A 144179-nucleotide genomic window follows, 5' to 3' on the forward strand; every position below is an offset into this window, starting at 1 on the left:
CCTCACATATAAATAATTGGGTAAAAATTAACATATTTTGATTACATGATGTCATAGAGGTATATCCACAACAACTTCAGTCATTATCATCAGAGCTTATTGTTTCGCTGTGACAAGTCAGTAAAATAAATATGAGTCTGTCACCTTTGGAAAATGGACAAACTTTAGGAATGTGCAGTGATTAAGTACATGAAGATATCAGTACATCACAAGGGTAGGAATCCTCTTCATATGCCATAATAAAAAGGTGAGCAGTGTGACAGATGTAAGGTGGTCAACAGACAAAGGCAGGAACTCCAAGAAACCATACATTGGTGTAACAACTTCTTTCACAAACACGTCCGTTCCTCTGGACCACGCTTCCTGGACCTACAGGGGACCACAGCTAGTGTGACTCCCGAAACCAAGACTGTGTGCGGCTGTGCTTATATAGCGCTCGACTTGATATTTATTTTATGCAATAGCATCAGTATATTATATATTATCAGTATAATATCACACTAGCTGTGGTCCCTGTAGGTCTAGGAAGGATCAGTGTCAGTTGTTATGCATCGCCAGGCCAGCTGACACATGTTTACAGCATGGCCACAAAGTGATCCAATTTTCACTTTGTTATATTGAGAAAGTCTTTCAAAGTGTATAAGTAGTTCTAGATACCTTTTTGCAATATGCTGGTAATTTTCTTCAGTCTTCCATGTTTCCTGGCTTCCCAATAATATTTGACCCATATATCGCGGATTTGGCGATGGACAGAAAAACATTTTATTAAAAACAACACAATATTGACATATACAATATCCAGCAATTCTCGAAAGTTGAAAAGGTTATATAAGATCTGATTGGCCAACAATGTGGTTTGATTGACCGGTGGCAAAAAGAGAATCAGTGTCCACTCCCTGCTTCATGTGCTCACTGATTCTCCATATTGTATGTATAAATCGTCAATGCAAGAGAATAACCAGCCCAGATTATCCATCAAAACTGATTACATTTGGCGTAAAGCGCACAATAGCTGTGAAAACAATGTGAACGGACTTGTGAATCGGTGGTTACACTAGGTGATCGCATGTCCTGCCCCACTGGTAACACCCACCACAACATCGCATCACAAATATGCAAATTCACATTACATTACAGATTACAGTGTCTAATGTGTTAACGTATCACAGGTTTTTATAATATTTCTCAATTCCATGTTTAGATCTAGATGATATATTTCATTTCATTAATTTCAACATTTGATAGTAATCATTCACTGAACATTAATACATCTTTTTCCAAATTTTTGCTAAAATATTGCCGCTGTGGCGTTAAATTCTAACTCACTCACCCAAAAGCCCCTTTTCCCATGTTCTTATAAAGTATTCTAGTTTTGTTTGTTTTTGTTTGTATTTCCAATTTACATAAATTTACAAGATATCTCTTTCAAATGTACAAAACCTTCTTTTGAGGCATAACTTAACTGTATTGTGTATATGTGTGTATCAGAAAAAAACTAAGCCAGTATAAAAGACACAAGATTCCTTATGGTCTCCTGATGGCCAAAATTCCTATTGAAGCTCACAGTTGTCCGAGGCAACCTCCACCTATCAAAAACGCCAACGTCAGTGGCAGAAGTCAGGTTGTGGGGAGTGTCTGGCAATACAAGTGTCACCATCACTTTAGGGACAGGTCTACTCTTAAGGTGGCGGGGAAAACCAAATGCCTTGAAAGCCTCAATTGGAGTCAGACACGTCTCAAATGCATGGGTAAGTAAAAGTAGATGGTTATGTTCTTTACAGCTGTACGTACTTTCACATTCTCGATAGTTTGTACATGTTTACATATTTTGTAAAGCAGTAAAATAAATTACTAGCACAGCTTAATAGATTTGATAGCATGTACTAAATCATCTCTGGAAGAAGAAGAGATAAATATACGTGTAGTACCACTACACAAACCAGATCATAGGCAAAAATGGTCGTTTCAATGTACACACAGATCAACCGAGGGGTATAGTTTCTTTTGCTCCTCAGTTTATCACACACACACACACACACACACACACACACACACACACACACACACACACACACACATACACACACTATAACGGTCGTCTATACTGACTCGTAAAGTTACATACATTTGAATTCATTTAACGAAGAATATTGCACTATAAACATGTACATCTTCAAGACTATTGCTTGTAAATACTTCACACTCATAACATAACATATATGAACATACTTACAAACGGGATGACCAGTTAATCTGTCAAGCATCCGAATGTTTCACCTTGTCACCTTTTTGCAAAGAACGGTTCCACCATTTGTCTGAGACACAAATAGATACGAACACTGCCAGAGAACTCAGAGAACAATTCTGGAAAAAGCGGATTTTGTGTCCTGCACCACTTTGGGTTGTAATCCACAGCATGTCGACACTATAACAAGTATTGGTCAAAGTCTGACTTACATTTCAGGGCCTTCGTTGCTGATGTTGACGCCTGCAACACCCAAAGGCAGGGAATATATCGAGCTTCCACCGAATGAACTGAAGAAGGTATTTGTCGACACATCCCTCGTCTTTCAAGTTAAAACCTGCAATAATGCTAATGTAAATTATGGCGAATACGAAGAATCCGAAAATGATCAACAGTTTGAGGATAAAATAAGTATTGGAGGTGGTAATAATACTTTCTGGAAGATATCTGGGTGTCCTTTAAAAAGTGAAAAGGACATTGTATCATGTACGGAGTTTCGATCCTTCTGGATTTGGTTCGATAACAATACAATTGCACTAGGAAAGGGGGAAACGGTCGGAGAGAGAGAGGTTATATCGTGTAGACAAAAAGAGATCAAGTTAATCCATTTGAGATTGTCAACCTTCGTTAGTAAAAAAGGGATATGGCTTCTAAACATACGTGAAGGTTAGATGCAGAACTATTTAAATAGAAACGATTTGACTTAATTTTTCTATTTATCTCATCCGTGTCAGTTGATCTTATAGCCTGTTTGTTTATTTGTTGGTTATGTTATTTTTGCTACCCAGAAACAACATGAGTCCACATTAGATGACAACACAGACAAATAGTTCTATGTGAAACAGTCAGTTAACAAAATAACTGAAACACATTTAAATTTTTTGTCATCTATAGCTACGAGTTCTCAGTCATGTGATCTGAAGAATCGATCGCACAGAAAATGGTAGTTGTAGTAATGTGGTACCTACTGTGTTACACAGAACTCGTTTAAAGAAAGAGATAAACACATCATCTTCGAGAAACTGACATATGAAGTTGGTGATGTACTTGCATGAGAGAGACCGGTCGTCTAAGACGCTGCAATTTGTAATGCAGTGTTGTATCTCTGAGAATGCCAGAAGGATTGATGGATAGATCTGAGAATGCCAGAAGGATTGATGAATAGAACTGAGAATGCCAGAAGGATTGATGAATAGATCTGAGAATGCCAGAAGGATTGATGAATAGTTCTGTGATGCAGCATTTACATATATTGACAAAAGAATCGAGTACATAGTGGAAGCTTTGAGTGAAACATGCTTCTGGTGCTTCTAACATGCTGAGACCCTGATCACTTTTGACCAAGAGTCATATAATGCTCTTTGTACCTCCATAGTTGTGAAATGTGGACAACACCAAAGGCTGATTCTGTTTGAATATTGCTCGACATTAAGGGGCACTTTAGGGCTACCTCGTGGATAGCTTTTGTCATAACTTTCAGGATTACTCCTTATTCATGATCTACCTTTAATTGACACTAGTGTACCTCTTCACTTCACACACTGCCTCCGCAACGGGCACATCTGTATTCCACTATAGTTCTGTGTAGAATATTGTATAGACACTTTTTCACTGTTTCTTTGTTAAACTCTGTAAATGAGGCAGTGATGAATAAAACGTCAATTGGCATTGCTGATGTGTTCAAATATGTTGAAATAGCATAATTATTACGATTTCCGACACAGGCGTTCTGTGAAACGCTAAACATATTTAAAGTGTTTGACAAAATGAATGATGACGAATCTTGACATGCTACATGAGTGAGTGAGTGAATGAGTAATTGTGGTTTTAAGCCGGTTTTAGCAATATTTCCGCAATATCATGGCAGGGGACATCAATATCATCATTTATAAGATCAGATGTCATGTGTTTCGAGCAATAAGGAGAATAATCTGCCCAGTCAGTTTCTTGAATTTCCACAGAGTGACAGTATCACAAGAAACACGGAGTGTTTTTACTTTAAAATAACCTTGGAAATTGTGACGAATTGGCTTATTGTCCAGAAGCACACCCAAGTTACATTTACTGGCTATTGGTGAGGATATCATCAACAGATCAAAAAGGTGAAAAGGTGAATTTGCCAAAAAACGTGCGGGTTATTTTACATCATTTAAAAGGACAAGGCCTGCTTCATCCAATCAGAGTTCAACAGTTTGTCCGTTTTGTTACTTACCCACAACACTTTGAGTTAAACATACTCGGTTGATTGTAACCTCGTGGGGCATCAACCAGTGGTTTGCCTGGTCAAGACTAGGATTATTTACAGGTCGCCGTCATAAAACTGTAATATTGCAGATTGTATGATTCAACTCAACAAATACGACTCGTGCTAATATTTACAAGATATTCGAACAACACAAACGCAAACATTTACGGGCAATAACAACGCCAACAACAAACAACGCCATAAACAACACTACTATGCACTATGGAACAGCCATTAACCAACAGTTTTACAAAAACAACACCCAAGAACGTTAAAAACAACACAACAACATATCAAACGCCAACAACCACAATAACAACAGCACGATCAACTACATACTAACATCAACATAAAAGCTTACAATAGCATAAAAACAAAGTCTATCGCAACAGTATTAACAAAAAAACACTCAAAGAATGCTAATAATACCAACAACACTTTAGCAACACTAACAACAGCAAACAACAAGCACAACACATAATACCAACAGTAGCACAAGCAAGCCAACACCACCAATAATAACATAAATAATAACATGACCAACAACAACGATATCAACAACACAAAACAACGGATCGACGTCCATGCTCACAACAAAAACAAAAAACGAAAACAACAACACTAACAACACAACTACTAGGAACATCAATGTCACAGAGCTGTGCTCCTGAGACCAGGGTGTCATTAACAAGAATATAGTAACAATTGAAAACGTGGTGACAGGTTCACAGATTTATTATTATCATAGGCTTGTTGTAAATATAGATGACAATAAAGAGTATAAAACTCCAAATTTACCCTGACAACGATCACTAGTACTGATTAATTAAACCAAAACACATATACAAGCAGATTAGCTATGCAACTGTATAACAGTTATAGAAAGAGAATAACAAAATCAACACTTTGGGAAGATAATTTAAACATACATAGATAGCCATTTACGTCGACCAATTAACATCTAAGACATAACCAAAAGACTTGACTCCCAATCGTAAATAGGTATTTGACTTAAACTAGACAATCACGTGAAAGTAGGTTTTCCACGGATTACTAGAAAAACGTGGTATGACACATAAAAGCCTAGCCAGTAAGTTTAAGCTCAATACCGCCAGAGTAAGTTAGTACCAGAGAGAAAACTGCCCCGTAGGAACTTACTAACGAAACCCACGTTTCGACCTGAAGCAAACCAATAGCAAGATGAAACACAAACAGGCCAGAAATATCCGGAGGTAAAAACACGGTTTTGCTTAGTCCACATACTTTTATCTTTAATGAGCAACTTGTATTTCTGAGGTGCTTATGGGTGGGCTTGCTTTGAAAACTATAGTCTGTTCCCAAAATTGCTGAAAAACATTCATGATGTCCTCAGGTTTTACCATCAGATAGTCATTTATAGGACATCTTTCGAAACGTTTTAAATTTATTTCTGAGTTAACCTGGATTTTCGACAAGGTATTTCAAAACTAAGTGGATTGTTTTGTTTTGCAGGGTGGCGCAAGTACAGGGTAAACGTACTGGTGAAATAATGTCTAGCATTGTTAATGTTAAATGCACTGTGCATTTAACGTGACGATAAGAAGCAAGTATACAATCATTCGCTAGCGTAGTTTCGTCACAGTGCACGTTCAAGACATATTTCAGTATTACCACATTCATTCGGAGCAATGGTGACGAAAGTGACTTAACTTGCTGTGCACCGTGAAGCTGACAACTGTAAAATGTCGTTTCAATACGAGTTTCATGATTTTGGCAAGGGTTATGTACGTGTGCCCGAACGTCGTAGAGAACCAGCCATGAACATACAATAGCCTGGTGAGGTAAGAGTGTTTACTAACGAAGGGAAAACCCGAATAGCCAAATAACTTCTTAACCAATACGGAACATGTGAATACCAAAAATAAAGTGCTGAACATAAGCTATCCAACGGTACCACTAAAGATTTACAACCAGATATGTACAATCATTGAAGTGGCAAAATTGACCATAAATACATGTGAAATATCTAGCAGTACTAACAAATCGCAGGGCAGCTTAAAAATCAAGGTTACAAGAACATTTTCAGTACATGTACGAGATAACATATATAATCAATACATGATTATGAATATGCGATTAAAAAGCGAGAGAATACAACTTATGGGTCACCAATGCTCAAACAATGAACGTACAGACACCGGAGTATGGAGACAGTTGGACGTGTGCCAGGCAAAAGAGAGGGAAGCGTGCAGTCACTAGACCGTGACGTACTGGTTTTACGACCCGAGGACCTTATGTTAACCTTTTGGTCGAAATTACCTACAGATAAATCCAGCAAAATATCTCCAATCATTTACTCCATTGTATATAACATCCATAATACAGGTGTTTACAACTATGACTGGATTTCATGTATTCAAAATGTTCTAAACAATATTGGTTTAAGTTATGTAAGGTTGTCACAGTCTCCTGTTTCATCTCCCTGGCTCAAAGCAACAGCTCACTCTGTTTTAACTGATCATGCTAAACGAACCTGGAGCTCTGAGGTGGAAAATTCAAAAAGAAGTGTAGTCTTTTCTCTCTTGAAACCACAATTTGAATTAAAAAATTACCTGACGTCCCTACCCTAAATATAGCTATCCCTCTACTTTTATTTCGTACTTCATGCCACCACTTACCAATTGAAAAATGAAGATGGAATGGGATACCTATTTGTGAAAGAAAATGTAAACTGTGTTTTATTGATGATATTGGAGATGAATTTCACTATATTTTTAAATGTCCATATTTTACTAAAGAAAGAATTTTGTATATCCCACCTACATATTCTAAAAGACCTAATATGATGGTAAAGAGATATCTGTATTAAACAACCTTAGTAAATTCTGTAAATATGTAATGCAAATTGTAAAATCTTCCGGCTAACCACATATCCGCTATTATAATGTGTATTTTGCTGTCACTTTGTACCTCATATGCCGAGGATCTCGGCCTGAGCATAATAAAGTTCTGTTCTGTTCTGTTCTGTTCTGTTCTGTTCTGACAACCAACAACCAGACAAACAACACCAAAAAAACGCCAACAACGCTAATGACACTCCAACAACGAGGCCAACAACATCACACCAAAAAAGGCGTCCAAAACACAACTAACAACTAAATAAACAACTCCAACGCCAACAACACAATCAAACAATCAACACTAACAATCCCACCAACACCGCTAACAACACCGCAAGGTCCGACGTTCATCCAGTTTGTCGCTCACTCAATGAAGGTTCATACCCCACCCAAATTCTTTAATCAATTTCGCAAAAGTGATTTTTATACTGTATTCCAAACAACATGCAAGCAACGTATTCTTTAATCTTAGTATGGTTTGAACAGTTCCGACAAAACCTCAGCTAAACTAAACTAGTATTGTGTCCACAACCAAAATTAGACTTCTTTTGGGGACATTTTCAAATGTTTCAAATGTTCAGTATCAAATATTACATTTATCTCATTAATACATTTTATGAAACATGACACATACCTTATTATTCTCAACTTCCCTAAATCTAAACCATATCATCCAATGATGAATGGAAAATCAAACACGTTTTAGATAAACGTTGCAATATCAATTTTCTCAGACTGTATCTCATTATTTATTTATAGAATCTCATTGATTTTAAGAAAATTGCATTCGCGTTTTACCATGGTTTGATAATCTCAGCTAGATGATTTATGGGGTTTTTTTATGACTTGGTTTACGGACCCGTCAATCTAAAATTGGGTAACAGTCAGTGAGTGAGTTGGGTTTTACAACCTTTTCGGAATATTCCACCGGTCTGAGAGACCAGTAAATAGGCTTCACACATGTGAGCGATCGATCGCATTTGGTTAAACCACCGCCATATACTCGTATATTCTTCAGAGGAGAGTCTTTTCTATTTCCGTTGTGGGGCACAGACATCCGATGTTGGGGCGATGTCTGCGTGACGCATGCTGTCACGGGGTTGCGGTTTGACAGAAACCTATGTTCGTGTGTTCGAATCCCCGATTGGCAATGATTATGTTTCTAGATTTACGAAGTGGTAATCGTCTCAGTCCTGTGTTATTTCGGGATTTTACTCCCAAAGTACGAGAGAATTTGAAATGGTGAGAGAATGTCCGAAAATGGAGGAAATGAGTTGAGAATACGTGCGTTCATAAAAAGTACATATTCTCACAAAAGGAAATACACGATGACATGAAATTACGCATCGGAATGACTGCTGTTTAACTATCAGGAAATGTCATTTGTTTTCTGAGAAAGGGCTTCGAAAATATTAATTTACTACAATGAGATCACTTTGTTAAGACTAAAAGTAACTATGCTAAGAAATGTTGAGATACCCTATATAGTTTTTATAGTTTTATGTGAGTTGCTGGATGTCCAGATTGACATTATCTGTTTCAAATTTGTATAAAGAAAAGCAGTAGGTGTTCCTCTTTTCATAAGAATACGATTGACTTGTCTAGTTTATTCAACACGAACAACGCAACCGTGGCCAAAAAGTTCAACCTCAGTTTCACATGGCCTCATATCTTTCAACGATACCAAGGTAAATGAGAATCTTCACCTCATCTAGATCCAGAGCTGGAAAACAAAGAAACAACAGAAAAACCTTGCCCAGTGTGCTATTTGGATTTGGGCACAGAAAGTCCTGATGATGGCAACCTCTTTACAAGGCTATCAGATCCAACTTGTGACATCCAAATTTCTCAATTACTTATATTAGTTATAGAGTACGTACATTTCATACAGATTTCAGATTTTACCTACCACTAAACTTTTCTGTAGTGGTTTCACGACCAAAGGTAGTCATTCTAGAAAAGTTATGGTAGGCACAGGAATTTACTGAATTCAACATGTCGTTTGTTAACATGGATGCTCTCCCCTGATGTGATCTTTACATTTCATAATATTAATACGTGACCCCGAGATCAAAATCCAAAACGAGGCTATGCCCGCAAGCTGTCGAATGCGTTTCCGATGCTAACTACGAAAAATCGAAATGTTTTCATCGTTGTTCCGGCGAATTTATCTTTGCGGAAACAATGGCTGGTAGCCGTACGACGAGATAAAGGAAACTTTGTTCACCGTAAGTTATAATTTTCATTCATGATTTTGCAAAACATGAGCGAATATTGCATACCAACTATTGATTTTATCGGAGCTTATATGACATTTCGGTACGAAATACTCTTGATTATTCTAAATGCAATATTGATTTCTTTTCTTGTCACATAAAGACAACATATTATATATATCATATACAATTCATCTAAATATATATATGGAAATAAATGGACTACACATAAAAGAAAGCTAATATGAATGCATCTACAAACATGAATAAATAATTTATAAAACTCTTATAGTTGTTATAATTTATGCTTTATTAGGTTCATTTTTACGTCTTCATAATTAAAAAAAATTTGAGGAATTGTATGTTTTCTATTTCACTCCTAGATTTGTGTGTTGTAAACATTTCAACAAGACTGACTATAGCTGAAATATTGCTGAGTGCGGCGTAAAACAACCAACCAACCAACAAGTGAAAAGAACACTGAAACCAGGGACAATTAAATCTATATTTGCATTGACTTGTAGCCACAACACAAAGGAAGCCCCCCTTGCATCTATAGGCCCGAACGTCATTGTGTAAGAATTTGCAAGTTTCCACTGAAATAATATTGTATTAATAAATGTATGATCATAAATCAAGTTTGTCTATGAGTATATTTGTAAAACATTTGTGTTAAATTAGAGGTTGGTTGAAGGTGTTTGTGACTCCGTGTATTTTGATTGAGATGGACTTGATGCTGAGGGGAATGATCATACCACACAGAATGATGGGCCTGGGGCACATTTGAAGTAAAAGAGTTGCAGATACACGTTGAACAACTTGAGAGAACCAACTACTCAATAACCATCTGGTTCGTGAGAATTTTGGAGTATCAAGATATAGTACTCACTACTGACCCATGTTTCATGCAGTATTATACTTCCTTTACTGATTCTGATACTTTCAAGTTATTATGTTTATTTTGTTCAACCCAGTGCCACCAACATGTGTAGCACGTATTATGTTTGTTCTAACACTTGAAGTCTTGAAGACCCAGGACCATTATGATGACAGCACTGAAATCGAAATTCAAATCTCATCTGCCTTTGTCCTCAAATCTGTGTATACTTATCAATACAAAACTATCTGCACACTCAAAAGCCTGATTGGCATAGCCCATCATGATGCTGTGACATTTGTATCATGCTTGTCTACAGGTGGTATGTCTGATGTTGAGATTACAAAGCTTTTGGATATCCTTGATCTTGTTCAACCTGGTGATAGTGTGATGGCAGACAAAGGCTTACAGGTGGTCGTCTCAATATTCCCCCTTCCAATTTGACGGTGGTCAATTTTAAGCTGAATGAATAGGAGAAGCCCATAGCATCCTTGAGAGTTCACCCTGCAGAATTTGCAAAACTATCAATCATCTGTGGTCAGTTGCTTGTATCTGGTTTCCAATGCACACTAATTAGTGAGTGAGTGAGTTGGGTTTAACGCCGCTTTTAACAGTATTCGAATTATATCACGGCGTGTCAGCTTAATGTGGGAGGAAAGCCCGAAGTGATGCAGGTCTCAGACGTTTACCACTTCGGTGAAACCCACGAGCACGGGTATGGTGCTGACAAACCTAGAAACATAATCGGGGCGAACCGGGATTCGAACCCACAATCATAGGATTAGACACAAATGATATCCAAGGGATAAAAGTGCCAAATTGTTATAGCCGCAAATATTTCACGACATAATGCACATACATGTATTATACTGATGCACACAACATTGGCTCTGCCTGATGGCACACGAACAGTTTGTTGCAGTAACCCTGACTTCAGAATCTTTGTCAGAAAAAATCTGAAAATACATTGAAGTTGTGAAGAAATACATACAGATGTCAGTTGTATAAATGCAATTTAATACGTTTTCTACTATTAAACTTCTAACATTGTGCCCAGTCTTTGATTGCATTTTAAAAATATATCTCTTATATAATGCACATTAACATGATCATCAGCATGGCCAGTAACACAGAATTAGTGTTGGAGTTTAATGCAATTTTCATACCCATTGATTCAAATTATTTGACTAATGTGACATGCATACGAAATATTTCTTTCATAGTCCTTACCTCTAAGTTATGTTGGGTTTCATTCTTCTCCATAGATCGAGTCTATACAGGCATCCATCGCACGATACTGGAAATATGATAATTACCATACACACATATTTAACTATTAAATAAAACTGAATTTGTGTTTCATGAAAGGTTTGTGCATGATTATGGTTTTATACAAAAAATATTCTATAAAAAAAAACAAAAAAACATTTGCATTCATGACTGTTGCAATATATACTATACCCTTTATAATCATATGAAATTATAGACTACTGTAATATCCCCGAAACACTAAAAGTGAAGGAAATAACATATGGGGCTTACACACATTTGAAAAGCTGAATATCAGTCATTGTGTTTGTCTCAGCCAATTCATGTTACGCACATCGAAATCAGTTTGGGTGATTAAAGCAACAGCATGTGACATGTCAAGGTGACCTGTCAAACAATATACCTTCTTTTAAGATTGCTGATGAACCCATCGCTGGAATCCCTTGTTCAACTGGGAACTCTCCACGATCTAAGAGTGGCTTTGAACAAAATCTTCGACGAAGGCGAACGAGACATGCAAGATGCTCATTATGTCAAACCTGATCACAGATACTTCATTAAAGCAGTAGAGAGCTTGTATTGCTGTGAATAAAGAAAATCCACAATACAAATGGCTCAGAGCAATTTGACGACATTTCACTGAAGTGCCAAAATTAAAATATGCCCACTACAAACGTGCACGGAGGAATTGCATGGTCCATTTGCAATGTTTCAGGTGTGTTGGGGCGTTGGGTTTTTATGCCGAGCAGATTCCATCTCTCGCAGTAATGTTTTCAAGCTGATATTTCTCTTGACGGCCGCTGATAACATATGTGATTCATGTTCCCTTACTTTTTTTTGATAATTAATGATAGTTATAGTGGTATTTTTTGTTTTAGTGAGTGAATGAGGCTGGTTTTACGCTGGTTTTAGTTATGTTCCAGCAATATCGAGGCGGGGGACACCGGAAAAAGGGCTTCACACCTTGTACACTTGTGGGGAATCGAACCCGGGTCCTTGGCGTGACGAGCCAACGCTTTTAACCACTAAGCTACCCCATCGACCTTGCTTACATTGTAAGAACCAAGTACAGGTAATATACTTCACTATTGTATATACCCCAGATGAATAAAAAAGATTTATTCTTGTACCTTTCCGGGAGACTAGAAATGGGTATGGGACTGAACCATTTCAATATTGAACATGGACTGAATGTAAAAGTTGTATACATTTGGAAATGTCCAATCACAGTATTTCATTAATTGAAATAATCAAAACCTCAACTAAATCAACATCTGAAATGACAGTCATACAGCATCCGATACTGGCATGGCAGCTGCACAAATTGAGGTTGGGTAGCTAAAACAACCTTCCAATGCAACGTAATGGACAAAGGGCAAACACATCTAAAATCGTTCTCAAGTTCATTAATAGTGTGTATGACCACCATCTGCTAAACTAAACGCCAAAACTCTCCGCCGCATTGAAAAAGTCAGTCGACTGATGACCTCACGTGGGAAACGTCGCCATTCCTCTTGGAGGGCCTGGATCATTTCTTGTTGGTTAGTTGGAAGATGTGGTCGCTGTCGAACACGACGATCAATAACATCCCAGAGATGTTCTATAGGGGACATGTCAGGGGAGCGTTCAGGCCACAGCGACACATTGACGTTTTTGGCTACAAGGACGTTCTTAATGATTCGGGCAGTTTGGGGTCTGTCGTTGTCATGCTGATACGAGGCAGCTGTTGTAGAAATGGTGGGACAGTCGGACGAAGAACGTCACCCATGTTACGCTTAGCTTCAGATTTAGGTTAACGATGACCAGTGGTGTTCTCTCCTGCCCACTATTCCCTCCCCACACAATAACACCCCCTCCACCATACGGCACCAGCGCAACATATCTTCGACGTTAAAAACGTTGTCTTCCATACGCTGTGAACAAACAGAACCGACTTCATCAGTGAAGACGACACTTTGCAAGTCACGTCGCTGTCAACGACGTACAGTCCGGGCCCATCTCAACCTCTGACGACGATGTTGCACTGTCAATAACTGTCATCTGTAAGGTATGTAAGCCCTAATTCCAAGAGCTCTGAGTCGCCTGGCCACTATCTGTTGACAAACTATATTCCCAGAGGCATTCGTCGCTTATGACGTCACTGTCAGGAATCGGATACGGATGCGTAAGTACCGGTCTTCATTGGGCGTAGTTACCAAGGGTGTGACTGTTCTTGGCTGATGTCTACCCTGTCTGTCTGTAATGTTGAACAGGATAACATGTGTGCAACGTCAATACTTTTATCAATTTTGCTGCAGACTTTACTGTATTGTATTTGTAATGAATTTTCATTTCCCGCTAACACCCCTTTCGGAAACACCTGCAGCTGCCGAAGCACTAAGCGGAGAAGAGTCACACTGGAATATGTTTGTTTACAAGTGAAGCGATCACATGTGTTTACGTAATGTTTGTTTTACCAAAGAGTGCCAAAACGTCAAGAGTCATTCGAACTTTTAATGCTGGTCATTTTACACATTGACAACGCCGTGATATAACTGGAATACTGTTAAAAGCGGCGTTAAACCCAACTCACTCACTCACACTTACACATTGACCGTAACATATTCAAGTAGATACAGGAAGTTTGCATTGAGTTGTCTTTGCTTACTTGTTTGAAATAATCATTGTGTAACCCTAAAGCTTTTTGTTTATTTTTTAAATATATTTTTACAGTATATTGACAATTTACTCAGGTTGGTTGTGCTATGTGCACACTAGTTAGTGAGTTTTGATTTAACGCAACTTTTAACAGTATTTCAGTTATATAACGGTATATACACTTAATGTGGGAGGAACACTCGAAGTGATGCTTGTTTTAAACCTTCCTATTTACACATAAACAAATATACACATGAGCATTTACTAAGCTTCACCTGATGACAAACCTTGGTGTCAGCCCAATTGAACACCTTTGGGATTATCTTGGCTGCTAATTGAGACCCTCCAGTTCAAAACCTGCATGGCCTGACCCAGGCACTGCACCAGGAATGGCAGACGACCTCCATGTTCAAACTCAGACGACTAATCACCAGCATGAGAAGGATATTCCAGATACTGATTGCAGAGTCAGTGGCGAATCCTAGGTCGATTGGGTGCTAATACTTTTCAGTGTTGTTGAAATGGACGTTTTTAGGCTTCTTCATATAACTTCATCCCTTTGTTTAGCCATAACCCTGAGGTAAGACCTGGACCTGGGAACATGTATGTTGAGTTGTGTCGGTTGTGATCTGAGTGTTTCTTTCATACTTTGGGTAAGTGCTTCTGAATGGGGGTTTTGTTGATCCACGTTACTACACTTGACAGCACCATCAGATGCTTCCAATCACTTCTGAATATATTCCCGTTTTCCTTGCTCCTGAAAATGAGTTTTCCTATCGGCCACATTACTACCTATTTCAAGCATGTCTTCTCGCATTTTCACCTCCAAATCTGCCATATCCTTTCTGTGTTTTGCTTCCTGCTTGACTTGTGTGGCCTGCATTTCAGCAATTTGCGTAGACTGATTTACATGAAGTTCAGTCATTTTTGCAGCAAGTTTTGCTGCTTCCTCAGCAAATAATGCTTTCTGCTTTGCTTGTTCAGCTTTAAACACCATATTTGCATTGCTGCTCTTCCCTTGGCTGTAATTGTCATTTTCACTTTCAATTGATCTATTGTCACCTTGTGAGCTTATCACAGACAGAGATTTAACAGATTTGCTCACTAAAATGTCTCAAATTTCTTCCAGTGCTTTATTTGCAATTCCCTGCCTTTCCTTAAACCAATCCATTGCCTGCTGACATTCTGTTTCACCTTGCAACACTGACAAATACTGCATGTGGGCATCATACAGATCTTTTACCGCCGCTTCAATTTTGTTGCATGTCACTGATAATGTTCGTTTCGACCTCTTTTCCGTAATTTGGGACCTTGCCGTATTAATAATTGCCGTCAAACGAGCAGCATAACCACTCCTGGCATACTTCAAGTTTTGTGTTTCTGTGTTAAACTCGTATCTATCGGGTTGAATTCCCCTTTGTCGATCTACTAAACCGTCTCGGCAAACCAGGCTCAGAACGAGTGCTTCGCAAGTGTTTAGAATCAAATTCAGCATTAAGTGACAGATTGGGGGGCTCAACTTGCTAAGATTCCATCTTTATAGGATGCTAGATGAGAGGAATGTACTGTGTTTGAATGTTACAAGGACTTCAGTTTTCGCGCACAAGAAGAAATCCCTTTTGTTCGTGAGAGAACAAAGACGTATTCGTGTCTTTAGATATTTTAATCCGCTGCAATCGACGAGAAATTCACAAATGGGCTTTGAGATTGAGTTGTGATTGTTTTTACTTTGGTTTTTTTTCGTGACTGCCATGCGGAATCACAACGACATCCAATCCTCTCCATAATATTTTCACTAACACAAGGGAGATAACTAAAAGATAATTATTACGGACTACCGCACAAAAGAAATAATCACACAAACTGTTAACAAATTAATGCTGGTCATGAACACCATCAAAGGCGACTATGCTTGTCTTTAGAGGCGAATGACGGGATCGGGTGGTCAGGTTCGCTGACTTGGTGAATGCATGTCATTGTGTCCCAATTGCGTGGATCGATGCTCATCATGTCAATCACTGGATTGTCTGTTCAGGACTCGATTATTTTCTAGACCGCCGTCATATAGCTGGAATGTTGCTGTGTGTGGCGTTAAACAAACTAACAAACAAAACAAAATCAGCAAAAGTGAAAGGTCTGATATACAATTAGGGGCTGCTGGGTCGTATAGAGGTTAAAGCATTCGTCACGCCGAAGACTCGGGTCGAAATGTGAAGCCATTACTAAACGCAGCGTAAAACTATATTCACTCATTCCGATATTCAAAAACAATTAGGGGGCACGGGTGACCCAGTCGCCTAAGGCGCCGCGATTCGCTGTGCAGAGTTGCGTCCCTTGGGAACGCCAGAAAACTACCTCTTCCAAATACCATTATATTAGTCTTGTCCAAGGTTAAAGTTAATTAAGTTATTAATTTGGTCTTTTGGGCAAACTAGACACCTACAATACGAAAATGGCATTCTAAGCAAACATAAACGATAAGATTTCCAGTAGATCTTCAAACAACTGGTGTGAATGCCAAGATAACACAACAAGCAGAATTGGAGGATATGGGCGCAGCTGAATTACAAAGTTGTGGCGGAAGTCACTTAAGGTTAAATACTGAACACCGACCTTACTGAACAACGACTACCCTACATGGATACACACACAACGTGAGAGTCAGTCAGCATGGTCAGTCCTGGAAACAACAGTAATTACTCACACTGTACCCTCCATGATTACACACAACACGATGTACAAAGATTGTAGCTACTTTGCCTCCATGGATAATGACACACACTGTGCGGTCCAAATAGTCGTGTTTTGAGAAACAAGTTTTTCTCACACAGTTGATGGTCCTGCCATGACCTCCGCCACTGGACTCTGTAGTAAGTTCATCCCCTCCACTAAATCTTAAAACCTAGCAAAAAGACATACAATTCAATTCTGGAAAATTATTATGTCAAGCCCTAAAACAAACTTCTCTAAAACTCCTTGCAATGAGTTAAGAAATATGTCATTTCCTATGTCTGAAAGATGAACACTGTCATCTCCGAAAAGACCTGGGAATTATACATTGATTTCTGAAAGCCGAAATCACACAGCCTCAAATGTTCATAACTCCTTTCCTGCCGAACCTGTTGAATCGCTTTCGTTTCTCTTCCAACGTTTTTCCTTCTGACACACCTCTCCATGTAATGTGCTGCATGATGTCCGACCAGATGATTAAAGTAACTGGTATCATTGCCCTAAGTTTAATAAGATCATATTTAACCTATGTAACCAATTAGTAACGCTTTGTCAACATAAAACTGAACTGATCTTTAAAATTAATATCGAAATCTGTAGGGGAAATCAGGCATAAACGGAACGCGTTCTTTATATGTGCTTTGCAATTGGCCAATAATGTACCACGGCCAAGCTGCTGTATCGTACTTATCATATACTGTTGAATAGCTGACTGAGCATAACTGGGAACTTATAAAGTCATTTACTGATGATCCCTCTAGATCAGTGATGGACCAGTCTGTACTGACCAATCACTGCCTTTCGAACTAAGTCAAGAAATGGCTTTTTAAGTTATGGAGAGGTCAACTTTTCTTGGCATCTCGACTAGGGGAGGCTGCCGCCACAAATCTTCCCAATCTCATTGTAATCCCAACAAAAACCTACCCTAGGGGTGTTAACAAATTGTGATGATAGCCCTTTCTTAGGTTGAAAAGTAGAATGCTTTGGTTCATGTAGAGTAACAACAGTTCTGTATGAACTACGCCCAAAGACATGGTAGATTTTTGCCAGGCGAAGTCTGAACTGCCTGTCATAATGTACCCGTCCTTAGCCACGATTTGCAGCAAGCCTGATTGTGTGCATGTACTTCAGTTTACATGGATCCTTATGTTTCTCATGAAATCTCTCAAGACAAACGGATGCATATATGATGAATGCTGCTGTCCAGTCATCTATAGTTAGTAGTTCCTTTTTCTGACGGACATTTCTAGTTGACCATTGTTATTAACACTAATCATACCTTCGTTGGCACGATTCATATCCCCGTCTCTCATCTATAAACCCAATTTATCTACAAACTCTTCATTCATGACTTTTTTCCTTAAGATTTTTTCCCCATGAGATGAAGAAACCAAAACTATCTGACGAAATCTGAGTCATGTCGGCGCTGTCGCAACATGCAGGTAGCATATGCCCAATATATGACTGATTTATTAGTTTTATATGAGTTTTATATGATTTATGAGCATAGGCTAAGTGCTAACTTTATAGACTGGTAAATCAATAAGAACACATGACGAAGGAAGGTGCGACATTGCCGCCTTGCTGATTACGCGGCTGTTCGCTGGCCCCTCGATGTGAAAAGGCCGAGGGTTACAACCCATGTCCTAACCTGGTCATGTCACCATAACGGGTTACAGCGATTGGCTGAATACTCAGTTTAACTGAGATAGGATATTAGGTCCAGGGGAGGCAACTCAGTATTTAATTGGTAGAGTTTCTATCCTCGCACTGAAACAGATTTGTTTCAGACAGGCTCTTCACAAATTAGACTACAATTGGTGATATTTTTGGTTACATGTGCCGGACCAAGCGCTATCTCTCTATGTTTTTTAGTGCAGCTTCACATCTTCGAGTTCAGATTGTACTGATGCGTGCTTTTGGCAGAATTCTGTGAGTGTTGTGAGTGTTGTTGTTTGAGTTCTAGTTGGTGTTAGTGCTGTTGGCCTTGTCGATGGTATGGTCTTTGGTGTAGTTCATTGCATTGTTGGTGGTGTTGGCGTTGTTAAGTGTTGTTTTGGGTGTTGTTTTGTTGTTAGTGTTGGGTAATGGCTATTAATAGTGGTGTGGTAGTGGCATATCTTATAAAGTCAGGTGTGTGTGTGTGTGTGTGTGTGTGTGTGTGTGTGTGTGTGTGTGTGTGTGTGTGTGTGTGGTTGCTTGTACTAGGTCCGGACTAATGCCGATTTTACAGTGCTAGCCCTCTGAGATACCATGTCTCAGTTTAACATGAATACCGCACTCAGACACAGTTTACTGACTCCGAGCTGACCAGTCCTTGTTTTAGCCCCTTAATGCCGAGCGCCAGGCAGGGTAATAACAAGTACCACCTCGTAACGTGTGACGCGGCCGGCGAATGGTATCCCGGACCTCCAGCTCTCAGGGCAGATGCGCTGTCCACTAGACCCCGGAGGTGTGTATCTTGCAAATATTAGCATGAATTGGCGATTGTTCACGGCGACCTGGTACATCTTTATGCATAGATGTAAATATGAAATAGATGAGGTGTTTTCACTGGTCTCTTCTTCTAATTCATGTGGATATATTAGTGGAAGGAAATTGGCTGCTTGAGCATCTGACTATTTCCCCTCCGTTTCTTGCTCTACCTTCAGTTCACACACTACATCCACTACAAACACTTCGCCTTCATATAGCTGTAATATTGCAGAGTGCGGCTTGATACAACTCACCAAATACGACCCGTGGTAATATTTACAAGATTTCCAACAACAAAAACGCAAACATTTACAAAAACACTAAATACGAGCAATAGCAACGCCAACAACACCACTTTACAGTGTTAACAGCAATTAGCCAACCGTTATACCAACACAACACTCAACGATGTTAAAATTAACAACATATATATCCAACGCCAATAGCCAAACTAACAACAGCACGATCAACTACACAACGGCCATACCAACATCAACATAAAAGCTAACAATACCACAATAACGTCTATAGCAACATTATTTACAAATAATGCAAAAATATCAACAACACGACAAGCAAACACCAAAAATAATAACACAAACAATAACGACAAACAACAAAGCTATTAAGAACACACACAAATGATATCGTCAACATAAAACAACAGATCAACGACACTATACACCACTACCCGGAGCACCATTGTCATGGACCTGTGCACCTGAGACAAGGGTGTCACTAAACATGAATTAGACCCGTGAAGGTTCCCGGGTAGAGTAAGTCTTCAGCAACCCATGCTTGCCGTAAAAGGCGACTAACGGGATCGGGTGGTCAGGCTCGCTGACTTGGTTGATGCATGTCATCGATCCCAATTGCATGGATTGATGCGCATGATATTAGTCACTGGATTGTCTGGTCCAGACTCGATTATTTACAGACCGCCGTCATATAGCTGGAATATTGCTGAGTGTGGCGTTAAACAACAAACAAACCAATCACCAACCAACCAACCAACTAAACATGAATTAAGTTCTGATTGAAAACGTGGTTACAGCTTCACATGTTTGTCATTATCAGCTACTATATTGATGACAACACTAAGGATCGGAAACCCAATTTACCCTGACAACGATCACTGATTCATAAACCAGTACAAATATACAAGCTGATTAGCTAAGGAACTGTATAAAAGTAATATAAAGAAAATAGCAAAATCAACACGAGATAATCAACAAGATAATTTACATACATAGAGAGCCAATTAAGTCTGCTACGACCAATTAACTTGACCAAAAGAGAAACTTGACTCCCAATCGCGATGAGGTACTTGACCTACATGTACACTAGACAATCGCGGGAAATTTGATTATCCACGGATTACCAGAAAAAAGGGGTATGAAATATAAAAGGCCAACCAATACACGCTCAATACCACCAGAGTAAGGCAGTACCACAGAGAAGACTGCCCCATAACCACTTACGAACGAAACGTAAGTTTCGACCTGACCAAACCAGTAGCAAGATGAACCGTAAATGGTCTAGCAATACCCGGATGTAAAGAGACATGATCTTGCCATGATCTTTATACGAGTGCGTAAACATCGTTGAGAACAACCTGTCCTGGTCAGCTGTGGAAATGCAATGGTAAGGTGAGGTAAGTGTGTTTCCTAGCATAGGGAAAACCCGGATAGCAAGCTAACTACTAAACTAATACGGATCATGTAAGTACTACCAAAAAAAAGCGCTGAAAATAAGATATCCAGCGGTAACACTAAAGATTTACATCCAGATATGCTCCATTATTGAGGTGGCAAAAATGACCAGAGGAACATGAGAAATATCTACTAGTACTAGATAATCGCACAACGGCATAACAATCAAGGTTACACGAACATTTTCAATACATGAATAAGATTCCAAACATATACGAGATGACAAATATAACATCAATACATGATAAAACTAATGCGATTAAACAGCTAGAAAATAAAATTAACGGGTCGCCAATCCTCTAACATTGAACGTCCAGACACCAGAGTATGGCGACCGCCGGAATTTGAAAAAACGGTGACAGCACCAAGCAAATGAGAGAAAGGGAAGCGTGCAGTCACTAGACTGTGACTTACTGCTTTTACGACCCGATGATAACCAACAACCTGACAAACTCCAAAACACAATGCCAACAACGTCAATGACACTCCAACAACGAGGCTAACAACATCACCCCAACAAAGGCGCCCACAACACAACTAACAACTAAGTAAATAACCCCAACACTAACAACACAAACAGAAAAAGCAACACTAACAGTCCCACCAACACCGCTAACAACACCACCACAAGGTCTGGCATACACACTGTTTGATGCTGAATCATTGAAGGTTCATACTCAAAGTGAAAGTTACTTCTTAAATATATTTCACAAGAGCGATTTTTATACTGTATTCCAAACAACATGCAAACAACATATTCTTTAATTTCAGTATGGTTTGAACAGTTCCGAAACAACCTCAGCTAAACTAAATAAGTATTGTGACATTAGATTTTTGGTTGTTGACAATTTCAAATGTTTCAAATGTTCAATACCCAATGTTGCATTTCTCTCATTAATACATTTTAAGACATTTTAATAAGGAATGTTTAAGAAAACTAAACCATTCCTTATTAACTTTAACGTCCATGAATCTAAACCGTATGATCCGATGATGAATTGAATGCAAGCATGTTTTAGACATGATATTACTTTACAAAAACTATTAAATGTTGCAATATCAATTTCTAAAACTCTATCTCATTAGTTATTTATAAAATCTCATTGATCTGAAGAATTTTGCATTGGCGTTTTACCATGCTTAAATATTCTCAGCTAGATGATTAGTGTGTTTGTTTAATTACTTAGCATACGGACCCCCAAACGCAAAAGAGAAACAGTCAGTGAGCGAAAATGGAGAAAACTGAGACATGAGATGAGAATACGTGCGTGCATAATAAAAGTACGTATTCTCACCAAAGGAAATACACGATGATATGAAAAACACACTTGGGAATGACTGCACTTAATGTTCAACTACCAATAAATGTTACTCTTTTCTGAGAAAAGGGGTTCGAAAATATTAATCTATTACAATGTGATCATTTTTTTTTCAGACTGAAAGTCACTGCTAAGAAATATGGAGATACCCAAATATTTTTTCAGTTATTTATGTGAGTTGCTGAATTTCCGGATTGACATTATCTTCGTCAAATTTTGGGGTAGAACAATTAGACAAGTAGTAGGTATCCCAGTCGATAACAACAGTGCCCTTTTCCTAGCTGATATGTTTCTCTTTTCATAAGAATATGATTGACTAGTCTACTTTATTCAACACAAAGAAGGACAAATCATCAAAATGGGCACTCCAGCAACACTTTTCACTGTACAGTATAACTTGTCGAAAACCATGATGAATATATCTTTTATTTTTTTTAGAAATGTAGTGGATTCTTTTCCTTGTAAAAGTGAGATATAAATAAATTCAACACATTTGGGCCTTTTGAACACAATATCCTGACACGTTGTTTTATTATAGTTACTTAACACATTAATTCAAAGACAGATTTCAAGTCGAGAAGGTCATTGTTGACTGTCACTATGACTTTTGTCAAAACTCGCAGGAATTCAAATTGTCAGTCATCAATAAGGCTGTGCAAAATGTAAAATAATTCAAACTTTTGAATTATAAATGTCTCCAATGTTTTAGTTCATTGTATCGGATAATGTTTTAGGGTAGCATCAGATATGCTTTATAGTAATTGCTTATCATTAATGTTTCATATTAATTGGAATAGTGTGCGTTTATTATGATATTTATTCTGAACCATATGACAAAGAAATGCCAAGGTATCAAATGAAAACAGTCTGCTTAACATACTCGAGATGAATCTGTCGCCATCCATCAATACATATCCAAGGCATACATGATTCTGCTAATCAAATCAGTGTGTTCCAAATGTTAGGTTTTTATTTATTTCAGTTCGCTCGTCACGCCGAAGACCCGGGTTCGATTCCCGACATGGGTACAATGTGTGAAGCCCATTTCTTGTGTCCCCCGCCGTGATATTGCTGGAATATTGCTAAAAGCGGTGTAAAACCATACTCACTCACTATCTATTTCAGGATATTTCTTTTAAATAATATAATCTTGTTTGATGATAAAACATTCTCATGATCAGCTTTCACCTTCAGCTGTCATCCTATTGGCATGGCTGTAGTTATAATAGGTTTGAATGTGGAAACTAATAAAAATTAACTTTTAGTTATACTAAAACTCCTCTCAATACAAATGTTCAGAAATCACATAATAATGAATATCTTTCCGAAATGTCAGTACGTTCTTTAAGGTTTTATGAGTAGCTATTGCTTCATAATAGAAAGCATTGTTCAAATGAAATGAAATGTCCGTCATTGATTATTGATGGTGAGAGGAAAATAGAAGACTTTGTTGATCTTTCTAATTCAAATTTATGTGTATGTCAGCATCTAGGATGTGTTGGAAAATGAGCTGCTAAATATTCAATTCCCTAATTTTAACGTAACGATTTCAATGGCTCAGTTATTTATAGAGAGAAATGATAGCTTCTGTGGGAAATATTCCAAGCAGTGTTTGAGCTGAGCAGCTGGTTTCTTACGTTTCCGTTTAAAATATAACTTCTCAAAATTATCGTATCAAACTGCTCAGCTCAAACACTGCTTGAACTATTTCTCACAGAAAGTACCAAAACTGATCCCGCCTTGTTAGTAGAATGTTGGAACAGATCGAAATCGTTTTGATAAATTGAACAAACTTACCCAAATTCACCCAAATGTAGTATCCATTTCTTTACATAGTGTGTGTGTGTGTGTGTGTGTGTGTGTGTGTGTGTGTGTGTGTGTGTGTGTGTGTGTGTGTGTGTGGGTGGGTGGGGGTTGGGTGGGTGGGGGTTGGGGTAGGGGGTAGGGGGTGTTTGGATTGGGGTGGTGATGTGGTACCCTAATGGGTAGTTCGATTGCCCACCAGACTGATTATATAATCTAGGGGATATATTTTATGAACATTAATTGACCCCAGAGCTTAAGCACATCGTTAGCACATCTTAATCGTTCGGAAAACTACAGAATGAATTTTATTGAAAAATTCTCAGCTCATGTTGTATTTAATTTGCTCTCTTCGGTTGTTTTTCTTAACCGAAAGCATTTCTGTATAAGAGCTAAAGTTTTGGTTCTCCGCGCTAAGGACCCTGGTTCAGTTACCCACATAGCGTCACACTCCTTTCAAGAGTCAATTGGAGGATTCAGACTATGTCATGATGACAAACGCACCGCAAGTGCAGCAAAACATCTTATGAATAGTGATGGCTTCGGTTCATTTGTCCGGATACTCCACGTCACTTAATGACGATGCTTCTCAATCGAGGTAACATAACATGCGTGGATCATCTCGCGCAATACAGTATTAATGTAGAAGTTAGTTTGCAGACAGATTGTTCAACGCATCCACTGACGATGTGGTCGTTAATACTGACAAATGTCCTGTGGGTTTCGTTTATGATTCCCTCTATTCGAGTGTTAGAAGGAAGGAATATACAAGAGTGGAAATTCGAGGCAAATGACACAATAGCCTACTTGGCTGTTACTGCTTTAAAGCAACAGCGGGTGGTTTCTCTCTTGATGTGCGATGTGGAGTGCAGCCAAAACACAGACTGTACAGTAACTGTGTACAACCGTTCCACCTCCATGTGTGCCATGTTCCGTGTCTTCAGTGCACAGTACGGCGCTTCAATCATTTTAAATGGTAACTTTGATGTCAGACATTTTGCTGTGAATGGTAAGAAAAACTTCCATTATTTCATACGAGTTACTTGAATACTAACTAGACCCTGACTAATGTAGCTATGACTATATTCACTTAAATGTTATTGGGCAGCAGGCATGTGACTAAGTGAAATGTGAGTGGCATCTCCCATCGATAAGAGAAATCGCAACAAGCTCTTCAGAATTAGAGCAATATTATCCAAATTATTACCCAGTTGTCATTCCATGGCAGAATATGTCCACAGTAGCCCACGCTGAAGTTGCTGAGTGAGTAGTGTTTTATGCCTCTTCAAGCAACTATCCAGAAATATCAAGGGAGACACCAAGAACGGGTCTAACATATTGTACGTATTGTATACGGATTTTCTTCGCAACGAGAGAAGGCTTTAAACACAAGAATACGCACTGGCCCCGCTGCCAGTCCCTAAAAATGAGTCGACTTCGTGAGAATCAGATAACGCAATTGTGGCGCGACTAGATCTTAATATGAAACAGATGAACTGGTCTCACTGGGCTCCTTTATTTCTAGTTCAGGTGGGAAAATCGATGGAAGAGAATTGGCTATTTGATGGTTATTGGACGATATCCGACCATCGATATTCCTGATGCTTACGTTAAACTTCTTGGCAAATTTACCTTGTTTTGACTTTGACAATCCGAGCAGAAATTCTGATTCATATACATAAAGAAACAGATCAGCCAGAAGGGGAGTGCAATTGGTGCCCATGGGGATGCCTGCTTCTTGCCTAAATGTCTTACCCATAATTTTACATACATGTTATCAATAAAGACGTCCATCATTTCACATATTGTGTTCTCAGTAAAATTCAGATGGCACTTGCTTTCATTTTTGACAAAATTGACCTGAACCTCTGAAGATACATGTGTAACTATGTCAATGGTCACAAAGTTTGTGACAAAAGCCCCAAGAGCATCAACGAATGAAGTTTTTCCCTCATTTTTATCATACGGGAGAGGTATAAGCTTTTATGAAATATTTCGAACCCCCAACCTTATTTACACAAAACTTGAACATTTTGTATATGCACCAATACTTGCAAACCTTCAAACACATATTCGTTACACAATCTCCATGAATTATATACTTACTATGTCTATAACAGCAAAGTATGATCTGCTTTACGTCTGGATACCCATACGGTTCTCCATCTGCATGTTCTGAGTAGTAATTTCTGTGGTTTTCATGAATGTATACTGATTTTGTGTCTATCGAAAAGTGTTCTGAACTGCATTCTACTTCTGGTTATTTCTAGTTACACCTATATCTTTGCCAACAAATTATGCATGTCCAAATGCCCTGTTCGGGAGTTTAAATCAAGTAAGATATCTATTTTTAGTGCTCCTGGATCTCAGGACAAAATTACCCAACCACAAATTGTTGCAGTGTCTGATGATGTTGAAATAGACATAATCAAATTTAAAGACATGAAACAAAAAGTATACTTTCTTTTCTCCTTAATGTATATAACAATATCGTTATAGTCGCCTGATGACGTTACTATTCCAGCTGAAACTCCAATAACTCCAATCTGTATCATGCAACCTCCAGTTATTGAACATGCCTTCATCAGTGCCGGAAGCCAGGCTGTTGGGTGTGTTCGGATGTACACGTGTGACAATGGATACCGTGATACATCTACTAATGAGATGACCGCAAATACCACATGCCTAGAAAACCTCACTTGGAGTCACGTTGCTCTCAATTGTTCAGGTCAGTATAATCAGCAGTATCATATATACTTCATTGCTGTGGTATTCTGAATAGACGTATTTATTATGCATAGGTGTAAATATTTCCCACTGACTTCAACCTACATTTCTTTAAAACGCCAACGTCAGTTTTGGAAGACGTACACGCGTCACCTTGGTTGCCTTGACACGTGCATTAATAAGACGACCACCAACACAACGTGCCTTGGAAACATCAGTATAATCAGGAGTAAAATAGCCATACAGTACGCATTGCATAGTATTTTCAAAAGCATTCGATTCAGTCTGTGGACTGTTATGGTATCTATACTGAACAAAAGTTCCTGTGACCTTGAATAAGATTTAATGCAAAGTTATGTTTTTTACCAAATCTGAAACAATTTCGGTTTGCAACAGATAAAAGACTCCTGTAAGTGTTTAAATGGTTTAATTTGCAATACTGACTTCAGAAAATTCCTGATTTCATTAAAAAAACATGAACATGCCAAAATGTCAATTTACAAATCAATAGCCTGTGTATCCACCTCTAGTTCCGATGCAAGCAACACATCTTCGTCTCATGGAATGGACCAGGCGTCGCACAAAGTCCTGTGGGATATCTGTCCATACCTGCTGGAGCATGTTTCGAAGTTCCTGGAGTGTCTGTGGAATACGTGGTTGACGTTGAAGGCGCCAATCCATCTCATCCCACATTGGTGAGAGATCAGGGGGGCGAGCCAGCCAGGGGATGACATTTACGTTGTTTTGTTGAAGAGAATCCTGAACAAGTCGACCAATATGAGGCCGGGCGTTGTCATGTTGAAAGATAATGCCTAGGCTTTGACGACGCAAAAACGGTAGAACAACAGGGCTGATGATCTCGTCGCGGTAGCGCTGTCCATTGAGATTTCCCAAACGGGTCCTCTGTCTTCCTGTAATCCTACCCCATACAATAACGCTGCCGCCCCCGAACAGATCTTCTTCCATGACACAATGATTGACGTAACGTTCAGCTCGACGTCGGTACACTTGAATTCGTCCATCGCTGTGGCTGAAGTGAAAACGAGACTCGTCAGTCAATAGAACTTGTCCCCACTGCATGGCCGTCCAGCGTATTGTCGCTGTCTGCGCCACTGTAGACGTGCTTGACGTTGGTTTCGTGACAAAATGGGACGTCTGGCGACGTACGGTTTGTGAAGATATTCGTTGAAGTCCAGAGATGCAGTGACTGTTGCTGGCTGGAATCGATTTCGTAGGTGTACGTGTTGTTCGAATCCAGATGTCTTGTCGATTATTCGTTACGCGTGGCCTTCCACTCCGTGGATGGTCTCTGACTGCATTCGTCTGTTGCCAACGTTGCCATTAACACCAAATGGTGTTACTGTGGACGTTAAATTGTCTTGCAACATCACGTTGACTCGATCCTGTTTCAAGCATACCAATGGCTCTCAGACGCTCATTTTCGGACAGGCATGGCATTTCGTAATGTGGAATAATTTCGTAATTTTGTTGTTTTGCTGAGTGGTTATTGTCAGCACGATGCTAAACAATGCATATGGAATCCCTTTAACGCATTTGTTTTTATACCCATTCTTTGGCAGTGAAATGCATGGGGCTTGCATAAAAGTCAACTTTTGCATGGATTGCCTGTTTTTCTGTAGCAGTTGCGTTTTTGTGACTTGATTCTATACAAGTACTACAATATTAAAAACCAAACTTTAATTGTTGGAAAAATACACTAAAATATTGGTGTACTTTTGTTGTTGAGTATATTTAATTCACATAGTGTCAGTAATAAAATGGGTAAATTGTATTGTGGTATTTATAACGCAGTTAAATCATGTGTTAAACTTGAAAGGCATGTATTCAGATTCTTTTATCTGACATACCGGTGTACGCAAAGGATGTGTCCTTTTATGTTGTGTTTCTTTCATTATTAATAAGCTTGCAGCCCAAATCAAACGATATTTTGATGATTGCAATCCTAAACTTATATAAATATTTATTTTGCTATTTGCAGATATAAACGTGTTCTCAAGTACTGTAAAAGGTTTACAAACTTTGATAAATCAGCTAGAATTGTACTGTCATCCGTGGAAACTATATGTTAATTTGGATAAGACAAAAATTGTTGTATTTAGCAAAGGAAAAAAATGAAAAGTGGTACCTTCGGGAACAATTACTTCAAACTAAAACCTCATAATAATATCTTGGTGTAATATTTTCAAGTAAATTATCATGGAACCGACATATGCGTAATGCAGCAATCCAAGCTAAACAGATGTTATTGGGAATTTTACAAACGTTTGAACATCTTAGTGAATGTGCTTATAAATCTTTTCTTTTTTGACACAAAAATAGCTCTTATTCTTTTTTGGGGGGTTCGGAAATAGTAGGTTTTGTAGAGGCTAAAGAAATTGAATCCGTACATTTATAAGCTTGTAAAAGATTTCTTGGTGTTGAACATAGTACTTCTAACGTAATGGTTTGTGGAGAATATCGTCGCATGCTTTATATATATAGATTACGATATAAAAATCATAAGATATTGGTTAAAATTACTAAAAGTGCCACTAAGTAGATTACAAAAAAAATTGTCATTGTATGAAAAAGATGGAGATCAAAATTCAGCACACAGTGTTAAATGTCTACTGTATAAATGTGGGTGTGGTTACATTATGGTTACCAATGTTCATATCGAAAATAAGGCAGACGCTTTTTGACATGTACTTTCAAACATGAAGATCTGCCGTAGACGTTTCCAGCAAATGCGAACATTATAGATATTTCAAAATACAAATATGCGAAGAAAATAATTTAACTTATGTAAATATAAGGAAAATGCAGAAGTTTATCTCTTTAATATCACATGTGAGCAAAACAGCTTTTCGAAAACTACGAGTATCTCTATTTATATATCCTGCCATTGTAACATTTTTAACCGCTTCCACATTGTCATGTATTCTGTACTATGGGCCTGTGGAATTACATTTATATATGAATAAACTGAATTGAAATGATTCTATTGTATTGCTGTAAATATTGTGTTTAGTTGTAAACTTTCAGTACAGCTTACATAGTATGTATGTCTATATTACGTATATATATTCTATTCCATCATAGCTTTATATACCCTCCATGTATATTCTATACAACTGTATATATTGTGCATACCTATAGATTCATTATTGCACTATTAATAATGTTTATATATTCTATAGAGCTGTATGTATTCTGTATGCTGCGTTTATTCCAATCCCAGTCACAAGGTCAAAAACGCCAACATCGGTGGTGGAAGTCAGCTTGTTGGCAGTATCCGTACAGTATCCGCATACAGCTTTATATATTCTGTATAGCTCTTTATATCTGATATTGATTTTATATGATGCATGGCAGTGCATTTTCTGTAAAGTCACCTGTGTTTCTATTCCAGTTCCCAGTTGTCTTAGCCAACCTCCATCTCTCGAAAACGCCAACGTCAGTGATGGAAGTCAGCTTGTTGGCAGTAGCCGGACATACACGTGTTACCATGGCTACCGCGATACGTCTATTGATGAGACGCCCTTCAAGACCACGTGCCTTGGAAACCTCACTTGGAGTCGTGTTACTCTAAAATGTGTAGGTCAGTATAATTATAAGTAACATAGCTGTACATATTGATGTAAATATTTTGTTATCCTCCATAATATTTGTATATTTATATCAAAATTTCAACAAAGGCTCTCTGACAATTTATATCAAGACAAGCATTTATCCTTGAAAAGTTCCCAAAAGTCCAAATACTTTATAAATAAAGCGACGAAACCCTTTCCATATCCAAAAGAAATCTCTGCATAAAACAGAGTCAATTGCGTGATTCCGGCTATATCTTAGGCATGTGTTTATGAATCACTATCAAATAGTAGTGATACCATGTGTTCGCGAATAGGTGTCACAAACACATGCACAGGCACGTCTATTGTTCAGCTGAAAAAAGTGATTGTATCTCGAAAGTGAAGAGATAACTTCAACTTTCCAATAGTCAACTTTCCCTTAATTGTCGAGCATTATTCCCAGCGTCTCCAGGCCTTGGTGTCTGAATTTTACAATTTTTGAGATACAACCGAACATGCTCTTTCTACCAAGATTTCAAAGAGCGCCATTCAACTCTTGTACAGAAGTAGTTTGGTTAAAACATTTAAGGCCTCGGTAAAGCTTTCAAAAGGTTTCAGGAGAGACATTCAAAATATGACGCACCATTGACAAAAAAAAAGCATTGTGTCTGCTGCAATTCCTATTTTGCCCTGTATGTTCCATGGGTTTTTTTAGGCGAACATTTTGTTTGCCTTTGCAAGTGACGGGTGGCACCGGCGGGGCCGGATACGCTCACCTTTTCGTGAACACCTGCAATTGCTGTAATCGCTTTTTGACAGTGATTCATAAACACATGCTCATGATATAGTGGGAATCGTACAATCGACTTATGGATATGGAAAGGGTTTTGTGATTGACAGAACCTTTGATGTACAAAATGTATAAATCCTGCCTGCTCAATCACACATGCGTTGTCATTGAATAAATCATTTAAGTGATTAATCTTTAAAAATCAGCAAACCACATACACGTATGATCATATGAAGTTTTATGGCTTGGTTGGTTTGTTCAATTAAATGAATTTAGAAGATAACTCATTCACTTTTACAAGAAATCAGATTCCTTATTGTCTCCTGAAGAACAAAGTTCCTATTCCAGCTCATAGTTGTCCAAGCGAACCTCCACCCATTAAAAACGCCGAAGCCAGTGGCAAAAGTAGGGTTGTAGGGAGTTTCTGGCAATACAAGTGTCGCCGTGGTTACATGGACACGTCAAACCACAAGAACACTGACACAACCAGATGCCTTGATAACCTCACGTGGAGTCAGCCAGGTCTCAGCTGCTCGGGTGAGTATAATATCAAGCTGAATGGCTGTGTATTTGCTTTAAGTTGGATGCATTCGTTATGACTTTATATTTAGTAACGCTGTATATTTTCAGTAAAGCAGCTCTAAATGGGGTAGGTGGGGCGGGGTTGGTGAAGGGGGTAGGTGGAGTGGGTGTCTTTAAGGTTTTGTCTGAATGCGACAAATGTTATTTGGCAGTGTAATTTGTTGCTGAACAATGATTGTAAGTGTATTACATTGTTCCTGTTCGGTAGACGCTCATTGCATTGTATTTGGTCAATGATGAGTCGTCAGAAATGTAGTACTACTTAATGTAAGCAGTCGCCATGATGTTACTATATTTAGATGCTAGTGTGGCGTGTAAACTTCCGGTTTACCGTGGACTTACGTAGGATATATTCTGTGACGTTCTAGTTCCGCTAGACTGGTGAGGGCACTGTGCAGATATTTCCAGTAGCTAGGTAGGCTATATATCTATAGTGGGACAAGAACGTGTTTAAGTATCTCTTTCACATTTCATAGCATCAGCTTTCGTGTGAGGATTACTCATTAACCTTGATTCCATGCCTAGCCTATCTCACAAGCTTGACCACTGTCGCTGCTTGGTAAATATATATTATTATCACTGACTGCATTTTTGTATTTGATACTGACTACTGCTATAATGTGATGTATTGCCATTGAATATTGTACTACCACTCCATAGTGTACTGACATTGTAATTTATGTGCAGTCATTTGTATTGATTTCCAAACTTGTTGGTTGTTTGTTGGTTCTTTTACTTACAGATTTCCAGGTTCACATATTGTTTCAATTTTGGAATCAACACGTAACAGAAATTGGGGGCTCGTCCGGGAGAGAAATTTATTCCATCACAAATTATGTGTTAAAACTATTTAATAAACATTTTATTGTCTAATATTGTGCAAAGCCAAAAATCACTATGGTATTTAGTGTAGATGACTTCTGTAGCCAACCTTCTACGAATCAAGGCTCTGCGCTGAAAAAGTCTGAACTGGCCGAAATGGCCAACTATTACAAATTTGACATCTAATCAGGTATGCTTAAGGTCGATGTCAAGAAAATGTTGATTACACACCTAGTTGAGGAAGAGATTTTGGATGATGATGCTTTAGCCTTACTTGACGAAAAAAAACCCTGATGTTTTGGTTTGAAGAAATTAGAATTTGAAAGAGAAAAATTGATAATTTAAGCACAAAAAGAAAAAAAGAGATTTCGGCTTAAAGAAATTGAAGCTGAGAAGGAAAAATTGACGTTGGCAGCTGATAAAGCAATTAGGCTAAAAAACGAATTAAAGATTGATCTCTTTCACCCCATGTCAACAGTCGGTGGATCGTTTGATCTTTCATAGCAGATAAGACTTGTTCCACCCTTCTCTGAACGTGATGTTGAGCAGTTTTTCCTACATTTTGAAAAGGTGGCTAACAGTTTCAAATTATCCAAAATCAGTGGACCTTGTTGCTGATAAGGTGTGTTGAGGGGGAAGGCTCAGGAAATTCATTCTGCCTCACCCATTGCTAGGAGTTCTGATTATCAGTTTGTTTAGACTGAAGTTTTGAAGGCTTATGAATTGGTTCCTGAAACTTACAGGAAAAAGTTTATGTCTGCTATAAGAGGGATGGTTCTACTTTTGTTGAGTTTGGGAAAGAAAAATCTGTTTGATAGGTGGTATAAAATGATTTTAATAGTTTGAGGCAGTTGGTTTTTTCTCTGGAGGAGTTTAATCAGTGTGTGTCAACGGACATCCGAACATATCTTGATGAGCAGAAAGTGGATCAGTTACACAAGGAAGCTACTTTGACTGATGATTATTCGCTAACTCACAGGATTAGTTTTAGCCTGTCAGGGTTTACAGGCATGGTTACACACAAAGAAGGATAATTTGTCCCCTCCTAGGTCTAGTTCTAACAAGTCTTGTTCTGAGTTTGTTGACAAAAAGTCAAGTCCTACTCCCATTGGTTCTAAAATTACTTCTGAATTTTCATCAGAGCGCCTAATTGTAGATATTGCCACAAGCCAGGGCATATCATTTCTGAATGTAGAAAGCTCACTTTCAAAAACAGTCATTCTTCCCCGAATGCTTTGGTGAATGTCAAGTAACAGCTTTCTTGTGTTTCGGCTGAATAGGAGTTAGTTATTGTAGAATAGTCATCAAAGTATGTTGTTGTGAGAGTGAATTGCTTACCTTTTGTTTGTAAAGGTTTTGGTGATGGGTCCAATGTTAACCTGATTACCATTTTAATGGATACTGGTGCTCTTCAAACTCTGATGTTGGATGGTATTTTAGCACTTTCTGAGGGGTCATCAGCAAACTCCGAGGTCTTGTTAGAGGGTGTATCTGGTTTTACCGGTGCACGTCTTAATTTTGTGAATTTGTAGACAGAATTGGTGTCTGCGTTGGTCAAATTGGGGTTAATAGAAACTCTACCTGTTAAAGCTGTAGACTTGCTCGTTGGGAATGGTTTGGTCCCAAGCGGGGAGATGATTAGCTGAAACTTGTGTTTGTCTTGAGCCAAGCACTTCGGAAAGCACTGTAAATCATTTTTAAAAATCCAGGGATTTTCCCTTCATGTGTTGTTACTCGTACTATGGCTAAGCAAAGTTCTTCAGAGAATGATTCCAGTTCTGATTTGGTTGGCACTTTCATTATCATTCTCTTGACCTGTCTAAACTTTCCCATTTCTTTTGGCTTTGCGGCATGAAGTGGCTGAATATTGCAAAAGTGCTATTTGGGTCAAAAGGTTGGATCAGAAAATAACCCAGTCACACCTTTGAAACAAATTGCAGCTTTTGAAGAATTGATTGTGTTTGTCCTTTGCCTAAAACTGTGTCAGGAAATCAGTACATGTTTACTATCATGTGTTGATTCACAAAGTTTCCAAAGGCTATTCCCATTAGGAACATTACAGCTCAGGTTTATATCAAGGCTTTGGCTGGTAAGCCTGAGACTCTACAGTTAGATGAGGGCTCTAATTTCATGTGACTTGTTTTCCAACAGGCTATGCACCAGTTAGGTATAACTCAACATAAGTCTAATGCATATCATCCTCAATCTCAAAGAGCTTTAGAGAGGCTTCATCAAATAAGGATGTGATAAGAATTTACTGTTTTAAGACTGAGAAGGATTGGGATGAAGGCATTCATTTCGAGTTGTTTGCTGTGAGGGAGTCAGTTCAGGAGTCCCTAGGTTTTAGTCCATAGTCTTTGGCCATACTGTTTGTGGATCTTTAAAGCACTTGAAGGAGCATTTGGTCTGAAATGAGTTTCCTGTAGTATGTCTAATCATTTCTGGCTCGGCATCCAAAAGCTTGTGAAGTTGCCATGGATAACTAAAAGGAATCCCAGGACAAAATGAAAGAACATTATGACAAAAAGCCTCAAGGAAGAAATTTCAATTCTGGCGATAGAGTCTGTCTAATTTTGCCTATCCCTGATCAACCATTACGTGATAAGTACCACGGTCCATATGTTAAAAAAAAGTCAGGGATGCTGCCTTTGTTGTACAAACACCAGACCATCGTAAAAAGACACAACTGTGTCATGTTAGAATGATAAGAAAATATCATGAAAGAAATGACAATGTGGTGCAACTGTTTCACCTGTGGATATTGTATCAGATTGTGATACTGATGAAAATTGTGATTTTGTCACATTTGATGGCATTGCTGATTATGCTAGTCCAAAGCTAAACAATATTGAAGTTTTAGTTAACTTGGATGCTAAGTTGGGTCGTTTGTCATCTGAGCAAAAGGCTCAAGTGTCAGCGTTAATTCAAGATTTCGCTCACTTGTTCACGGATATGCCTGGCCGTACAGATTTAGTGTGTCATGATGTAGATGTAGGTGATGCTTTGCCTGTAAAACATCATCCATACCAGAAGAATCCAAGCTTGAAACTCTGAAGAAGGAGATTCAATACATGCTGGACAATAACATTATTGAACCAGGTCATAGTGACTGGAGATCACCTTGTGCCGAAGTCTGATGGTAGTTACAGATAATGTACAGACATGAAACGTGTGAACGCTGTTTCCAAAACTGACTCTTACCCAATACCAAGAATCGATGACTGTGTCAATGGAATTGGTCAAGCCAAGAACAAAATCAAGTTTGACATATTGAAGGGGTATTGGCAGATTCCACTGACTGAGCATGCCAAGCCAGTATCAGCTTTGGTGACTCCAGATGGACATGACCTATACAAAGTGATGCCATTTGAGCTCAAAAACGCTCCAGCCACTTTCCAGCGTCTCATCAATGAGGATGTCGATGCCTACGTTGACGATGTCATCATCAATCATTCCATGGAGTGGGACGAACACCTGATGTGTATCAGTGCCTGCTTCAAGAGACACAGGCACATGTACAATTTTTAGGTCATGTCATAGGCAAAGGTCAGGTACAGCCCGTACTAGAAAAGGTGGAAGCTATTTCAAAATTCAAAAGTTCCTCAAAACAAAAAGGAATTTACCGTAAAGTTTGTAAAATGTCTCACATGTGTTAGCCCATCTCACTAATTTGCTGAGCAAAAAGGGTGAAGCTTGTTTGGGACAGCGCTTGCCAGGGTGCTTTAGAAAATCAAAGCCATCAATTGTTCTGTTCTTCGAGCACCAAACTTTGAAACATATTTGAAATTTGCAGTGGATGCTCTATTGTTAGCTTTGCAATAATTTGAAATGTACTTAGGTACTACTTTGTTTCTTTTTCATGTGTACACTGAACACAATCCACTGACTTTTATCCCAAAAAAATGGCCTTGACTTTATAATATGGTCTCTGCTTATACGGAAGCGAAGATGATCCGCTCGACGCCCTTCCTTATACATCATTGCTAGAAGGAGTCGTAAAGTTCCCGTTATATATATTTCTCCCTAAAATTTGAATACAAAGATGACAGAGGACATTTCAGGATGGCAAATCTCTCCGTCGTCGGAACCCATTTGGGGCCTTTACAATAATTATCACTTACATTTCAGGGCCTTGGATCCGCAAAAAAACCGAAGCTACACGCAAGGGAAGGAAATATAACGAGCTGACAGAAGAGGAACTGAAACTGACATTTGTCGACAAAACACTCATCTTTCAAGTCAAAACCTGCAATGATGCTAATTTCATGTATGGCGAATACCCTCCTCACCCAAATTTTAAGGATAAAATTTCAATTGGAGGAGGGAGAAATACTTATTGGAAGATTGACGGCTGCTATCAGAAGACGGAAAAGAACATTGTATCCTGCACGGAGTTCAGAACCTTCTGGATCAGGTTTCGTGGCAATACAGTTGCAGTAGGAAAGGGGGAAAGGGTAGGGGAGAGAGAAGTTTTATCGTGTTCCAAAAAAAGGATAAATTTAATCCATTTGAGGATTTCAACTTACATTAGAAATGCGGGGACGTGGCTTTTCAAAATACATAAGGGGTAAGGTTAAAAAAATGTATATATCAAAAATAAATCAATAAGTCAAGGCAATGTCCTTTTTGGTTGTTGCGAATTAATAATTGTTACTCACTTGAAATTGCTGGACCTTCTGTCGTCTACAAATTGTAATCTTTTTAATTGACCAGCATCAAAATTCGCGGCTTAAAGGCTTTGAATATACAATATACATACGTTATTGTTTCATTTTTATACGGTGTTGCTACGATTCTTCCTGCAATCATATCAATTTTGTACACAAAGTAGTCTAAGAAATGGCATTCGTAATAGCACTTCCCGTGCTATGCTTGTATCCCAATAGCAAATATACTGATTGATACTGATTAATTCATAAGTTGATATTTATTGTCTTAGAAACAACAATACATGTTTATAGGGCACACCTTTCAGCCGAGTGACTTTCACTATCAAGACCTAGTTTGTGAAACAAATTGTCCTTTTTCAGAAACGGTGTCAGGACATGTATGTTCAGAGATGTTCAGGCGGTTAGTGTAACAGATGCTTGTTCATATCTGTAAAGGGTGGTTGGGGTGTAACTGCCTTTGTTGAGCAGTAGAAAAATCTTTAAATTCCAGACCAGAAGTTTTAACGATTGGTGTATGAAACCGTCCTGTGTGTTGGGCTTGCTGAATTGTCGGTGTAGTGAGTTCCGTACCTTAAGCACGCCTGCGTGATCCTGGCAATGTCAGCACTATACACGAGCAGTGTGGAAACCTCTTTATTACAATCGGGTGAGTGAGTAGAGGAGTAAATGTCGGCAAAATGTCAGCCGTATTTTTACTTGAAGGTGTTAAACAATTAAAACATATAAAAATCTGTCTTTGAAGGACAGTACAAAACGATTAATAGTTCACATAAACATGCTTTTGCTAAATTTGAGAACATTAAAAAGAGGAAACTATTACTCAGTTTAAAAGCGGGCAGCAAAGCTCGTCAGCAACCAAAGTTAGACCACCATGCGTAGGGACTTATGGTAACTCTGCTACTTGCATGGCACCTCAGCGGGATTTACACCATCCCTTCAGCTACTGTCGATGGCAGGCAATTTTAGCCAGCAAATATAATTAACAAAGATTCTATGATTAAAAGACTCAGAGGGACGATAATTTTACACTTTAACCCATTTCGGGGATTTATCCACTTACAGTCTCAGTTACTAATTCAAAAAGGTAATTTATTTTATACAAAGCATAACAATCAAAATGTAAAAACAAGTCAACTTTCTTAAAAAACAAATAATTACATAAATGCTGACATCTATAAAAAGGATCACTTAAAGATGATGCTTGGAAATATGTGTCCCAAGTGAAGCAGAAATCCAGACAGTCACTAAAACATTGTTGACTGTGGTCCTCTCAGCACAAGGTACATGTATGCTCATCATGCGATCCTCAGCTTTCAATAGATACGTGTATGCGGAAGGTCGGGGGTTCGATATGTGTAAAATCAATGGATCAGGAATTATACCGAGAGAGTATCATAAGTATTACAAAGAACTTCCGAGCAGGATACAGACACTGAAACAGACTAAAACGTTGACACTGAAATCAATACAGTTTGTGCGTTGTAAAATTACATTGTATTACCGATCACTGGACACGTAGTCTAAGGTCTGAAGTTTTCATATTATATAGCATTATAGTATGCCAGGTTTTCAACAACATTGTATATTGTTGCATTTCAGGACTCTTCATGTACTGTACTTGCAGTTTTAACTCCCTTTAATAAATTACAGTCAAAATTGTTTACATATCTGTTTACTTTTGATTTCGCCTAGATAAGTAAGCAAAATGTAAAGTTACGTTTCCTGTAAGATATTAGACAAGTTACGCGAATAAGAAAATATTTCAGAAGAATATCACACAACATGAAATTCAATTAATATTATTTTTAAGTCATGATATTACATCTAAAATTTAGAACAAGAGGTGCATATCATAATTAAATCTGAACTAAAACATTATGATTAAAATTTTGAAAGGTCATCAAATTGCAAAATGATCATTGAAGGAAACAAATAGAACCTCTAACCAGTCATCTTACACCATTGTATGTAAATACATCTTACTTAAATGTTGATGTTTATATGCAACACACACTGTTACTCCATTGAAATATTGATCATCTTTAAAAAGGTTGTTAACATTGCATTTTGAGAGAGTTTTGCAACAGGGCATCTGTAACATCAAATACATAATGTTTTAAATTTGGCTTATGTAATGGGTGTGTCTATGTTTGCGTATTTGTGTATGACATTGTTTGTGTCTGTGTTTGTCTTTTCTAATTGGTAATTTGAAACTTTTTACTTTCATGTATTTATATTCATATGTAATATTATCTGGAAATATGTTTAGATACAGAAGTACCGAGACTATCTTATATCAACTGGTTTTATTCTCCAATAAAGAAATACACGGAAACGATGCATGATTTATCTATGTTGAAAGGATTTCAGTGATAAAAACATGTGAAGAAACAACCTGACAAGCACACTTTCAGGCTGGTAATAATTAAAATGCATTCAAGAACAGAAAGCCAGTTACTGCTGGTTATTAATTCCATCCGCTAGCTGGAGGTGTGGGATAAAGATAACCGGATTCTTGACTCAGGGAAAGACACGTTCTCAATACATTCTCAACTGCCACACACTGTGTTAATAATTTAACTGGTCCTCACTGTGGCGTTTACAGAGCACGGGGTTTCGACATATGAGCAAGAACAAGTTAAGATTTATTTTTATCATGTGTATGAAATTAAGCTGATTATATTTATGGTTACATAGTAACATGATTGGACAAGTCGACGCTATCTCCTAGTAACAATAAACAAGAATTACCTTTTTCGTTTTTAATGACTGTCTAAACATTTGAGTGCTTTTTCCCGAAATGTGTATGTATGGTTTTAAGTGATTCTGGCTTAAACTCCTCGTTAATTGGAATAGTGCACATTCATTATCTTATTTGTTCTCAATTCCTTTATGAAAAAACTGTCAAATGAAAACAAGACATGTTAGCTTAACATACTCGAGATGAATCTATCGCCATCCAGCAATACATATCCACGGCATACATGGTTCTCTTAATGACATCATGGTACTTGTTTTCAAATCAGAGTGTTCCAAACGAACGGTTTTTTATTTCTATGAGAATATTTTTGACCAAAAGATCTTGCTTAATGATAAAACATTCTCATGATCAGCTTTCAGTTTCGGCTTTCATCCTAATGACAAGGATGTAGGTTACCACAGGAATTAACACTTTTTAGTAATACTTAAACTCCTCACAATACAAATGTACAACTACAGAAATCACATAACAATTACTATGTATGCATTGGAAATGGCAGTACGTTCTTTAAGGTTCTGCAAGTGCTTATCGTTTCATAATAGGAAGCATTGTTCAAATGATATGAAATGTCCATTATTGATTATTGGTGGTGAGAGGACAGTAGAAGATTTTGTTGAACGTGTGAAAGCAATTAATATGCATGTCAGCATCAGTGATGTGTTAGTATATGAGCTGCTAAATATTAAATTCCCTAATTATTATTATTTTTTTTATTTATTTATTTTTTTTTATTTTTTTTTATTTTTTTTTTGGGGGGGGGTAATCTAAGGAAGATATTTTGTGAACATTAATTGAAGTCTGAAAATTTGATCTTTAGTATATCTTAATGTCAAAAGAAAATCATCTCTGTAAGTGTAAATGTTCCTTGTAATCTGTAGAGTGAATTTCTTTGCTTTCCTGTATCTTTCCTATTCCTGTTCTCAGGTCATGTAATATTTACATTGCTCTCTTCTGTTGTTTTAAGTTCGTCTACATGAGAGTTAAAGTAATTATGTATAAAAGTTTAAGTTTTATCCGCTAAGGACCTTGGTTCAATTCCTCCCAACATAGGTTTCTAAACGTGAACATAGGCGGACACACACACCCCAACACACACCCCCCCACACCCAACAGACCACACACACACACACACACACACACACACACGCACGCACGCACACACACACACACACACACACACACACACACACACACACACACACACACACACACCTACCCTCCTTTGCAAACATATGTAGTATGTTGTAGAGGGAGGGAGAGTTTTCATACTTTGGATACCCCACCCCCCCACAGACACACACACACACACGCACACGCACACGCACACGCACACGCACACGCACACAACCCCTTTCCATAATCATTATTAGAAATATCTGCTGAATGGAAAGACCATTGTACGATTCATGACAAACGCACCACTAGCGCAGCAAAACATGCTATGAATATCGATGGCATCGGTTCATTTGTCCGGATACTCACTTAATGACGATGCTACTCAATCGAGGTAACATAATTTTGAAGAGTTGTGTACATCTCGCGCAATACAGTATTAATTTGGCAGTTATTTTGCAGACAGATTGTTCAGCGCATCCACTGACTATGTGGTCTGTCCTGGGTGTTTCGTTTATGATTACCTCTATTGGAGTATTAGAAGGAAGGAATATACAGGAGTGGAAATTCGGGGCAAATGACACTATAGCCTACTTGGCTGTTACTGTTTTAAAGCAACAGCGGGTGGTTTCTCTCTTGATGTGCGACGTGGAGTGCAGCCAATACACAGACTGTACAGTAACTGTGTACAACCGTTCCACCTCCATGTGTGCCATGTTCCGTCTCTTCAGAGCACAAGACGGCGCTTCAACCATTTTAAATGGTAACTTTGATGTCAGACATTTTGCTGTGAATGGTAAGAAAAACTATGAATACTAACACGAGTCTGACAAATGTAGCTTGAACTATATTTACTTAAATTGTATTGGGCAGCAGGCATGTGACTTAAAGAAATGTTAGTGGCATCTCCTATCGATAAGAGAAATCGCAACCAGCAAATTATTACCCAGTTGGTAATCCATGGCAGAATATTGTCACAGTAGCCCATGCTGCAGTTGGTGAGTGAATAGTTTTTCATGCCTCTCAAGCAACAATCCACGGAGGGAGACGCCAAAAAGGTTTAACACATATTGTACCTATTGTATACGGATTTTCTGAGAAGGCTTTAAACACAAGAATACCCACTGTCCCCGCTGCCAGCCACACTAAATGAGTCGACTTTATGAGAATCAGATGATGTAATTGTAGAGCTACTGACAAGAATGTGTGTCATCGTACACCGATAATACGAATCATTTCTCGAGGTATTAAACAGTGCCTGACCCTGACTGGATTATTTACAGTTCGCCATAATGTAGTTGTAATAGTGCTGAGTGTGTCGTAAAACAATATTCGCTTACTCTATATATGGACGCATGCTTTGTCCGTCTTGCTACGTCAGCTCAACAATTTATGTTTCAACTGAAATCGGTTGTTGTCTATATCAATAGCCAACACCCTTTCTTGCTGAAACAGGGACAATATTCGATACTGAAAAAGGAATCAACGACTGAAGACGATTGTTTTGGGATGACGTCGCGAGTCAATTCCCATTAAGATAAACGCAATTCAAACGGCTAGAAACAATCAAAAGATTGATGGTTTTGTAGGAGTAACCGGATACACTTGATATCATCATCCTACAAATGTGGAAAGATCGTCACCCTGAAGCAACTACAAACCTCTAAAGTACTCAATAATCTATGGCCTTACGTTCCCAAAAGCTTTGCATGTTTACCTGTGTGTGGTTCCGCCTGTAGTGTATTTATCTGCGTTTATAAAGATGTCCCAATGAGTGTAAAATACGCCAATATTATAAGAATGTCGTCATTTGGTGGAAAAAGTATCTTACTGTCACATATTATGTATTAATAATATCTATTCCTAATACATGATATATGTGGTTATAATACGGAAACACTCTCGGTTAATAATATCAATAAAAAGTATTATATATTTATGATGAAGCAACGAGGGCAACCCGTTCGTTATTTTCAAATAAATAATTCAAACAAATGCGAGTACTCGATGTTCTGTTTTAATGGTGTTGCCGGGCTTTATTAAACTGTATTGCAAATATGTATGAATAATAAATTACGCACATTTTAAGGTAGAAATATTAGAAACAGTCTCGAGGGCTAGATGTCATGATGTGCCCTGTGCGTGAGTCTGAGTACCCTGAGCCTGTGGGCGACAGGTTCATAGGTTCGCACACAGGGCTCATCGTCCAATATACCACGAGGAACCGGTTCACAAGGAACTTACCTTTGTGGTAATGGACATCAATTGAAGTGGATACTAGTATTTGGATATTGATATCCACATATGTTAGACAGGAAGGTTATTCACGCATAACATCGCAATGGTTCTTTTTTAACCTCGGGACACTGAAGTACCATGCCGCAGTTTAACATGGATGCCCAAACACTCATTATTTACACCGAGCTGACCAGTCTTTGTTTAATTACATAGAGTAACATCAAGCTGGATAGACAAAGCTGAAGCGTCATGAAATTATTTCATAATACTGAAGCTACAGATCCTTGTGGAGCTTTTTTAACACGTATGGTGGATTCTTACGATAAACTTCTAATGCTCCTAATAAAGACCTACAGAAATTGAAAACTGGATGCTCAGATTTTCACCTGTACTCACTGTACAAATTTGTAAACAAATGTTTAACTGATAGCCTGATAGAAAGGTTAGATATACCTACACACGCAAGCCAGGCGAGTTTTACACCTGGCACATGCATTAACATAACGCTGCTACGTGATCTGTTATATAAAACGAGATGTAGCAATAAACAAAGATTACTAATATTAACTTATTTTGAAAAAAAATGTTTTAAAGTGTGACAAAAGACAGTATCGTGTATGTGTAAAAAAATGCATGTGGACCTGTTCTTCGTAAATAGGCTGACATTTATATAAAAAACACAAGCTCTTGCGTAATTCAAAAGACAGTTATCTTCTCCTCCAATTAACGACATAGTTCATACGCAAGGGTACCTTATACATCCTTACCTTTCTCTATTATATTAGTAGCTGAAGATGTGATAAGGAGTAAAACGACAACACAAGGAATCCATAGTAACGTCGTAGACACAAAGACCCTGATGACAGAGCATTATTGCTGGACGGAGAGGAATCTAGTCTCCAGGCTGCAAATATATTTCTTGATATATCAACATGACAGGCCTCGGGATTAATGCAAAATGAAGTTTGGATTGGTACAATGCTGAATGGGAGTGTTGGGAGAACCTGAATGGCATACGCGGGTTTTTGATGTGTCAGGAATACGGTTAAAACCAAGGAGAATTCCAGAAAAAGATAATACAATTGCAACTGGGGAAGAAATAACCTTGCTATTAACACGTAAACAGCTGTTATTACAAATGTGGCATATGTGAGCAGTATAATATATTCTGTCTGCAGCACCAAACCCAAGGAAAATTTCATGACCGCAAATATTGTAACGTTATATTGAATAATTATAATAAAACAACATTAAAGAAATGCGTTGACAGACCTTATAGTTGCAAAGGATCTTTAGAATTATCATGCGATAAAGAGATGGTTATTCACAACATCAGTACGATTAACTAGCTTCCCTTTTCAGATATTTCAAGGACGTTTCTTTTATCGGTAGAAACTATTAAATTGACTAGCATATCTTATAGGATGAATTAAAGCGAAAAAACCCTTTTTATATTCATAAGAAATCTCTGCCAAAAGCTGAGGCGATTGTGCGATTCCGACTATTTAATGAGCGTGTGACTATCAACTAATCATGATACAAGCTGTTCGCGAAATGATGATCGTATCACAAACACATGCAAAGGCAAGTTCACGTGGAAAAAAACACGGAAAGCATATGGTAAGTCAAAATACGGAATTGCATCTGACATGAATTTTGTCAATGATGTCCTCCACATTCCAGCTGAAACTCTAATAACTCCCAGCTGTATTAAGCAACCTCCATTTCTCGAAAATGCCTTCATCACTGACGGAAGCCAGGTTGTTGGGTGTGTGCGGATATACACGTGTTACCATGGTTACCGTGACACATCTACTAATGAGATGACCGCTACCACAACATGCCTAGAAAACCTCACTTGGAGTCACGTTGCTCTCAAATGTTCAGGTCAGTATAATCAGCAGGAACATAGCTGTAGATATGTCGTGGTGTCAATATTCTGAATAGGATTATGAATTCTGCATAGGTGTAAGTACAGTAAACTACGGTTATAACGAACACGCTTATAACGAACTGACGGATATAACGAACTTACTTTTTGGTCCCGACTATTTGCTGTAGTTATGCTGTATCTATGTTTATAACGAACTACGGTTATAACGAACTAACATTAGTAACCCCTTTGAGTTCGTTATAACCGTAGTTTACTGTACTCAATTCCCAGCTTCTCTCGAAAACGCCAACGTCAATGTTGGAAGCCCATACAGGAAATATATATAGGTGTAAACAGGTGTAAATGTTCTGCGCAGCTTTTTCATGTTTTCCATGAGATACCTTTTCTATACATAGCTGCATGTTTTCTGTATGTTGTCCATATTACAATCCAAGTCCCAAGGTGTCTGAGCCAACCTCCATCTCTCAAAAACGCCAACGTTAGTGACGGAAATCAGCTTGTTGGCACTATCCGGATATACACGTGTCATCATGGTTACCGCGATACGTCTACTAATGAGACGACCTCCAAAACCACGTGCCTTAAAAACCTCACTTGGAGTCGTGTTGCTCTCAAATGTGCTGGTCAGTATAATCATAAGTAGCATGTCTGTACATATTCCGTATTGATATAACTATTTTGTACAACTCTATATTATGAAATTATAAATTTAAACAAAGTTCTCTGACAATTCATATCAAGACTGGCATTCATCCATGACAATTTCATCGATCCAACTAATACAAACAATGTCAGTCACTGATCAATATTAAATCTCACAACAAATATACCTCAATATATTAAGTGGCATTTCTCAAAACGTCATGTTGACGTTATACATCTAGCTCATATATTGAGATTGGAAGACACAATAACATTCCTCATGATGAGAGATATTGTGAACTTTGTCTGAAGATAAATAAAAAGTTTGTAGAAAACGATTACCATGTAATGATGATTTGTGAACACAAGATTTCGAAGAAAGCAATATTTTCATCTTTATTATACACATTCAACAAATAAAAGTTATCCACCTCATAAAATCAACAGATATATTTGTACATATGATACTGGCCTTTTTTTGGCTGAAGTTTTTGCAATCAGAAATGAGAAAACACTCAAAAATGTAAATACCCCTGTAAGGAAGACCTTTTAAATAGTACTATTATTGTATTGTTGGCCGATTACCTTTATTACTGAAAAGATTTATTTCTCTGTCTCCAGTAACTGTATATTTGTGTTTATTCTATATTTCTGTGTGTATTTGGTGTAGAAGTATATTCTCTGCACAGCTGAGCGTATTCTGTATAGCTTTATATACTCTGTATGGATGTATAACTTGCATATAGCTTTATATATTCTGTATAGCTCTTTATATTTGATATTGATTTTATATGATGCATGGCAGTGCATTTTCTGTTAAGTCACCTGTGTTTCTATTCCAGTTCCCAGTTGTCTTAGCCAACCTCCATCTCTCGAAAACGCCAACGTCAGTGACGGAAGTCAGCTTGTTGGCAGTAACCGGACATACACGTGTCACCAGGGTTACCGCAATACATCTTCTAATGAGACGACCTCCAAAACAACGTGCCTTGGAAACCTCACTTGGAGTCGTGTTACTCTCAAATGTGTAGGTCAGTATAATCATAAGTATCTGACAAGAGTGGCATTCATCCATGAAAACTTCATCAATCCACTTAATACAAACAATGTCAGTCACTTGCCAATATTGAATCCTAACACACAACAAATATACCACAATATATTAGGTGACATTTCTCCAAATTTTGACCTCATACATCCAGCTTATATATATATTGAGATTGAAAGACACAATAGCATTCCACATGATGAGAGATATTATGAATTTTGTCTGAAGAAAAATAAGAAGTTTGTAGAAAACGATTACCATGAAATGATGATTTGTGAACACAAGATTGTCTAAGAAAGCAATATTTTCATTCATATAATACATATTCAACAAATGAAAAGTTTTGCTCCTTATGAAATCAACTTATAGGTTTTGTAGATGTGATATCGGACTATATTTAGCTAAGCTGAAGGTTTTTGCAATCAGAAATGAGAAAACACTCAAAAATATAAATACCCCTGTAAGAAAGACCTTTTAAATAGTACTATTATTGTATTGTTGGCCGATTACCTTTATTACTGAAAAGATTTATTTCACTGTCTCTAGTAACTGTATATTTGTGTTTATTCTATATTTCTGTGTGTATTCGGTGTAGAAGTATATTCTCTGCACAGCTGTGCATATTCTGTATAGCTTTATATACTCTGTATAGCTGAATGAAGTGTATATAACTTTCTATATTCTGTGTAGCTCTTTATATATGAGATTGATTTTACATGATGCATGGCGGTGCATTTTCTGTAAAGTCACCTGTGTTTCTATTCCAGTTCCCAGTTGTCTTAGCCAACCTCCATCTCTCGAAAACGCCAACGTCAGTGACGGAAGTCAGCTTGTTGGCAGTAACCGGACATACACGTGTCACCAGGGTTACCGTGATACGTCTATTAATGGGACGACCTCCAAAACCACGTGCCTTAAAAACCTCACTTGGAGTCGTGTTACTCTCAAATGTGTAGGTCAGTATGATTATAAGTCTCTGACAATTCATATCAAGACTGGCTGGCATTCATCCATGAAAACTTCATCAATCGAGTAATACGAACAATGTTAATCACTTGTAAATATTAAATCCTATCTCACAACAAATATACCTCAATATATTTGGTGACATTTCTCACAATTGTGACGTGATACATTTAGCTCATATATTGAGATTGGAAGACACAATAACATTCCTCATGATGAGAGATATTGTGAATTTTGTCTGAAGAGAAATGAGAAGTTTGTAGAAAACGATAGCCATGCAATGATGATTTGTGAACACGGGATTGTCTAAGAAAGCAATATTATAATCCATATTATACACATTCAACAAATGAAAAGTTTTGCTCCTTATGAAATCAACTTATAGGTTTTGTATATATAATACAGAACTTTATTTAGCTGAAGTTTTTGCAATCAGAAATGAGAAATCACTCATATATTCCGAATACCCATGTAAGAAGGACCTTTTGAATAGTACTATTATTGTATTGTTGGCCGATTACCTTTATTAATGAAAAGATTTATTTGTGTTTATTCTATATTTATGTGTGTATTCTATACAGCTGCCTGCATTCGATGTAGCAGTATATTCCCTGCACAACTGTACATATTCCGTATAGCTTTATAGATTCTGTATAGCTTTTTTTGTATTTGATATTGATTTTATATGATGCATGGTATCTGTTTCTGTTAAGTCACGTGTGTTTCTATCCCAGTTCACATTCATCTTCATCTCTCGAAAACGCCAACCTCAGTCACCATGATTACCGCTATACTTCTCTTAAAGACACGACTCCCAAAACCACTTTCCTTGGTAACCTCACTTTTTGGAAAGTCACGCAACTCTCCAATGTTAAGGTTTGAATGTAGTAAAACTCCGAATTTGTAGAGTTTACATATTCTGTGTAATTTTATAATATTTGGTATTGCTGTAAATATCTATTCTGTTTAGAAGTATATTGCATGTACAAATGGAAGTATTCTTTGTAGTTTTGTATATTTTGTATATTTGTACATATTTCTATTCCAGTTCTGAATTGCCTTAGACCACCCCCATCTCTCCAAAACTCTGATATCAATGACGGATCTCATGTTGTTGGGAGTATCCGTATATATAGGTGTCACCATGGTTACCGTGACACGTCCACTAATGGCACGACTGCAAATACCACCTGCCTTGCAAATCTGACTTGGAGTCATCCAGCTCTCACATGCGCGGGTCAGTATAATGAAGATCAGTGAAATGAGTAAGCATGTCCTGCCGTGACACAGCACAGCACTACTCCTGCCAGTCTTGACCAGACATTCCAGTGATACTAGAGCGCTAATTTTGATTCTGTTGACGCAAAACACGAAATGTTTATGAACTTTAATATCCAAACATTTGGCAGCATGTAGTAGCCCAGGGTTTGTCATTCATGTGGCGTGATAACAGATAGCGATAGGGTAAATGGTGCCTGACACGCCATATTATCATTTCATCTAATGGCCAAAGTCCCTGTTTCAGTTGAACGTTGCCCCAGCCAGCCCCCACCTGTTAAAAACGCCGACGTCAATCGCGGACTTCGGGTTGTTGGCACTGTCAGGACATACACGTGTCACCGAGGTTTCCGTGACACATCTTCTCGCAAGAAAACTGCCCAAACCAAATGCCTTTTAAGCCTCAGTTGGAGTCAGCCAGCCCTCAAATGCTCAGGTGAGTAGCTGTGTATCTTCTTAATACATACATATATATATATATATATTCGTTTTACTTGTGTACATTATGTATACATATATGGTTGGATTAAAAGATGGCGATAGGTCCTCGATTCTATATAGATCCGCAATTTCTCAACATTATTTAAAATAATTCTATTAGGATATTATTTGACAGTATGTCTTTTTAGACAGTGTCAAATCGTATATACGATTTTCTGATTATTTGTGTAGATTTCATTTTATCTAAAGGCCAAAGTCCCTGTTTCAGTTGAACGTTGCCCCAGCCAGCCCCCACCTGTTAAAAACGCCGACGTCAGTCGCGGACTTCGGTTTGTTGGCACTGTCAGGACATACACGTGTCACCGAGGTTTCCGTGACACATCTTCTCGCAAGAAAACTGCCCAAACCAAATGCCTTTTAAGCCTCAGTTGGAGTCAGCCATCTCTCCAATGCTCGGGTCAGTATAGTGTGAAGTTAAATACATGTTTCAATTCTGTATTGATGTGTATATTCTGTATAGTATATGAAACGTCAACGTCAGAGAATATTCAGTCTCGGTTATTTGCCGAAACAGGTTCCGCTGGGAGTAAAAGGCAAAATAGCGATGAAAATTATGTGAATGGATCACTAACAATCAGTGATGATACCAGGTGTTCGCTAAAAGGGTAAGCATGTCCTGCTCTTTCCGTATCACCCGCCACATACACAAATGCATAAAATACAAAATGTTCGGTCAAATTTGTTGCCTGACGCCAAACAGAAGTACTGCTGCCATTCGAGGGTGGCCTGTAAACAACCGAGTCTTGACCAGACAGTCAAGTGATGGACCAGTATTCCAGTGACACAATACTGCAGTTATTCATTTTGTTGAACCAAAAAGAGAAATGTTAGAAATGTCCATGACTACAATATGAAAACATTTGACAGCATGTAGGTACCAAGGCTTTCTGATTCACCACTCACGTGGCATGAATAACAGGTAGCGACAGGTTAATTATTGCCAGATTCCCCTTTGTAGACTATATTCTCAATATTTTTAAAACGCTATTACCATATAATTTGACAATGCGTCCTTTTCAAAAGAGTGAAAATATATTCAGACTTTGCCGATTATATATGTGTAGCTCCTTATCATTTCATCTAATGGCCAAAGCTCCGATTCCAGCGGAAGGTTGCCCACGCCAGCCTCCACGTGTTGTAAACGCCGACGTCAGCCGGGGACGTCAAGTTGTTGGGAGTGTCAGGACATACACGTGTCGCCGTGGTTACCATGACACATCTAGTCAGAGGATAACCGCCAGAACGGAATGCCTCCCAAGCCTCAGCTGGAGTAAGCCATCTCTCCATTGCTCAGGTCAGTATAATGAAAAGTAGAAGCATCTGTGTATATTCTTTTTAGTTAATCATATTTCGTGTAGTTATATATATTGTGTAGTGTATATATAAATATACATATTGGGCCACTAACTTCGCCTGTGTTTCAGGTGAACATTTTACTTGCCTTTGCATGTGTTTGTTACGAGTGTGCAGGATACACTCACTCCAAGTATTATCACTGTGTGATAGTGATTCATAAACACATCCTGATATAGTCAGAACTGTACAATCGACTCTGCTATTGGCAGAGATATCGTATGATTATGAAAGGTTCTGGTCGGTCTTATTTGTCTAAACCTTTGATATCGCATCCTGTTCGAACTGTATAAATCCTGCCTGCTGAATCAAACATACCTTATTGCAGACATCATTTCAGTGGATGGGAGTGTGTCACATATCAAGGCAGAACTAAGAATATTCAGCACACTTTCTTACAAACGAAAATGAAAAAAAACTTTAGGTTGATTACATTTATAACAGTCAGCAATAGTCACATCAAGTTAAATGGCATTATATTACAAAAGATAATAGTGTTGAGAGTTCTCCTTTGTTTAAAAAAAGACAAGCAGTGAAATGAAAACTATTCCTACAGGGTCAAAATATCATTGAATCTAACAATGTGAGATGAAGGTCATCTGTTCTCGGTATCTTGTATGGCCACCATCGGAGTCCAACACTGAATGGCATCGTCATAAAATGGAAGCAATCAGATCCCGATTTGTGTCCTGGGGAATGTTCACCCACTCTGCCTGAGTACCTGTGCCAACTGTCAGAGGGTCTGTGGTTGTTGCTAACGTGTTCGCAGTCGTTGATCCAGTGCATCCCATAAATGTTCGATTCGGTTTAAATCTGGAGACCAGGAGAACCATTGCAGGTCCTGGATGTTGTGATTCTTGAACATCGGCTGTTGTCGGCCGTGCCGTGTGAGGTCGGACGTTGTCTTGTTGGAAAATGACGTTCGCTTGTTGCATAATGGGAAGGATGTGCGGCCGAAGAATCTTATCGGTGTAACGTTGTACCGTTAAATTCTACAGGACTTGCACCATGTCTGTCCTACCACTGTAGGAGATGGCTGCCCACATCATCACACTACCACCACCAAATCCACTTCCTGACATTTACCATCCGCACGGCAACGCATAAAACGTGACGTGTCATTAAATCAAACTTATCTCCATCGCAGTTGTGGCCATACTGTGTGACCTTGACACCATTGACGATGAGGGTCCGTCAAAATGACACCTAAAACTGGCTCGTCTAGCGCGAGTACCTTCACAGTTCCTGTGTTGATATCCTATGCAATCCTGGTACTGCCGTAGATGTAGAGGTGTCCGGAGTGGTTATTTCACGTAACTGACGTACCCATATGAATCTGCTCTAGTGGTGATACGTGGTCCACCGGATCTTGGAAGGCGACGTGTTGCCCCGTGTGTCAGATAACGCTGTCTGATGAAATTGCTACAGCTTAAGATGATACCCCTGTTTGTAGTCGGTCGAAGGCGTTGTTGCGTTGGGTTACCGCCATCGTGGCATATTTTCGCTGTTCACATTTCTCTGAAATGTTTCTCCGAGCAACAGGTACTTTCAAAAAGGGAGCGTGATATCCTGCTGAATTTCTTTGTAAATTTTCCCGTCCTCATAATGTGTTCATTTAAATGGAGGTTATCACGCAAGTGTGTATGGGGTGGTAAATATCCTGATACAAACTCACAAGCGTGATAACCTCTTTATCATATAATGTCATTCTTCAATTCTGTGCTAGAAAAATCTATCCCATCTCTTACAAATATTACCTAACCATGGCAAGTTTTCCTGGAATGTGCGTATTGGATATTACGTCAGAGGGTAAGTGACATGTCAGGCGGACAGAGACAACAGTCAACATAGTTCCAACTGAAACATGTCTCGTATAACTATATAGAGGCAAAACAACAATTGCATACGCAAATTGTCTCTACTTGCCTTTTGCGGCAATCCATCGTTCTGTCCAGTAGAGTAACTGCCATTTATCAAAGGGAATCCCGTTATATATATAATTCTGCCTAAAATTTGAATACAAAGATGACAGAGGACATTTCAGGATGGCAAATCTCTCCGTCGTCGGAACCCATTTGGGCCCTTTACAATATCACTTACATTTCAGGGCCTTGGATCCGCAAGATAACCGAAGCTACACGCAAGGGTAGGAAATATAAGGAGCTGACAGAAGAGGAACTGAAACTGACATTTGTCGACAAAACACTCATCTTTCAAGTCAAAACCTGCTATGATGCTAATTTCATGTATGGCGAATATCCTCCTCACCAACATTTTAAGGAAAAAATATCCATTGGAGGAGGGGGAAATACTTTTTGGAAGATTGACGGCTGCTATCAGAAGACGGAAGAGAACATTGTATCCTGCACGGAGTTCAGAACCTTCTGGATGAGGTTTCGTGGCAATACAGTTGCAGTAGGAAAGGGGGAAAGGGTGGGAGAGAGAGAAGTTTTATCGTGTTCCCGAAAAAGGATAAATTTAATCCATTTGAGGATTTCAACTTACGTGAAAAATGTAGGGACGTGGTTTTTCAAAATACATGAGAATTAGGTTAAAAAATGTCTAAATAAACATTAAATCATTGACCAAGGCAATGTCCTGTTTGATTGTCGTTGCTAATTAATAAAATCCATTCACTTGAAATTGCTGGAACTTCTGTAGTCTACAAATTGTAATGGTGTATACCTTGACGTTGACCAGCATCAAAATGTGTGACTCGGAGGCTTTGTGAATACAAGGTACATGTCATTTTTTCATCTTTATACGGTGTTGCTACGATTCTTCCTCCAACGTGTTCTCATCCATTTTTTACATAGGGTAGGCTAGGATATGACATTCGTAATAATATGGCACTTCCCGTGCTATGCTTCTTTCCCGATAGCACTTTTTAGACTGATTGATACTGATTAATTTATAAGTTGATATCTATTGCATTGGGCATAGAAAATACACATCAACACCTATCAAGACTTAAACAAATGGTCCTTTTTGAGAAGCGGGTTTAGGACAATGTCAGGCGTATTGTTACTTGACGGTGATAAACAGTTATAACAGATATAAATCTTTGAAGGACAGTACAAAACGTCTTAATATTTCACATAAATATGTTTTCACTTAATTTGAGAACATTTAAAAGAGGAAACTATTACCCAACAAAAAAATACAAAAAAGGCTAGAGATCGTCGGCAACCAAGGTTAGACCACCATACTAGGAGCCGTAGGAACTTATTTTGCCTCTGCTACTTGCATGGCTCCTCAAAAGGATTTACATCATCACTTCAGCTACTGTCGATGGCAGACACTTTTAACCAGCAAATATAATTAACAAGATTAAAGAGTGGTATGCTTAAATATACTTAGAGTGATTTGGAACTGAAATAGCCTGTCAGAGGGACAATATTTGTACACTTCTTTAACCTATTTCGAAGATATAGCCACCTGCACCTTGCACCTTTGTCTTTCCCACTTCTTGACATACATGTAACACCAATCAGCAACTACTCCCATAAAACAAGCCGTTGTCTGATGTGGGCAGTTTTACAACAGGGAGCTGTTTGATTTTCCAGACAGTAGGGTAGCTAAACAAGAAAAATTAGCGTTACTGATTCTGAGGATGTTTGTGAACCTTATTACAAGGGGAAACGCGCTTACACAAATCATCAGTGCATGCAGTATGAGACTCAACCATTTCAATATTGAATAGGATAACATGTGTGCTATGTCATGTTGAATACGTTTATCAGTTTTGCTGCAAACTTTACTGAATTGTAATGTATTGCAGGTTCACCCCTCTATCTGAAACACCTGAATCTACCGCACCACTTAGGGGAGAAGAGTCACACTGAAAGTTAGGTTTTAAATGAAGAGATCCCATCTATTTACGTTGTGTTTGGTGTACCAATGATTGCAGAAAAGGCAAGAGAAAGGCCATGTTAACTAATTATGCTGGGATAAGAAGCCCAAAAGAAATTTTAAAATTGACTTTCGATTTCTTTTAATCCTATCATTTTCATTCTCTGGGTGATGAAATAGAACATAAAAACCTTGGGAATTCGTTATCATAATATAATAAATGGAAAACTAATTGTAAAATGCCATTTTACACATCGACTGTAACATACACAAGTAATTACAATAAGTTTGCATTTGTTTTTTGGTTCGAGACACATCCACATTGTTTGAAATAAATATTGTGTAAACCAAAAGTTTTTGTGTGTTTTTCTTTTTCTTTTAATTTTAAAAGTGAAATATTGACAATTTACTTAAGGTTGGTTGTGCTATGTAGACACTAGTGTGTGCATTTTGATTAAATGCAACTATGAACAATATTTCAGTTATATAACGATATGTAGAGGATATTATATGAGTGTTCGTGTTATATGACATACGTGTCTAAATTCCGGTGTTTCCCGGGCGTCAAATAAGATTCGAATGACGTCAACAATGCCGTCCGGATGACGGAAACAATAAACTGTTGTTTCGTGACGTGATATGAACCAAGAGCACATATTACTTTTATGTTTGCCCTCTTAGGTAATAAATACGCTTAATGTGGTGGGAAGAACACTCGAAGTGATGCTTGTTTTACACCTCATATGTACACATTCACAAATATACACATGAGCATTAACTAAGCACCACCACCACTCCAGTTCCGAAAAATAATGACAAACCTTGATGTCATCCTGATTGTACACCTTTGAGATTACCTTGGCTGCCAAGTGAGAGCAAGAGACTTTTCAGCGTTGTTCAAATGGACGTTTTTAGGCATTTTAACGCAGAGGAATGCGTACCTATTGCTGGTGTCAGTTTCATTATTTGTGTGGTGGTATGGTAGTGCCAGGCTTTCTGTTTGTCACCTTACTACTCTTTTGTCGTGTTTCTACCAATGAATGACACCAGCCACTTTGTAATGGGCACATGGGAAAAAGTGGGTGGTGGTTGATTAGTGAGTTGATAAAAGATGTTGGTAACATATGTATGTAACAACTTTAATTCTACTGGTACAAAATAGGTATCAAGGGACTGGTCATGTTATCTTCAACCCACAGACTGCATTTATTACTTAGAAGGATACCACTTCTGTGAAATGTATGACAGGAGGGATGACTTCAACGTTCGAGTAGTACACTTTCCCTATGTCGAGCAACATTCCAGTAGCCTTTGGTGTCTACATTGCACAATATTTGAGGTACAAGGTATATCATGTCTAACTCCTGATAATGAAGGCGCTCTTGACAGGCCGGTGTTGACTGCTCCAGGGTATAAGTGGTCGCTAATTGTGAACATTCGATTCTCTTTTAAGTTACTCACGCATGATATACCTTGACCTTTGTCAGAGTGGGTGATGTGTGGGGTGTAGATATTGGGTGTATATATATGTGTGTTTCCTGATATGAAAACCACCAGAAAAGATATATGGTTGAACGGAAACCAGCCTTAAACCAGCAGTAAACTTGACATTTGTAAGTTTCTGGATATACAGGAACGACAGAAACCTAATATTAACTAGAAATAAACTGGTCTGAAAGTGGGTAATAAAATCAAGTGATAATCCGAGCAACGAAAATTCCGTAAACCCACAGCAGCCTGATCGGAAATCCACAGATAACCGGGTAATTTTCCCAAGATCATAGAAACCGCCACCGTGGTCTAGTGGACAGAGAGTCTGCCCGGAGAGCGGAAGGTCCAGGGTTCGATCCATGGCTACATCATAACACTACTCAGTAGTTAAAAGATGTTAACAGATGATACGTGTTGTTACCCTGCCTGGGCTAAAACAAGGACTGTCGGCTCAGAGTCAGTATACTGTGTCTGAGTGGGTATTCATGTTAAACTGCGGCATCGTATGTAAGTCGGCATTAATCCGTACTAGTACAAGCAGCCACATGAACACACACACCTGTATGAGCTTGAATAGTTTGATAGTGCTAGCCAACTGAGATACCATTCATCCCATGAATACCCCACTCAGACCCAGCATACAGAGTCCGTACTTAAACAATAAAGTCTTATCCCAAATATAACATTGGACAAACCAGTAAAAGAACATCAAAAGCAAAACAAAATCGGCCGTGAAGCACGAGAAAGCTGCCTTCTGATTGGCTAATGTCGACTTCTTGTCAGTCATTCCATTGGTCGGTCAAAGTTCGTGCAAAGTTAGTCTGACGTGACCCGTAATGGGGAGTCCTCAGATCTTTGTTTAGCGGTAGCGAGGACTAAGATCTGATTTTAACGAGATTGGTGAAGATCCAAACTGAAAAGGTTTTCAGCAACCCATGTTTGTCAGGCTGGCTGACTTTGTTGATTTGTTGTATGTAGTCGTAACTTAATTGCTCGGATCGATACTCATAATACCAATCACTTGATTGTCTGGTCCAGACTCGATTTTATTACAAATAACAGATTGCGGCCTTAAACAACAAACAAACAAACAATCAAGCTAAGCACGATATGACGACTGACATCATATCTTTTCATAAACACGAATGTTCCAACAAGTATCAAGTTGAAAAAATAAAACAAGCATAAAAACATCAAACAGTTGTTATTAGTGCTGGCATAGCAAATAACCAGGCATTTCAAACATCATTTCCTGCACATATTCACCACAAAATCAAATTGTAGACTAAGTTCGTAATAACCGTAATTCTTTATAAGCTTATACACAATATATATATACAGCATGAGATCGGGACTAAAAAACAGTTCTTTATATCCGTCAGTTGGTTATCAGCGTGTTCGTTATAAACGTAGTTAACTGTATTTATCACCCAAAACAGGAGATAACGTGGTGAAGATACAGGTAGTAAGATACTAAATCCGTACGTCACACGTGTGTCGTACAAGGTTGACCTAGTGTTATTCGTTTTGATTGGATAAACGTGACCTCTGACACACCGAGACTACGTATTTCACCTGGAAACATATGGAACAAGTCATGGGACTTCATTTTTTCTTTGATGCGTCAAATTTGGAAATGTCTTCCATAAAACTTTTTGAAAGCTTTACTGGGACCTTGAATGTTGTAACCTTGGTCAAACAACTTTAAAACAAGAGTCGTATGACGTTCTTTGAAATATTCGTAGAAAGAGCATGCTCAAATGTACCTCAAAAGTTCTCAAGTTTAAACACCAAAGGCTTGAGCTGCTGGAGTATTACTCGATATACGGGGAAAGTTGATTATTGGCCTTGTGGAAAGTGTTTTGTCACTTTGAATCTTTATGAAACAGATGAGGCAGTCTCACTGGTCTCCTTGGTTCAAGTGGGTTAATCACTGGAAGGGAATGGCTATTTGATGGTTATTGAACATTCTACCATGAATTTGGAATTTACTCGATTCTGATTGGTCAATCAGAGGCTATTAAATCACAATAAACCCCCTCTGATTGAAACAGCTGGTTTGACGGCCGCATCACCGCGGAAGCTAATACTTACAGAATAGTACTATTTTCAGTCTTTGTCGGTAGGCATATTTGAATAAATATATCTACAATTACAGGTTACAAAATGCACAGATGCGGTTACTACAATATTCAAAGGATGTGTGGCAATACATTTCGTGCAGAATAACACGACATAAATCAACAAAGGGAATGTATTTACGTTTTGGAGACAACAGAGAGCTTGAATTTTGCCGCTTTTCTATATACGACTGTGACGTCATATCTTTTGCGTCACAATGAGGGATATGACGTCATAATGGTGACGCGCGATGTAGAGCGAAAGCCTTGCAAAGCTTGCTTTGTTTTCTTTAGGGATGCCCACCTCATGTTAGCTTACCAAGTTGCCGTGCTTATATGCTTTCAATGCCTGTCATATGTTCGAGTGAAGTATTACGGTGTAAACAAACTGCTTGAGTATATAAAGCACCATATTTTGTTCGGTGATTCCGTAATTCAGATCGATAACCCACTCAAAACACTGAACTCAACCCATGCCGCTTCACTCAGTATATTTGCTAACACCAAAGAGTTCGCATTATATTTAGTCATGGTAGAATGGAGATAAACATACTGTGTTTTCAGTGTAGAGCTAGGTTACCTGTAGATTTAACCCCGTTAAATTTAACATTTGAAACCTCACGCTGCGCGTTCGGTTCCGAATTCAATTTAGCGGGGTTAAATCTACAGGTAACCTAGCTCTACATAAACACAGTATGTTTATCTCCTAAATATCAGATCATCGATGTACCTGAAGCTTTCGTTAAACCTCTTTGCCAGATTAACTTTCTTGGACAAATTCCGATTCATAAAGAAACAGATCAGCAAGAAGGGGGGCATATGGGGATGCCTACTTCTTGGCTAAATGTCTTATCCCGTATTTTACATAAATGTTATCAATGAGGAAGTCCAGCATTTCACATAATGTTTTCTCGACCAACTTCCGATGGCATTTGCTTTCATTTTTGAGAAATTGCCCTGAACCTCTGAAGATAGATATGTTACCATGGATCAAGGAATGGAGTTTTCCTTTAGTTTGTCATGTGGTATATTGGTGTACAACGTTAAAAACTTAAATGTTTCGACAGAATTGAACTTGGTTCTTTTCTGAGATTGCAAAAGGTCAAGCAAATCCTTTGAGTTTTTGGGGAATCCACAAGGTGTTTTTTTTTGTCTATTCATGTTGTAAACATATACAATGTTACGAATAGGATTCCAACAGGTGAATGGTGAATGCATTTGTATATATAATATAGACTTGACTGCGACCTTAATCCCCATTTCAAGTCAACGCACTTTATCTATCTATGGGGTCACATGTAAATTTAAAAGAGTTAGCAAAAGAGAACCATTGAGTCATTGAGTTATGTGCTAATAACCTTCCCAGTCTAACATATTTATATCCAATATATCAGTTAAAGGTTGTTAACACAGACCAAACCCGAAAAATGTGATGACAAAAAAGCCGAAAAATCTCGAAGTATAAATACATGTAAATATATCATTGTAAACACATGGACTGAAAGGACTGAAATCCACATTGTCCTCGAAACTGATTTCACGTGAAACAAATTCTAAGAATTGAGAGAGGGATCGAATATATGTATAATTGAATGGTACTTTCCTAGTTCAAAATCAACCAGCAACAAAAGCATTTTGCAACTGCCTACCTATCATGGAATCCTAGAAGAGACCTTTAGACGTTGTCGCTTTTTGCTAAAGTTGACGTATTATGGTTAGAACGTTTTCTAAAATGTCTTCTTAATTTTTTTAGCTCTCTATGCGCTTTTTATTCAATAATAATTGGAATAGTATTTCAAATACATCACGACCACCACCACCCATACACCCAGGTCACATTGGCGACAAAATGGATCTGGTTGTCAGGTTATAACAATTGACTAAATGGATCGGGTGGTCAGGTCATAACAGGCGACTAAATGGATCAGGTGGTCAGGTCATAACAGGCGACTATATGGATCAGGTGGTCAGGTCATAACAGGCGACTAAATGGATCGGGTGGTCAGGTCATGACAGGTGACTAAACGGATCGTGTGGTCAGGTCACATTGGCGACGAAACACCATACCTGTGCTCGTGGGTTTCACCAAAGTAATAAACATCTAAGACCTGCATCCTCTCGGGCTTTCCTCCCACATCAAGCTGACACGCCATGTAAAATGACGACTTCCCGAAACGGCGCTAAACTAAACTCACTCACACATCAGGATAGACAATGTTTATTTCGGTAAAAACACGTGCAACCATAATACCAGAAATGGTTACCGATTTCTTTCATTAACTATCATCTTTGAGATAATATAAACTAGCCCACATTTGTTCCAGATCGTTAACGTCACACACATTTAATCGTATTTGTTCAAGGTCAAGGTCGTGGGTCAGACACAACTTGCCTTCAGCGTCCGAGTACACGATTGGTCCCGTTGTGTTAACTCCGTACCAGAAGTGCTCAGTGTTAAAACAGTGTTCCTCGTTCATTATTAGATTCATCGTGTTCTTATTAGGTACAATACACCTCCCTTTGTGCCGAAACCTCCCGTGTGAGTCTACAGTAAAATGATTTTCAGGGACAATAACAAAGCTACCACACTTTCTCTTTGTCGGGACGAGAGTGTTATTTTCCACAGTTAAACAATGAGATGTGTTCACGTTGAGAAATTCACCAAAATACACGCTGTTGTTCGCCGGAACCTCTGCTTCAGGGAAGATATGCTCCAGGTACCATGTGAAATTCTTACAATTCAGTTGTCGCCGTAAAGATCGTCGTTCTTCAATTGTAACCATCTCCTGCTGTGAGAACACGGGCAGGAACCCAAGCAAGCCTCTGATAGATCTCTCCACAATGTGTTTATATTCATCCATCCACACATTCGCGACTCGCAACAAGTTCTTGGCAAGAATCACCAGCGCCGGTCCCTCGAAGGAGTACGGAAGAGGTCTGTACAGATGTCCCACTGTCGAGCAAGGGATGGTCTCGACGAGTCCCCCACACATCCAGGTTCGGAACGCCAGCTCAAAGTGTTCCCCGCCCCAGATCTCTAGATTGGGATCGAACCCGCCCATGTGGAAAAAGTGTTCCCTGTTGACAGCTATGGCACAGCCGACGAGTGAAGGGGAGGGGTAGGGCTCACTGTCTGTACTCCGTATCTGTGACAAGTAGGGGGGCGGGGAATACCAGGCAAACCTGAAACAGAGTACACATGATTATTGTTCAACGCCACTCTCAGCAACATTAAAACAATATGACGGAGGTCTGGAAATAGTCGAATCTGGACCAGACAACCCAGTGATTGATATTATGAGGAACGACCTACGCTTTCGGCGTATGATGACACCCTATCTAGCAAGTCCGAGTCTGACCACCCGATCTATTAAGTCACCATTGACGTCCAGTATAGACTGCTGGAGATCTGTTTTAAGCCGGAATCCCCACTCGATACGTTTATGTGTCAGGACAGGTGGGTAATTTCTCGATATGGCCAGTGCCGTAGCCAGCGGGGGGTAGGGAGGGCAGTTGCCCCCCTAGATTTTTTATAGAAAGCAGTTATATTTCAATCAAGTTGGGGACAAGTGATACTTGTACAAATATTTGACCGAGCGCCAGACAGGGTTACAACAAGTACCATCTTTTAACGTCTTTAGGTAAGACGCGGCCGGTATCGAACTCCGGATCTTCCGCTCTCCGAGCAGACGCATTGAGACTGGACTATCACTCACTTATGCCAACCATAACCGTGGGTTTCAACAAAGATTTATAAATCTAAGACTGCATCGTTTGTGGATTTCCTCCCACATTAAACAGAAAATGAACTGAAATGTTGTTCATAACGGTGTTAAAAACAGCTCACTCACTCACTCAGAGACCCGTGAAGATCCGGGGTAGATTTGGTCTTCAGCAACCCATGCTTCCCGTAAATGGCGACTATGCTTGTCGTAAGAGGCGACTAACGGGATCGGATGGTCAGGCTCGCTGACTTGGTTAATGCATGTCATCGTATCCCAATTGCGTGGATCGATGCTCGTCATGTCAATCACTGGATTGTCTGGTCCAGACTCGATTATTTACAGACCACCGCCATACAGCTGGGATATTGCTGTGTGCGGCGTTAAACAACAAACAAACAAACAAACAAAACTCACTCAGAACTATCTCTCTTACCTCAGATCCCAGCCGAACCCCGCTCTCATCTGCCGCTGCGTTATCCCGGCCTCCACACGCTCGAGCGTTGGCACCAGGGGCTGCAAAACTTTATTGGGAAAACTCCTGAGTCTATCAACCAATGGCTCCAGCCAGCCAGGAGAACACCGCATGTGCGCATCCAGAAACACAATTATCTCCCCTTTAGCTAACTTGGCACCCGCCAACCTTGACCTTACTACACCCTCACGTTGTGAATTTTTTAAGACTGTTATTCGTGAATCTAATATTTTTAAGTATTTATTCAAATGGGGATATGTCAGAAAACTGAAGTCATCGACAAGTATTATTTCTGTCAAAAGTTGGCTAGGGGAGTTTTTAATCATGAGGTGTATGTGACGTAAGAGCATCGTCAAAGCCTCGTTGTGAAACACAATGACGACAGAAACGTTAGGCATGCCCGCCATGCTATAATGCACCTGCTTACACCAACTGGTCCTTGCATCGGGAATATTTTCGTCTATAGGGTTGCGGTCAAACTGGCTCACGTTAAAGCCAAAGGAAATATTACTTGGAACCTGGTATTCTTTCTGCATCAGGCGTAGTAGTTTCGTGAGAGTGGCGGTCTTGGTTGCCTTGGTTGTGAAAGTCGAACTGTGGAAAGTAAACAAATAACAATATCATAATAAGACACTTTGCTAAATATACATTTGGGTTTGGGGTCAAGGGTGGCCCAGGCGTGCCAGAAACTTTGGATTGTGAGTTCGAATCCCAGATACGCCTTGATGATGTTTCTAGGTTTGTCAGCACCATAACCGTGCTCGTGGCTTTCACCAAAGTAGTAAACGTCTGAGACATGCATCACTTCAGGATTTCATCCAATACACGCCGTGATATTACTGAATTACTGTATAAGAGCTGTTAATTGTGAGAATGTTTGTTGTGAAAATCACATCGGAAGTCGTTAACGCGGGCGGTAATTAACGTGCCACGTGAAATTGTCCGGAATAATAAGTGTCTGGACTGACAAATGACTGGAATTTTTTTTTTCCTTCAGATATTAACAGGAGTTACCAACAATGTCGTCCGAAGTGGTAAACGTCTAACACCTGCCTCCCTTTCCTCCCACATCAAGCTGCAATGCCGTGATGTAACTGAAATACTTCTCAGAATGGCGTCACTCCAAAGTCACTCACTCCAGCCACAATGTTACAACAACATGCATTCCTGATTTCAGTGTCACCGTTTGGTGAGTCGCTGGGTGGGATATATTTTGTAACGAGTACAGAAGCTCATTTTGCAAACACACAAAATACACCAACAAAATGTCATCTCGAGATTATTCTGTAAAAACTTATGAGTGAGTGAGTAAGTATGGTTTTACGCCGCTTTTAGCAATATTCCAGCAATATCACGGCGGGGGACACCAGAAATGGGCTTCACACATTGTACCCATGTCGGGAATCGAACCCGGGTCTTCGGCGTGACGAGCGAACGCTTTAACCACCAGGCTACCCGACCGCCCCGTAAACTTATGAACAATATTTAGGTATTAACATTAGTTTAACCCTAGAAGCAGTGAAATACGGCGCCATCTGTAGACATTCGGATATACACTTCGATTTAAATTACATGTTTATCATGTTACATCATACAATGTCTCCCCAAAGCGTCTTAAGGCAGTGTTTGAAAATTCTGATTATTAGTTCTATGTAAATCAACAATGAAAGTCATCTCTTATATGTAACTGTTGAGAAGAATGTCTCAACAAGTACAGCTACAAGGTGACAAACAGCACACTGGAATCGTAAAATGAGTATCGGTATAATAAATTGTAATTCTCTCGCCTTCTCTGTATGTGTGGAATGTCCTTGGGAACAGGAATCGGTTGGACAAAATGGCGTCTGTGCATGAATTGCTACAATGTCCTAGAGCTCACAAATCCACTGTTGTGCCCTGGGTCCATTTGCAGAAAGCAATCTTAGAGCTCAGACTCTATGTAAAAGAATGGGCGTTAGGGTGGCTTTGTGTGAGCGGGCCCTGTTTGCCTGCGTGACAACCCCAATTACTTAGAACATGTGCTGACTCGGCAGGTTTTTGTTTTGTGGCATGGACGTTGCTGACTGTACAATATACCTATTTGCGCCAGACAGATACGGGTGGCCCAGAACTTTATGCAGCTACGTTCCCTTGGGCCTGCCGACATCCAATGATCATGGGTTCGTATCAAAGATTCTCTAATATTGTGATTCGTGGTTTGTCAGCACCATAGCCGTGCTGGTGTATTTCACCAAAGTAGCAAACGTATGTTACATTACCGTGCTATCAATGAAATAATAATCACTTACTCACTCACTAATTGACACACAGAGAAGCTCTGAACACTTTGCTTGAAGTCACATACCTGTGAAACGAGTTATTCCCCTTGTTTTTCTCATACTTCAATCCAGTGCTCAGGTAACGTGGTTCAGTTTCTGATTTCGGTGGTATGAAACGTCTTTGAACCGCCTCCTTCTGGTGAACCGAAATAGTTCGATCCCCTAAACGCTCACTAAAACTGGTGAAGCTGACATTATACCCCAGCATATATACAGACCATAGCGAAATGCATATCAAAACAACCATATGTGGCTTACACGTTGCCATTGTTAACTTGATTTTTTAACTAGAAATCAGAAATTGGTTCTTATGTGTTTCATGATAGAGCTCTGTGAAGACTTCTTATGTCGGACACCATGTTCGTGAATCAGAGGTAAATGAAGGTCGTTGTTGTTTAATGCGATAAGGGGGACACGCCTGTGCAATAATAAGGGAGATAACCCAAGGCTCCCACACCTGCCGCCAGCAGTCAACCATCTGTCTGAGATGTAACGGAGATGGTGTTTTATTTATTTTCTCACAAGATCGGCATATTGCGACCAGCTGTAGATTGTGGCCACCTGTTCTTATTACCGACACCTACCCATTGAATTCATCGATTTCTTTCGACATTCTTCTCGAAACCTTTAACATTCTTGCATCTGGTTTCTGGCCGTTTACAAATGGCACACTACTCCCGAATTTTGCTCATTGTTATATGTCTTGTAGCCTGGACTATTTTTAAAACAGGGTTAGATATTTCCACTGTTTATTCACCCAAATCCTTCCACAATAATGTACAAAAAACGACCAGCGGAGAAAATAGCCACACGTCATACACTGATGAGGGAGGCGAAAGAGAACATCGGAGAGACGAACAGAACGGAGCTGCCAGGGCTCAGGTAACCATTTACTCACTATCGTATGTGTCTCTCGACCCGTGAAGATCCGGGGTAGAATAGTTCTTCAGCAACCCATGCTTGTCGTACGAGGCGACTAACGGGATCGGATGCTCAAGCTCGCTGACTTGGTTGATGCATGTCATCGATCCCAATTGCGTGGAACTACATATATCATTCAAAATTGGAATAATTATTAGCTCTTATTTCAATTTCTTTGTACACATTATACATAGTTTCTGAAATGACAGACCGAGCAAAACATCCTTTTTCGTCCGGGGGTATTCAAACTGGAGAGTACATTTTTTGTTCTAACGTTTTTGACATTTGCGGAACATGCAGGCGACAGAACACGTCCATAGCAAGTCTAACATCAGACGGCGGTCCGCTCAGGAGATGGCAAATATCACGTTAGCAAAAGATACCCGGATGAAACAGGAGATGACTAAGTACATCTCAAGAACTGAAGCTGAGAGACAGATCAAAGAGCTGGAAGCTGAGCTCAACAGGTACGTCATTATTAAAGGAATATTCTAATATCACAAAGTCGTTTAACGACACAAGACAACAAGGGAGACATCCCTGACACTTCCTACTCGCGACTTTAACTAATGAACCTTTTTTTCTAACAGCTTTTGGTTGTCAAAATCAAGTTTGTGCAAGGGAAAAACTGTAAATCGCCAGTTTCCGCATGGTTCTAAATGATTGCTTAGAGGTTCAGCGGTGGACGGATTTGTTTTAATATGACGTCATTGGCACATAAAAATACATATATGACTCTATGAACGGTAGATGAGGATGTGTGACTGTAACATCTAATACGAGGGGTAAAGATGTAAAGCAGAGCATGCGAAATACATACATACATACATACATACATACATACATACATTCTTACATACATACATACATACATACATACATACATACATACATACATACATACATACATACATACATTCTTAAATACATACATACATACATTCTTACATACATACATACATACATACATACATACATACATACATACATACATACATACATACATACATACAAACATACATACATACATACATACATACATTCTTAAATACAAACATACATGTGTACATACATACATACATACATACATACATACATACATACATACATACATACATACATGTGTACATACATACATACATACATACATACATACATACATACATACATACATACATAACCGTCAAAAGAAACACGAACATCAGAAACATTAGTAAAATAAGTACATTACGAAGAGATGTTTCCGATTTGAACCATTAAATGATGAACCAACAATCAGCCAAATGTTTCAGTGAGAGTCTTTATTCTCACCACGATATGCTGTTTGACATAGAAGATGTTTATCTCTGTGTGTATATAATATCTCATTATATTATTATCATTAAATCATTATTATTTAACAACGTATTATGACAATGTATGTGTGTGTGTTTTTGAAGGTTGTTCAGCCGTGAGGCCCAGAGCTATGACGAAGACAAGAACATCACACTAAGTCAGATGCTCGCCCACGTGAAACAGAATCACCAACCACCAACTGATCATGACTTCGGCTTTGATGTAACGTCTAGTGACCACACGCCAGTTAATCGGACTTTACCAGACCTCCGTCACGATAAATGCAAACAAGCGAAATTTGATCTAACTTCCCTTCCAACGGTGACGGTAATTACGCCATTTCACAACGAGGCCGTAACGATGCTGTTACGTCACATACACGCTCTGGTTAATAACTCACCACCTCAACTGCTCAAAGAAATCATTCTCGTAGACGATGTCAGCAGTTTGGAAAATCTCGGCGAAGATTTAGAAACATATGTACGTGTGCTCGATAAAAGAATAAAATTAATTCGCAATAAGGAAAGACAGGGCGTGTCAAGGTCAAGGATGGCGGGAGCTGACGCGTCTACGTCGGAAGTGCTGGTATTTCTAGACTCGCACATGGAATGCACTACTGGGTGGCTAGAACCGTTGGTTGCAAGGCTTGTCAGCCAATCAAATCTGGTGGTACAACCACTGTTGCCTAATATCTTTACTTTGGAAAACTCATATGTCGAAGAGAACATGAGGGGAGCTTTTGACTGGGACTTAAGGTAAAAGACAATTTACTTCCATAGTAGTTTTTTTTTGGTTTGATTTGTTGTTTAACGCCACACTCAGCAATATTCCAGCTATATGACGGCGGTCTGTAAATGATCGAGTCTGGACCAGAGAATCCAGTGAGTAATATCATGAGCATCGATCCACGCAATTGGGATCGATGACATGCATCAACTCCATTGTAGGAGGTCTATGATAGAAGTGTGTATGTGAGTGAGTGAATTAATGCTTTTGAAACACAATGCTAGACATGTTTAGGCCTCTAAACGCCACAACATTATTGGACAAGTAACGTGCTCAGGTTTGTGTTTAGACCCGCGAAGATCCGGGTTAGCACTGGTCTTCATCAACCCATGCTTGTCGTGAGAGGCGACGAACGTGATAGGTTGGTCAGGCTCGGTGACTTGGTTGATGCATGTCAACGAATCCCAATTGCGTGGATCGATGCTCAAGATATCGATCACCGAATTGTCTGGTCCAGACTCGATTATTTACAGACCGCCGTCTAATAGCTGGAATATTGCTGATTTCGTTTGGCGTTTGAGGTTCAGGGGGGCGTTAGGGAACAATGTCAAAAGATCAAAATCGTCCTACATATCATTCGTCACCACTCGGCTCTTTCCGTAACCTGCAAAAAGACTCGTCCTCTCGGTGAAAATACGACAGACCAATCCGAATACGCGTATGCCTCAGGTAATTCAAAGAATCCCTCGGGAATAATTTTCGATTTGACTTATGTCTTGCATCTAAAAATATACCCTAGATATAATTCAATGTGATCATACTGTATAAAATACCATAAGTCCAATGTGTTAATAGTATATGGACGATATATGACATGGAGGTAATGAATCGTTACGCAACGAGCTGATAATTCTTTTAACTATGTCCGTTTGCGCTTCGACGGAACCCAGTCGCAAAAATGGCCACGAAAGGGGCACGAGTCGCTATTCAGCTTGTCTTCGCATGTACAGCATATATGTAACAAATGGCCGAGACTAAAACATAAGTTCGTTATTTCGGTCAGTTCGTTATAAGTGTGTTCGTTATAAACGTAGTTTACTGTAATTAAAACCGTGAGTCTAAATAAGGTTGGAATATCAGATGTTCGGCCCCTAAGTACCTGCCGCTGTGTGCAACATGTAAAAGAAACTACTAACTAGTTTTAGTGTATCTATAAGCGATGCGTCCTTAACTGGAAGTATTTTGTATGTTATGATGTTAATGTTATGTATCTACTTTACAGTTATGCCTGGTCTCCCACACCGACGTACATGAAACTACCCGCCGAGGCGCCTTACCCAACCCCCGCTCTCACCGGCTGTGCTATCGCGGTGACAAAACAGTACTTTTATCATCTCGGGGGGTTCGACCCCGCGTTTGAGATCTGGGGAGGGGAACACTTTGAACTGGCGTTCAGGACGTGGATGTGCGGCGGGCGTCTTGAAGTTGTCCCTTGTTCTAAGGTCGGACACTTGTACAAACTTCTCACACACGACTTTCTGGGAGACGGTAAAATCATACGGGCCAAGAACAACTTACGAGTTGCTGAAATATGGATGGACGAATATAAGGAATTCACATATGCTTCTTACAGATCAAAACTTAAATTACCGACCTTTTCTGAAAAAGAATTGAAATCTATCGAGGCCAGGAGGGAGCTCAGACGGAAGCTGAAATGTGGTAGCTTTAAACACTATCTAGAAATGTTCCCGGAGCTTATAGTACCGCCGAAAGATAGTTTATATTTCGGTGCAGTGAAGAATACCAAAACCTCCCACTGCTTAGTGGTACAGCCCAATGGCTACGTTGGAGTAGGGGACAAGGAGTGTGATGGTTGGAGAATACTCCCCGAGGAACAGTTCATTATTGATAGAGAGGGGAGGTTGATGCTTGGGGAACTGTGCGTGGGTGTGGATGGAAATACGACGTTGTTGAGAGCTAATAAAAATAACTGTGATAATTCAAAATGGAAGTGGACGTTGAATTCTCACAAAGGACTGGACACAGGGTTGCTTGAAATCACCGGTCCTGCTGGCCGTTACTGTGTGGAGCATGACCAAGGTGACACCCAGGGGAAAGGTGTGGTTAAATTGGCATCTTGTAACACAACTTCTATTCAGGTGTGGTCATTTGCTCATAAATTTGATTTTGGCGTCAGTCGTTAAGGACTGTCACTCAATACATTTGTATAAAGTGAAACCCCGCCAGTCCGGACCCCTTTAATATGGAAACCCCACCTTCCTGGGGATGATTGTTCAGAACTTGTACATATACACAAAAGGATGATACTCAATAACCAGGGCGGCGGGGTAGCCTAGTGGTTAAAGCGTTCGCTCGTCAAGGCCAGAGTTCGGATCCCCACATGGGTACAACGTGTGAAGTCCATTTCTGGTGTCCCCGCCGTATATTGCTGGAATATTGCTAAAAGCGGCGTAAAACCATAATCACTCTCAATAACCATCTTTCTTTAAACTTTTATCTCGGTTATCGGGAGGAGTTGGAGCGGTACAGTCTGTAGTAACGAGGTTTCGCTGTATACAGAACCGTGTGTTGTTCGTGAAAACCCAATGGCTTGTGAATATTGATCTGCAAACTGATTGTGCTCTGTAGCTGTTGTTGTAACATCATGGCATAACATACATCTTTGTGTAAATAAAATCATTCATTGTAATTTCAAATATAAAGTGTTTTAATTTTTGAATATTCGGTGTCACCCAATTCCCAAATCACACGTAATTTGATCCCAGTTACGGTTGGGAAATAATGAAGGTAGGTGGCAAAGACCGATATATGCGTGAGACACTGTCCTTTATGTCATCGAGATGTAGAGGACGAATATCATTTTCTACTTGTATGTGCTACTTTTGATGCTATTGGAAGTAAATATCTACAAAAGACATGTATAACTAATGTAAATATGCATACATTTAAAACGATAATTGCCACAAACGATACAGAACATATAAACTTACTAAGCCTGTTAATTTATCATGCGCATGAAAGAAGAAAGTATTTGTTAAATGTTTAAAATGATGTATATTGACTCTACTATACTTGTAAACTGTTATTTATATATTATATCTATATATTATATTTATATAATACTGAGTGAGTATTTGACTGACTGACTGACAGAATGACTGACTGACTGACTGACTTAATTACACTGGACATTTTCAATATTTTCAACACAAATTTATTGCATCCTAAACGGCCTTGATATTTGGAAAACTATTTATTTCTTGATTATTTCAGCTTCAGAGAAAGGGCGAAATTCTACCAAAACAGTTTCCATCAAACCCAACAGGCGTCCATAGATGTTTCACGATATATGTTAACGAAAAGAAAATATCATATTGCCCACAGTAATGACGTTATTGTATTCGCGGAACTGTTTGAATCAGAAAGTTATTACACGTATAGGTTACTGGGAAACCGTGTTTTAATCGGGGTATTTCGTGCGTGAGCAAAATGCACGAATCTCGAGGCATTTTATCGATGATAAAATTCAACGAGCAATCATTATACCTACTAAACATCTGTTCCTTCGTTTCTGAACAAGGTGTGACAATATCTAAAACAGAGCGACGACACTCTCACTCTCAGTCCTCTCCTGGTCCAAGGAACTGCAGTCACTCGTACAGATTTAGCCAATTTGGTAATACGAATTGAAGAAATAGGAACCTGGCAAAGTTGCTTGGGATTTCGGTTCTTGGACTGTTTGGTTTGACTCTTTTTAGTGTCATTTGTGACATGTCATTTGCAAAAAGGTCTTTTTTTCAGAGCCCCCTCGTGTTGGAACAGGTCTCCAGAAGTCAATGCTTGTCGTAGGGGCAACTTCATGTATCGGGGGTCAGGCTCGCTAACTTGGTTGACAGTGTGTCATCATACCTAGACGGCGTGAGATGAGATGCTGCTCATAATATCAATCACTGATATCATTGAAGTCCAAATTTGCAAAAGAAAGTACACACTTGAAAAAATGTATTTGACAAAATCAAAACGTTACAAGGCCGAAACACAACTATGATACCCGTATCAAAGACATCGCCATCGAATAGATCTGTCAAATTTCTTGTCTGATACATTTTTAGCCACCATCAAATGTGGGTGTATACTTTCTGTGCCCCGGCAGCACATTTCCGTCACTATAATGTTGAATCACTAGCTGGAAGAAGTTAAATAAAATGTTTTTAGATATGTTTCTTCTGATTAACGAGTGACATGTAATTGCATTCACAACTCGAATACATCAAAAGGCAGTTCAGTACATTGTTCTACGCCTGACTGGGTTTGTTGTTTTAAGAAATGTTGGGAAACCGGGGGCACCCCATTGCAACATCATACACGATCAAGTGTTTGAAAGGCATTTAGAAGTGATACACAAAGGAAGAGAATGTATGGATGTCAACTTCTTTATTATAAGGAACACAACGTTTCGGAGTTTATACTTACTCCTTCATCAGGTGAATGAATGCTATGAGGCAGTAGACATATATATGTACATGTAAGAACAACAAAAGTAATAAGATAACAAAAGGTGGAAACTAAACAAGCGAAGCCAACAGGTAATTGGCGCTGATAAGTGATTAACAATAGACTATGGAAGCCAACACTTTACAGTAATTAGCGGTGGTAGTTATGGATAAATGGAAGCCAGGACTTAATTTATACACGATGGTATGATAACCGAACTTACTTACTTACTTTGGAGATTTAACGTGCGCATTCCGACTGATGCGTATTTCGCACACGGGCCCGGCCAGGCCATTTAATGTGTTTCCGAAAGGGGCGAGGGTGGTCTGTGCAACCCAAGAGGGGGCTTTAGGGGTTGCTTATATAGAATTTGGGAATTTTGAGTTTTGGAATAGATGCCGATGGGGTTGGGGAGGAGAACTAAGGGAGCTGGGTAACCGAACTTTATCGGATTTGTTATTTATGTTTCCAGTCAAACTGATAAGTAAATCTCCAGAGCTGCGATCTGTTCTTTTTGTCACACAGCTGTAGTTCAACCCGTCCGATATTTCCTGCGGTAGGTGGCGCTGTTACAGCATGCGCGAGACACAACCGCCCTCTACTTCCTGTATGCACGATTCTTCCATAATTATCAAGATCCATAGTCCAAGACGAATTATTTTTTACTGCGTGACAATTTGCGTCACTGAGTTTTAATACCTGCGTGTGGTCATCTTTATAAACACATTTATTGTCATGCACAAATCTACCAAATCTGTCAATTGTAAAATATATTCCTGGTAAACTAACACCTTTTGGTAGTTGCATTTTCGTCAAACCAAGTGCATTTTCATCTGTCACGGCTAGAGCATATGATGTATTGGCATTCATTACCTCCCCGAAATACAGCGCGTCAGTAGACGGTATCCCAGCCTCGGGCATCACGTGTCTAAGGAACCAGTCAAAAGATTTACAGTTCAGAGTCTTTCGAATCTGCCTCCGCTCTTCGATTCTGTCATTGCTGTGAAAACTGGGCATTCGGAACATCTTCTGACAGCATCCTCTTATGGCCGAGAACACGATGTCCTTATAGTCATCCATCCATATTTCGGCAACACGGAAAATATTTTTGGTTATAATTTCACGTGCTGCATTATTATTTACATAAGGAGGACTCCGAAATAAGTGACCCACTTTCGAACATGGAACTATTTCAACTCGACCTCCGCACATCCACGTGCGGAAGGATAATTCGAAGTGTTCACCGCCCCATAGTTCCAGATGAGGATCAAATTCGCCATTTTCGAAAAAGTAGTCCCTCCTCATAGCAATGGCACATCCGACTAAGCCTGGCGTAGGCATAGGCACATCGGCAGTAGGGTAAGCTTGTTGTAGATAGGAAGGGAGGAAAAACATGGACATTCTGAAAAATAGTTATTAAAAGAATATGTATTTCAAAGACATCAATAATTACACTCCAACACCCCCACCCGCCACCCCTTTTATGTCTTATGGTTTCTTTGATTGAGCACCCCACACAAAATCAATTCTTTACATTTGGCATTGATTTATGTAAATATATAACGTCAACATCTCGATTGTCTGTCGGAACAGATTCCATTGGCAAAATAGCGGCGAAAAATATATGAATGGATCACTGAAAATCAGTGATGACACCAGGTGTTCTCGACAAGGGTATTGCTCTGTCGGTAGCAGGGGCGGTCGGGTAGCCAAGTGGTTACAGCGTTCGCTGGTCACGCCGAAGACCCGGGTTCGATTCCCGACATGGGTACAATGTGTGAAGCCCATTTCTGGTGTCCCCCGCCTTGATATTGCTGGAATATTGCTAAAAGCGGCGTAAAACTATACTCACTCACTCACTCACTTACTCAAGCCATGCTTGTTGTGAGAGGCGACTAACTGGATCGGGTGGTAAGGCTCGCTAACTTGGTTGATGTATGTCATCGTGTACCCATTGGGTAGATCGGTGCTCATGATGTCAATCACCGATTTGACTCGTCCGGATTCGATTATTTCCAGACCGCCGTCATACAGCTGGAATATTGCTGAGTGCGGTGTTGAACAACAAACAATCAAACAAATCCAAATCTTACCAATCAAAATACAATCTGTCACTTTTGTTAAGTTAGATAAATGAAAGCGTTATGAAACTATTTCAAAATAATCGAGTCTGGACCAGACAACCCCGTGATTGACATCATGAGCATCGATCCACGAAATTGAGATCGATGACATGCATCAACAAAGGCAGCGAGCCTGACCACCCGATCCCGTTAGTCTCCTTGTACGACAAGCATAGTCGCCTTTTACGGCAAGCATGGGTTGTTGAAGACCTATTCTACCCCGGATCTTATTGTTATCCGGTCTGGCGTTCGCCATTAAGAGGCTAATGAGAATCTGTCGACTCGGAGTCAGTATACTGCGGTATGGTATCTCAGTGGGCTAGCATTATAAAATCGGTATTAGTCCGGAGTAGTCAAAGCAGCCAAACACACGTGCATGCACGTCGCTATACAAGTGTAACAATCTTGAACACGACGTTAAACAGAATTTCACCTTACCACCTCACCTCTGAATTACCCTCGTACCTTATCATAAAGCAGTGGTGTTGATTCTCTTTTACGTGTAGTTGATTGCATATCATTTTATTTTATGATTCTTTATTTACAAAATGATATGAAAAGGTAGTTCATTGTCTCCTACCTCATATCCCATCCAAATCCGCTCCGCAGCACTGGTTCCGGCTTTCCTCTCTCCATGCCGGAAATGGTGATCACGTGGGGCTGCACCACTAGTTTTGATTGGCTGGCAAGCCTGTCCAGCAGAGGCTCCAACCAACCAACGTTAAACTCCATATGCGCGTCCAGAAATATGATAACTTCCTCCTTTGCCGCCTTAGCACCAATAATTCGAGTTCTAACCAACCCCTCCCTGCGTGTATTCCGAAGAACTTTGATTCTAGGATCAAGAATCTTAAAATATTCCTCCAGGTCAGATCCGAGAAATGGTAACGTACTATTGTCATCTACCAATAGAATCTCTCGTAGGAGGTCACGTGGTGAGTGACGTATCAGTGAGTGAACATGACGTAACAATACAGTGAGGTCTTCATTAAAGAACGGCGATACTACAGATACTCTTGGTAGGGTTGATATGTTGTAAATTATTCCCCTGCATTGTTCCGACCTAACATCTGGCATGTCTCTCGTTAAAGGTACAGTGCGGCTGTGACTTGTGTTAAAGTTAAATCGTTGATTATCTGGAGGTGGATGTTGATTTAGCATGTGGTGATACATCTCAGTCAACTGCCTGTTGTTGTCTTTGGTCACTTCTCCAGAAACATCCCTGGGGAGAGACGTAATATTATCAGTTCGGGCTATTTTGGTACACAGAGTGGACTCGTTGAAAATATATTGATTTCAGAAAATATGGCAAGCAATATTTGTCATTGAATTTGTACTAGATAAATGGCGAAAACATAATGGGTGAAAGTCATGATATGTTGATGACAAACAGGGCAGAACCTACAATTAGCGGATCCTTCCACATCTAAGGGACGCGACTATACACAACAAACAACGGAGACGTTACACTTTGGGGGTCATACATAGAACGGAGTAACCTATCAAAAATAGAATAACACGTTTCACCAAGTCTTTAAATGACATTTAGAAGTGATACACACAAGGAAAAGAATTTATGGATGTCTACTTCTTTGTTATTCTTCTTTATCATTGCTATTCCAATTGGTATTAGCTATCAGTGCCAATTACCCCATGTCTCCCATTTGCTAGACGCTAGTTAACTTTTAAGTGTTGGCTTCCATTTGTCCATTGCTTATCCCCTATATCTTCCCGAGGCAAGAGAGATAACTGACTTTAAAAGTCCAGTTTCCACCCTTGCCGAACTAGGCTCGATCGTAGCGCCACCAGTGGCTGTTACGAGTTATGTCCATTCTGTGCCTCCTCTATGGGCGAATCAGATTCCACCTCTCGTATCACTTGCATTTGCTTTCGACAAAATGGCGGCGCCCAGTCAAGACGATCTGATCGACAATCAAGATCTATATTGTGATCAAACGGGTCTTACAACGCGAAGTGCATCCAATCATGTTAGCATCTGGATTAAAAACTTGAAAAGATTTGGAAAATATCTGTTGACAACGAGTTGGCGTTGCACATGCTGTGCAAATCCTGCAATCGACCGAACTCTGCATGCCAGTTGACGAACCAAATTTCGATTTCGGTGCGCGATTTTGATTGGACTATGCATAGACTCGTTAGTCCAGCCAAAATCTAACTCAATAATACCAGCCTAGTTCAGCAAGGGCGGAAACTAGACTTTTATAGTCAGATAACGCCCTTGCCTAGGGAAGATGATCACCTATCAGAGACAATTAACTTTTAGCGTCCCTTATTAAGTTTCTACCTTTGTTATCTTATTTATTGTGTTGTTCATATATCTGTTCTCTGCTCACAGCATTTATCAACCTGATGAAGGAATAGCTATATACTGCGAAACGTTGTGTTTATCAAAATAAAGAAGTTACCATTCATGAATTCTCTTCCTAATACGCGTCATCGAGTCCGGTAGTGCCATGATGGTGTGGGCCGTTGCTCATGATTTCAGTCATTGGTTTTACAGGTTCAGACTCTGTTATGTACAGGCAACCGTGATATAGCATGACTATTTTGACTCCAGCGATAAACATCATAACCCCAATCACTATACAGAATTGATGAATCTCAGATATAACAAATGAAGGTATATGGCTCCTCTGAAATCACAGACTTCGAAACACATAGAAGCAACACAAAATGAGATCTCCAAACCACATTCACTCACCTTCCTTGTTGAAACTTGCGACGGTCCACCATTTGCACACCATGAGTATTGCTGTTTGGTGTACGTTTCAAAAATATCTGCACTGGATCTATTGCTTTATCGGTAGTAAGGAAGACGTATTTTCCCTGTTCCCAAAGAAACAAAAGAACAAGAATCAGCAGTAACCTCTGCAGAAGGGAACTACGTCGACACAGTTTCGACATGATGGCGATGGCAGTCGGTGTATGAGGGTAAATAAAAATACAATATTTTTCTGAATACACAAGGCACATGTTCATGTATTTTCAAACTATGATAAGTATTGGGAATAGAAGCAGTCCATACACAGCTGTTGGTCCAGCAAGAGACCCTATCAGATATATTCCATCACACGATACTAGTTACCAACAGCTGTTCACATTCACTGCATCGCTTCAGGCGAGACATCGGTTACTTAATGTATATGGATGAAGGGCGACAGTATGCGTCTTTAATTTACACCTCAGTTAAGATAAAATCCTTTAATATGCCGACAAAGTTCAAAATTGATGACACCGCCATAGATTGTTCAAAAGCTGTTGAGAAAGCCATATCTAATATTTCAATATCAGTTACTAGTAATTGGCTTTTGCGAGGTAAATGATCATAGACTTCAAAGTAGCAATATGAGGTGAGGTGAAATGGGGTTTAACGTCGCGTCCAAGATTATTGCACTTATATAGCGACGTGCATGCACGTGTGTGTGTATGTGTGTGGCTGCTTGTACTAGTCCGGACTGATGCCGATTTATAGTGCTAGCACACTGAGATATCATGCCGCAGTTTAACATGAATACCCCACTCAGACACGGTATACTGATTCCGAGCCGACCAGTCCTTGTTTTAGCCCCTTAATGCAGAGCGCCAGACAGGGTAACAACAAGTACCATCTTTTAACGTCTTTTGGCATGACGCGGCTGAAGATCGAACCCCGGACCTTCCGCTCTCCGGGCGCACGCTCTACCATTAGACCACGGAGGCGGTCCAAAGTAGCAATGAACAAGAAAACAGCGTGATCTCTAGTCCCTACCGTGGGGCACATTAGAAATTGAGGTATTTACCTCAATGCTGATTTTCTAAAATCATGCAACGCAAACAGAATGTACTAAATCTAACGTATGAAGAAAGGGAAGATAACATAGAAACACAAAACAATAACATAAGCAAAAAATAATTGTATTTGAGTTTAAGTTCGGTTTGTTCCCAAGGAAATACAAAATTTCAAAAATACCGAAACATGAAAAGGGGGCAGTTCAGCATGTGTTTGATAAATATACAAAGTTTTGTCATAAGATATTAAACGGTTTCCGAGTTATGCTCCGAAGTCATAAGTCGATTTTGTTTGCCATGGAAACAACAAAATCATTTTTTGGGAAAAACCAAAACACCAAAAGGCTCCACTTCACCATGTGTTTGATACATGTACAAAGTTTCGTAATGAGATATTAAACAATTTCCTATTCATGCCCTGTAAACCAAACGTGACGGACGGACACACGGACAGCATCCATTCCTATATCCCCCTCCCACTTTGAGCCAATTTGAAACAGATACCATACTAAACAGCTCCTCTTCATATAAGTATATACTAAACGATCTAATTCTTAACTGTACCCCTTCTTATAAGTATATACTAAACGATCTGATACTTAACTGTACCCATTCATATAAGTTTATACTAAACGATCTGATACTTAACTGTACCCATTCATATGAGTATATACTAAACGATCAGATACTTAACTGTACCCCTTCTTATAAGTATATACTAAACGATCTGATACTTAACTGTACCCATTCATATAAGTTTATACTAAACGATCTGATACTTAACTGTACCCATTCATATAAGTTTATACTATACGATCTGATACTTAACTGTACCCATTCATATAAGTATATACTAAACGATCAGATACTTAACTGTACCCCTTCTTATAAGTATATACTAAACGATCAGATACTTAACTGTACCCCTTCTTATAAGTATATACTAAACGATCTGATACTTAACAGTACCCTTTCATATAAGTATATGCTAAACGATCTGATCATGTGTGATACACGTGTCTACCATAAAACCTTTCTTTGAAAACCTTCCAAAGCCTTGAAGGCTGTACATAAAAACGACACACTTCATTTCAATAATCATAAAACAAATCTCTGCTTAACGTCGGTTTTACGATTCCGACTATATCATAAGCATATGTTTATGAATCAGGTGTTCGCGAAAAGGTGAGCGTATCCTATCGCGCGGATGATACCCATCACAAACACGTCAAGTCAATTGTTCACCTAAAAGAATATACAGGAATATATTATGGCACAAGACAAAATTAGGGAATTGCAGCGGACATACCACACATACAGGCATTATTCGCAGATTTTTAGCTCATCCATTTTTCCAGGATGCCATTCCTCTGACTGAAAGTCAAGTGAGCTTTTGTGGGGTTGTGTCGTCATCGTTCATAAACAACTTGACCACTCGAGGAGAACTTACACATGCTTATTCCATTACCGAAGATGCCATTATTCGGCCATCTCTGTATTACAACAGTGTGGGATACATGTGTAGTTATTTGCTTGTTTGTCTATTTACTGCTTTAGGGCTCAGTCACACATTAAGGATTTTTACTGCAGTCCTTGATAGGACCATTCCCGATTAAAATTTGTCAAAAGTCTGATCAAGATCCTGTGATTCGTGGCGGGAGATTCACAAACAATCAGATATTGTTCAGGAAGCGTCCCGATTCAGCCGTTTCCAGCCAAATTCTTCCCGATTCTCCCGTTCTCAATCCGAGTCTGATCCGATTTGTATCTTCCGCATGGTAAAAAACGACCGAATCTGTCGTGACAGCGTCCCGATTCTCCAGATTCCAACAGAGATCAGACAGTGATCGGACAGTGAACCGACAAAGACGGTTCGCATTCGGCAAGATCTGGACGCAATCTGGACTCAGTCGACAAGAAATGGCAATGAACAAGTCATGCCCGTTCATCAGGACACCTTCTAGACAACACAGGACATTGTTACGATGTTGATCCGATACAGCAGAATCTGTCACCGCATAGTCACGATTGTAATCCGACTAGACAAAATAGAGTTTCCCGAATGTTACGGGACGCACGATACTGTCGGGAGTGCTTGGCCGACCTCTCTGGTCCTTTCCCGATCCGTAGGACTCTGTTACGAACGTATACGACAGCGTTCAGACAATGATAGGACATTCCAGATCATTGAGGATAGTAATCCGACTTTTTCACTTTTCGTGTCCTAGCGCTGTCTGATCTTAAACGGGAGCCATAAATGGCACTATGTGAACCTGGCCTTACGCCGCACTCAGCAATATTCCAACTGTATGACGGCGATCTGTAAATAGTCGAGTCCGGAGCAGACAATCCACTGACTGATGAAACAAGCCACTGAGTCTGATCACCTGATCCATTTGGTCGCCTCTTCCAAACAGCATCGGTTGCTGGGGACGCATTCTAACCCGGAATCCCCGGGTAAGCGTAGTAAGTTTGTGTATTTGTTTTTGTGTTTGTTGTTTAGCGCCGTACTCAGCATTATCCCAGCCATATGACGGCTGTCTGTAAATAATCGAGTCTAGGCCTGACAATCCAGTGATTGACATCATGAACATCGACCCACGATACGATGACATGCATCAACCAAGTAAGCGAGCCTGATCATCCGATCCCGTCAGTCGTCTCTTACGACAAGCATGGGTTGCTGAAGACCCATTCTAACCCGGACACCCCAGTGCCCGTAGTCAGTAGTGTCTGGCATTACATAACTAAATAATGTTCCCTGTTTTTCTACATTAGGAATTTTGACACTAATTCTACCTTAAAACAGGTACGCCCTTTAATTCTCCAAAAATGCAATCTTGGCTCTGTAAACATTTCTGTGCAACGGCTGTACCGATGAAGCCAGCATTTGGCATGCTTGTTCCCTCGAATGATGACATCGTATTTTTGTTGGTTGGTTGGTTGGTTGGTTGGTTTGTCGTTTAACGCAGCACTCAGCAGTATTCCAGCTATATGACGGCAGTCTGTAAATAATCGAGTCTGGACCAGACAATCCAGTGATTAATATCATGAACATCGATCCACGCAGTTGGGATCGATAACATGCATCAACCAAGTCAGCGAGCCTAACCACCCGATCCCGTTAGTCGCCTTTTACGACAAGCATAGTCGCCTTTTACGGCAAGCATAGGTTGCTGAAGACCTATTCTAGCCCGGGATCTTTACGGGTCTCGTATTTTTGTGATCATTGATGTTTTGTTGCAAGTATTTTTAAAATACGCCCTAGAATAATAACGGTAGAAGGCTGAAACTGTAAGAGATAAGAGTGAGTGAGTGAGTTGGGTGTAACGCTGATTTTAACAGTGTTCCACTTATATGATGGCGTGTCAGCTTAATATGGGAGGAAAGACCGAAGTGATGCAGGTCACAGACGTTTACCACTTCGGTGAAACGCACGAGCACGGATATGGTGCTGACAAACCTAGAAACATAATCGGGGCCACCAGGGATTCGAACCCACAATCATAGGTTTCTGGCGTGCCCAAGGGACACAACTCTGTAGAGCGAATCGTGGCGCCTAAGACAACTGGGCCACCCGTGCGTGTGAGAGATAAGAAGACCCAAGTTTGTTCAAGGCATGATTATCAGCTTTCGTCTTTAATGCCTTGTCAGTTTCAGTGTGAATATGTCCTGGAATATCTTGCACCAGTGTTTACTAAACACACGTTTGTTACCCTGATAAAATGTGAAGTGTCATAAAATCACTGCGCTCAATAACACGGTTTTACCTTAGTGTAAAGCATTGCATGAATGACAAGGACAATAATCATTTCATGGGGTAAAAGGTGATCACAAAATATAAGCAGCATATAAGCAGCTCACGAAATGCAAGGTTATAGTTTCTGGTGAAATATGATTTATTTATCACATGTATATTATAGGAATAGTTTTTCCTATAAGTGAAAATGTTTTTGTCAAGATTAGTGAAAAAACAGTGATGGGGATGAGATGTTGTAATCTAAAACTCTGCTTGACCAATCAGAATGTTTGTTAGTTTGTTTATTGTTTAACGCCACACAAGCAAAAGTTTTATGATGGCAGTCTGTGAAAAATCTAATTTTGGCCCGACAATCCAGTGATTGATATCATGAGCATTGATTTATGCAACTGGGATACAATGACAGGCACTAACCAAGTCAGCGAACCTGCCCACCCAATCCAGCTTGTCGCCTCTTTTATGACAATCATGGGTTGCTGAAGACCAAATATAACACGGATCTTCATGGGACCCTATCAGAATGAAGTATTTTCCAAAGTCAATGTAGAATATGGGACAAAAGACACAACTGTTGCAGTAAGGGAAGTCAATGTAGAATATGGGACAAAAGACACAACTGTTGCAGTAAGGGAAGTCAAAGTACAATATGGGACAAAAGACACAACTGTTGCAGTAAGGAAAGTCAATGTAGAATATGGGACAAAAGACACAACTGTTGCAGTAAGGGAAGTCAATGTAGAATATGGGACAAAAGACACAACTGTTGCAGTAAGGGAAGTCAATGTAGAATATGGGACAAAAGACACAACTGTTGCAGTAAGGGAAGTCAATGTAGAATATGGGACAAAAGACACAACTGTTGCAGTAAGGAAAGTCAATGTAGAATATGGGACAAAAGACACAATTGTTGCAGTAAGGGAAGTCAATGTAGAATATGGGACAAAAGACACAACTGTTGCAGGAAGGGAAGTCAATGTAGAATATGGGACAAAAGACACAACTGTTGCAGTAAGGGAAGTCAATGTAGAATATGGGACAAAAGACACAACTGTTGCAGTAAGGGAAGTCAATGTAGAATATGGGACAAAAGACACAACTGATGCAGTAAGGAAAGTCAATGTAGAATATGGGACAAAAGACACAACTGTTGCAGTAAGGGAAGTCAATGTAGAATATGGGACAAAAGACACAACTGTTGCAGTAAGGGAAGTCAATGTAGAATATGGGACAAAAGACACAACTGTTGCAGTAAGGGAAGTCAATGTAGAATATGGGACAAAAGACACAACTGTTGCAGTAAGGGAAGTCAATGTAGAATATGGGACAAAAGACACAACTGTTGGAATAAGGGAAGTCAATGTAGAATATCGGACAAAAGACACAACTGTAGCAGTAAGGGAAGTCAATGTAGAATATGGGACAACAGACACAACTGTTGCAGTAAGGGAAGTCAAAGTACAATATGGGACAAAAGACACAACTGTTGCACTAAGGGAAGTCAAAGTACAATATGGGACAAAAGACACAACTGTTGCAGTAAGGAAAGTCAATGTAGAATATGGGACAACAGACACAACTGTTGCAGTAAGGGAAGTCAAAGTACAATATGGGACAAAAGACACAACTGTTGCAGTAAGGGAAGTCAATGTAGAATATGGGACAAAAGACACAACTGTTGCAGTAAGGGAAGTCAATGTAGAATATGGGACAAAATACAACTGTTGCAGTCAGGGAAGTCAATGTAGAATATGGGACAAAAGACACAACTGTAGCAGTAAGGGTAGTGAATGTGTCGTAAATGTCAATCACTATATCGCCAAACACAAGCGTGTTAAATCAGAGCAAAAATATGTGATCTGAACCCACAATCAGCAGATCCTGTCACAACTAAGGGATGCAACACTGCACCAGATCGTGCACCACAGATCACAAGGCCACCATTTTCCATCCCAATAACATACAACAAAGTCAAAATGATTTTGAACATTTTAATAATCCTCATTTTCAAAATATACAAAAATACAACTAGTTTCAGTCATAATTGCTAAGTGACGAGATATGTAAACGAGACATCACTCATTACCTTACAATGACCACAATAACACAAAATTCGTTGATGTGTACCTATGTGAAAAATTGGATCTAAACTTCCTTAACCTTGTCATTGCATATTCATATTCATATTAGCTCCTCTTAACACCTCATTCTGGAAGTGCGTTCAACAAATGTATTTTCACACCAAATGGTAAGTAAAAAATTAATGTTCATCCCCAATTATGCCAAGCATTTCAGAAACTACCCAAAACAAGTTATTGACCATTTGATCCTTTCATACTTACATCATATTTTCATGGCATGCCAGATTCACTATGGTATAGAATTGTGTGATCCTTACCTTTCTTTGAGTAGTATATATCAGATTATCATGACACTGTGACGCCATCTTAGCATACAGCATGACAACCTGATAGTATGCACCATGGCAATATTGGCATGTCAAATAAGTTAGTAAATCCACATTTTGATATTTCAATCCTGCGATTGTTGCATAAATTTATATTTTTCCCACTGCACCATTATCAAACTCCAGTAGCAGCCATGTAGATGAGGAAACACATTTTGATGATCTCTGTAGATTTGCATATTTGTATCATTGACCTCCAGGTATTTTTGCACACCCACTGAACAAACAAAAAAAGAAATATTAAATATTAAATATTATGATAATTAAATAATAAATATTAAATATTTTGATCATTCACATTTTGCAGTATTTACAAAATTTTATTTTGGTATCAATTATCAGTCTTATTCAATACAGAAATTATTGTTCACCATTTGGGAAATCGCATCACTATAAGACAAAATCTGTAACTCCCTTGATAACAGAACATGATTAGTTATAACACTGCACACAAATTATAGGTCATTTCACAATCAACACTTGTTCTTAAATGGAGATAATATCAAAACTGACAAAAGACTTGAGGTATTGTTTTCCTGTTATAAAAGGATTAATACCAATATTTGGGGAAAGGAATCTGAAATCTTGTCCCTTTTCAAATGATTAAAAATTATACCTGACAAGGGTCGAAAATGTGTTTGACTATTTGAAGGATTAATATAAAACTAGATTATACAGTTAACTCTCAGGTTGCCAGGGTTTATAATCATTGCTGATTCCACAGTAATGATTTTAATTACAAATTTGCAGGTCTCATAAACTCTTGTGTTGTTTGTGTCGAGCAGGATCAAGTCAACAAGAGGCCGGATCTCTTCTGAATAGAATCTGAATCATCTAATACACTTTCTTAATGCAAGTGTATTATCATTATCATATATTTTTTTGTTAAAAAGGATAATCACTGCTCAAATATCAAAACCTAATGTCCTATTTGTTTTTTTTACGATATAAACTTAACCTGAACAAGAACCAGGAAAAAGTTTGGTACACGAGGCCTACCAGTTTTCTTATAATCATTTTTCAGCGCAATGATTATTATTATTATCATTCTTATTTGCTGAATAATATTCATAGTTTTAGTGATATAATAATTCATGATAAAAAGGGCTTAATTACAAAGCTGCTATTGCCATACACCCTCGTCCTTCTGTAAAGTGACATTGAGTCATTGAGTTTTCAGTGAACTGCGTCCTGACAACTCAACATGTCAGACCTCCTTCCCATTCCTTAAATAGAGTTATCTCCCTTGCACCAAGCACTCACCAAGCTCCTCACAGCGATATCCCTTTCGCGGAGCTCTCGATACTATTGCTGCCACCAGTCAAAGCTCCCCACTGTGATATAGGTGGCTACGACCATGCTTGGAGTTGAACTCGCAGTCGTCTGTCCTTCATGTTTACAAACAAGTGATGACTGCCATGACGCCAAATACTCTTACCCCTGCTAAATTATTTTCTTTGTTTGTCAATTTGAATTTCTATTTCATTTCAACTATCATGTAATTTATACAGTAAGAATGTAAGAGGGAGCTTGGTTGATCTTCCCTTCATCTGCAATCTCAAACCAATCAGATCAAACAAACAAAAAGGTAAATTCATCTGGAAAATCTGGTCAGTCATAAATCTTTTTAAAATTCACAATGATTGCATTCCCAAAGACAAAACAAAAGTATAAACGTTACTACATTTGGGGTTAAGAAGGCAAATTTCAAGACTCTTGCAATGGCCGCGCCCACACTGGTGGCAGCGATGTTACCGAGAGTGTAACGAAGGTGTCCTGGGAAGGAGCTTGATGCACTCACTCAGCATTCACAAACATAAGTTACATAAGTTCTTCTACTTATCATTATCACATTTAACACCAAATTTAAATCATAAATAATCTAACAATAAATAATTCATACTAAAAGTAGATGAAATTCAAAATATGTAAACTGCATATCGACATGGAATTCTTTGAGTGTGTTGACATATTGCAGATAAAACATTCACTAACTCCCCAACTGTTTTAAGTTGACATGGCAATATTCTCTAAAAGACACTATCAGCAATCCATTGATGAGGGTAAATATTCCATAGTATATCTATATAGCTGCAGCTGAAACGCACTGTGCATATCTCACATTGTTTAATATCAAATGGTAGGTTTTTCTACATATTTACAACATAAATATACTGAAGAATAAAAGTTAAGAGACCATGAATATTTTGTGGGATATTTTTATAAAATTGTGTTTTCAGTCTTCACTACCAAAAAAGATATCCCAAAAAACATTTGTCCCTAATTTGTTTTGTTCAGTATATATTGAATCATCATTCAAAACATGTTGATCTAGAATTCAATATCTCAGAAAATCTTTTCCTGACTGTTTATACACAAGTTATAAACACTGCTAAGATATTGCCTTTGTCTCAAAGTTTTCTTTTATCGACGCAATGAATATATAATACAAATAAATGCATATCAATATCAAGATGGATTTAAAATGCTCTCTTCTGAACAGCATCTTGAATCATTTATTGAACAGGGTATCATTATTATTCTTATTTGCAAATTTATATTCATTGCTAGAATATCAAAACATTTTCGTTCTTAAAATAGGAATGTATGTTTCAAGTACTTAAGGCAACAATTTGTTTTTGTACATACCTGTAACAAATTATTATCCTCTTTTTCAAATTCAAGGAGTAAGAATGTAAGAGGGAGGTTCTTATTTGCTGAAGAAGTTTCATTGCACAAATAAAATATGAAAACCTCATTTTTTTCTAAATTCTTTTCTTAAAATTAAAACAAAATTTGAAAAACTAAGCAACACCATGTTCAGGTAAAAATAAATTCAGTTACAATTTATACCATCAAAAGTGGATTTTCCATCGAGGAACAAATAGTTACAAATTCCCTAGATCCTCCAATCAGATTCCATGGCGATAAGTATACACCCTAAAGGAGTAACTTCTCTCAAACAAAGTCTCTATTTCCTTATTTGGTCAATCGAGATTAAAACATGCAAGTTCTGATGCAATTTAATTACCTGAGAAAATACAGCATAGATCTTAAGTGACCTCAACATAGAAGCTCAGCTAAATATATTGTACTACATTCTATTCAAAAGACTGACACAAAATTGTGATACATTGTAATCTAGTCTCCAGTCTATTCATTTACATATTTACATTACAAAGTAAATAAATATCTATAATATGTACAATTAAGATCAGTTTCAGACATCATTTACAAAGTTTCTTGTTTTCATATTTCTGACAATCAAAATCATCCCATGCCTCTATTCTATGGGATATCTGTGATGCATGACCACCATACACTGGTGGTTTAGTCAAGCAGTGCAGCAGAGTTCTAAACAGCTGAAACTGCTAATCCTGAGACAAAGTATTTCCAGTTACAAACATCAAACAAACACAACATATTTCTGTCCTGCTGTTACCACTCTAGGGACAGGTTCTAGCCTCAAGACAGGTTCTAGATTAAGGACAGGTTCTAGCTTAAGGACAGGTTCTAGCCTCGGGTAGGCCTACAGGCTCTAGCTACAGGGACAGGTTCTAGCTTAGGGGTCAAGCTCTAGCTTCAGGAACAAGTTCTAGCTTCAGGAACAGGTTCTAGCTTAAGGACAGGTTCTAGCTTAAGGACAGGTTCCAGCTTAAGGACAGGTTCTAGCCTCAGGTAGGCCTACAGGCTCTAGCTTCAAGAACAAGTTCTAGCTTCAGCCTCAGGGTAAGACTCTAGCTTCAGGAACAAGTTCTAGCTTCAGGAACAGGCTCTAGCTTCAAGAACAGGTTCTAGCTTCAGGGACAGGTTCTAGCTTCAGGAACAGGCTCTAGCTTCAGAAACAGGCTTAGTTTTGAGGACAGGTTCTAGCTTCAGGGACAGGCTCTCGCTTAAGGAACAAGTACTAGCCTCAGGTACAGGTTCTAGCCTCAGGGATAGGCATCCAGCTTTGTGGACAGGCTATGGCTAGGGCAGATCCTATGAAAGTAGAGGACCTATTTAACTTGTAGCAAAAATGTGCAAACAAATTTCAGTTCTGAAAACTGTTCATGTCTTTATCCCTCACATCAATGTCCAAACATTGACTACATCAGCAAAAATGCATCAATGTTTGAAAGTAAAATGTCCAGGCATTGATGTCCAAGCACTGAAGTCCAAGCTTTAACGTCCAAACATCAATGTCCAAGCATTGACGCCTGAGTAACATTGACCAACCATTGATGTCCAAGCATCGATAACCAAGCAGCAATGTTCAAGCATCAAGCATTGATCTTATTCTTCAGACTTCTTTTCTCGCTACGATTGGGAAGACTTTCATGATTGGCTTATCAGTCTCTGCCATGAGGGCATAAACATCGTCAAGAGATTTGTCTTGAACTGACTGATCATTTACTTCAAGAATTTCATCTCCCACTCCAAGAATCCCAGCAAAGAGTTTCTGCTGATCGTCAGTGAATCTTGACACAAAGATACCTACAAAGTAAATCATAGTACGTAAGTTGGGACCGAAAGTGAGTGAGCATTGCTTAGCAATATTCAGGGAATATCACAGTTGGGACACCAGAGTGATTGAGTGAGTTGGGTTTAATTCCGCTTTTAACAGTATTCCAGTTATATTGCGACATGTCAGCTTAATGTGGGAGGAAAGCCCGAAGTGATGCAGGTCTCTGCTGTTTACCACTTTGGTGAAACCCACGAGCACGGGTATGGTGCTGACAAACCTAGAAACATAATCGGGGCGAACCGGGATTCGAAACCACAATCCTAGGTTTCTGGCATGTCCAAGGGACGCACCTCGGCACAGTGAATTGTGGCGCCTTAGACGACAGGGCCAGATGTGCCCCGGGAGACACCAGAAAGGGGTTACACCTGGTACTCATGTTGGGAATAGAACCTATTGACCTTGGCAATAAAGAAGCCTTTGCTTTACCCTCGTCACAATGTACTTACTGTAATCATAGTAAACTGTGCCCTTGGCAATAAAGAAGCCTTTACCCTCGTCATGATGTACTTACCGTAATCATAGTTAACTGTGCCCTTGGCAATATAGAAGCCTTGGCTTTACCCTCGTCACGATGTACTTACCGTAATCAAAGTAAACTGTGCCCTTGGCAATATAGAAGCCTTTGCTTTACCCTCGTACAATGTACTTACCATAATCATAGTTAACTGTGCCCTTGGCAATATAGAAGCTTTTGCTTTACCCTTGTCACAATGTACTTACTGTAATCACAGTAAACTGTGCCCTTGGCAATAAAGAAGCCTTTGCTTTAGCCTCGTCACAATGTACTTACCGTAATCATAGTAAACTGTGCCCTTGGCAATATAGAAGCCTTTACCCTTGTCACGATGTACTTACTGTAATCATAGTAAACTGTGCCCTTGGCAATATAGAAGCCTTTGCTTTACCCTCGTCACAATGTACTTACCTTAATCATAGAAAACTCTGTCCTTGGCAATATAGAAGCCTTTGCTTTACCCTTGTCACGATGTACTTACCGTAATCATAGTAAACTGTGCCCTTGGCAATATAGAAGCCTTTACCCTCGTCACAATGTACTTACCTTAATCATAGAAAACTCTGTCCTTGGCAATATAGAAGCCTTTGCTTTACCCTCGTCACAATGTACTTACCGTAATCATAGTGAACTGTGCCCTTGGCAATATAGAAGCCTTTGCTTCACCCTCGTCACGATGTACTTACCGTAATCATAGTAAACTGTGCCCTTGGCAATAAAGAAGCCTTTGCTTTACCCTTGTCACGATGTACTTACCTTAATCATAGAAAACTCTGTCCTTGGCAATATAGAAGCCTTTGCTTTACCCTCGTCACAATGTACTTACCGTAATCATAGTGAACTGTGCCCTTGGCAATATAGAAGCCTTTGCTTTACCCTCGTCACGATGTACTTACTGTAATCATAGTAAACTGCGCCCTTGGCAATAAAGAAGCCTTTGCTTTACCCTCGTCACGATGTACTTACCGTAATCATAGTTAACTGTGCCCTTGGCAATGTAGAAGCCTATAGGCCCATCTGGTGGTTTAGACAGCTCTATGATCTGACTGCCATCAGGGTTGACTGCCTTCAGTTTGCCAATACACCGGAAGTGGGTAGGCATATCCACGGTACTGATGGGTGTAGAGATCTGTCTCTTCTTCTTGGACTTGAAGAAACCCCTTTCTTTCTTGCCTTTTCTGAAAGGAATGGAGTTTCCTAATAATTAGTGCGAATTTGGGTTTACCCAGCTGACAAACGATGAATTATTTAAATTTTGACTCTATTTTATCGCAGTATCGGTAAATCTTGTAATCCATACCCACTGTTGACAGCTTACTTATGCAAACCAAACACAATATATCATTGCTTGATCGAATACAGGACTCGTTGTGGTATGCAACTGCTATTTGAAAGTATACACGTTAACTTTTTTATGATAGTTTCCAGAATGTTTTTGAAGTGGAATTACCCCTAACGCCATTTGAAATTGATTAGAAAAGAAGCCATTTGTTTGGACGATGTCCCTTGACCCAACCTAGATCGTATGCATACAGATTATGCATAATCCAAAACACGAAGTGATGTAAAGCACAAATTCCCACATACCACAAAAGTTAATTTTGATTTGCCACAGTTTAGACACGGTATACTGACACAAGCCGACAAGTTCTTGTGTATCCATGAATGTCGAGTGCCAGGCAGGGCCACAACAAGAACCACCTTTTTATAACGTCCTTTGGATGACATGGGCAGGGATCAACACCAAGTTTTAAAAGGGTACCATTTGTCTCAAAAAAGTGAAACAAAAGTTGACATTGACCATAGCTTGTTAGCATGATTCACAAATAGGAAACACTCAATGTACAGTTAATACCGTCAGAATTCAAATTTAGTTAAAATGCATAAATCTTAAAGAAACCTTAAAATGTTATGGCTCAAGTCATTTGGAATTTAATAAAAAAAGGTCCACGATAAACACATCTAAAAGATATATTCAATATACACACGCTCATGCACGCACACCCACGCAAACACACACACTAAAATACACATTAAAATGTCCAAACCTTGTCTGAATAGTGAGAAACACCGGAAGGTTACTAAAGAGTTGGCCTCATTGTCATGAGTGAGTGAGTGAGTGAGTATGGTTTTACGCTGCTTTTAGCAATATTCCAGCAATATCACAGCGGGGGACACCAGAAATTGGCTTCTCACATTGTACTCATGTGGGGAATCGAACCCTGGTCTTCGGTGTGATGAGCGAATGCTTTAACCACTAAGCTACCCCCAAACCCTCATTGTCATAAGGGGCGGTCGGGTAGCCTAGTGGTTAAAGTGTTCGCTCGTCATGCCGAAGACCCGGGTTCGAATCCCAACATGGGTACAATGTGTGAAGCCCATTTCTGGTGTCCCCCACCGTGATATTGCTGGAATATTGCTAAAAGCGTTGAAAACCAAACTCACTCACTCACTCATTGTCATAAAAAAAATCAAATCTTCTCCCAAATATTTTCCTATGCTTCACTTACTTAACAGGTTCATCGATGTTTTCCTCTCCCTCCCCCTCCACAGATGAGAGGCGGTCCCGATTCTTCCTACCAAATAACGAACTCAAAGACTTCAGAGAAGGCGCTTTCTTCATCTTGCCATCACTCTTCTTCTTCTTCTCTTTCTTCTCCTTCTCTCCCTTATTCTTCTCCTTCACTTTCTCTCCTTTCTCCTTCTTCCCGGACTTATTTTTCTCGTCGTGGTTTACCTCATCCAGCCCTCTGTCCATGCTCATTGCTTTACGCATCGTTTGAAACCGAACTCGGGCCGTGTCTTTGAAATTAGTGAATAGAGAAGACTTGGATGCACTGAGAGCTTTGGATGACCGCAAAGTGCTCTCACTTGAAATGCTCCTGAAAACAGAAAAAATATTAATAAAGTTATTTACTAATTCTAAAGATGAAAATATGCTCCACATATTAACAATAGTGAGTTAACACTTTTCTGATCAGTTTGTCAGATGTAGTACAGCTAAGTGTCCACAAGATGAGGGGAACAAACTGAGATGAGGTTTAACATCGCGTCCAAGATTATTGCACTTATAAAGCGACATGCCTGCACGTGTGTGTGTGTGGCTGCTTGTAGTAGTCCGGAATTCTGCCGATTTTATAGTGCTAGCCCACTGAGATACCATGCCGCAATTGAACATGAATACCCCACCCAGGCAGAGTATACTGACTCCGAGCCAACTAGTCCTTGTTTAAGCCCTTTAACAACAAGTACCATCTTTTAACGTCTTTTGGTATGACCCAGCTGGGGATTGAACGCCGGACCTTCCGCTCACTGGGTAGTTACTCTACAACTAGACCCCGGGGGCAGTCCTGGAACAAACTCTGTGTCTGTGTGTGTGTGTGTGTGTGTGTGTGTGTGTGTGTGTGTGTGTGTGTGTGTGTGTGTAGTGTGTGTAGTGTGTGTAGTGTGTAGTGTGTGTTTGTAGTGTGTGTGTGTGTGTGTGTGTGTGTGTGTGTGTGTGTGTGTGTGTGTGTGTGTGTGTGTGTGTGTGTGTGTTTTGTGTGTGTGTGTTTTTGAATTGTTTGACATTTTGCAACGATAGCACTCAGTCCATAATGTGTCCCAGTTTCCAATATCTGTGTCCTTTATCAATATTTCCATGAGATTGGCAAGTGGCTTACATAATCTAGCTATCATGCCACTCCACCATATTGTTTCCCTGGGGGCATGGTGGCCCAAGACACTAAGGCACTGCAGTTCACTTTGCAGAGTTGCCTCCCTTGGACACACCAGAAATCTTTGATCATGGTTTTGAATCCCGGTTCGCCCGATTATGTTTCTAGGTTTGTCAGCACCATACATGTGCTCGTGGGTTTCACAAAAGTGCTAAATATCTAAAACCTGCATTACTTCAGCTTTCCTCCCACATCAAGCTGACATACCGCGATATAACTGGGATACTGTTCAAAGTGATGTTAAACCCACTCACTCAAAATAAGATTATTTATTTTTATATTGATCAGTAAACCATGTTATGACAATATTGCCATGTGTTCATTCTTTTACATCAATCACTGTCGTAATACTGGCAAACAAATTATTATCACTTCATGAGTAAACACAAACAACCCAGCCTAAAACCCAACCACACACAACCCTCCAGAAGACATCAGTTCATGAAGCATGTCAACATCATCAAACCTTTTGTTTCCACAATCTGAACATCACACCAAAATGAACAATTTGTGATGAAACAAATGAGGCAAGTTTGCCTAACATTATTAGCAATATTAAAAAATCTCAATTCTGCGTCTCGAACCATCCGTGTGTGTAATTAAGAATTCAAGCTGCCCTGTGCTCGGCTGTGCTACAAATTGTCGTCAAGTCGTGGAATTCGTTAATGAGTCATGTCCCACATTCATGTCACCCTGCATTTTTAATTACATCTCTCACTTTGAGATTGCTTGTCTCACGGTCTCAAGAGTGCCCAACGTTTTAAATTTGTTTCCATTTTTTTGTTTCCATGGTTATTCTGTATTTGTATTCTACAGTTTGGAGAATTGGAACTTGCTGACCCCATGTGATGCTGCTTAAAAACCAGAGCAAACATTTGTTTTGGGAAACAAGGAGGAGGACTTATTGGGACTCTGGAACTATTGAAGTAGTATTGTGGTTAAAATGTACTTTGACAATTTTACAAATGATTAATTATAACACGTTATATTTTGGATAGCACTTTCTGAGTAAAGTAGAGATTCTCGTACTTTTGGGGGGTTGAGTCCCATCCGGGATTCTAACCCACACTGCCAGAGTGAGGCACCTAATCACCAGCACACAAAGTCAGTGATCCAACCACTCAGTAGGGCTGGGATGAGTCCAAATTTACTACCCGGGTACCCACCCCCCTATTCCCCGACCCTACTCGGGTACCCACTGTAGGTCTCAAGAAATAGTTACAAATGTCCGATTGGGATTTTTTTTTACTTAAGCCCTTGCAGAACGTATTTAGATACATGTATCAAGCAATCTGGTCATTCAAACACTGAAGTTGACTAAAGTTATATCTTTATTCAACCATATAAAAATTCAGAAGGAATGGGTGCATAGTCAGAAAGAAATGTGAACATTAGTGATTTGTAGTGTATCCATACAGTTCCAGATAATTTTGTCATTTAACAATATATCACGTGACTAACCACTAACCACCTGTCCCAGCCCTACCACTCAGCCACCAAGGCTTCCACTCAGACCGGGCAGATGCTTGATCCGCTAGACCATGGAGGGAGGCTGTCAGATTGCTAGACAGACATCACAGAGCCTAAGGTCTAAAACGCAAGCTGCCAAGGGTTACCAAAATGCTGGCAGACCTATTGTAACATGACCTAAGTACTTTTGTCAAAATGTAATTTCCCTTTCTGCAAATACAAGTTTTGACATGTGTTATCAAAAAAAATAATCTAGATATAACAGGATTTTATCGAAAAAAATCAATTGTCCCGAAAATAAGTGATAAAAATAACTTTAACAGCCATCACATCCACCTACAACTATAGTTATATAACACAGCCATCCACCTACAGCTGTAGTCACATAACACAGACATCACATTCACCTACAGCTATAGTCACATAACACAGCCATCCACCTACAGCTATAGTCACATAACACAGCCATCACATCCACCTACAGCTATAGTCACATAACACAGTCATCCACCTACAGCTATAGTCACATAACACAGCCATCCACCTACAGCTATAGTCACATAACACAGCCATCACATCCACCTACAGCCATAATCATATAACACAACCATCACATCCACCTACAGCTATAGTCACATAACACAGCCATCACATTCACCTACAGCTATAGTCACATAACACAGACATCACATTCACCTACAGCTATAGTCACATAACACAGCCATCACATCCACCTACAGCTATAGTCACATAACACAGCCATCACATTCACCTACAGCTATAGTCACATAACACAGACATCACATTCACCTACAGCTATAGTCACATAACACAGCCATCACATCCACCTACAGCTATAGTCACATAACACAGCCATCACATCCACCTACAGCTATAGTCACATAACACAGCCATCACATTCACCTACAGCTATAGTCACATAACACAGCCATCACATTCACCTACAGCTATAGTCACATAACACAGACATCACATTCACCTACAGCTATAGTCACATAACACAGCCATCACATCCACCTACAGCTATAGTCACATAACACAGCCATCACATCCACCTACAGCTATAGTCACATAACACAGCCATCACATCCACCTACAGCTATAGTCACATAACACAGCCATCACATCCACCTACAGCTATAGTCACATAACACAGCCATCACATTCACCTACAGCTATAGTCACATAACACAGACATCACATTCACCTACAGCTATAGTCACATAACACAGCCATCACATCCACCTACAGCTATAGTCACATAACACAACCATCACATCCACCTACAGCTATAGTCACATAACACAGCCATCACATCCACCTACAGCTATAGTCACATAACACAGCCATCACATCCACCTACAGCTATAGTCACATAACACAGCCATCACATCCACCTACAGCTATAGTCACATAACACAGCCATCACATCCACCTACAGCTATAGTCACATAACACAGTCATCCACCTACAGCTATAGTCACATAACACAGCCATCACATTCACCTACAGCTATAGTCACATAACACAGCCATCCACCTACAGCTATAGTCACATAACACAGCCATTACATCCACCTACAGCTATAGTCATATAACACAGCCATCGCATCCACCTACAGCTATAGTCATATAACACAGCCATCCACCTACAGCTATAGTCACATAACACAGCCATCACATCCACCTACAGCTATAGTCATATAACACAGCCATCACATCCACCTACAGCTATAGTCACATAACACAGCCATCACATCCACCTATAGCTATAGTCACATAACACAGCCATCACATCCACCTACAGCTATAGTTATATAACACAGCTATCCACCTACAGCTATAGTCACATAACACAGCCATCCACCTACAGCTATAGTCACATAACACAGCCATCACATCCACCTACAGCTATATTCATATAACACAGCCATCACATCCACCTACAGCTATAGTCATATAACACAGCCATCCACCTACAGCTATAGTCACATAACACAGCCATCACATCCACCTACAGCTATAGTCATATAACACAGCCATCACATCCACCTACAGCTATAGTCACATAACACAGCCATCACATCCACCTATAGCTATAGTCACATAACACAGCCATCCACCTACAGCTATAGTCACATAACACAGCCATCACATCCACCTACAGCTATAGTCAAATAACACAGCCATCACATCCACCTACAGCTATAGTCACATAACACAGCCATCACATCCACCTACAGCTATAGTCACATAACACAGCCATCACATCCACCTACAGCTATAGTCACATAACACAGCCATCACATCCACCTACAGCTATAGTCACATAACACAGCCATCACATCCACCTACAGCTATAGTCACATAACACAGCCATCACATCCACCTACAGCTATAGTTACATAACACAGTCATCACATCCACCTACAGCTATAGTCACATAACACAGCCATCCACCTACAGCTATAGTCACATAACACAGCCATCACATCCACCTACAGCTATAGTCATATAACACAGCCATCCACCTACAGCTATAGTCACATAACACAGCCATCACATCCACCTACAGCTATAGTCACATAACACAGCCATCCACCTACAGCTATAGTCACATAACACAGCCATCACATCCACCTACAGCTATAGTCACATAACACAACCATCACATCCACCTACAGCCATAATCATATAACACAACCATCCATCTATTGTTGTGAACCAAGTAGACAGGACAAACATACACTCAAGTCTCACAAACCAACTACAACTCAGCATGTATTATTGTACAAATATTACCCAAGAACTTTTACATTTTGACTTCACCCAAGATTACCAACTCCACCAAACTCACGCCCTCATCCATAACAGCACTGCAATTCCCATCAACAACATCTCATGAAGTTGCACAACAGTTATATAGGTCCAATTCACCCAAATTGCATATTGAAATAAGAGTAGCACAATCTTTCTTCAAAAACATGAATAAAAAAATAATCATAAACAAGAAAAATCTACCGAAGTTTGGATTTCCAGGTCACATTAAACTGCATTCTCCACACATTAGAAAACTGTTGAGTACTGTCTGAGACAATGAAATACCACCAGAACAATCAGGCTTATAGCTCAGCATGGGACAGCAGACCACTGCGACCTTGTGTTCCCTTGTACCAGTCTAATTCCCCCAAACCAGCCCTACTTACCAACAATGCACTTAAGGAAGAGGATGAGCCAGGTGCTGAGTGTCTGCAACAATGCTATCCGGTCAGCTAAAGGGTAATATCACGTCTAAAACACTGCAGATATTTCAGGCAACACACAATACCAACAATTGCACCAAGCATTTCCATGCACACGAAAATCAATAAACCTGGAGATCCTGACAATTGGCGAGAGCTGTGAGCGAAGGCATTTATGACTCATCTCGGTGATGACCAATTCATCCATCGCCAAAACAGAAGTTTGACAAAATCAATACTCTGCTCTAATTAGTCAGAATTGATTACAAGGAGAATTACACGGCACAAGTGTGAATCTGTCCAATAGCGAAGATATTCAAGTGCTATCCAAGGACAAGAATTAAGCCATGGAGGTAAAAATCAATATTTGCCCAAATTTGAATAAAATATTTTCAAATGGAGACAATACGCCACAGAGAGTTTTGCCTATAACAGTATTAGTGAAGACAAGTAGCTGGTGCCTTGTGTCAAACTTAGTTACTGTCTTCATGACATTAGGGTGATCACTAACAATTAAATTGATTCAACCTCGAATCCAACTTGCTAGGTTTGCCACTTTGCCAAGGCCTGGGTCTAGTCCCAGTTTAAATTACTCTGAGAGACAGTTTGAATGTTATAAAGATCAAAGAAAATTAATGAAATCTTCCTAAAAAATCATTATTGTTCACAGATTAGAAATAAATGAAACTAAATTATCAATGTTTCTTGCATCAGAATTTCTTTAGATAGATGATATATGGGGAAATTGTCTTTCACATATTTTCAGGGTCAAGAAAAATATAACACTTGGCATAAAAATGAGTTTGTTTAGTTTTAATTGCTTTGTTACTCTAAGATTAAAGTAAAATCATGAATAAAACTAAAAACGCTGAGATTATAAATTACAATCTACTCCTGTTAATTGCAGAATAATTTATTTTTTTGTCCTAAAATTATAATATCAAATTGCTTCTGAAAAATAACATGTTGATTTACAGAACCAAATGCCAAGAGGAAGGAGGTAAAATATAATTAAACAAATTCTCAGTGTAAAAGAATTCTTAAAACACAAACGAAAAGATGTTCAAAAAGTGTATTTCCAATCAAAGACATTTTAAACATTTTAAAACATGAAAAATAACTTGTACAAAATTTAGCACACTTGGACAACAAGACATTTTAGTGGCCTGGCCATAACAAGATTTTTGTTTCAGCAGCTAAAATACCAATTATCATCCAGTGTTGATGTATTTATTAGGGAGTTTCTTTCAAAATATCCATTATGAATTCATTACAAATATACCAGGTGATTAGTTTCCAAATGTGGAAATAATGGGAACATGAGAATTTTGTTTCCACTATTTACCTTCACAACTAGGAAATACATGTATTCATCTATACTGTATATTCCAGTTTAAGTTACAAGTTTGCATTTAAAGATAAAACATATTGATAAGAGGGTTATCTGGCCTCAGTCGTTACTGGTTAAAATCTGTCAGCTATGGGCCTTGATGGGTAACTTGGGTATTTGGGTCTGGTGGATCCTGAGTAGGACCCGGGTACCCACAGTACTACCCGAACCCGTGGTTAGTCACGTGATATATTGTTAAAAACAAAAACTCGCTATCGCTCAGTGTCGCTAATGTTCGCATTTCTTTCTGACGATGCACACATTCCTTTTGACTTGTATATTTTTAGTATAGATAAAGCTTTAGTCAACTTCAGTGTACGCATGATCTGATCGTTTTATACATATGTATCTAAATAGTTTTGGCCAGGGCTGCAGTAAATCAATTCCCAATCAGACATTTTGTAAACAACTTGAGACTCACATTTGGTACCCGGGTAGGGTTGGGTAATAGGGGATCAGGTACCCGGGTAGTAAATCTGGACTCGTCCCCCCTTACTGTTAGCTTATATTTTCATACAAGTAATGGAAAAGAAAAGCTGTGTTTGAGTTTTCTACTTTTATATTTTTCAGTCAAAATTAGCACAGAAAACCATAGATGCTGCCAAGCTTCAGGGTTTCTGCAAATTCCACCACTGTATAGATATTTCATGCTAATGAAGACACCTTGCTTTATAACTTACTGAGTCTTGAGTGGGCTTATACTTAACACAAACCCACCTTGCTAACCAACACAGTCATCTCTTCCGTTACGCCACTTTCAGCAACATTCCAGCAATACAACAGGAACACCCAGAGTAAGTGAGTGAGTATGGTTTTACGCCGCTTTCAGCAATATTTCAGCAATATCACAGCGGGGGACACCAGAAAATGGGGTTCACACATTGTACCCATGTGGGGAATCGAACACGGGCCTTCGACGTGATGAGCTAATGCATTAACCACTAGGCTACCCCATGTCCCAAGTAGACAACCTATATTAGTTACTGTTCATGCAAGTCCGTGTGTGTGTGTGTGTGTGTGTGTGTGTGTGTGTGTGTGTGTGTGTGTGTGTGTGTGTGTGTGTGTGTGTGTGTGTGTGTGTGTGTGTGTGTGTGTGTGTGTGTGCAAAATATCGACAGGATACCTGAAGAGGGCATTGGCATGACAACCGATAGTCTTAACCACATGGCTACCAAACAGCCCAATTTATCTGATGAGCTGAGGTGAAATGAGGTTTAATGCAGCGTCCAAGATTATTGCACTTACATAGCGACGTGCATACAAGTGTGAGTGTGTGTGTGTGGCAGCTTGTACTAATAGTGCTAGCTGATTTTATAGTGCTAGCCCACTGAGATACCATGCCGCAGTTTGACATGAATACCCCACTCAGACACAGTATACTGACTCCGAGCTGACCAGTCCTTGTTTTAGCCCCTTAATGCCGACCACCAGGCAGAGTAACAACAAATAGCATCTTTTAACGTCTTTTGGTATGACGCGGCCAAGAATTGAACCCCAGACCTTCAGTTCTCCAGGCGAATGCTCTACCACAAGACCACAGTGGAGGTCAATTATCTGATGAACTTCAGTTTTGAATTAGTGATTTTACTACCTCTTGAAAATTACCTTCAGTATAGGAAATTGATTAATCAGAGGAAAATGTAAACATGGTCTCATTTTCACCTTTCATATCTTCGAGATGGAAGAGGCGGCCCTTCATCATTTGTGTCCAAAAGCTCCTCACAGCCTCCACAGGCTCCCAACAGCTCCTCTTCAGATGGAGTGGTGAAAGAGTTCTCTCCCTTTGAAGACTGGCTTGTTGATGAATTGAGATTCGTCTCATCTTTTGAGGTATCTGGGTCGTCTCCCTTAGACCGATCCTTCATCACTTTGGCATAGAGATCATCCAAACATTTACCTGAAGCAATGAAATATATGCAGGTGTAAAGTTGTTCTATTAGATCACCAGAAAATGTCATACAGAGAAATAGAAACCCAATTCATACTATAGTCATAACTAACACTATGGTTTTGAGGTGATTTGTATTTCAATAAATCGGAACAAAGGAGACAAGCATGGAGTACTCCACATAGCACAGCCTCCCAGTCAACAGCTTCCCCATCTTCAGCCATTTTCTCATCTTCTCAGGTCAGGTCAGGTTGGTTGGTTGGTGGGTTGGTTTGTTGTTTAACGCAGCACTCAGCGATATTCCAGCTATATGATGGCGGTCTGTAAATAATCAAGTCTGGACCAGACAATCCAGTGATTGATATCACGAGCATCGATCCAAGCAATTGGGATCGATGACATGCATCAACCAAGTCATCAACCAAGTCAGCGACCCTGACCACCCGATCCCATTAGCCGCCTTTTACGACAAGCATAGTCACCTTTTACAGCAAGCATGGGTTGCTGAAGACCTATTCTACCCCGGAATCTTCATGGGTCCTCAGGTCAGGAGTGAGTTGAATTTAAGTCAGGTCAGGAGTGAGTTGAATTTTAAGTCATGTCGGCAATATTTCAGCCATAATGCGACTTGAACAAGTTATACAATATTTTTTTTTAAATTGTAATCGGACAGTATTATAGCTTGCAAAATATCACAGACTGACTTGAATCTAGTTGTAGAACATTAAAGATATCTGATTATTTTCAATGACACGATATACAAATGGGATATTGAGGAATCACTGTACATCCTGAATATTCTCACACACCTCAAAATAATGAAAAATGAGAATATATCGTTTTTTCTCAAACATACTCACTACCCTCTCCAAAAAAGCATTGTCCAGCTTATGACATCATCAAGTTGTGAGCATATGTTCGAATCTCCAGAAATGACGCCATGATAGAGCCATGTTTTATCGTGAAATAAACATGCCTTATTCTTCACTGTTTTGTGTCATTCATGTGTCTTATATACCACAGGGAGAACGGATGACCTAGCCGTCTAAGGCGCCACGATACCCATGCTTGTGGGTTTCACTGAAGTGGTAAACGTCTGAGACCTGCATCACTCCGGGCTTTCCTCCCACATTAAGCTGACACGCCTTGACATAACTGGAATACTGTTCAAAGCGGCATTAAACCCAGCTCACTCACTCACTCACTATCTACCACAAGTCAACCTAATGCTGAATGAAAACTAACATTGATGCATTTCTTAGACATTAAATGACCACAAGAAGAGAATTTATGGATGTCAACTTCTTTATTATGAGGAACACAATGTTTCTGGAATATATCCTAACTCATTCATCAGGTGAATGAATATTGATGGGCCACTTTGGCGAAAACCACATGGTATGGTGCTCAGTTGAATATTTACATAAACCTGACTTTGCAATTTTGATTTATCTTCACATGCTTATTCCTTTAAAACCTGCAGAATGAAAATAAATATCTTTAGCGTGCCCACAAACGCATAATCTATACCCCTATACAAGATTGTGTTCTATTTCTTTGAGATTCCTTTTTAAAATATACGTCTCAAAAGTCCACAGCTGCTCTACAACGTCATCTATCAATAACTTCCATCTTGCAGATGCTGTGGTATTGGGTAAGTACTTGGACTAGAACGCTGATGAAACCCTGGTCATGCTGATAATAAGTAGTTTAGCAGGTTTAGATTTCAAATGTTCAATAATATATGCTGCTGTTAAGGATTCATGACAGAGAAACTATAAGGAGTCTGAAATCTATGTTAACTACGTTTACTTTTCTAGCCATGTTTTCAAGAGGTCGAAACAAAAATAGTAGCTCACCTGATTAGGTAGTCAAAAGTTTTAAATGTCATATTTTAGTTGAATTGTTTGATAAGCATTACTTAGAAGTTGATGGATGACAAAGTAGACACAATTTACAGATAACAACTTCTTTAATAACTGTGAAGGCGATGTTTCGGTACAGATCCTTATACCGTTGTCAAGCCTATACTGAAACATCCTATTTGAGTTTATTTGTCATACTTGAGTTGCTGTGAAATATTTTCTTCTCATATATTTCGGTCAAACTGACAAATCTGAATTCTTAATCCACAATAATGAGGTGAGGTGAAATGGGGTTTAACGTCGCGTCCAAGATTATTGCACTTATATAGCAACGTGCCTGTACGTGTGTGTGTGTGGCTGCTTGTACTAGTCCGGACTGATGCCGATTTATACCATGCCGCAGTTTTACATGAGTACCCCACTCAGACACAGTATACTGACTCCGAGCCAACCAGCCCTTGTTTTAGCCCCTTAATGCTGAGCGCCAGACAGGGTAACAACAAGTACCATCTATTAACGTCTTTTGGTATGACGCGGCCGGGGATCGAACCCCGGACCTTCCGCTCTCCGGGCGGACGCTCTACCACTAACAATGGAGGCAGTCCCACAATATAAATGTACCATGGAACATCATATGTAGTGGTGACATTGACAATCAGATTACAACACACTGACAATAAGATTTAAATCACATGAAGAAGTTCATGTTTGGGAACAAGCAGGTAGAGTTTCAGCTTCATTCAGTGGTTCCTCAGTTGATTATTCTTACAAACCGAGAACGCTTGATGACAGGAGACGGAGCATAGATGAATTGGGAAGGTCATTTCAAGGCTATATTTTCATTATCCTAAACATGAAACTCATATATAGAGCCACACTAGTATAACCGCATTTATATGATTTTCCAATTCAAAAATTGCTGTGCAAAGCTAAAAAAAAAAGAAAAAGACTTGGTTCCCAGGGACCGTCCGCATCATCAGAAGTTCACTACACGTTTTATTTTTATTTTCCATTTAAAAAAAACAAAACAAAGTCCTTTAATATTTGAAGTTCAACGGTAGTAAAATACTGTAGTCCAGTATTTTGCTCATCAAAGAATACATTTATGCACGGAGGCCCCTTCCCAGGTTGATTGTACACAACTGTTTATCTGGTTAAACAACAGTTTATTTGGTTAACCCCACACAAAAAACACTGCCCACCAACCCGCACTACATTTTCAAAAGCCATTGCCTGAGAACCAATACTTTTAATTTTTTAAGACTAAAGGAAATAAAACGGTTGTTCAAAATGGCTTCCATGGTAGCTGTTTTGATAATCAGACACCGGACGCCAGACAAACAGGTCAAGTTACAAGTGCACTTGTATTGGATTGATACCGTACTATTAACTCTTAATTTTGACCAAAATCAAAGACAATGTTTTATTAAGAAATCTTACAACAAAAGTTATTAAAATTGAGACATACTAGATAAAATGGTAGCTTAAATAAAACAATTTGGTTTCGTGATATACAGTAAACTACGGTCATATCGGACTCAAAGGGACCACCAATTTTAGTTTGTTATAGTGAGTGAGTGAGTGAGTGAGTTTGGTTTTATGCCGCTTTTAGCAATATTCCAGCAATATCACGGCGGGGGACACCAGAAATGGGCTTCACACATTGTACCCATGTCGGGATTCTAAACCGGATCTTCGGCATGACGAGCGAACGCTTGAACCACTAGGCTACCCGACCGTAGTTTGTTATAACCGTAGTTTGTTATAATCATATATAAAGTGTATATACAGCAAAGGGACGGGATAAAAAAAAACAGTTTGTTATATCCATCAGTTTGTCATAAGTGTGTTATATGTGTTATAAACATAGTTTACTGTACTTTCAGAAATGTGAAAAACTTTCTCCTCACCTTTCTTACCATCCTCTTCATCTGCTTCATCTTCACTTGGTGCTTCGATTCTTATCTCGGGAATTTTCATGCCACCATGACTCTTCCTGTCACCCACATCGACAGAACTCTGTGCCGACAGTTCCCCCGAAGCCTCCACCAGGACATCCTTAGAGGAGTGCAGAACACCATCATTTAGGTCAGCAGCAGTAACTTCATTCAGTGTTGCATATGGGTTTATATCACTTCCCCCTGACTTTCTACGATCAGAGTTATCTCCCTTTGGAGAGTCAATTGTCGCATAGGGATCATAAACTGGTTCAATCCCATCACAGCTAAGTTCAGCAGCTTTAGATTTATAATGACTCTTAGGAGTGCTGGAAATCTTTGCAAGAGATTTAGTTGTAGCGTAAGGTGAAATAAAAGAATTCAAAGAAAGATCAAATGACTCCTCTTGACTATCATCTGAAATTGAACCATCTTCAGAAATCCTTGCATATGGATTTTCCTTTCGACGTGTTTTCACTTTGACTTGATCTAATTTGTTATCAGATTCAGGCTGAAGTCCTTGACTTTGTACCACATCCGGTAAGTTATATCTATGTTCTCTCAAATCAGTTGGAGAAGCTGAATCATCAGATTTAGCACTATCACAGCTGTCACTTGCTTTACGATATGCATCAGCCCTAGGACTCAGGACTGACGTGAGGCTGCCTTTCTTCTCATTTAAGGTCTTGTTGTTAAGGTCATCGAACCACACTTCCCCTGAAGAACCACTTACATCCATTTCTTCAGAGAGACTGACCTCAGCTTCGGGAAGGTCTGTTTGGGTCAAATGCCGAGGTGAAACATCTTCGGATCCCATTATGAATTCAGGAGCTTGGTGAGCAGAATTCTCTGATCGTGATGATGCAATATCACATAAACTACTAACTGTACTTTCAGAAACATCATTATCTACAGGATCAATTCTGTTTGCACCATCTACCACATCAACAGAATCTTCAAATAGTTCCTTGAAATTATTTCCACTCTGATGTGTTATCTGTCTTTGGTTTTGTGCATGAAGAGTGAGTTCTTCTGTGTCCATATCCTCACTAACACACTCCCCATGACTCTCCCAGTCATCTTCAATTACCTCCCCTTCATCATTCACTTCATCTCTTTCTACCTCCTTTTGACGCCGAAGAAGAGCTTTCTTTCTGTCCATCTCACTCTTCTTTATGTATCTCTGACTTATTCCTCCACTAGATCTGTCACTGTAAGCTTCTTTGATTAAACCCAAGGAGCCTTTCTCATCCATCTCTGGATTATCTAAAGTATTTTCAGTTTCAGACTTGTGAACAGCCTTTGGTGACACTGCAGGAATGATTTTGTTGACATCATTGTTAAGTTCCACTGATCTATAGCTTACATCAAAAGAACTATCTGGAATACTGTCTTCCATAGTTGAAGATTCATATCCTCTTGGCGTGCTCATTTCTGAAGACGACAAGTCAGGAAACTTCTCCCATAGTGGAAGCTTCAGCTCATCTGCCAAACTCGATCTCACCAGGCCACCGCTGGTAGCTAAATTGGATGATTTAATACTCACATCATCCCCATTGCAGTCAGCTGATACAGTGAACGTTCTATTGAAAGGATTAATACTGGCATCCAGATCCTCCTCCATAGGTCTTGGAGTTGTTGCTTCATCATCGTCATCAACATGATTCTCCGGCAGCAACAACATCCCTGCCCCTACCATGGTTTCCTCATCCAGAACATCCAGGGGCGCATCTATCTCACTGCCATTATCCGAGTCCTCAACATTGGGGTGATGTATGTCCACCTGGATCTCAACGTGGATCCCGGCTGGTTTAGGATCCACTTGGAAACTGGAGTCATCATCTTCGGATATAGTTGGAGGAGATGGGGGCTTGGAGTCTTCCCTTTCAATTTCAGTGACCTCTTCATGAATAAATCCTTGTTCAAAAAGGAGGTCTTCATTCTCACTGAGAAGGCTTTTCCTCAGGTCAGATAGAATCTTGATGGATGATGCCAAATCCTCGTCTTCTCCACTGTCCTCTTCCTCTAATATTCTGAGTCTATCACGGGCAGAGGTCAGAGCCTCAACTTCTGATGATGAACTGAGGAAGTCAAAGGCAGATCGGATAGCCTCGCTTTCTGATGACATTCCCATCTCATCACTCTCATACAGCTTGGATGCTGTGGATCCTGCATCTGCAATATCTTCTATATCATCAGAACAAGTACTAGAAGTCATCTGGCTATTTCCTTTACAGAGTCTTGAGGGAACCTTATTTTTGGACAAGGGTGGAGACTGATGAGACAGCTGAGGAACTATAGACTCATCACATATCTCCCCACTTTCACTGTCAGATTTCACTTTTATAGGTGTATTTGCCTGAAAGGCCACAGGTTCAGCTACTTCAACAATATCATTCATCCCTTTCGAATCAAGTACAACACTGTAATCGGTGTTCAACTCCCCAAAGGACAAGGCATCATCCACATCAGCAAAGGTGGGAGGGTCCTTAGCCATCTCAAATATCCTATCCACATCTTCATCATTCAGATCTACAGATGGATGCCTGGGTATCTCCACTATAACCTTGCTCGGATTCGATTTCTCTTCATCACTGAAAGGCTCATCCCTTGTCTCAGAAGTCTGGCGTGAATTTTCTGATCCATATCCAGAAGATTTTTCCTTTTCTTCTTTCAAGTCACCTTCTTCTTTAATTTGACAAGATGGCTCCTTACTTTCAGTACTCCTGGGTGTGAAACTGCCATCAAAGACATCCTCAAAACTATTATCTGCCTCCGTTAGGTCTTTGCATTCACTCCATATTGATCTGGCTGAGAGGGAGTTATTCAGGTGATCTGACCCACTGACTGAAAAACTGCCGTCAAACCTTTCATCAAATGTCTCAAGATGATCAAAACCTTCTGAGAAATATGACATGTCATGATCCGTTGTGTTGGAGGCAGTATTGTAGGTTATGAAATCAGGATCAGTTGTATGGGAAATAGTACTGCCGAGTTTTACTTTTACATCAGTTTTGTGGGAAGCAGTATTGATAGAAGATTCTACATCAGTGTCAGTTGTGTGGGAAATGGTATTGCTAGTTTCACAGCCCACCAAAGGCTTTTCTGAGGATGTCACGCTGTCAAACATGTACGGAGTTGATTGATCAGTTTGTGCTGAAGACCCTGACATGCACACTCTCGACATGTCAGGATCTGATACAGCGTCTAGTTGTGGTATGTTGTCATCAGATACACCAAGATCCAAACAGGATCCTCTCCCTGATGAAATCACCACTGGACTAGCCAAGTACACACCGTCCTTTTCATCTCTGCTTATCACATCAGCCGGTTCATGCCTGTCTCTTAACACAGATGATTCACAGGGTGTAATTCTTCCTTCTCTAAGCAGACTCCCACTGTAGCTCTCAATACACGTATCATCAAGAGTTCTTTCAACACTAAACCTCACATCCTTCACAGTTCTCTCGACTCTTACCTCCTTTGACTGCTGTGTCAAATGCCGAGTATCAGTAATCTCATCATTGCAATTCCTTGACTGTTGAGTCAAATGCCCAGAATTAGTAATCTCATCCTTGAAATTCCTTGACTGCTGAGCCAAATGCCCAGTGATCATCTGATCAACCACACTTTCACCTAACTCTTCCTTGACTAGGTCAGTCTGACTTTGGTTGGCATGTTCCTGGGCCAGAACAAGATCTGGTGCTGCAGTTTTCACTGCTTGCTTTTTGGGTACCGGAGGGCTGTGGCCTCCAGCAGACAATGGGGGCATATCCTGGGCAGACGGGCTATACCTACCCTTCTTGCCACCAAACAGTTTTTGAAATCTGCTCTTCTTTGGTTTCATAGCCGCATCAAGGAACTCTGCTTCCATGAAGAATTCGGTATCAGTGTCCTTGATCCGTGGACTGAAACTCGGATCACTGTCACTAGTTAACGAATTCTCTCTGGAAGCTCCAACATTCCGAGTTTGGCTTTCTGAATGTTCATCTTGGACTGTTTTCATAATACCCTGATTATCATCAAATAACTTTGGGAATACTGTTATTTCACTCACATACTTCTTTGGACTTTTTTCCTGACCTGAGATTGTCTTAACTTTGGAATAAACAGGGGAATGTTCACTCAAACTGGAACATTCAAGTGATGACATATCTTTGGAGTCATCAGATAGGAGGTCCTCTGTCTTTGATTCACCAATGTCGTCCATCGTGACTGTCATTTGTTCATTCGTTTCTAACCTAGGACTGAGCGTAAAGTTGTCATTGATGACATAATGTTCATCACCATACAATGGATAGTCTGTTGAACTGCTATAGGTATCATTTAATATGACCTCAGAGTTGTAATGTGGACCACCATTCTCAAGCAACAATCGTAACCTTTTCTCCACATCATTTTGAAATAAATCGTTCAGACTTTTCGATTTTAGTGAACCTGACTCAGATTGGCTGCTTTGCACTGAATTCTCTGTTACATAAGACACGTATTGTGATTGGTCAAAGGAGTTACTGAATCTCATATCAAGAAGAATGCTTCTATCTGATTGCACATCACTGTCTGACTTCTGTGGGGTCACTACAGGAGTAGCCCTGCCGAACAGGGGTGAAGTGGTACGGGTTCTGACCCGATACACTTGCTTCTTCCCTTTCCGGTATCGCTCTGCCACGATTCTCTCGGCGTGAGAGGCTGAGGGAGGTTGTAGAGAAGGATCTGTGTCATCCAGAGCATCTTCCACCGTGTCGTCAGCAGATCTCTGTGATGGCAGAGTTCCATTGGGTGATGTCAGAGCTCCATTGGGTGATGTCAGAGCCCTCAGATGGATGTCTTCCAGTTCCCTGCAGGAAGAAGACAAGATCACATTTCATGTCCGAGGAACCAAATCATATTATAGTTAATATGTACAAAGTTGTTAAGGCACTTTGTTATTCAAGTTCATATCAGTTGCATTGTCTCTGGCCTGAAACTTTACGTACCTTTGATGTCAGTGAAACCAAATTACTGCTGCAAAAAATCCTAACAAAATGATAAGTCTATATCAAAACTTTAAGAAAATAATAAAACTCCATTTGAACTTTTTCAGTTGGACAGAAATTTGATGACCAGAAAAAGAGAATGGGGTTTTAAATGGCAATCAGCAATGGTACACCACCGAATCTTGACAGGATTAATTCAGGAGGGTCTCCAACTATACAATAGCATGTTGGGGAGGTCACCTCACAAATAGACAGCTAACTTTAAAATTTATCTATTTTTATATTATTTAAATTTTAAATTCATATGTTTTCTAAACAAAATCTTTATAAGGAGACAATTGTATTAGGTAGACAAAAAGTAATAAAGTCTGTCTCACAGTCCTTGAACCATATTATGTTCCCTTCAGACGTTTTGAAATAAGTCATACATTTTTATAATTGGTTTACAAACATTAAAACTATGGGATATTTATATTAATATTTCATTTCAGCTAAACAAAATACCAAAAAAATCCATACATAACTTTCTTTTGTCATCATATGTTCATGTATGATCTAAAACTTTGTCCGTACATAAAATTAAACAAAGTTGTATTATAATGTTATTTAGTTACTTGTGGTGACACCTTTTCTCAATTCCCCAATACAATTCAATACAGAGCTTTATCAGAAAAGGTTGGGCAGCTAGTAAAATCACAGAAAAGCTAGAGGATTCTCAAGAGTTACAGCTGACATACTTTAAATGTCAAACTCTGTGTGATCAAAATATTCTTGCCTGTCAGAGTGTCCGATGCTGGAAGTGCTGGAGCAGAGGCTGTGGTCAGCTCTCATTGGCCCACACTTCCGCGGAGTTGTCTGCCCCTGCAGTCTGACCCTGCACGGGCTGACCAGCGGGGAGCCAGACTTGGGGGTCCCAGGGCTGTCAACAAATCAGCACTGATGACACACATGTCATTTAACAGACACCAGTCGCATAAGGATTTGACACATGGTTTGTGAATATTTTCCAGGGACATTCCACATTTCTTCAGTCATGTACTGGACTGTTAATCAGTGTGTCGAGAAATATGTTATCAATCAACTTTCATTCATCATTCAGTCAGTATTCCTAAACAGAAACCTGACATCAATCATACACCGGTACATAGTCCCATTAATACACGACTATGACGAATCAGAAATGTCTCAGTGAATCAAGAATTTTGTTATTTAGTTAAAAATGAATGGACTGCTTTTGTTAACATGGACATTATCAAATTAATGATGTGATCAATGGAATAATTATCAACAACAGATGTTCAATTATATTTGTGTAGATGTTCCAGTCAATGAATTGATTGATGGCATTTCTTGACGGCATTTCCAGTTGACGGATGAAAACGTAGACACAATTTATGGATAACAACTTCCTTATTTACTGTAATGGCGACATTTCGCTATAGATCCTAATACCCTGGTCAAACAAGATCCTTGCTTGACAACGGGGGTACCATGGATGCGGCAAACCCCCATTCTGAAACCAGTTTCACATTACACAAACTCTCATCAGAAATCGTCTTTTCTGAGAAAGATGGTGACAACGCACTCAAAAATATTAATGATGATTTAACACTACAATCAATCTTATCCATATTTCTTACTCCCTCAGTGAAAACGAGCAAAATAAAAATGAACGCAGAATTCCTGAATGCAGAATTTCGACAAAAGACTAACTAGTTTCTCCTGCTTCACGCGTGCCATCTGTCCTTCGGCCATTTTGTCTACGAAATGGGAAAATGCAACCAGAGTAAACCAGTTTGGTATCAAATGGAATGAACTTGGCCATGGCGTTGGCACCGAACAGTAGGGTACATTTCTGGTGACCAAATTCGGACCTGGTAGATTTTTGTGAACAAAAGGTTACCTAAGGTAGTTTTATGTACTACCTCATGTGACAAAGACCTCGTCAGACTCACTCACTCACTCACTCACGATTCTGATCAGAACATATGGACTATTAGCTAAGTTAACTTAACCCAAATAAATTTGGCTATACTGGCAGACCTTGGTGTCAAAAGTCACAGACTGAATGAAATAGTGATATCTGAAAACATAATACAACATGAGACAGGATGACTATATAGGTTCGTGTGTGTCACCTTCGAGGTGATGAGGACTCATCACTGGAGCTCTGTTCTCGGTCTGTGTGGAGCGACTGCAGACTTCGGATTGCCAAGTCACCCACGAAGTTTGGAAGACCTGAAGATAAAGATGAATCAGATAGAAGACAGGAGAAACCCAGACTTTGAGGTACTGGTAGACTAACATCTAGCCTCTGAAATGAACATATTTTACAGAAAAAACAGTTGTTAAATTATAGTTATAAAATATAATAAAAAGGAGCGCAGAGACTTTCTTCATTCTCCTGATACTGCAGAAATCTAGACTTGCCAAACATTATAGACTTGCATGGGCTGTATTGGATATATTTGTTTCAGGTTCTGTATGGCAGACTACAGTACTTATCAAACCAGGAACAATAAATACCAAACCAAAAAGTTAGGGATCTTGAATATTTTTGGGGATATTTATTTGTAGTGACCACACAATTTCATAAATAGATTCCCACAAAATATTCCTGATCCCTAACCTTTTGCTTTGTTCAGTACATATACTGTATTCAACGTAATAAGCGCCCTGCTCTAATAGCTCCAACGGCGATATTTGTTAATATATTGGCTAGTGAAAAATCCAAATTAGCACCCCTTCCGATTGATCAATGTACACAAGACATATTTTTTCGTGTATAATACGCACTCGTGTGTTATATGCACCCTTAATTATGGGCAATTAAATTCTTGAAAAATATATCTGTCGTATATAAACATTTCAGGTTGTCAGCATAAACAACGAAATCTATCTTTCAACTCTGTACTTATTCACCAAAATACTATTCTAATAAGAGGCCCCTATTTCTAATTTTGAGAGTGTCCTGGGCGCTTATTACGTCGAATACGGTAAGAATGTAAAATAATGCAGGTGGTGGTTAGTTTCTGTACATGTAGGTTACTGCTGCTAGCCTATCTGTTTTGTATGCTTGGCATAATGCAAATTATTGGAACAGCAAAAATACAAGATATGTTTTATCTTGGCTCATGGTAAGGTTTGGAATAAGTGAACACGTGAGTAGGAGGGAGGGAGAGAAGTGAGGTGGTGAGTGGATGGGTGAATGGATGGTGGTGATTGGGTGGGTGGATGGTGGGTGATTGGTTCGGTGAGTGGATGGGTGGGTGGATGGGTGGATGGATGGTGGTGATTGGGTGGGTGGATGGTGGGTGATTGGTCGGGTGAGTGAGTGGATGGTGTTTATCGGTCGGGTGAGTGAGTGGATGGTGTTTATCGGTCGGGTGAGTGAGTGGATGGTGGGTGATTGGTTGAGTGGGTGAGTGGATGGTGGGTGATTGGTCGGGTGAGTGAGTGGATGGTGGGTGAGTTGATGGTGAGTGATTGGGTGGGTGGGAACAGTGGACAGATGGGTTGTGGTCATGAATGAGTGAGTGTCTGAATGTTCCTGGAGGTGAGTGAGAATGTGTGAATGTGATTTAGTAAGAATGTAACAGAGAGAGTGAGAATGTTATTGAGTTAGTGAGAATATGATAGTGAAGGAGTGAATAAGAAAATGATGGAGTTAGTGAAAACGTGGAGTGAGAATTTCTTGGACGGAGTGAAAATTTGCTGGAGTAAGTGAGAATGCAATTACTAGAGCGATGCTATGTCTGAGCAAGTGAAACATCACAGAGTGTTCTTGTAACTCGGAAAATAAAACAATAAAATTGTCAAAGCAAAACTCTAACCTGATGATCACTCAAGAAATTCAGCTGTGTATGTTACAAATCTTGGCAAGAGGCCTACTTCCTATATGCTAACATTTCCTTCCCTCACCCACTACTGGCTGTGCACATTGCAAGACATTGCATAACTCAATGTTAAAATCAATGTTCTGTGTTCTACACAACAGTGGAACATGTTCCCTAAACAATCTACATGCACCAAGAAAAATAAACATGTTCCTACCCTTTGCTTCCAAAGGTAGCCAGGAGTAGCTGTTGACTGAATAAAATCAATAAATGGATAATTGAATACAGCCAACAAGATTATTGTTAGCTTGGTATTGTCTTAGAACAAAGCTTGAGAAAATCACTTCCTCAATATTTATAATGAAAATACTGGTAAATACTAAATAATTCATGACAGTTAGTGACAAGTCTTTTGGCCATCATTTGGATTGTCCACCACAGTCAAACATTGTTGCCGTGAACACAAATGTACTAATATGTAGCAACTCCTTGTTAGTCCTACGAGATGACTGGAAACTTTATCTGTATAGAAAAGCACTGTTAAACTCCAAGTCCAGATATACGTTTATTTTTTATATAAAACAAAGCGCTGTACTGCATGCCAAACCTGAAAGTCAGCAGTATACCATTTTATACAAACTACCATATTTGACGTAATAAGCGCCCAGGGCGTTCTCAAAATTAGAAATTATTAGAATAAAATTTTGGTGAAAAAAACAAGAGTTGAAAGATCATAAATTTCTTGGTTTATGCTGACAGCCTGAAATGATACAAAAGAAAAGCCTGTATGTATTAGACACAACAGATATATTTTTCCAGAATTTAACTGCCCATAATATGGGGTGCATATAACACACGAGTGCATGTTATACAGGAATAAATAAATCTTGTGTACATTGATCAATGGATCAATGAAGGGGTGCTACTTGTTCACTAGCCAATATATTAGCAAATATCACTGTGGGCGCTTATTAGAGCGGAGGGCTTATTACGTCGAATACGGTATATCAAACTGTATACATATTGTCATCAGATTTTCATGGTTTTAAGTCAGGCATCGAGCTTTTATTTATCCAACTGCTATTTCATCACTTTCTTTACATTTTCATTTTAGGCCAATTCATTTACTTTACAAACCTTCCCTTCATATTGAAATAAATAAACAAAACTAGTTAAAGTTTAATGCTGTGGATGATTGGAAAGTAGGCATATTTTTGTAAAAGCTTTTATTTCCATACTTGTTTGGGGAAATTATTCTCAAATCTACCTTGCCAAAACTAATAAAAAAAATTATTTCGTCCTTTCCCTTTGGCACACTGACCAAGAAAATGTATCAAAAATATATCAAATTTGTAGGACCCAATACATTAATGAATAAATATTTCATAATATTTTCTGTTGAACAGGTTGTATAGCAAGGGAAACAAGGAGAGAAAGGTATGGTAACTAGAGATGCTCTGAACAGTATTTTTGATAAGGTCATTGATGCAGCAAAGTTGTAGTGAGTTAATATTTAACGTCACATCGGCAGTGTTTCAGCCATATCGTGACGAGAGCAATGTTGTAAATATGTTAAAGTTGTAATAGTTCACAGCTGATACCAGAATGAGATAAAGAGTCCTGCTAGACAAAATATAATTACTTCTGAAATGTGTTAACATAAAGGATGCATTTTAATTGAAATGTCTTTCTCTGGTGGCCATTTTGAATTTTTTTAAATAAGAGACTGAGTGAGTATAATTTATGCTGCTTTTAGCAATATTCAATATCACACCAGAAATGGGCTTCACACATTGTACCCATGTCAGGAATCAAACCCAGGTCTTCGGCGACCGCCACTTTTTCAAAATAAGAATCCTACGTTGTAACAGCCAGGGGTATGCAGGATCATTGTGTGAAAAAAATAGACTGTATTTGTGAGTGAGTGAGTGAGTGAGTGAGTGAGTGAGTGAGTGAGTGAGTGAGTGACACCAGAAATGGGCTACACACATTGTACCCATGTGGGAAATCGAACCCGGGTCTTTGGCATGACGATTGAACGCTTTTATCATTGTTTACCACGAGGCTACCCCACCACCCCAAATGAATGAGTGTAAGTTTTTGTTATTTAGCTCACAAGTAAACTTTTGTTACAATTCTCTGTTTCAAGATTGAGATAATTGCATCAGTAAGTAGCAGTCCATCATCAAAGAAGCATCTTCCTTTCCAAAATGACCTACATCATTTTATTTCTAAAATAATGGAAATGTTCTGACAAAATAAATAATTTCACATAAACTGCTCATAAATATGTCCTCACTGACTATGCCACATAACAAATATATCTCAACAAAGCCATGAACAGAATTAATCAAGTGCACTTCCACTGGGACCAAAGTCATTACCTCATTCTAAACCATTTTCATCCTTGATACATTTATGATGGCACATTCTTCAAATTTATTTTAGAAAAGAAACGTAAGGACATTAATTATTTGTTTCCAGGACTGCAATTAGTAGATAAGGTCTTCATTTAACAGACCGCCTCCGTGGTCTAATAGTAGAGCGTCCACCCAGAGAGCAGAAGGTCCGAGGTTCGATCCCCGGCCCCATCATACCAAAAGACGTTAAAAGATGGTACTTGTTGTTACCCTGTCTGGCGCTCGGCATTAAAGGGCTAAAACAAGGACTGGTCGGCTCGGAGTCAGTATACTGTGTCTGAGTGGGGTATTCATGTTAAACTGCAGTATGGTATCTCAGTGTGCTAGCACTATAAATCGGCATCAGTCCGGACTAGTACAAGCAGCCACACACACACACATACACCTGCATGCACGTCGCTATATATATAAGTGCAAAAATCTTGGACGCGACGTTAAACCCCATTTTACCTCACCTTCATTTAACAGGCTTCCAATGACCAGGCCTACATGGGGGTGTATCAGACTCCCACAGTCTCGCTGATGGAAGCATGGAGTTAATTATTAAAGGTAATGTGTGCAAATGGTGGAAAGTGTATTGGTTCTTTCACCACACACTTCAGGTCAATGGATGAAAGACTTGCTGAAAACCATCTGGTGGAACTGCTGAACTCTTGGCACATAAAACTGATTCTTCTATACTTTCATTCATTTTTTCATAAATGTTGAAACAAAAAAGTTTGTTTGTTTGTTGTTTAATGCCACACTCAGCAGTATTCCAGCTCTATGACGGAACTCTGTAAATAATCGAGTCTGGACCAGACAATCCAGTGATTGACATCATGAGCATGGATCCAAGCAAATGGGATACAATGACATGCATCAACCAAGTCAGCAAGTTTGATCACCCAATCCCGTTACTCGCCTCATATGACAAGCATAGTCACCTTTTACGACAAGCATGGGTTGCTGAAGACCTATTCTACCCCGGATCTTCACAGGGGTGAAACAAGCATGGGTTGCTGAAGACCTATTCTATCCCAGAACAAAACAAAAAAGTACTCTGTCACATAATTTGCAAATACATATTTCCTAAACAACTATAATTATTATAATACAAAAATATTTCAACAAAGCAAGGAATTTTTTTATATAAAGTGTGTTCCTTCCACTGACCAAAATATTTAATGCTAGAGTTAATATTTTAGTTTGTTAAAAAATAAAAAAATGTAAATTGTTTTCCAAATATATTAAGAATATAAGACCAAATTACATAAAAATTATATTTCACAAAGAAAAGCTATTAAATTGATATTAATTCCACTGAGTGAAATATTTTACACAATAGTAATAATTCAAGGAAGAGTCCTCAAAGCTTAACACATATCAGACTGAACTATTTACATCACAAGACAAGAGCCAGGCACAGTTCGACCAGGTCCTGAATGGCCACGTTCTGATGTCCTGTAAACACTCACAATCATGTGTTACTTAAAAAACATACAAGATGTACATGCCTGTTTGAATTGGAAACAATGTCCTATTTTAATGAGGCTGACAAGCTAATGCTAGATTGTCCCAGTGTGAGCAGACATGGGGGTGTTGTTGGAACAGCCTGGTGTTGTTTGAGTCAAGCACATCTGTAATCCACTCCTCCAACAAGCACCTGCTAGTGTCTTGTCATTTTAGACATCAGAAGTTTATTTTGCAAAGGCCTTTGATGATAATAACTGCTTATAATTAGGCCACACATATTTTGTTTTTCATTTCATGGACCTGCCACCCCTACTGAAAAACAGCCGGTGTTAAGAAATAAAGTTAACATAAAAATATTTCCTGCTACTAATATACTCAGACCCTCTTACACAATACAAAATGTTATATATAAATATAATGTTATCATCACTATCTGTGATTCAAGAGGCCACCTGTAACTCTATGGAAGAATAATTTTCATATAAATAAATAAATAAATAAATAACTGACATTTGTATTTATTTTTATTTTTATTTCGACCGACCTTGTTTGGCAAAGCAGGAATAAATCTGAGAACATGAGATTAAAAAAGTGTGGCCTTATGACATAAATGACTTCAGCTTTATACATTTAGCTGTGATGATGTTTTATTTATGAGGATTAATAAAACAGCTCAGTAAATTTGGGGGGATTACAATTTGGATTGTCGGCAGCCATCAAACAAATGGCCTTTGGGTTTTCATTGCACCTGAAATTTAACAGCCCCTGGAAACAGCAGATAGCATATCACATACATGTCTAAGGGATGTAACTCTGTTGGGACATGGGAGGCTCAGTTGTGTAATAATAGCAAGATAACCCTTTCCATAATCATAAAAAAATTCTCTATTGTCCGTTGTAAAATTCTGACTATAATGATGAGCATGTGTTTATACTTCACCATCAAATAGTGATGATATCAGGTGTTCACAAACAGGTAAGTATATCTGCCCCACTAGTGGAACCTATCACAAACACATGCAACGACAAGTCCAATAATCACCTGAAGGTGAGGTGAAATTAGGTTTAACGTCGCGTCCAAGTTTATTGCACTTATATAGTGACGTGCATGCATGTGTGTTTGTGTGTGGCTGTTTGTACTAGTCCGAACTGATGCCGATTTATAGTGCTAGCACACTGAGATACCATGCCACAGTTTAACATGAATACCCCACTCAGACACAGTATACTGACTCCGAGCCGACCAGTCATTGTTTTAGCCCCTTAATACCGAGTGCCAGACAGGGTAACAACAAGTACCATCTTTTAACGTCGTTTGGTATGACGCGGCCTGGGATCGAACCTCGGACCTTCCGCTCTCTGGGCGGACGCTCTACCACTAGACCACGGAGGCGGTCTTAATCACCCGAAAGAACAGGGTAACATATGGTACAAATGAAAATAGGGAAGTGCATCGTACATTATTTTGGCTATAGAATAATTTGGGCCAGCTAGAATACTGCTTGACATGAGTCATCCCACAGTCTTGAGGAGAGTGTTTGGTCACTCTGAATCGTTAAGCATAGATCTAAATATGAAACAGAGGAGGAAGTTATATTTCTAGTTCGCGTGAAGAAATCAGCGGTAGGGAATTTGCAAGACTGTCATTTGACTTTGATTGAACAATATCAGCTTGACTTAAACTACTTGGCCAAATCCAAGAAAAGATATTTGCCAATTTGAGCAGAAATTCAAATTCATAGGCATAGAAACAGCTCAGCAAGAAGGGGAGCACCATGGGTGCCCATGTCGATGCCTACTTCTACCCTGAATATCTCACATCCAAATTTCACATAGACCTTATCTGTGAGAAAGTTCCGCAATTCACATATTGCTTTCTCACAAAATTTCAGACATCACTCGGTTTCATTTTTGACAAATTGTCCCAAATCTCATTTCAAGTCAGTGACTTTACACAGCGCAGAGCGTCTCCCTACACAGGCATGCCAGAATCCTAGGATAGTGGGTTTGAATCCCAGATTTGTTTCTAGGCTTGTTAGCAGCACGCGAAATGATGGTGAGAAGAATACATACAACAAGAAAGACCATTTCTGCTTTGATACAGCTGGATTATCCATTAGGGGGTGGGCAGGTGGGTAGTAAATTTGGACCTGCCCTAGCCCTATATTCACACAATCATAATGACTTTTTAAAGGAATGATTAACCGTGCACAATACTAAGCACAATATTACACAGGTAAACATATTGCGTTTATTTCAAATGCAATTTTCCTGGTTGCCAAGCAATATTTTAAGATCCTCCACATTTTCATAAAAACTCAAATTCAAAATGAAATAATTTTGAGGCTACAAGACACACATTCATTTTTTACTCTGTACAATAACTCTATTAAACTGTCAAACGGTATTTTATGGGTTATCAGTCCATTGTGGAAGATCAATATCACATAAATATATAAATTAATATTTGAACAATCCTCAAAAGCTTTTGATATAACAAGTTATAAGATGACTTTATTATCAATCATGGAACTAAATGCAGATCCTGGTTATATAGGTGACCCAAATGGTTGCCAGACAGATATCTGATATTAATCCTACTTTTTTGTTGCCATAAAAAGACAAATTTAATATGCTTTTGACCTTACCTTCAGATTGGGTTAATCATGTCACAGCCTCAAGTTATTCATATTATATTACATTATTCATTGTTGCTCAGTTAGCTACAGATATGCAGATGTTTTTTACATCATGGCTCCAGTTTACTTAACAAACTGTGCGACAGAGGAAGCTCTTTATGTCATACATGTTAACAACGGAGCAAATAATCACAACAGATCAACGGGTCAATTTACTTCCTCACCGATACTTTTGATTGTTAGATTAGCAAAAACTACTTAATTTACAATAAAATCACAACAAAATAACCCACGTGTCATATACGGATGTTATGTCCTGTTCAGTAGATAACACTGCCCAGCTGGATAATTAATTGTTTCAATAAAAGGGGCCCTGGACTGCAAGATGTGTCATACAATCTCACACACTCACTCTCCAGTGTATTCATTGTACCTTATTTGCTCTAATAAGCAGTCTGGCTGCTTAGAATTTTCACAAAGGAGGACACTTATTCAAACCACACACAAGATCAAGTTGTCAGAGACTGAGCCGTAGAAAACAGACAGAGTTGAAATGTTGTTGAAACTAAAACTTGAATCAACAGTTACAAGGATATTACTGACTTCCACATTGCTAAGTTTTCTGTACAAGAATTCAAATACCATATTCGACATAATAAGCGCCCAGAGCACTCTCACAATTAAAAATAGGGGGCTCTTATTAGAATAGTATTTTGTTGAAGAGTTGAAAGATTGTACATTTCATGGTTTATGCTGACAGCCTGAAATGATACAAAAGAAAAGTCTGAGCGTATTATACACGACATATATTTTCCAGAATTAAATTGCCCATAATTGATTTATAAAGGGTGCATATAACACACAAGTGCGTATTATACACAAATAAATATGTCTTGTGTACATTTATCAATCGGAAGGGGTGCCAATTGGGATTGTTCACTAGCCATTATATTAGCAAATATCTTAGCTTATTAGAGCAGGGCGCTTATTACGTCGAAAACGGTATACACAAGAAAACATGGCTTGTCATGTAAATACAGGTTTAATACAGGGCACCTTGATAGACTCCTGCCATCATATAGCTGAAATATTGCTGAGTGCAGAGATAGAAACCAAACAAACAAAAAATCATCGATTACTACAGACTGGTCTAGAAGTCAGTCAGAGGGCGCTGCTTGACTTGCATGTAATACAGCGACTACGGTAAGTAATTCAGCACATAATGGCAACATTGCACCAGAGATACCAACACATCATCGGTGTCTGGCACCCTCAGCTCTGACCCATGTTTATCAGAGAATCCCAACTCTCAGTCCCCAAACTAGATTCTCAAAATATTTTGATAATGATGCACAGGCAGCGTGTGTAACTAACTACACATGCCCCAACTGACGCCGATGTGTGAATAGTGCACTGTCTGTTTGCCTACACCTAGCTTCTCCACATGCTGATTATGGCAAGATAGGCAGCTAGGTAAACAGGCATGGTCTTTTCCGAGGACCAAGCTAATTGGAGACATGGTGAAGAAAGGGTCTGTAGCTCAACTTCTGCAAGAATGCATACTGTGAAGAATCTTTTTTGCAAAATGGCTGCAATGATGATATTCAAATGATCGTTTTCTATGATTATACGTTTTGAAAATAATTAGAGAATACCATATGAGTGAGTGAGTGAGTGAGTTGGGTTTAACACCGCTTTTAACAGTATTCCAGTTATAGCACGGCATGTCAGCTTAATGTGGGAGGAAAGCTCGAAGTGATGCAGGTCTCAGATGATTACCACTTCAGTGAAACCCACGAGCACGGGTATGGTGCTGACAAACCTAGAAACATAATCAGGTCGAACCGGGATTCGAACCCACAATCATAGAATTCTGGCGTGCCCAAGGGACGCAACTCTGCACAGCGAATCGCAGTGCCATAGACGACTGGGCCACCCGTGTCCCCGAAAACAATTAAAGAATACCATATGAACTACAAGGAATTAAGAACTTAACTATGCCGAGTGAACAATAGGTCCCAAGCCTGGTGAGATAGGATACAGAATTGTTCATTCATTAGTTCCATGTATTACCCATAGCCATTATCTGAGAACATCAAAGCAGTTTGGGTTTCTCAGTCAGTCTCCTCTAGGACCCTTAGAAAAAAACCAATTCGTTCCATTTTCTACCAATCCCCCTCCAAAAAACATTTTCTTTGCTTGGACATGCTTCGTGTCCAGTGTTAGTAAAAATAAAATGTTTGGCTTGTCTTTACACTGAAACAAGTGTGTGTTTTGAAACTGTTACTGGAAATATATTATGGGTCCCATACTAATGAGGTTGCACTGTGTAAGCTATACCTAGCAGCCATTGTGTTCCTTCAATACCCAGTGTAGTCACCTTTTACAAACACATCCGCCGTACCCTGGACTCATGCCATTGTTTGTTGTTTAACGCCGCACTCAGCAGTATTCCAGCTAATTGACAGCAGTTTGTAAGTATTTGCATCTGGTCCAAACAATCCAGTGATTGACATCACGAGCATCAATCTACAAAATTGGGATACGATGACATGCATCAACCAAGTCAGCAAGCCAGACCACATCGATCCTGTTAGTCGCCTCTAATCCAGATGTTCACAGGGGTATGGGTAAACTGATGCCATGGCATAGTACGACAATTGTATCATGACAGCCTGGTTTAGCTCAGTTGGGTGGGGTGACATGTTCAACATTCTAGGCAAACATGAGTGGATAACCTTAGGGAGAGGAATTATTTGAGCGAGTGAGTGAGTTTGATTTTACGCCGCTTTTAGCAATATTCCAGCAACATCACGGTGGGGCACATCAGAAATGGGCTTCACACATTGCACCCATGTCGGGAATCTAACCCGGGTCTTTGGCATGACAAGCAAACACTTTAACCACTAGGCTACCCGACCTCCCGAGGAATTATTTGATATTCTGGGGTGGGGGGTCTGGGGTTTTGTGTGGAGACAAGCTATTTTTTCAGCTACAGCTACAATAACAGATCTGTATTGAGATTACAGCCTTGGGTCTGTTCTTTCCACAGAAACTAGGGCTGGGACAAGTCCAAATTTACTACCCGTGTTCCCACCCTCCTATTACCTGACCCCACCCGGGTACCTACTGTAGGTCTCAAGAGATAGTATGGGACTAACCACAGGTCCGGGTAGTCCTGTGGGTAACCGGGTCCCACTCAGTACCCACACGACCTGAGTACCCGAGTTACCAGTCCCAGCCCTAGCGGATACCATACTGTTAGGGGTTTTCGACATTGATCTTCAAGCATTATAAGGAGTTACTGACAGACAGTGAAAAAATCACTGATTTTCTTATGTTTTCAAAACTTAAAATGGTAATATTATTTTGGTGCTTTTGATTTTTTTGGTGATAATGTTGAATGCACATTTCCAAGAGCTTTTCGGGCGGTTGGGTAGCCTAGTGGTTAAAGCGTTCGCTCATCATGCCGAAGACCCAGGTTCGATTCCCGACATGGGTACAATGTGTGAAGCCCATTTCTGGTGTCCCCCACCGTGATATTGCTGGATTATTGCTAAAAACGTCATAAAACCATACTCACTCAAGCCAAGAGCTTTTCATATGTCAATATCACATAGTTTAGTCTCCAAAAAGGGTCACATGACCTGATGCATTTTTGGAAATTACATTTGAACCCGGTTTGGATGTGCAGAGGATATTAGTTTGTTACCCCAGAATCACATGTTCGTATTCAAATGAAAAATGATACCAGTCACATGAGGACATTCTAGAATATCTAATTACCAGTTTCTGACCACATAGACTAACATAGAATTACTGCCATTATTTACTGTGACTTACCAAGACGCACTACAAACAACTCAGGTTACTAAACACAAGCTGAATCTAGATTTGAATGTTCAAAAAATATTACCTTGTCTGGAAAAATGAAATTTGATGATAACAAAACAAAGCAGATGACAGTAAAACCGATCGCCCAAACGCATCACGGCAACGGCCATGGTAACCCGATGCACATGAGTTCCATGCAAATTGAAATGCACATGCATTCCCCCATTCCTTGACCTATAAAAATCCACTCAGATTGGATAACATACATTCGTTATTGAATCGCTACCACATGCCAAGATTGACAAGAAATCAGCGACACCAAGCCCTTGGACGATTGCAAGCTTGACAAACCGCCCGGCATGTAGCCAATGCATTTCAAGTCCATGTAAGGACTATATACAGGCTCCAGCAACGGCACCAGACCACCAACACTACAGATGACCGACCAGGTAGTGGAAGACCAAGGGTCACCACCCGACCTCAGGATAGTCAGATTGTGTGACAGCATCTTCAAGATCGTTTTGTAACTACTTCGGAAACAGCTTGACAGACCATTGGGGACACACCAGTGACACATTAGAGCCGAGAGACACATTGTTGAGAGAGACTCGTGGGGTGGTCCGAGCATCATGGTGTGGGGTGGAATTGGTCTTGCGCAGAGGGTCGGCTCTGTGGTCTTCCAGAACATCGGTCCAGGGATAGGAAATGGTGTCACAGCAGCTTGGTACATTGATCAAGTCTTGAGACCACACGCCATACCTCATTTGGCATGTCGCTGCAACCACAAGTTTCAGCATGATATTGCTCGTGCCCACACTGCGAGAGCAACAAGAGACTTCCTCCAGCAGAATGGCATCAGAACCATGCAGTGGCCTGCCCTCAGTCCCAATTAAAATCCCATTGATCACCTGTGGGACGAGATTCAAAGACGGCTGAATGACGTCCAACCAAGGCCGACAGCTGCAGCTGAACTGTGTCAGGCGTTCCTCAGAGTGTGGGCTCAAGTGCCTATGGCCTTCATCAACCGCCTCATCCATTCCATGTATCAACGTTGCACGGCAGTTATCAATGCACATGGCGGACACACGAGATACTGTGTTGCACTTTAAGAACATTTGACACTTTAATTTTAACTTTGATGATCAGTTTTGCCAAATTTCATCTTTTCAATATGTCTCAAAGTATGTTTACAGTGTTTGGACAAATAAGGTTTGTCATATATCTATCCATGGTGATGTTTCTTTTATGGTTCAGTATATATATATGTACAGGTAAGGACAACAAATTAATATGATAACAAAAGGTGAAAAATAACAAAGTTTAGAAACTAACAAGGGAAGCCAACAGATGATTGGCGCTGATAGGTGAATCTCATTCAACTGATGAAGGTGTAACTATATACTTCGAACTGTGTTCCTCATAATAAAGAAGTTGACATCCATATATTCTCTTCCTTATGTGTATCACTTCTAAATGCCTTTCAAAGAACTTGATTTAACATATTCAGAAAATATGAGTGAGTGAGTGAGTATGGTTTAACGCCGCTTTTAGCAATATGCCAGCAATATCATGGCGGTGGACACCAGAAATGGGCTTCACACATTGTACCCATGTAGGGAATCGAACCCAGGTCTCCGACGCAATGAGCGAATGCTTTAACCACTAGGCTACCAGTTCTTTATCAGTAAAAAGAGGCTTGGTCCCGTAATTCATGTGAGTGACAGTCCCTCTTGACTTGCAAATAAAGTACCTTATAAATCTTTGCTGTTGAACAAAACATCAGCGATAATCAGTAAAGTAGTGACAGAATTTTGTGTGAATGACATGTAAATCTCTCTAAGTATTGTTGATGATATTGAAAGAATTAAAACTAGGTCAAAGTTAGGACTGACAAAAATTGGTGGAGACTTGTAATTTTTAGAGTTGCAAGTCCACCAGGACTGGCAGTTTCAAAAGCCAGCGAGAACACGGTAGTACATGTATTTACAAAATTTCTGCTTTTGTACTGATATGATTTCTATTTTCGTATATTGATATAATTTCATTTTTTATCTTTGGCTGCTCTGTTTATATATGTTCAAGTAGCTGTCCATCTCTCAGAAATCGAGTTAGTTTGGCCTTCGATATTGCATCTCTTGGCTTTAGGAGATCCACGACAGACAGCAGATCTAACTGCAAATTCTTGTTTTAACCAAGCCCAGGCTGGGGCATGGTCTTGACATTCAAGTAACAAGTGAGCAATGGTATTGAATGGGCCCTGGGTATTTATCACAACACTCAGTGTTATTGAGGATGACTCACTTTAGGCATTTGTAAAAAAAACACTTAATGATGTCATACTCCATTTCTGAGTTAGAGAGTGCTGGCATGTGGATTTCAACCACCTTATAACAAGTTGTCAGGTAACACTGACCCTTCACACAATGTACATGTCGACTACAATCCTTCGTTGTTCACACAGAACAGCCATATTTCCAGACCATATGATTATCTATTCAATAATGTTAAAGGACAAGCTATAATAGGCACATTTTATAAGTAGCACATACACTTGTGTCGACAACAATGAAATAAATGACTTTTCTGTGTACGCTATTACGCCTTCAAGAACCACTTCACGTCAGATCGTTTTCTAACAACGGTTTTGAATTTCAACCACTTATCTTTAAACTATAGGTTCATATTTTGAAATACTTTTCAGGAGAATCCTTCAAAAACTTCTATCGGAGGAGCTTCCTATTATTTACGATTACCATGGCAACTGAGTTGGTTACATTTAACAGAATTCTAATAACCCTTCAGTGATACGTTTTGATTTAAGACAGATCTAAAAATATCTAAAACTTTTAAAAGCCAGGCCAAACTTATTTCTGCACAGACTTGTATCCAAGAAATACCTGAATGTTGAAGAAGATAAATAATTTGTTAACATCTATCAATGACTCAGTTATCATGTTGGTTGCTGCATTGTGTCGCTAACCATATTTCACTGTGTATAATACACACACACACACACTCAGTTTATGGGTGGAACTAATGCTATTCTTTCACTATTGGTTTGCATGGCCATTGGTGCTTACAGACTTATTTATCGTGAAAATATAAGATAGCTATGTGATAAATCGCACAGAACACTGTGTATAATACACACACACATACTCAGTTTATGGGTGGAACTAATGCTATTCTTTCACTATTGGTTTGCATGGCCATTGGTGCTTACAGACTTATTTATCGTGGAACATAAGATAGCTACGTGATAAATCGCACAGAACACTGTGTATAATACACACACATATACTCAGTTTATGGGTGGAACTAATGCTATTCTTTCGCTATTGGTTTGCATGGCCATTGGTGCTTACAGACTTATTTATCGTGGAATATAAGATAGCTACGTGATAAATCGCACAGAACACTGTGTATAATACACACACACATACTCAGTTTATGGGTGGAACTAATGCTATTCTTTCACTATTGGTTTGCATGGCCATTGGTGCTTACAGACTTATTTATCGTGGAATATAAGATAGCTATGTGATAAATCGCACAGAACACTGTGTATAATACACACACACATACTCAGTTTATGGGTGGAACTAATGCTATTCTTTCACTATTGGTTTGCATGGCCATTGGTGCTTACAGACTTATTTATCGTGGAATATAAGATAGCTACGTGATAAATCGCACAGAACACTGTGTATAATACACACACACATACTCAGTTTATGGGTGGAACTAATGCTATTCTTTCACTATTGGTTTGCATGGCCATTGGTGCTTACAGACTTATTTATCGTGGAACATAAGATAGCTACGTGATAAATCGCACAGAACACTGTGTATAATACACACACATATACTCAGTTTATGGGTGGAACTAATGCTATTCTTTCGCTATTGGTTTGCATGGCCATTGGTGCTTACAGACTTATTTATCGTGGAATATAAGATAGCTACGCGATAAATCGCAAAGAACAATCAAGAGAGAAGTGTGGTTTATTTCACGATAAAACATTGTTCTATCATGATGTCATTTCAGGAGAAGCGCTCGCTACTTGTTGACGTCGTGAAGTGGATAACGTTATTTTTGTGAGGGAAGTGTCAAGTGAGTTGTTCCCCATAGATGTAGCTGGGCAAACACAATGGCAAAACGATCGCACCCAAAAGTGAGAGAGATATGACAATCGGTATTCAGAGAAAAGGTACAGACGTGAAAATTGGGAGTATATGTATAAACCAAACTTACCCCCCCTGTACATAAAATGGAGTTGTCCGACACTGCCGAGATCAGAATGTATTCGGGGAGTCATCATTATTCAAATATGGGTAAATGTTTGAAAAGCTTGTACAATTTACTGACACCCCTAAAAAGGCTGTACAAAATGTTGATATTTCATATAAGAAAAAAATAACTCCCACTCGTTGTTTATCTCTTAATTCAAGGTCAGAAAAGGTCCCCAACCCAATGCTTATGACCTGGGTTAGAGGAGTCAATTAAAATGAGGATTGAGTGAGTTGGGATTAACGCTGCTTTGAACAGTATTCCAGTTATATCATGGCTTGTCAGTTTAATGTGGGAGGAAAGCCCGAAGTGCAGGTCTCAGATGATTACCACTTCGGTGAAACCCACGAGCACGGGCATGGTGCTGGCAAACCTAGAAACATAATCGGGGCGAACCGGGATTGGAACCCACAATCATAGGTTTCTGGCGTGCCCAAGGGACGCAGCTCTGGGTATGGCTTAAAATGAGAATCAGATGATCACAGAGTGTGTGCTCATTCTTTTAACCACTGGTGTAACTGGTCCGCTGTTGCTTTAAGTATTTAAGAGATTGCCTTCTGCCTTAGCAATTTATATTTGGCTGCTGTTTATATACGTTCGAGTAGCTGACCATCTCTGAGAAATAAAATGAGTTTGGTCCCATTGCATCACTTGGCTTATATGAGATCTATGACAGATGGTGGATCAAACTACAATTCTTGTTTTAATCGAGCCTGGGCTGGGGCATGGTCTTGACATCGTCCATGATAAAAGCTACTTTTGCGCGTGTCATTTTTTAGAAGAAGGAGTGAGTGAGTGAGTGAGCGAGTATGGTTTTACGCCGCTTTTAGCAATATCCCAGCAATATCACGGCGGGGGACACCAGAAATGGGCTTCACACATTGTACCCATGTCGGGAATCGAACCCGGGTCTTCGGCCTGACGAGCGAACGCTTTAACCACTAGGCTACCCGACCGCCCCTTTAGAAGAAGGAAGCGACATGATGAAACAGCAACTCAGAGTCAGTCAGTGTTTTTTAAACTATAGATTCATGTGTAATAGTTGACAAGGGAGGTTGGAGTAGCGTGTTTATCTAACAGGGACTGCCTGGCGTATGTCTGGACTATTCAGTGTTACGTAAGCAACTTGATGTAATGTGGCAGGTTAGTGAACTTAGACTAATTTGACTGTAAACACTATGTGACAATGTATGCCTAGGGAAACTGGATGTGAGGGATTATTTTTTTCATCATGTGCTAGCTGGTCTGTGGAAGTGAATTAAAGAAATATACATCATTACATTTTTTGTTTGTTGTAATTGTGCCCAAAAAACTGGGTCATGAAACAATTGCGAGTGCATGTCTCTTGCAGTTTTTCACACTACTTTTCGACTCACCAAAATGTCCTGATTTACAGTATTCAAAGCATGTATGCCACCGGGACATGTCTGGAATATTGCTGACTACAGCGTTAATAACTATTCCCTCACTCACTCGACTCGCAGTTGACCTTCATATATGAGATGACTAAGTCTTTGAGTTTAGTGTTCCAGCCAATACGCATGTACCTGAAACTGGTTTGAATTAAAAATATTGCCTTTTGGCCTATTTAAAAAAATGAGTTACTTCAGCTATATGATGGCGGTCTGTAACGTATGTAATCTGGATTGATATTAAGAACAAGGATCCACGCTGTCAGGTATGATGACACGAAATCAACCAAGTCACAGCGCCAGAGCACCAGATCCATTTGGTCGCCCCTAACAACCAGCATGGTAGCTGGGGACCTATGTGAGCCAAGAATCCCAACTAGGAATAAAATGATTTTCTTCCAATTACCTGATCTACCATATATTAAGGTTCCAAATTGAAATCTTTTCAGTGACAGTTATGCAGTTGAATATTTAATAGTCCAAAAACTATTATCTTTACAAAAGTTCTCCAACATAGGTGAATATCCGGGGTAGCAACCCATGCTTGCCATAAAAGGCAACTATGCTTGTCGTAAGAGGCAACTAACGGGATAGGGTGGTCAGGCTCGCTGACTTATTTGATGCATGTCAACGTATCCCAATTTCATAGATTGATGCTCATGATGTCAATCATTGGATTGTCCACCGGTTCAGACTCGATTATTTACAGACCGCCGTCATATAACTGGAATATTGCTGAGTAGGGCGTTAAACAACAAACGAACAAACAACCAATATCCAACATAAATGCAGTTTGTAAATATGTTTGAAAGTGCGTGTGTGAGATTTGAAACCACAATTACAGGTTTCTGGAATGTCTAAGGGACACAACTCTGCACGGCCAATTGCAATGCCTTAGATCATCATCATCATGATCATCAATTGTGTATCAATGTCTTGCTGGTGTACATAAAACATTATAGAAGACATAAGTAAACCTAAGATGGGATAAAATGTGCACAACCAATCGCTCAGGGATTTACGAGGGACAGTAAGAAATGGTGCGATAAACACACATTTTGAAAAATATCACATAAAATTTAACCATAAAAACACGCTAAAATGCTAACCTATATAACATTTCTGTCTGCTTAGATAAAATAGAATAGCAGGTCCTGTCAGTATGAAATATAAGATCCGGGGTTAAAAATCTGGTTATCTGGTAAAAGATAAAAATCATACATCTGGGCCACCCATGCTATGAACTAAATGAAATCAGAACCACATTTTTTTATGATGCAGTCACTATCAGAAACAGGGATGTATCTAGACCAGCCTAGAGGCCAATATCCAGCACCAAATCTGCAGCAGATGGTGGTCAAGATTTCCAAATTCATGCTGTACAAGCAATTGCTATGGGCTTGTAGATGTGACTTGTATTTCACTGATAACAGGGCCAGTATAGAGGAAGTGGCTTTAATGCTTTGTTCAACATTATTGAACTGGATTCATTGTTAAAATTCAATATCAAAATATCCATGAATGTAGGAATATACAGTTTTTAAAAAATCCCAATTCTGAATGAAACAACAATTTTTTTCAGTTTGACTGCAAAGTGCACTTAGTTTGGAATCCCAGTTGAATTCCTGGGTATATAGACAAGCTTCTTGCACATCTTCCAGATTGCAATGTTGGTGTAAGTTGGGATGTGGCAATGTTGCAGTTTGCATGTTGGTGTAAGTTGGGTTGTTGCAATGTTGCAGTTTGCATGTTGGTGTAAGTTGGGATGTGGCAATGTTGCAGTTTGCATGTTGGTGTAAGTTGGGATGTGGCAATGTTGCAGTTTGCGTGTTGGTGTAAGTTGGGTTGTTGGGTTGTTGCAATGTTGCAATTTGCATGTTGGTGTAAGTTGGGTTGTTGCAATGTTGCAGTTTGCATGTTGGTGTAAGTTGCAATGTTGCAGTTTGCATGTTGGTGTAAGTTGGGTTGTTGCAATGTTGCAGTTTGCATGTTGGTGTAAGTTGGGATATGGCAATGTTGCAGTTTGTATGTTGGTGTAAGTTGGGTTGTTGCAATGAAATAATGGGAACCTATTCTATTCCAGCATTCAACACAGAGAGAACATTTAAAATTCAACATGTTATAGCCCTGTCAACATATCTGACCTTTGGAAATATAATGTTCTCTAACATAACATACTCTCACAACTGATAAACCTGCAATGAAATGTGGTTGATATTAATATTTCAACCACTCTTGGTGTTAGTTTCCTTGTACCTGCATGTCTGATCGACTCAACAAATATTTGATATCACAAATACACACATAACCCATTCATGACAAAGCTGGTCAGATCAAAACGCCTTCCTGTCCTCATGATCATATAACGGTCAAGTATGGCTCACTTGACGGCACTGACATTGAAAACAAGGGGCCCTCGCCATATTAATACTCAATGTGAAGACAGATACCTAGGGGTCATCTCATGGTCCACTTAAGGTATTCAAACATGATGTGTTGTCTGACTAGAAGTATATGCAAAGATCTTTAACCTGATCTCCATCTAGCGCTGTCTGATGGAATTACAGTTAATTCATCTACAGCTTTTGTGTTGCTAACCGTCTTTGTTCCGATTTAATAAACACAGGAATGCTAGGAATGTGGCTGATAAGATCTTCATGACATGACACCACACAAATATTTCCTGTCTGTCTGGATCTTATTGTCAGGATCATGCATGTTAAGTTTCAGCTTGTTTCATAGTTTCTTATCTGATAGAAATACTTGGACATGAATACTTTACACAATAACGGTATGGGAAAAACACGTTTTGCACTTTGTTGTTAATTGAAATATAAAGCATGTTCTAAAAGGTCACACCAAACCTGAACTGAGTGAGTATGGGTTTATGCCGCTTTTAGCAATATTCCAGCAATATCACGGTGGGGGACACCAGAAACGGGCTTCACACATTGTACCCATGTCGGGAATCGAAACCAGGTCCTCGGCGTGATGAGCGAACGTGTTAACCACTGGGGTCATATAGAGTCGGGTGTGGGATACATATATTCTGCCCCTTTTGGCATTCCTAGCCAGAAGGGGGCAAGGGTGAGACCTGCATCTCTACAGGCTTTCCTCCCACATTAAGCTGACACGCCTTGATATAACTGGAATACTGTTAAAAGTGGCGTTAAACCCAACTCACTCACTCCTAGTCAGAAAAGGTCCCCAGCAACCTGTGCTAATCATACTAGGTGGCTTAATGGCGCTGTGACTTGGTTGATGGCTTGTTATCGTACCCTGATGGGGTGGATCATTGCCACATTATCAATCACGAGATTGTCTGCTCATAACTTATTTACAGGCCGCTGTCAACGAGCGAACGCTTTAACCACTAGGCTGCCTGACCGCCCCTCAAACCTGAACAGACTTTAGTTCAACGCAAGTTATAGGATCATTGACAGCATATCAAAGTTTCCAAGCGTTTGTTGTTTAACCCCCAGCTCAGCTGTAATATCTTCCAGTTAGTTCTATACTATCCATTAATCATTTCTGTTCCTTTTGGCGTGTGTGTGTTTGTTGTTTAAAGTCGCATTCAGCAATATTCCAACTATATGATGGCGGCTGTGAATAATCAAAACTCGACCAGACAATCCAGTGATCAATTTTGTCATCAATGATCCACACAGATATTACAGATTTGATGGACATAATTGTTAAAGCTAAAAGTGTTATAACTTTACTTAAGTCAATATTTATTAGTTAATTGAACTTATATCATATCATATTACTACACTGTTGAGCCCCGTGAAACTAGGGTTAGAATGTCATAAGAGGCAATTAAGATTATCTGAATATTTGCCAAGTGTGCAGTATTAGTCATAAGCTTGTCTTGTCATGCAGCTATTGCTACCTATTGTCTTGAGGTGAAACCTGTTGTATGCATACTTTTTGAGGCGAACTTGTAATTTTGCATTCAGCAAAATTATAAAAAAGGTGTTTGCGAAACTGTATTCTATTTTGCACATTTCAATTTGAAGTCAGAGGAAATCTGATAGCCAATTTCAAAACAATCTCTTCCCAAAATATATGAAAATACTCACTAGATAAAGGCCGATTCCTGACATCGCTATCCTTGCAATGTTTTTTGACACCAAAGGTAGATAACTCTGCATTTTCTCTTTCGCGGAGTCCATTAGATTCTGTGTTGTAGCAAGAGGGTAGAATATCAGATGTACACTCTGAAGATTGACCTCCGTTACGTAGCTCCGACATCTCTGATTGCACCGATGCCGATTCCATATCAATAGCACTATCGGCCTGGGACTCTGGACTCTGCAATGGTGACATCACAGTCAGCTGAGTCATCTGGACATCATGGAGCCTTGAAGCTTCTGTAATATCTGAACTTCTCCGGAATGTAGTGTTGAAGATAAAATCCGAATTTCTTTCCCTTTCACCCTTATCCTGACTATTAAATATCCTTTGGCACAGCAAATTAACTGAAGGGTCCTTTTTTGACAAATGCCCATTTTGAATGTTGGTCAGAATCTTCAAACTCCCTTCACTATTTCTTCTGTCCTGTTTCAATTCACGCTGCCGGTCATCATGATCAGCACCATTCCACCCCACTTGACCATTCTCTCTCGCAGTTGAGCTGCCATCTTTACCAGAGAATGGCGACTGGTGGTACAAGAGGTCATTCAACCTTTCTGCATTGCTCTTGAGTCTTTCTTTCAAGGCATCCGACTTACAGCTCGGTAAAGTGTCTATTGCAGGACTAGTATTTCGTCTTTGGTAAGGACTTTTCTGATCTGACAACAGCGATTCAACACCATTAACGTTTCCCACAATCTCCGGTTCAATCTGCATTCTGCCTGTATTACCCACAATGCATTCAGAGTGACGTCTGCCTCGGACATCTCGACCGAATGATCTGTCATCTTCATTATCAAAATGAACCCGTGGACTGTGGTTAGTCGACTTTTTGGAGAGTTTCAGTGCCTCTTGCCTGGCTTTCCGTTCTTTCCTACGTGTGTAGATCTGTGGATAGCGTACCTCCAGTTCCCGAAGGACATCCTGGTCTGTAGCTTCCAATGCTCTGCTATCTGTATCTAGACGCAGCATCTTCGACCATGTTCACTCTGGAAAACAGAACACTTAATTACATAATGGACAACAGACATCAACAAACAAATTAAAACTGTCTCCAATGAATTCAACTTTCTCGTATTCAAATTGCTTTCACTCAAAACAGTAGTAAAATCAGGAAACAATGAATATCAAGTTGTAGACTGAGATGTGACGACACTTCTCAAACAAAGCCAATGAGTCCTGTGCCCTATTCCACAAATGGACTTGGACTATCATAAGCCTATGTTAAACAGTTCTCGATTTTGATCCTTGAAAAATACCCTTGGTTCTTTTACACAAAAGGTGGAAAATAAGAAAGGGTAGAAACTAACAATGGAAGCCAACAGATGATTGGCGCTGATAGGTGATTTGCAATAGGCAATGGAAGCCAACACTTTACAGTAATTTTGTTATCTTATTAATTTTGTTGTCCTTACATGTACATAAATATGCTCTCTGCCTCATGGCATTCATTCACCTGATGAAGGAGTGAGCTTATACTCCGAAACACTGTGTTCCTCATAATGAAGAAGTTGACATCCATATATTATTTACCTTATGTATATCCCTTCTAAATGCCTTTCAAAGACCTATATATTAGTCATGAGACCTTAGAAGCAGGATGACCATCACACATTTTCCAGCAAGATTTATTTTTCACCCAACAAAAAAATATATTATGTCTGTCATGAATTCTCCAAGGTCTTTGGCACACATACTTATCACTGTGATAAATCTCACTTAAACATCTTTGATACATATTTTTGTGTGTGTTTGCTGCTTAAATCTTTTATTAACAAGTATTGTCATTTTACAAATTCAAGGCCTTTCAAGCTATTTTGGTGATTTTCAAGCGAGGCTTTTCAAGAGGGGCCTTACAATTCAAGGCATTTTTAAGCCTGGCTGAATGACAAAACCATGCATAGGTAATTAGTGCATCTTAGATGCTAATATTATCAAGATTATAAAGAATGCTCTCTTGTCAAGCTTCAGGAGACACATATTGACTCGATGCCCGACTTCAGTTTGGCATGGACATATATGCACTTACTAATTACAGTGTGGACGAACGTGATCAATACAGACATGAAACACAGTATGAGATACTACAAAGGATACTACAAAGGATTCCACATGAAAGATATCAATAAAAGGAAACACACTTGAGTGTGTAACTACATCTTGTGAAGGCCAGATAAAACATATTCTTGTTTCTTGTGACTTTTTTTCAAAACTTTTGTCTGTTTATTTGTTGTTTAATGTCACTCTCTGTAATAGTACAGCTATATGATGGCAGTCTGTAAATAATCGAACCTCATGTCCTGAAAAAATGCGTTGTGAAAAATGAAATTGTTTGGTTTGTCCTTTCATAGAAAAATGAGGTTGCACTGTACTAGCTATATCTAACTTTTTGTTTGTTGTTGAATGCCACACTCAGCAATAGTCCAGCTATATGACAACGATCTGTGAGTATTCAAGTCTGGACCAGACAGTCCAGTGATTGATATCATGAGCATCGATCTATATAGATATGATGGCATACATCAACCAAGTCATTGAGTCTGACCACGTGATCACTTAAGTGGCCTCTTAGGTTTTTTTTGTGAACACCTGGTGTCATTACTGTTTAATGGTGATTCATAAACACATGTTTATGATAAAGTAAGAATTGTACAATGTTTGTTTGTTGTTTAACGATGCACTCAGCAATATTCTAGCAATATGACAGCTGTCTGTAAATAATCGAGTCTGGACCAGACAATTCAGTTATTGACATCATGAGCATCGATCCACACTATTGGGACACAATGACATAATTTGCATGCATCAACCAAGTCAGCGAGCCTGACCACCTGATCCCGTTAGTCGCCTCTTACGACAAGCATAGTCACGTTTTACGGCAAGCATGGGTTGCTGAAGACCTATTCTACCCCGGATCTTCACGGGTGGAAACGAAAAAGCACTCAGTCACATAATTTGCAAATACATATTTCCTAAATAACTATAATTATTTTAATACATAACAAATATATTTCAACAAAGCCAGGAAATTTGTTTAATAAAGGTGTGTTCCTTCTACTGAGCAAAATATTTAATGCCAGACTTAACAATATTTTAGCTTGTTAAAAAATAAGAAAAACAGAACAAATTGTTTTCCATTTATATGGGACCAAATTACATTAAAATTATGAGTGAGTGAGTGAATATGGGTTAACGCCGTTTCTAACAATATTCCAGCAATATCACTGTGGGGGACACCACAAATGGGCTTCACACATGTCAGGAATCGAACCCGTCCCTTCGGAGTGATGAGCGAATGCTTTATCCACTAGGCTACTGACCGCCCCCATTAAAATTATGAGTTTTCTTGTTTATGGAAAGAGTTGTGTCGCTTGTATCTTATGCTCCATGTATCTTGTATGTCCATGCTTACATCATAAAGAGACCGCACCAAGGCTATAGTGACAATTTGGTTCCACTATGAATGAATGACACCTGATGAATGGCTTGAGCAAAAGTTGGAATCTAGTCCAAAAACGAAATTTGCCTTGAAAAAGTCGTTTTTAACAGTGCATGGCAATTGTAGGATGAATGGGTTGAGAGAAACAAGAAATTTATTTGAACAAGTCTAACGAGTGTGTCACATCATAACCGGCTGGGCAAACAAAAGAACATGTCTACATGCTTCAGTTGTTCATTCATTCAACCAGTTAACATCCCTGGTGAACCCTTCATCATGTACTCCAGTAGTCACTTAATGTTGCTGTTTTGTATTGGTCGGCAATATTCCAGATATATTACGACTGGCTGTGGTAAATGGGATGTGAGTCAGCACTGACTCCACTGATGGCATCATCAACAATGTCACAGGGCACGGGCGGCCCAGTCATCTAAGGCAGTCGTCGCTGTGCAGAGTTGCGTCCCTTTGGCGTGTCAGAAACCTATGATTGTGGGCCGAATCCAAGTTGGCCCTGATTATGTTTCTAGGTTTGTCAGCACCAAACCCGTGCTCGTGGGTTTCAACGAAGTGGAAAACGTCTGAGACCTGCATCACTTCAGGCTTTCCTCCCACATTAAGCTGACACGCCTTGATATAACTGTAATACTGTTAAAAGCGTCATTAAACCAAACTCACTCACTCAACAATGTCACTGGGACATCATGACATGCAATCATCCAGGTCTCGCATGGACACGAGGGATAGGCCATTGGCTAATCTGTGGGATTTTGAATGGAGATTTTGTATCTGCAGATATTTTATATAAGCACACATCTTGCAAGGATGTATTTTTGTGACAGACAATTTCCTTTATTATCAACAGTCTGAAGCATAAATTTTTTTTCAAGGGGCAAAATCATTTGGGTGCTGGGGACCTATTCTGACTCAGAATCCCTGAGGGACACAATTATTTGGGTACTGGGGACCTAGTCTGATCCAGAATCCCCAAGGGAGACAATCATTTGGGTGCTGGGGACCTATTCTTATTCAGAATCTCTAAGGGATACAATCATTTGAGTGTTGGGGCCCTATTCTGATTCAGAATCTCTAAAGGATACAATCATTTGTGCCTTGGGGACCTATTCTGATCCAGAATCCCCAAGGGACACAATCATTTGGGTGCTGGGGCCCTATTCTGATCCAGAATCTCTAACTATTCTGACTCAGAATCTCTAAAGGATACAATCATTTGTGTGTTGGGGACCTATTCTGATCCAGAATCCCCAAGGGACACAATCATTTGGGTGCTGGGGCCCTATTCTGATCCAGAATCTCTAAAGGATACAATCATTTGGGTGCTGGGGACCTATTCTGATCCAGAATCTCTAAAGGATACTAAATCTCTAAATATTTCTTTACTGCATAGGAAGTATCCTAGTAATCATACATAGCATCAATTATTTCCTAACCCTACCAACACAAACATTGTCTAATAATATTGTACAAATTCAGAATTCTGATATTATTTTACTTTTTTTTTTTTTTCTTACCAAAGGTCTTAAGTTATAATCTATAAACCCTAAATTAAAAAAACATATGAAAAACAAGTTGTATTTATCATGATTAAAGTCTGTACAAAAATTCATAATGCAGGGATAGGTTTATCAGACATAATATTTCCCAAATTGACTTGACTTCAAAATATTATTGTATGTAGGGGATTGATGCAAAGTGTGCACACCGTTTTTTACGTTTATACATCCATAAACACATAAAATATTGAAGTCAATTCTTAATTGTCTGTAAACATGAAAAAATTATTGTATGTTTAATATTCAGTTTGATAAATATTTGAGGTAAAAACTTTGCCTCTGTTTATTTACCCTGCATTAATTCTGCGATCCAGAAGGTACAGTTGTCATGGAAACATACACATATCTCATCATCCTTTGTCATTGCAGGATCATGCCATAGCATTCTATATTAATGACATGTCTGTTACACCTGAGGGTTCACGTAAATGAGCCATTGTAATTAACAATTTTGCTTGTCGTATAAAGCGACTAACAGGATCGGGTGGTCAGGCTCGCTGACTTGGTTGAAGCATGTCATTGATCCCAATTGCGTGGATTGATGCTCATGATGTCAATCACTGGATTGTCTGGTCTAGACTTGATTATTTACAGACAGTGCATATAGCTGGAATATTGCTGAGTATGGTGTTAAACAACAAACATAGAAACAAAACCATGCTTACTGAGCATACAATATGAGGTGAGGTTCAAGATTATTGTACTGTTACAGTGATGTGCATGCAAATGTGTGTGCATGCATGCTTTTACTAGTCAGGACAATTGCTGGTTTGATAGTGCTAGCCCACTGAGATACCATCCCAGTTTTACATGAATACCCAACTCAGACACAGCATAATGACTCAGGTGCGACAAGTTCTTATTTTATCCCCTTGATGTCGAGCGCCAGGCAGGACAACAAGTACTGTCTTTTAACGTTTTTTGGTATGATGTAGCTGGGGATTGATCCACAGACCTTCATCTCCCCAGGGAAAGGGCTCTATCCTCCAAACCACAGAAGCAGTCCCATACAAGCGGGGAACCAGGAAAGAGGGCTGTGACGGATAACTCAGGTACTCGGTTGGGTGGGTCTTGAGTAGGACCCAGGTACTCACAGTACTACCCAGACCCGTAATTAGTCACGTGATATATTGCTTAAAGACAAAACCTCACTATAGCTCAGTGATTACACTACAAGTCGCTAATGTTCGTATTTCTTTCTGACAATGCACACATTCCTTTTGACTTATATATGTTTGAGTAAAGACTAAGCTTCAGTCAACTTTGGTATACGCATGATCTGATTGTTTGATACATATGTATCTGAATAGTTTTGACCAGGGCTGCAGCTTAACAATTCTCAATCAGACATTTTGTACCAACTTGAGACCTAGAGTGGGTCCCAGCCCTACTAGGAACACCTGATAACTCTGCCTCACATCATAGGTTGAAATTTCTGGTTATCGAATACACAATTATACTGTAAACACTGCAAACACATTATGACTATAATTTAATTTATGTCTGCAATAACAATATGACCTTTTTTATCACAACTCTTTCTGTTTAAAAAACAATCTCCCAGATGGGTAACAGTGTGGAAATAATCAATACATAACAACAACAAGTTATAACCGGCATGTCAGGCACAGCTTATGAAAGATTCCCAAGGGTAAACAAGCAAACAACAATAAATGTCCCATTAGAGCTCTGTCTTCATGACAATGACGTGATTATAATCTAGCAGCCTAGCCATGTTGCCACGTTACATGCATACATATAGAGTAGTACATATTAGTAGTTGTCAAGAAAACAGTATTCACTGTGTTGTCATGGCAATACATCAATAATACATTGTGTCCATGTATTTACTTTTTATAACATGACTTTGCACAATTAATATCCAGTTGGGATAAAAATGACCAGACTAATAAACGAGATAATAGTAATGTAGAAAAAATTGAACAGTTTGTAACAGAATATAGAGATCTCACACCTAAGAAATGATTTAACATGAGTGACAGTGCAGTCGAAACAAGAGACTCTGTCTTAATCAAATGTCTCCTTCATTTACTATAAGGAATATTCATTTCAAGAAAAAGTGTAATCGTCAGATACCTATTTCTGAATGATAGGTTAATTATGATGTTATCCTCATGATTTCTTTATGAAGATTCTGTGTGCGGCCTTGATCAGTTGTACAATGACAGTCTGTACCTCTTCGTTCGACCCGTGAAGATCCGGGGTAGAATAGGTCTTCAGCAACCCATGCTTGACATAAGAGGTGACTATGCTTGTTGTAAGAGGCGACTAACGGGATTGGGTGGTCAGGCTCGCTGACTTGGTTGATGCATGTCATTGTATCCCAGTATGTGTGGATGGATGCTCATGATATCAAACACTAGACAGTCAATTATTCACAGACCGCCGTCATATAGCGGGAATATTGCTGAGTGCAGCATGAAACAACAAACATACAAACAAACCTCTTACTCAGAACACCGGTTTTCCAGGTGATTCTGTTGGCAAAAGACACTTAAGATTTGATTTCAATAAAAAAAATTGCAGTGGAAGGCGACGTCGTTCAAGTGTCTACCTTTCGTCTTTTCTACTCCACTGGAAATTATACAGTTAATGGAGAACTAAACATGATTCTCTTCTTAATGAAAAATACAGAAACTATGCAAGGTCCAAGACCACGAATGCAGGAATGAATAATTGACTATAGGAGCTTGTACACACTTTATGTTTCTAACATGTCTAAGGGCCATGAATATTGGCCCATCTAGTTTATACCAAGACCACGAATATTGGTCCAACAATAACTATATCCTATTAACAACACGAATATTGGTCATCGGCCGTAAAGTGTGTCTTGCTCCAACGAAAGAAAAGCCTGCACTGACGATTGCAATGGTTCACGAGTCAGCATTCATTTTTTGCACGTGAAACGAATGCCACGATCTGATTTCCGCGAAGCATGTGGGGTTTGTGCTAAATGTTCAAGTTACATGAACAGAAACAATGTTTGTTTTGTATTTATTATTTTTTCTCCACAACAGGAGGTATAAACATAAAACCCTGCGTGCACACTTTGCGTAAATCCACTATGTAAAGGATGTATTGACGAGGGTGAAATATGAGTCCAACAACACAACCTCACAGTGAAACTGGCCAGAGGAGTTCAAATTTGTTCATGTTTTCATTTCACAGAATTCTAATCCCAGTTCGCCCCGATTTTGTTTCCAGGTTTGTCTGCACCATACCCGTGCTCATGGGTTCCACTAAAGTGATAAATATCAAAGACCTGCATCACTTTGGGCTTTCCTCCCACATTTAGCTGACACACCGTCATATACCGTATTCGACGTAATAAGCGCCCTGCTCTAATAAGTGCCCACAGCGACATTTGCTCAGATATTGCCAAGTGAACAATCCCAATTAGCACCCCTTCTGATTGATCTATGTACAAAAGACTTATTTATTCGCTAAAATACACACTCGTGTGTTATATGGACCCTTAATTATGGGCATTTAATTCTGGAAAAATATATCTGTCGTACATAAACATTTCAGGCTGTCAGCTTAAACCATGAAATTTATCTTTCAACAATTTTTTCACCAAAATAACATTCTAATAAGAGCCCCCTATTTCTAATTTTGAGAGAGCCCTGGGCGCTTATTACGTCGAATACGGTTACTGGAATAATGTTAAAATCGGCGTTAAACCCAACTCACCAATCCACCCAGTTATTGAATCCACTCATCCACCCAAACACAACCACCCACTCACTCATCTCACAGAAATTCTGCAAAATCCTACAAATGTGTCAGCGACCAAATGGGGTTTTATGTCTGAAGCATGTGAACTGTCAAAATCTAACTGTCTGGAATTAAATTTGCTTTACTTAAATTAATGCACTCAATATGGGTTGAAGCTTATGTCAATTCATTGTTTACTAATTACACTTCACCAAAATGTTTGCCAAATGGCACACCGGAGATTTTGTTTGGTGCATCTTAGTTTTCATGTCAACATGCACCTGGTCTGTCTGTCTGTCAATCTGTCTGTCTGTCCATCCATCCGTCTTGTCCGTCTTGTCTGTCTGTCTGCTTGCTCGTCCAAGTCCAGACAAATGCCGATTTATAGTGCTAACCCACTGAGATACCATGCCACAGTTTAACATAAATACTCCACTCAGACACAGCATAGTGACTCAGAGCAGACCGGTCCTTGTTTTAGCCCCTAAATGCCGAGCGCCAGGCAAGGTATCAACAAGTACCATCTTATATTGTCTTTGTAAGACGGGCCAGGGGTCAAACCCCAAACCTTCTGCTCTATGGGCGGATGCTCTACCACCAGACCACAGGGGCGGTGTGGGTACAATGGCACTGTGATGGGATTCCCCTGTAAGGATTCAAGTAGAATAGGTCCATAGAATAGGTCTTAGTTTGTCAGAACACTGATGTTTCTTTTGTCATACTTAACCTCCAGTCAACACTGACCACCATTACTGTTGGTCTTCCTGCATCATGGCATTAATGTTGTTTGTTTGTTTGTTTGTTTGTTTGTTGTTTAACGCCACACTCAGCAATATTCCAGCTATATGAAAGCGGTCTGTAAAATAATCGAGTCTGGACCAGACAATCCAGTGATTGATATCATGAG

General features: G+C 39.3%; 3 protein-coding genes and 1 pseudogene across 3 annotated transcripts; 1 reads left to right on the forward strand and 3 right to left on the reverse strand.

Moving 5' to 3' along the window:
* Nucleotides 1-61103: 61103 nt before the first annotated feature.
* LOC139458528 (polypeptide N-acetylgalactosaminyltransferase 6-like) lies at nucleotides 61104-63137 on the reverse strand. The gene is made up of 2 exons (XM_071239963.1): nucleotides 62986-63137; nucleotides 61104-62010 (listed from the first exon to the last, which is right to left on the reverse strand). Exons 1-2 carry the CDS (start codon nucleotides 63135-63137, stop codon nucleotides 61104-61106), a joined length of 1059 nt encoding a protein of 352 aa, XP_071096064.1.
* A 3420-nt stretch (nucleotides 63138-66557) lies between these two features.
* Nucleotides 66558-70528, forward strand: LOC139458530 (polypeptide N-acetylgalactosaminyltransferase 14-like). The gene is made up of 3 exons (XM_071239964.1): nucleotides 66558-66730; nucleotides 67703-67825; nucleotides 69607-70528. Exons 1-3 carry the CDS (start codon nucleotides 66558-66560, stop codon nucleotides 70526-70528), a joined length of 1218 nt encoding a protein of 405 aa, XP_071096065.1.
* Nucleotides 70529-71208: 680 nt separating this feature from the next.
* On the reverse strand, nucleotides 71209-76039 carry LOC139458531 (polypeptide N-acetylgalactosaminyltransferase 11 pseudogene; annotated as a pseudogene).
* A 12615-nt stretch (nucleotides 76040-88654) lies between these two features.
* LOC139459762 (uncharacterized) lies at nucleotides 88655-110286 on the reverse strand. Its single transcript, XM_071241423.1, has 5 exons — nucleotides 105498-110286; nucleotides 101497-101731; nucleotides 92507-92878; nucleotides 90963-91174; nucleotides 88655-89451 (listed from the first exon to the last, which is right to left on the reverse strand). The coding sequence occupies exons 1-5, from the start codon at nucleotides 110044-110046 to the stop codon at nucleotides 89258-89260; spliced, it is 5562 nt and encodes a 1853-aa protein (XP_071097524.1). The 5' UTR covers nucleotides 110047-110286; the 3' UTR covers nucleotides 88655-89257.
* Between the last annotated feature and the right edge of the window lie 33893 nt (nucleotides 110287-144179).

Source organism: Haliotis cracherodii, unplaced genomic scaffold (assembly GCF_022045235.1).
Source record: "Haliotis cracherodii isolate W230 unplaced genomic scaffold, xgHalCrac1.p SCAF_13, whole genome shotgun sequence".
Classification (NCBI taxonomy): Eukaryota; Metazoa; Mollusca; class Gastropoda; order Lepetellida; family Haliotidae; genus Haliotis; species Haliotis cracherodii.

What these genes read in the sequence shown, in the direction of transcription:
- LOC139459762 (XM_071241423.1), bottom strand. Translation starts at nt 110,046, where the DNA reads ATGAGATTCAGTAACTCCTTTGACCAATCACAATACGTGTCTTATGTA. An exon ending in CCATCTCGAAGATATGAAAG is followed by an intron (nt 92,879 to 101,496) that starts GTGAAAATGAGA and finishes TTCTGTTTTCAG; the next exon opens with GAGCATTTCAAGTGAGAGCA. An exon ending in CACAGTTAACTATGATTACG is followed by an intron (nt 89,452 to 90,962) that starts GTAAGTACATCG and finishes TTTACTTTGTAG; the next exon opens with GTATCTTTGTGTCAAGATTC.
- LOC139458528 (XM_071239963.1), bottom strand. Translation starts at nt 63,137, where the DNA reads ATGCGGTGTTCTCCTGGCTGGCTGGAGCCATTGGTTGATAGACTCAGG. An exon ending in GGGTTCGGCTGGGATCTGAG is followed by an intron (nt 62,011 to 62,985) that starts GTAAGAGAGATA and finishes ACTCTGTTTCAG; the next exon opens with GTTTGCCTGGTATTCCCCGC.
- LOC139458530 (XM_071239964.1), top strand. Translation starts at nt 66,558, where the DNA reads ATGCAGGCGACAGAACACGTCCATAGCAAGTCTAACATCAGACGGCGG. An exon ending in CTGGAAGCTGAGCTCAACAG is followed by an intron (nt 66,731 to 67,702) that starts GTACGTCATTAT and finishes GTGTTTTTGAAG; the next exon opens with GTTGTTCAGCCGTGAGGCCC. An exon ending in GACTTCGGCTTTGATGTAAC is followed by an intron (nt 67,826 to 69,606) that starts GTCTAGTGACCA and finishes TCTACTTTACAG; the next exon opens with TTATGCCTGGTCTCCCACAC.